The 144179-nt window shown below is 43.7% G+C and overlaps 1 protein-coding gene across 4 annotated transcripts; it reads right to left on the bottom strand.

Annotated features, from left to right (window-relative positions):
- Positions 1-47957: 47957 nt before the first annotated feature.
- LOC133628479 (mothers against decapentaplegic homolog 2-like) lies at positions 47958-114090 on the bottom strand. Of its 4 annotated transcripts, XM_062016683.1 has the most exons (12): positions 114039-114090; positions 97712-98004; positions 89298-89393; positions 66550-66639; positions 65213-65406; positions 64583-64717; positions 63309-63383; positions 61988-62041; positions 60737-60949; positions 59123-59260; positions 58815-58959; positions 47958-49863 (listed from the first exon to the last, which is right to left on the bottom strand). In XM_062016683.1, the coding sequence occupies exons 2-12, from the start codon at positions 97945-97947 to the stop codon at positions 49740-49742; spliced, it is 1500 nt and encodes a 499-aa protein (XP_061872667.1). In that variant the 5' UTR covers positions 97948-98004; positions 114039-114090; the 3' UTR covers positions 47958-49739. The 4 variants fall into 4 exon arrangements, with proteins under 4 accessions (XP_061872667.1, XP_061872668.1, XP_061872669.1 ...); XM_062016684.1 differs by lacking the exon at positions 89298-89393; XM_062016685.1 differs by lacking the exons at positions 66550-66639; positions 89298-89393.
- Between the last annotated feature and the right edge of the window lie 30089 nt (positions 114091-144179).

The following is a 144179-nucleotide window of genomic DNA, read 5'->3' as shown; positions in this document are numbered from 1 at the left end:
GAACAAGAAGGAACAGGAAGAACCCTCCTCTTCTAGCTGCTTCTTCTTAAAAAGTGATCGTGGAAGTGTCTAATTTGCTCAGCCCCAGAAGTGGGTCTGGCTCAGAGCTGGGGAGAGTTTTGAGCAACTTCTTACAGGAACCATCTTTATAATCCCTTGCAATTACCAGAAATGGCTCCATGTCAAACCATGACACAAAACCACTAACTATAGAGCAAATAAACCACCTGGGAGTGGAAAGTCCTTCCTGCTGAGGATGCTGCTATCCCATGGAATCAAGATGACTCTGGTTATTGTTATGATTTTTTTTTTCTTTCGGAGTTGGAGATCCCCCACGAAAAACCTGGAAGCAGCCTGAGTTTCCGTGAAATAAAGCAGCAGTGAAGAAAGCTCAGAGTAATTAAGTGGCTGATGCACAGAAGAAGCCGTTACAAAAATTTGACTAAATTACCTATTCATTAGTAGAGCGGCATAAAAGAATTAAAAATAGACAATAGAGCCTGCAGTAATTCAATCTAACCTTGTATTTACAGAAAACAATGAGATAATGAACAGAAAAATTAACAGGCGTATACTGATTTTTTTTTAAGGGAAGAAGCATTGGGGTGGGATCAGATTGGGATTGGAGGGATGGGGGGATGGAGGGATGGAAATGGGGGTTGCTGAGAAGTGTGACCTGGCACATGTAACACTAATGGCATCGCTCAAGTTGAGCAATCATTTCTCCAACACAATCATAGTTATCAGTCTAAGGGCCTCTGGGGAGCTGAGATGAGGCTAGATCATGAACAAAAAAATGTTATTTATAAGGCATCTGTGGACTGGAATTTATCATTGGATCCACTCATCACCAATCAATTGATATGTAGTTGATTTCAAGTAACACCCTCCAGGCACCCTTAGGGAATATTTTTTAGATTTTATACTTGGAAATATCTGTTTAACTCACCATTTACCAAAACAACGTCTGAGGACAGCACAAACAAGTCACTCTGGAAAAAAAAAATACACACGCATATACATGCATGCTCTCCTAGGTAGGACTAAACCATGAACGTTAAGACTTTGCTGGGGAGAGGGAGAAGGCAGAGATAGAGGCTGAGCTTGGGGTGTATTTTGCAGGGAAAACATGGATGAATCATCTACTCAATTTTTAAGCCTATTGTAGAGCTCCCCACTGGTCTTTTTCACATTTTTTTCCCCAGGCAATCATTGCATAGGGCCCTTCCCCTGGAGTACACATTGGGGCTGGTGGCTCTGGGAGGAGGCTGTGGGGTGAGGTGATCCTCAGTTGGGGATTCAATGTGACAGAAGATTTGCAAAGCACAGCTAAAGGTCCCTTGCCTCAATGGCCAGAATTCCCAACATCACAGTCCTGCTCATTTCTGAGGTACTCCTGGCACTAGGGAGAACCAGGGTGCATTGGTGGGAGAATGAAGAAAAAGATATAATTCCCATATTTCAGTGCATCAGAGATTCAAAACCAGTATCCTCATCGTATAAAGGATCTCAAGTGCTGCTATTGCAAGAAAATTTGTGAAATTCCCACAGATTTACTATTGTAGTGGTTTTGCCAGGGCCAGGTTTTGTAGTGGGGGAGCTACAGGGGTGGCTTCTTTAAACAAAGATCTGCCAGAAGCTTCCCCTGTAGCTGATAGGGGTAATGTCAATCAATTCTAATATGGATCCACAGCTGACCAAGGCCTGGCCAATTACAGATTGAGGTAACGCCTCTGTGAATAACGGATTTGAGAAGGGGGAAAAGTTGCTGGGCAATTGCTCAACTGCAGCAGCAACAGGGAGTGAGAATGTGAAAATATCTCTGCAGACACCAAGGTCAGTGGAGAAGGAGGACGAGGAGGTGCTTCAGCCCTGGAGGAAATATTCCCCTGTGAACTTCGGTCAAGACCATGGTGAGGCAGGCTGTTCCCCTGCAATCCATAGAGGACCATGGGGGAGCAGAGATCCACCCACAGCACATGGAGGACCCCATGCTGGAGCAGGTGGATGCTGTGAGGAGGCTGTGACTCTGTGGGAAACTCACCCTGGAGCGAGTTCCTGGCAGGACCTAGAAGCTCATAGGGAGAGAAGAGACCTCGCCAGAAAGCAGGTTTGCTTTCAGGACTTGTGATCCTGTGAGGGACCCACACTGGAGCATTCTCTTTCTGAAGGATTGTTCTCCCCATGGATGACCCACATTGGGGCAGTGTGTGAAGAGCTGTAGCCCATGGGAAGGACCCACATTGGAGAAGTTTATGAAGGACTGTCTCCTGTGGGAGGGACTCCACACTGTAGCAGTGAGAAGTGTGAGGAGGCCTTCCCCTGAGAAGAAGCAGTGGCAAAGTCCATCTGTAATGAACTGACTGAAACTCCCATCCCCCATCCCCTGCACCGCTGGGGGGGAAAGAAGGAGAGTCCTTGACGAGAGAGGGGTGGGGGGAAGTGTTTTCAGGTTTGGTTTCCCTGCTCTGATTGTTCATTAATAAATCAAAACATTTGTCCCCAAGTTGATTTTGTTTTGTCTGTGATGCTTATTGCTGAGCAATCTCCCTGTCCTTATCTTGACTCACAAACCTCTCATTATATTTTCCTCTCCCCTCTCCAGTTGAGGAGGGGGAGTGATAGAACGACTTGGTGGGCATCTGACACTCAGCCACAACTATGAACAAGAAATCTCCCCTGACCAAGCCAGTTCATAGAAGAATAAGTTCATATAAGAATTGGTTTAGTCACTGAGAGCAGCCATTGGAGCTGGTCCGCCCCTGGGCAGATCAGCAGATCGAGCACAGGAAGGTTTCCCGAAACCATGAGCCTCATGGCAAGCGAAGGGGTCCCTGGCAGCACCAGCATCTCTTGCAAGAGAGGCAGGACAGGTCTGGGCAGAGCTGCAGCCACTGCAGGCTACTTAAATATCCTAGGATCCCTATGCATCAAGCTAGATCAAACTCAGGGAGTGTAGTGAGTCCTCTGGGTGTGCTGCAGCAGTTTGGTAGGTCAGTCATGCTGGCAGGTCCAGCTGTCTCAAGATCCCTGTGCACAGAGTGAAAACAGAGAAAGGAGTCATGTCACACAAGATGTAAGTTCAGTTAGTAGTAACTCATCCCTCTTCCCTAATCATGGGCTAATTCCTTTAGTGGACATTGCTCCCTCACAGGAAGTAGCCATTGTGACCACTCGTGCAAAAGTCAATAGCAGAAAAAATATGGGAACCCAGACAGCGCTCTCATGCAAGCATGCGGCTGTGCAGGTCTCTGGTTGCAGGGAGTGCCTAAACCTGTCACTTGTACCAGAGGATGGTAGAGACAACACTTGTGTCCAATGCGAGCAGGTGAACTGCTCAGCCTGGTGGCAGAGCTTAAGGAGGAAATTGAGAGATTAAGGAGTATCAGGGAGTGGGAGATGGAGATAGATTGGTGGAGACACTCCCTGAGGCAAAAGTAGCAAGTGGAGGCTCCACAAGAAGCAGAGAATTCCCTCCCCTCTTGCCACCAGGCAGAAAAAGGGGACCAAAGAGATGGCAATGAATGGAAATAGGCCCCCGCTCTGGAAGTCACAGAAACACAAGAAGCATCTGGTAGGAAATGGTCCCCACACTCAGAAAAAGATGTTGGGATCATTAGCTCATCTGAAGTGAATCTATACCAATGCATGGAGTATAAGCAACAAACAGGGGGAGCTTGAAGCCGTGATGCAACGGGAAAACTATGACTATCACATAAATGTGGTGGAATACCTCACATGACTGGAGTGCCACAACTGATGGCTACAAGCTCTTCAGGAGGGATAGACAGGGAAGGAGAGGCAGTGGGGCGGCCCTGTATGTTAGAGACTGTTATGAATGTTCAGAACTTAAGTATAGTGATGATGGGGTTGAGAGTGTTTGGATTAGGTTAAGGGCAAGGCCAATAAAGCTGATATTGCTGTGGGAGTCTGCTATAGACCTCTCAATCAGAGTAGTGAGGTAGACAAAACATTCTATAAGCACCTGGGAGAAATCTCGCAGTCACATTCCATTGTTCTTGTTGGGGACTTCAGCTTCCCAGGTCCGTGCTGGAAATACAACAGAGCAGAGAGGGAACAAACCAGGAGGTTCCTGGACTGTGTGGAGGATAACTTCCTCACACAGCTAGTAAGTGAACTGACCAGGGAAGGCACCCTGCTGGACTTCTTGTTTGTGAACAGAGAAGGTCTTGTGGAAAATGTGGCAGTTGCAGGCCATCTGAGGAACAGCAACCGTGAAATTATTAAGTTCTGTATTCATAGAGATGTGAAGAGGTGGGGCAGCAAAACTGACACTTTGGACTTTTGAAGGGCAGACTTTGACTTGTTTAGGAGGTTACTTTATAGAGTCAGTTTTGAAGGGTATAGGAGTCCAGAAAGGCTGGACACTTTTTAAGAAGGAAATCTTAAAGGTCCAGGAACAGGCCATCCCCATGTGCCATAGGACAAGCCAGAGGCAAAGAAGATCGGCCTGGATGAATAGGGAGATTTGGATTAAAATCAGGGGGAAAAAAGCAAGTTTATGGCCTCTGGAAGAAGGGACAGACCCCTCACAATGAGTACAAGAATGTTATTAGGTTATGCAGGAAGATAATTAGAAGGTCAAAAGCCCAGCTAGAAGTCAAACTGGCTTTAGAGGTAAAGGGTAATGAGAAGTTTCTATAAATACATTAACAATAAAAGAAAGACCAGGGAGAGCCTCCATTTCCTATTAGATCCAGAAGGAAATTTGGTAATAAAAGACAAGGATAAAGCTGAAGTGCTTAATGCCTTCTTTGCCTCAGTCTAGTAATAGGAGCATTTCCACTGGGGAAAGTCAATCCCCCAAGCCAAGAGACAGGGACGAGGAGCAAAATGTCCCCCCTATAATTCAGGAGACCTGCCGACACCAGCCTCTCAGCCAGGAGTTAACTTGGCTGATTTTACCATTACAAACTCCTCTTTTATCTCCAGTGAACAGGACAGAGGAGAAAATAACCTGAGCCACTCTACCTTTTACCTGCTCCCCCAAGGATTTAAAATCCATCTGAATCCTGGAGATGTCATGTCTCATGACATCATTCATACCTACATGGAACACAAGTAGGGGATAGTAGCCTGCGTCCCTGACGAGCTGTGGCACTGTCTCGGCCACATCCCTGATCTTGGCCCCAGGCAGGCAGCACACCTCTCTTGACTCCCTACCTGCTCCACAGATGGGTCTCTCAGTGCCACTTAGCAGCGAGTCACCCACAACAAGCAGCTGTTGCCTCTTCCTGCGATGTCCATTACCTACTGCAGGTGGAGCAGCTAATGGGTTGCTTAGTGGGTTTTCCCCTTTTGGAGCTTGCTCATCGAAGTCCCTTGTTGCCAGTGCCTCATACTTATTTGTACTGGGCAGTCTGGAAGGAGGGCTTTGAAGACAAGCCTTTGCCTTTCTTTTTTTTGTAACCAGGGTCCATGACTTATTGGATTCACTGGAGGCTTGCACCTGATTGTGGAAGTCTCCATCTATCTCCACTTCTTCCCCTCTAATACTACGGAGCCTACTCACAGTTTCCTGCAGCTCTTTCACTAGGTGCTGCAGTTCTTGAACTTGAGGGCACCTGTGACACATTTTTGCCTCAGAGGCATAGGTCCCTAAAAGCAGTCTAAACACTCCCTGCATTCCACCTGGACCTAAGCTTCTCTACTAGCCAGCTCAGTCTGGGTGGATGCATTGACCTTCACCTGGGTTTTGTCCACCTGAGCCCTGGCTTTAGTCCTTAGGCAAGTGCTCACCATTTTGCTAGGTTGAAGCTGAGGCACTTCTCCGACTTCTGCTTCTCTAAAAGGGTCGCAGGGTTGTTCCCTGCCCGTCCTCCCTGCGCAAACTACCGCATCACCCCCGGGTGCCACATCACTTCCTGGTCGCTCATGCTCCCTGGGGGAGGTTTAAATCCCCTGCCGTTGCTGCGGCTCCACCTCCCGGCAACACCGTCCCCCTCACGAGAGCTGCCTGGTCCTGGTGGCTCTCCTCGCTTATCCTCCACTCCCCATGCTCCAGGAACCTCCGGATTACCTCAATCGGCCACACAGCCGCGAATAAACGAGCCTTGCCTCCGCTTTGTTTACCACCGTTTAAAATCAAAATCGCCGTTTATTTGTAAAAGTGTCTCATTTCCTGAATAGTACAGGCTAGAAATATCACAGAGCAATAATAGATCCAATCCAATAAATAGAAAATTATTTCTGACGTATCTTAGATGTATCTGGCTGGGGACTGGATACTCAGCTAGATGGATCCTTGGTCTGAGCCAGTATGGACACTCTTTAGATTATGGAAACTAGTGTAAGAGTCTTCATTTTGCAGATTGCAGCAAACTGGAAGACATTGCAAGGACCAAATGAAAAGGGCAACCAGATGCTGCCCTTGCCTAGTCTGACATTCGCTGTTGCTTTCTGTGAAGAGAAAGGTCGGCAGAAATACAAATGACCAAAGAGAAGACAAAAGGAAAGATAAATCACCAGAAGAAATATAGAAGAACAGAGACTAGACTATATCTTTGCCAACCGTTACCTGTCATCAGGTTAAAGAAAAAATATGCCATGTTTTCACAATAATATTTTAAACTATGTTGCCTATGGAAATGAGGCAGATAACTTCTGAAGCTGGCAAACAGTTTCAATCAAATATGACAAAAGGTTAACATTCACAAATGTATCACATATATCAAGTTCTTGTAAATTTTCTGTGGGAAAAAAAATAGCCCATTAAAACTAAGGATACCAAATTATAATCTTGTTTTTCTGGAAGAAAGGCCCAGGATGAGCTGAACCATATTGTTAGGCACAGAAGGGAAACATTAGGAATGCAAGTTTTGGGAAAACAGGCTTCAGAAGTCCTGCTGTTCAAGAACCAGGGTAAGTGCAATCCAAGAAATCACAAATAAAAATGGAAATTTTTCATCAAATGTTGTTTCTAGCAAGGAACCTTCACAGAAGAAGAGCTATTCACATATTATGTGAACACCAACAATATTCGATAGAAAATGAGGGCCTGTTTTTTGAAATTCACTAAATGTAGAGCGATCTCAAAAAAAATTCCACGACATTTTAAATTTTTGGATGCTACTCAGATGTCTGAAGTGACTTAAATTCAAGCAATGTGTAGCAGTGCAAGAATTGTCCTGCAAGGGTTGAGTTCCCTGAACTTACACCGTATCGCATACCTGCCCAGCATGATGTAAATTTTGGAAGTACAAAGTTGAGTGGTTCCTCAGGCATGACAAATTTTGCTCTCTTCCTGCTTACAAAGTGTTCCTAGGTTACAAGTTTCTCCAGCATATTTGTGAATCAGAATTAGCTGCCAAAGTGTTTTGCACTTTATTTATTTTTTTTTAATATCCAACTTGTCCTTATTTGTCATGCCTGGCTTCCTTAAACCACATTGGGTGCTCAAATTCTGTCTGAGATCAACAGGAGATGGATGAGATCACAGAAGGGAGGTAATTTGCACAGAACAACCATATTTAGATCAGATTCCCCCCCCCAAAAAAAAAAAAATTTGGAGGGAGCTGGGAGAGAGAGTTCAGAGGAAGCATCACATATACCAATTTAGCCTTAATATGCAGTGATATTTTAAAAACAAAAGTTGGACTCAAATCTATTGACCTATGAAATTCTAGGGGAGCACTACCCATCTGGATCTGGCAGCTTTGCCCTCCCTCCATTGGTGGACATATTTGTTTCATCCAGCTTTCTTGTGTAAAAATAAGTTTCTTCTCCCCCTCTACTCTGCCCTGGTGAGGCCTCATCTGGAGTACTGTGTCCAGTTCTGGGCTCCTCAGCTCAAGAGGGACAGAAAACTTCTGGAGAGAGTCCAGCGCAGGGCCACCGAGATGATCAGGGGACTGGAACATCTTTCTTATGAGGAAAGGCTGTGGGAACTTGGGCTGTTTAGTCTAGAAAAGAGGATACTGAGGGTGGATCTCATTAATATTTACAAATATCTAAAGGGTGGGTGTCAGTAGGTTGAGATCCCTTTTTTCTATAGTAGCTAGTAGCAGGACAAGGGGTAATGGGATGAAGCTGGAACACAAAAAGTTCCATTTAAATATGATAAAAAACTATTTTGCTGTGAGGGTGACAGAGCACTGGAAGAGCCTGTCCCAGGGAGGTTTTGGAGTCTCCTTCCTTGGAGATCTTCAAGACCCGCCTGGACATGTTCCTATGCGACCTGATCTAGGTGGACCTGCTTCTGCAGGGAGGTTGGACTAGAGGATCTCTAAAGGTCCCTTCCAACCCCTACCATTCTACGATTCTATGATTTTATATGTGCTCTTTTGTTATAGTGTCTTCCCTAGCAAAAAATAAGCATTTTTCAGATATGGAAGATTTGGTTTTATCTTAAAAGAGGTAGTAGGAAAAACAAGGCATTACAACTGCATCCCCAAAACATTTTCAATTCTCATGAGACTTTTGACATACACTAACAAGAAACCATAGCTCGGAAATACTGTAGATGCTCACTTTTCTGCTGAATAGACTCCAAACAGTCCAATTTCATAGCATAGATCCAGGCAAACACCATCTCCTCCAAGCCTGCAAGAGACTGCTCTTTTCACTCTGATATGGACTCACCTGGGGACAATAAGAGGATCTGAGGTGATGGGAGGGTCTGATGAGATGGTTCAGGTACCTGAAAATCTGGTGGCACTTCTGCCCTGATCCACAGATAGGGTCTTGTGCTGCAAGACATGGAAAATACTGCTTGCTGAACAGGGATAAATGTCTTCTCTAAGGTTAGGATGATTCTACAGAGAACTTTTCATTGTATAAACCAGAGTAATTGCCTCCCACATCTGAAAGATCAAAACAAAGCCTCTTTTACCACTGTATCCCCCATCAACACATGTCTTCCCAAAGAATAAGCCTCTCACTGGGCACTCAGGTGAAAAATCCCTCTTTTAGAGTCTTCAGTCCTTCTCTGGAAACACATAACACAGCACCAACCATCATCCCCCTTCATAGAGCCTGCTGGAGTCATGCCCTTTTTAGTCTTTCCCCATTTTCCTGCAAGTTTTGCAGTCATATGCAGGATGAGATGGTAAAAGAAAATATGGGGGGGGAAATAGGCTGGGAAAATACAGCAGTAAGAATATAGCCAAAAAGTAAAAATATTGAGAAAACTAGATATCTTGAACAGTAAGTGTTCTGCAACAATATAATCTTACTTTTAAAAAAATTAATATTTTGGACAAATTTCCAGGTCCTTTAACAGGAGAAAAGTAAGTATGCTTAGTCAGCACCTCCTAAAAAAGTATTGACACTAGTCACCCCACAGATATCCTTCTCCATGCCTATAAAGCTCTCTGAGAGCCTCCAGCCAGAAGGAAATGCAGAAACAGCCTCAATAAGAGCCCAATGCCAAGCTGTGTCCATAAGAACTTTTATCTTACTCCTGAGCCCCTTCATGGGCAATATAGCAGCTTTCTCCTAAGTAGATAATGGGAGTAATTTAGCTTGCAGTTAATCCAGTAAAAATTTCCTTAAAAACATCTGAAAAGAAAACCTCATTCATTTTAAAGTGAAATCTAAAATAACCGTTTTTTCCCGTATTTCTTAATTTCACAAAATTATGTCTTTACTATGGTTTTGCATCTACAGAGCGGCACTTTCTACAGTGTCCTCTCAAGGATTAGCAAGACAATCTTCTGTCTGTTCCTGGTGGCTTTGCATAGTTTGATTTCTCTGAGTTATCTGTAATTTCATTGTCTCTGTGAGCAAAGTCTTGAGTGCTGAGGAGAAGGTTCAAATGTCATCCAAGTAATGCTGGGCCAGAGCCCTGATGTTTGCAGGGGGAATGATTAGACCTGCAATGGGCTATACTTCTTCTAAACACAGGTCATTCCTATGAGTAGTAAATGTGATTTAGAGGGAATGTTGTGCACATCCTTATTGATTCCTTTCTCAGCACTCGCAGGTGAACGTTTCACTTACTCCATCCTATTAAGATAAAGTCCCAGAAATGTTCTGTGAAATAATACTCACATGGTAAATATTTAATAGAGGGATCATCACCGGCCTTCTCCATATATTCAAGATGACTGTGATGCTTTATTTTGGGAATGGAAAGTTTGTTGGATTGGAAAGTCCATCTCCTTTTCCCATTTCAAACTCCTGCTAAGAACTAGATTGTCCTTCTTCTGAGACCATTAATGATTTACTATCACAGACTGCTAAGTCAAAATCTGGTACATAGAGGGCTGCGGACATGAAAGCCAGTCATGCAATTTAGCTATCACCTTTTAGCTAAATGGAGCCTTGTTCTCCCAACAAACTGATTCATAAATGGAGTAGCTAATGCTGCTCCAGTACAACCCTTTCCCATCCTTTTTTGTTTTGCTGCTTTTATTTTAGAGGAGTAAGAGTAAGCCAGTGGTGCTAGATTCAAGTTTTCTTCAGACTTGATTCTGAAATACGGTTGTCACTCACAACTGACATGCAATTATTGTGGGATACAATCAGAAACTCTGAACATGAGTGAAGCACATGTGTGGACAAAGACACTAAATGGGAGATACTTTAGTAAAGCTATCCAGGAGTAGATACAGGCTGTAGGCACAGATGTAGCTTGGACCAGCCAGCTTGAATAAAGATGGTAGGGATAAGTTAATGCAGCTGGCATGCTACTTCAGAAACAGGTGCTGCAAGTTAATCCATTGGGCCCTGGGTGATCTCATGGGCAGAAGCAGCATATAAGGAGGTAGCTAGCGAAGGAAGGGTGGCTTTGAGTCAACTCTGGTGGTTGTACTCTGTTGCCCCTGTATGTCTCTGCACGTGCATTACTTAGACTCTCTACATCTTTGAGTGAATATTGCCTGCACTACTACAACAACAGGCTGAGACTAACCAGCTGGGCTGCAGTAGGTCAATGTACAAATATTAATCCCACTTTGATAAGAGGTGCAAAATAAGCAAGCAGTTCTCTGTACCTTAATGCGAAGGATGCCATAAAGCCCCTAAACTCCAGAGCTGACCTAAGGATAGCATATGGCCTCCTAACTTGTCATTATTATGCAAATGTTTATTTGTTCCAGGTTTCAGTCAATCAGTAAAAAGACATCAATGGGCCAAAGGAGTGAGTGAAACAGAAATTGGGAGGTTGTTATTTTTTTTCACTACCTATATGCTGTTTCCAAACAGTCTGAATTATGAGATAGGTCCCAAGCAAATGCTGACACCTCTTACACTGGAAAATGATCCCATTTTGCCTTGGGTCCCTGCTAAATAATTTCTCTACTTGTGGCTATGCTGCTAAGGACATAAAGTAGCAGAAAGCAAGCAGAGAGATGGATAGTTAAGAAACACTCAGGAATCAGGCTTCCCCAGTCAAACACCCACTCTGATACTTGGACTGGTACTTTAATTTGGAGAGAGCATCTGTATCACAAGCAGAGTCCCAACAGCCAGGAAGCTACACAGAATGCCTCATCCTCCATAACCATATTTTGCTCTACCAAGCATTAGCCAGATAAGGTAGGCTCTATCTACATGGCTGACTTGCTGGAGTACCCATTGTGCCTAAATTTGCCAGTATCTGGAATGTATGACTCATGGACAAGGATGAAAATGCACTGGCAGAGAGACCTGGTCCTTGAAGCAAACAGTGTGATGCTAAGCCAAGGCAGATGCTTGTCAGAGCACAGGATGCTCCAGCCATGACAGCAACAAAAAACCCCATGGTTATTGCCTAATTCCATGATTAGCACCTGGCTCCAACCAGGATTGTCCAGCCACAGACCGAGCCCTCATTTATTTCAAGTTGTTTCAGGTGGGTTGTTGTCTTGGGAAGCTTTTGATTTGATTTCTTCAGCCAGCCTGGTGCTCTTATGGGAAACAATAGGAGATCATTCCATGCATGGGAAAGTGTCTGCTCAGAGCGAAATGCTCAGGTTGTTGAACTGAGATGCATTGCCTTTGTGTCAGGATGATTTGAGGACAATGTTGAAGCTTTAACAATGCAGAAAATAAATTCATATCTCTGTGTGCGTTTTCCCATGCACACACTTGTGAAAGGGAGAACTGCTAAACTTGAAACACAGGGGAGCAGGGGAGGTTTTATACAAAACTTCTGTCTGAGTGGAGAAGCACAATTGCTCTAACCCTCAGAGATGAGGAAGAGAGAACAGGGGATCCCTGTATGAGAGGCCACCATGTACCAGTAGTTTTAACCAAGATGGAGAAAATGAAAATCACTTTGTTGACAGGAAGCAAAAATTTACAGCCCAGCTCAGCGGGAGCATGGGAGGGAGGAGTAGAGCCTTCTGCAAAAGACAAAAGGATAATGGTAGGACCAGCCCCTAGCCTTCTCCATCCACCCCATGAGCATCACCAAGTACTGTGGTCCCTTGGGCTCAGGACACTGCAAGATCTCCCAGTGACTACTTTTAGGAAATCACTGCAACTTCTTCATCCACATCCTCAACATCATCAGGAAGCCACTGAGAACCATGGTGCTGTCTATAGCCATTTTGAGGGTGACAGAAACAGAACCAAAACACTTGTTGGTGACTTATAGTGACCAAAACAGGGCCAGGAAGTATCCATGCTAATGAGACTGGCACACATGCATCAAGGGGACAAGAGACCCTTGAGGGTAAACAAAATATGCGGATGACTGGTTTATAATAAATGCAAAATGTAAAACAAAAGAAGAATCACAGTCAAGATACTCATGCATGATAAAGTCATGGTAAAAAGGAAGCAAATAAATAGAAAAGTCTTCTTAGCTGTTGTCATGGTTTGACATGACAGTCTTTTATGGTAAGGAGTAAGGGGCTGTAAAGATGGCTCCTGTAAGAAGTTGCTCAAAACTCTCTCCAGCTCTGAGCCAGACCCACTTCTGGGGCTGAGCCAATTAGATGCCTCCATGATCACTTTATAAAAAGAAGCCAGAAGAGGAGGGTTCTTCCTGTTTCTTCTTTCTTCTATCTCTCCTTCTTTTCCGGCTGGAGATGGTGCAAAAAGTAGGAAGAGAGAGAGAAGCAACCATGGAGACTCCAAGGTCAGTGAGGAAAGAGAGGAGGAGGTGTGCTGGAGCAGAGACTTGCCTGCATTCTACAGAGAGGACTAGTGAAGCCAAGATTTGTTTGCATTTTGCTAAAGACCCCACATCAAGGGCAGACTCATGCTAAAGACCTCGTGCCAGGGGCAGTGATTCTCTTCATTAAAGACCCTGTGCCAGGGTAGTGACTATGGCCAGAGGAGGCCGTGTTATGTGGGAGGGACCCCATATTCACAGAAGCTACAACTGTGGAGAAGAACCCACTCCAGATATATTCACTAAGGACTGCGCCCCGTGTGAGGGAACCTGTATCAGCAGAAGCCATAGCTGCTGGGAAGAACTCACACCAGAGAAGCTTGTTAAGGAATGTGTCCCGTGGGAGGGATGCCGCGTCTGAGCAGCGGAAGAATGCGAGGAGTTGTCCTCCTCTGAGAAGAGAGAAGAGGCAGAGACCATCTGTGAGAAACTGACCACATCCCCCATTCCCTGTCCCCCCAAGCTGTTGAGGGGTGAGGAGATAGAGATATTGAGAGCAGTGAGCTGGGCCCGGGAAGAAAAGGAAGGATGGAGGGAGATCTTAAAGTGCTGATTGTATTTTTCTCATCATCCTACTCCCTTTTTGCTTTTTGTTCCATTCTGTTCTGTTTCTTGTAGGTAGTTGTCATGGTTTGACATGACAGCCATTTCTGCTAAGGGGTAAGGGGCTGTAAAGATGGCTCCTGTAAGAAGTTGCTCACAACTCTCCCCAGCCCTGAGCCAGACCCTTCTGGGACTGAGCCAATTAGACGCCTCCACGAGCACTTTTTGAGAAGAAACCGGAAGAGGAGGTTTCTTCCTCCATCTTCCTCTATCTTCTTCCTTCTTCTCGACCCCCTTCTTTTTCTTCTGGCTGGTGGTGGTGCAAGGAGTAGGAACAGTGACAGAAACAATCATGGTGAAGAACTGGTGAAGCTGAGATTTATTTTCATTTCTTTAAAAACCTCATATCAGGAGCAGAGACTCATTTTGCTAAAGCTGGCCCCGAACCAGGGGCAGCGATTCACTTCATTAAAGGCCCCGAGCCAGAGACAGTGACTATGGTTGGGGGAGGCCGTGTCCCATGGGGAGAACTCGACCACTTCACTGCAGACCCCGAGCCATTTTCTTCTTTAAAACTATGTCCAGATGAGGCCATGTCCCAAAGGAGGGACCCTTTATCACTATGGCCAGAGCAGGCCGTGTCCCAAGGAAGGGACCCAATATCCACAGCTGTAACTGTGGGGAGGAACCCACGACAAAGCAGCTCATTAAACTTATGCCCAGAAGAGGCCTTGTCCCAAGAGATGGACCCTGTAACTGCAGAAACTGCAACCGTGGCAAAGAATCCACACCTGAGATATTTACCAAGGACTGTGTCCTGTGTGAGGGACACTGTATTGGCAGAAGCCGAAGCTGTTGGGAACAACCCACACCAGAGAAGTTCGTTAAGGACTGTGTTCCAGGGGAGGAACCCCGTGTTGGAGCAGGGGAAGGATGCCAGGAGTTGTCCTCATCTGAGAAGACAGAAGTGTCAGAGACCATCTGTGAGAGACTGACCACATCCCCCATTCCCTGCACCCCTGAGCTGTTGAGGGTGGAGGAGGTAGAGATATCAGGAGCAGTGAGCTGGGCCCGGGAAGAAAGGAGGGATGGGGGAGGGAGATTTTAAAGTGCTGATTGTAATTTTATCATCATCCTACTCCCTTTTTGCTTTTATTCCCTTCTGTTTCTTGTAGAACAAACTTTCCTACTTTCTTCTCTAAGTCGAGTACTGGAGTCTGTCTTGCCCAGAACCGTAATTGGCAGCGAGCCCTCCCTGCCCTCAATCCACAACAACCTTGGTTATCTTTTTTCCTCCCATTTTGCTGGGATCTCCACCATCCTAACGAGGGTGGGAGTGAATGGGGGGCATCGAGCAAGAGACTGTCGTGGTACTTCATTGCTAGCTGGGCCAAACCACAACACTATAACCATTCTTAATATGCAATGGACAATGGGAACAGCAGACCTTCTGAAGCCCACATCATCAAATAGCAAGTACATTTTGACAACATGAAACCATTTATGGCAGCATTTCTCAAGCTCTGTCCCACTCAATTATGGGGAAAATATTCAGGCCTCTCCCAATGTTAATTTTTTAGGAGAAGTCAGGAGGTCTCCCCAAGAAGACTGGAGAGCTCTAGCAGGATATTGCAATCGGACTGTGGAATCAAAGACTGTGGAGAGGGGTGGAGACATTTCTCTTTTTTTGGGGAGAAGTTTTATCATGAGTTCAGCAAGGCAGAGCCATAAAAAGAGCAATCACGCCACGGGGCAGAATGAAGCAAGTGAGTTTTCCCACCAAATTCAATGCAATTTGTTCACTCGATAATTTGATGACTGTAGTGGTTTGACCCTGGCTGGATACCAGGTGCTCACCAAGCCACTCTATCACCTCCTCCTCAGCAAGCCAGGGAGGGGAAAAAATAAGATGGAAGTCTCGTGGACTGAGATAAAAGTAGTTTACTAAAGAAATAGTAAAGCCATGAACATGAGAAACAAAGTAAAGCAAAGATGTTACTCCCTACTTCCCATCAGCATCAATGTCCATCCACTTCCCAAGAAGCAGGGCTTCAATACACATAACGGTTGCTTTGGAAGGCAAAAGTGAATCCCGCCTCTCACTTCCTGCTCCTCTCCCCGAGTTCATATTGCTGAGCTGATGTCATATGGTATGGAATACCTCCTTGGTCAGCCTAATGTCAAGCTATAATGTCAACAACAGCTTTAGAATTACCTGATCTAACTAAAGACTTTCAGTTATTTGTCCATGAAAGGCAACACCTTGCCCTGGGAGTCCTGACCCAGAAATGGAAAGCTGGAAGAGACCAGTGGGATATTTTTCCAAACAACTGGACTCAGTAAGCAAGGGATGGCCTTCTTGCCTACAAGCAGTAGCTGCAACTGTCACACTGATCCAAGAAGCAAGAAAGCTGACTTTGGAAAGGACTATTACAGTCTATGTCCCACATATAGTAACCACAGTACTGGAGCAAAAGGGGGGACATTGGTTATCCCCTAGTTGAATGATGAAACACCAGGTAATTCTCACTGAACAGGATGATGTGGTTTTGAAAACAACTAACCTTCTAAATCCTGACATGTTTCTGAGCACTTCACAGGAAGAACAACCACCAGAAGACGACTGTATCGTGATCATCGAACATACATATTCGAACAGCCGAGGTTGCCTCCAACCTTCACATCCCCAACCAGATTCTCCTTATTTGTCAGTACTAGGTCCAACAGCACACCCCTCCTTGTTGGTTCCTCAATCATCTGTGACAGGAAGTTGTCGTCAACAATCTGTAGGAATCTCCTGGACTGCGTGTGCTTGGCTGTGTGGCTATCCCAGCAAATATCAGGGTGGTTGAAGCCCCCCATGAGGACCAGGGATTGTGATCGTGAGGCAGCTGTTTGTAGAAGGCTTCATCCACTTCCTCCTCCTGATCAGGTGGCCTATAACAGACTCCTACAACAATACCATCTGCCTTGCCCTGCCCATTAATTTTTACCCATAAGCACTCTACCTGCTCCTCATCCCCACCCAGGCACAGTTCAGTACACATTAATTGCTCCCTCACATATTGAGCAACTCTACCTCCTCGCCTTGTTGGCCTGTCTTTCCTGAACAATACATAGCCCTCCATGGCTGTGCTCCAGTCATGGCAGCTGTCCCACCATGTCTCAGTGACCGCAATGAGGTCGTAGCCCTGCGTCTGCACCCACATCTCCAGTTCCTCCTGCTTATTTCCCAGGCTGCATACATTGGTGTAGAGGCAGCACAGGGGCTTACTGAAACACACAGGTTTCCCTGGATGGATTCAGGAGGATCCTCCCTGGTTTGGTTCTCCATCAGGGTAATTAGTCTTCTGTATCTCAACACGGTGTGTGGATGAGAGGCACTTATTATCCCATTCCCTTCCCTGCCCTGTTTCCCTGCTATACAGGATAGCTTGTTCCATGTTACTTCTCCCCCCATCCCCCAAGTCCTTCAGTTTCAAGTCCTCTTGATCAAGTTGGCTAGCCTATTCCCAAATATTCCAGTGCCCTTATGAGAGAGATTAATTCCATTCTGTCCTATCAAGTTATAGTCCCCAAAGAAAGATCCGTTGTCATAAAATCCGAAACCTTCCTGCCGGCACCAACCTCATAGCCAGGAGTTTACTTGTCCAATTTTTTCATTGGTGACTTCCCATTTTCCTCTGGTGGACAGGATGGAAGAGAAAATAACCTGTGCCCCCCTACCCTTTACTTACTCCCCCAAGGTTTTAAAATTCTTTGATATCTGCAGATATTGTGTCTCATTGCATCATTCATACCCACATGGAACAGGCGTACAGTTTTGCCCAGCTAGCAAAGAAGCACCACAACAGTCTCTCGTTTGGTGCCCCCCATTCACCCCCACCCTCGTTAGGATGCAGAGGCCCCAGCGAAATGGGAGGAAAAAAGATAACTAAGGTTGTTGTGTATTGAGAGGGGCAGGGAGGGCTCACTGCCAATTACGATTCCGGGCAAAACAGATTCCAATACTCAGAGAGGAAATTAAGGAAAATTTATTCTACTACCTACTAGAAACAGAACAGAACAAAAAGCAAAAAGAGAGTAGGATGATTGAGAAAATTATGACCAGCACTTTAAGATCTCCCTCCCCCATCCTATGAGCCAACCCCACCTTCCTCATCAAAGATACTGTGCATTCAGCCATGCACGCTGAAGCACATCCCATAATGACTGTGCATTTGGCCATCAAGGAAAGACATGGCCCTGGCCCCCATGGCAAGCAGCCTCTCCGTTGCCCTCAGCCCTGGGGTGGGAAGGAGCATACAAATGCCTTTCCAGCAAATCAGAGCAGCACCAGGACCTTGGACATGGGAAGCAATGGGTTAATCCAGAGAGTTAACCCAAAGAGTTCCTCTTTGCAGGCAAAAGGCACGGGGAAAGAAATCCCAAAATCATGGAATAGATGGGATTTGGGCCACTACCCTACAAAGGCAGATTTCAGCTGGCTCAGCAATGGGATGTAACAGACACAGTGGTGCCTTGCAGTCCCATCACTTCAGCCCGTGATTAATTTAATCGATTTTCAAAAGTTTTATAATGGTATTCAGTTGAGCAGTTGAATTTATTTTATCTTTCCCACTTGTTGAGCATATTAAGGTAAGCTCCAGCACAAAGGAGAAGGCTGAAAAGAAACCATAAGGAATAGGTGGGCAGAGAGGTGGACAAGGAGAATTTGGGGATATCAGGGTGACCATGGGGACCACCACTCACCTTGGCAGAATTTGGAGCTGTGAGACCCCACAAGTGCTGGCAGCAGCTCAGGTCTACAGGCACAGGGGGATGCTTTTGTGTTTCACCTAATTAAGGTGGCCTGAAACGCATGCTGGCTCTTTCATGTGCCCATTTGCAGCGAGTGAAGACACGGATCCCAGTTATGGTGCAAGCAGAAGCAGAATTGGAATCGTTTATTGTACAAGCATCATTCCCTTTACTTATACTCCCACTTAGTTCCTTCTAATCAGGATTGTTTTTGTTCAGTGGCCTTCAGAGCTCACCATGGTTCTCACCACGTGTCACAGGGGAGTTATTTTTCCAAGACCTAAGCACCCTCCTCCCCCTCCTTCTCCACTGACCTTGGTGTCTGCAGAGATGTTTTCACATTCTCACTCCCTATTGCTGCTGCTGCTGCCGTTTAGCAACTGCACAACAATTTCTTCCCCTTCTCAAATATGTTATTCACAGAGGTGTTACTTCCATCACTAATTGGCCAGGCCTGGGTCAGGTGCAGGATCCCTCTTGGAACTGACTGGCCTTAACACTATGAGCTACAGGGCAAGCTTCTGGCAACTCTTTGTTTAAAAAAGCCACCTCTGTCGCCCCCCCACTACCAAAAACCTGCCCCAGGCAAAACTACTACAATCATAGAAAATATCTTTTTGCCTCATGCTTTTTCAAAAACAATCACTTCATGAGTAGAGATGTATTCTATGTTGATCCAGGCCTGGAAAGAGGCTGCAGACAGCTACAGAGAGGGTTGCAAAAGCTTTTGAAATTATTAGAACTCAGGATCTAGACTGGAATGACATACAAGTAATCTTAGATACATGAATGGATGGAATTGAAAAGCAAATGGTCCTTAAGGCTGCCAAGAAGCAGGTGGAAACTGCAGATGCTGCTGGTAATTTACAAGGCACCGTAGATCAGAACCTCCCTATGACAAACCTTGCTTTGAATCCTAATTTACCATGTCCTAGAGCCCTGCTAACGGCATCTCAAAAATGGATTTTCTTACTGTCACATTAAAAGGGGATAGAGTGGTTTGGCAGAAAATAAACCGCTTTACATTCTACCTCTCCTCACTGAGGTGGGAGGTTAGGTGAAGCTAGGTTTAATTTCTGATTGATACTCAATTTGCCACAATCGGTTCAGGCATGTTCACCTCCTGTGAACTATCACGACTCTGGATTCACTGACAGTGGACTGCATCTTCAGTCCAGTCATGCTCATAAACTAGCATGGCCACACTCCAGGGTTTGGTCACGTTCAGTGAGAAACTGTGACAACCAGCTACTTAGTGCAGTTTTATTCATGCAACAGATATACAGGTTCTTAGGGACTGCCAGTGATAGTGACTGTCTGCAGAAGAAAGCATGTGCAAATATAGATATATAAGTAATACGGCGCACAAAGGTACAAAACACAGCCTGACCATAAAAAGTTAAAGAGTAATTACTCAGTTTAAGTCTCACCCAAGGTGTCCCAAGGGGGAGGAAGAGAGGCTCAGTCCATCGGCTGATCCCCTGAGTCAGAGACAGTCTGCGAGGGAGCTTCACTGACTTGTTCATGATGGTGTCTTCTCCAACACCTCGCTTTTCTTTAACCATTTTATACCTTTTTTCACCTTCAGGGTGGAGTTTGAGTGACTTTAGTCATAAATACCTTTATTACGGTTGGTGTAAAATTCTCTCGCCTCACATTTATAGGTAAAGCTCACAAAAAATTCAGGGTGCAGACTCAAGGAGGAGTGATCGCAACTTGGAGGCAGGTAGCCTTTGGGATGGAGGTGTGTTTTGGTATTAAAATTATATTATAATGAGCAAAGTTCACACAAGGGACAGCATTTTGTCAAGATTTGACAGACCATTGGCTCAGGGTACCAAAAGTGCTGCTTATCAGTTCTAGAGGACCATCTTGTTCCCGTGTGTTGTCACAGAGTCTGACCACAGAGCTTCCTCTCTGCTCCACACTCCATGGTATTTGCAAGGAATTACTGTGTTGTGGATTCCTCACATACCAGCAGCAGCTGTATACACCCTGTAAACCTTTTTTATTATATACCTCTCTTTAATTAGTGAACAATGCTGATTTTTAATATAAGTTTGAATTTCCAGGCCACTTAGGTAAATATGCCATACCTCCCTCCTCCTACTGACAACACTATTCCTGATACAGGCCAGGATGCCATTGGCCTTCTTGGCCACCTGGGCACACTGCTGGCTTATGCTCAGAGGGCTGTCAATCAACACTCCCGGGTCCCTCTTTGCCTGGCAGCTTTCCAGCCACTCCTCCCCAAGCCTGTAGCGCTGCTGGGGATTGTTGTGGCCCAAGTGCAGGACCGGACATTTGGCCTTATGGAAACTCATGGCATTGGCTCAGAAATCCAGACTATCTGGATCTTTCTGTGGAGCTTTCCTACCCTCAAGCAGTTCAACACTTCCAACCACACATCAGTCTTCTTTGTAAAATTCCCTCATTTTTGTTATAACTGTTCCTTTTCAATTTGTTTTGAAATTTGTTCTATTAAACCATTCTTATTTCAACTTACATGGGCTCTTTTCCCTTCTCTCTGATCCCCTCCCTGTTTTGCCAGGAGGGGGGAGTTGTGGGTTTGGGATTTTTTTTCCTTTTTTTCCGGCTGGGCAAAACCATGACAATAATTGGCACTCAATGTGGCGCCCGTGAAGCTGAAGTAGAGATGAGTGGGCTTAAACAAACTTTTTGTGTACATTTCTGATGCTAGTTAACTAACTGCTGGTCACAATGTTTGCTTATATGCTACACGGCCTCTTCTGGGCAGAATTTTAATAAACTTCTTTGGCGTGGGTTATTCCCCACAGTCATAGCTTCTGTGAATATTGTGCCCCTCCCACAGGACATGGCCTGCTCCAGCCGGTCAACCTTACCTCCATCCCTGGAAAGATGGTGGAACAACTCATCCTCAATGTTCTTAATAAACATAAGAAGGAAAAGATGGTTATCAGGAGAATTAACATGGATTCACCAAGGGGAAATCCTGCTTGACCAACCTGATAGCCTTCTATGAGGGCATAACTGGTTGGCTAGATGAAGGGAAAGCAGTGGATGTCATCTACCTTGAAAATGAAGAAAGAACACTTTTTGCAACTCTTGCGATTTTTGCAATTTAAAGGAGTACTTAATTAATCTTTAGGTGATTAAGCAATTTGCAAGTGCTTAGCTAGTTAATTAAATTATTAGCAAGTGTTTAACAAGTGCTTAGCTAGTTACTGCGGTGTTAGGTTATTGACTAAAAAAATCTTGTATCTGTAACAGCAGGATGAGGGGAGAGCAGTGGATGTCATCTACCTTGACTTCAGCAAGGCTTTTGACACTGCCTCCCATAACATCCTGATCAGAAAGCTCAAGCAGTGTGGGTTGGACGAGTGGACAGTGAAGTGGATCGAGAGTTGGCTGAATGACAGAGCCCAGAGGGTGGTGATCAATGGCACAGAATCGAGTTGGAGGCCTGTGGCCAGTGGAGTTCCACAGGGATCGGTTCCAGGGCCAGTCTTGTTCAACATTTTCATCAACGACCTGGATGAGGGGACAGAGTGCACCCTCAGCAAGTTCACTGATGACACCAAACTGAGAGGACTGGCTCATTCACCAGAAGGCTGTGCTGCCATTCAGCAGGATCTCGACTGGCTTGAGAGTTGGGCAGAGAGGAACCTCATGAGGTTCAATAAGGACAAGTGCAGAGTCCTGCATCTGGGAAGGAACAACCCCATGCACCAGTACAGGCTAGGGACTGACCTGCTGGAGAGCAGCTCTGCAGAGATCTGGGAGTCTTGGTTGATAATAAATTGAACATGAGCCAGGAATGTGCCCTCGTGGCCAAGAAGGCCAATGGCATCCTGGGATGCATCAAGAAGAGTGTGGTCAGCAGGTCAAGGGAGGTTCTGCTCCCCCTCTACTCTGCCCTGGTGAGGCCTCATCTGGAGTACTGTGTCCAGTTCTGGGCTCCTCGGCTCAAGAGGGACAGGGAAGTGCTGGAGAGAGTCCAGTGCAGGTCCACGAAGATGATCAGGGGACTGGAGCATCTTCCTTATGAGGAAAGGCTGTGGGAACTGGGGTTGTTTAGTCTAGAGAAGAGGAGACTGAGGGGGGATTCCATTAATGTTTATAAGTATATAAATGGTGGATGTCAAGAGGTTGGAACAATCATTTTTTCTACTGTATCTAGCAAGAGGACAAAGGGTAATGGGATGAAGCTGGAATACAAAAAGTTCCATTTAAACATAAGAAAAAAACTATTTTACTGCGAGGGTGACGGAGCAGTGGAACAGACTGCCCAGAGGGGTTGTGGAGTCTCCTTCCTTAGAGGTCTTCAAGACCCACCTGGACATGTTCCTATGCGACCTGATCTAGGCAAACCTGCTTCTGTAGAGGGGTTGGACTAGATGATCTCATTTTTTCCCCCTAAATCCTTAATCAACTTTTGGTCTCCTTTCGAATAGTTAGGAATTTGATTGACTTGGATTTTTTTCCATCTGGAATCAAAGGTTATATCTCTGCCGTACCTTTTTCAGCCACCCACTTTGCTTTCCAGTCTGCCATGGAATTTCCTATCTCTCGTGCAGTTGTTCCCTTTTGGTGAGCTTTGCAATGCATAATCACTACTTTCTCTGGTAACTGTACAGCTTCTAACAGTTTGAGAATTTCCTCTGCATGTTTTATGTGCTTCCCTTGGGTGGATAAGAGTCCTTTTTCTCTCCAGATCGCTCCATGGGTGTGAACCACTCCAAAGGCATATTTGGAATTTGTCCAAATGTTAATCTTCCTGTCTTTAGCAAGCTCTAATGCTCGAGTTAAAGCTATTATTTCAGCCTTTTGTGCAGAGGTGCTTGAGACGAGGGGCCCAGATTCTATTACCTTGTCTGTAGTGGTCACTGAGCATCCTGCTTTGCGTTGATCATTTTTTACAAAGCTGCTGCCATCTGTATACCATGTGTCCTCAGCATCTTCCAGTGGTTGTTCCTTCAGATCTGGTCAGCTGGAGTAGACTGCCTCAATGGCTTCTAGGCAGTCGTGAGTCACTGGTTCCCCTGTAACTCGATTAAGGAAAGATGCTGGGTTGACAATGTTAGTTACTCTTATCTGGACATTGTTCTGTTCTACCATAATGGCCTGATATTTGAGGAAGCTTTGTGGGGATAACCAGTGCCCCCCTTTTGTTTCCAGTACAGTGGACACTGTATGAGACACCAACACTGTGATCTGCTGACCCATCGTGTGTTTACGAGTTTCCCGGATGTTAATTACTACTGTTGCCACTACCCTCAGTCAGCTAGGCCATCCTCAGTCTGGGCCAAGCTCCTGAGTCAGTATTCCCAGTGCAATTCCTTGCTTTTCATGAGAGAATAACCAAAAGGGTTTCATAGGGTATGATAAGTCTAAGGCTGGTGCTGCATTAGCACTCGCTTTAATTTGTGAAAAGCCTGAATGGCTTCCCCAGTCCAGGCGAGATTCTTTGTGTCACTCTTTAAAAGTTCATAGAGTGGCTTCCCCAAAAGTCCATAATTATAAATCCATAACTGACACCAACCTGTCATTCCCAAGAAAGTACGGAGCTCCTTAACTGTCTGTGGTCTGTGGATGTGGCAGATGGCCTCCTTCCGTGCTGGTCCCAGGATCCATTCGCCAGCTGTGACTTCATATCATAGATATGTCACCTTTGATGGGCTATTTGTGCTTTCTGTGGAGAAATTCGATAACCACTTAGTCCAAGAAAATTCAATAAAATTACACTCCATGTTATATTTTCCTCCTGTGTTACTGTGGCTATCAGGATGTCATCCACATACTGCAACACTGTTCCAATCCCAGGTGGCCGCTCCCACTGCTCTAAGTCTTTAGCCAGCTGATTGCCAAAGAGAGTTGGGCTGTTTTTAAAGCCTTGTGGGAGCACAGTCCATGTAAGTTGTGTCCTTCTCCCTGTCTCTGGATTCTCCCACTCAAAGGCAAACAGCAGTTGACTCTCAGGGCTCAAAGGTAGGCAGAAGAAAGCATCTTTTAAATCCAATACAGTAAACCAGGTCAATTCAGGTTTCAGTTTTGTCAGCAAAGTATCTGGATTGGCCACCACAGGGTATAAATCCTCAGTTATTTTGTTTATGGCCCGAAGGTCCTGAACTACTCTGCAATTCCCACTGGCTTCTTTACTGGTAATATGGGAGTGTTGTATTCAGATTCACATTCTACTAGTAGTCCATATTCCAAAAATTGTTCCATGATCGGGCAGATCCTTTTTCTGTCCTCTAGCCTCAAATGATATTGCCTCAATCTTATTGATTTGGTTCCTGGTTTAATTTTAACTGTTATAGGTAAGACTGTTTTTTGCCTTGCTGGGTATTTCAGTGGCCTATACCCCAGGGAATAACTGGTTCGCCACTCCTTCAGCACTCTCATCATTAACTGGTTACCTCTCACTTTAAGTTCCATTCTCTCTTTTCTAAATTTTCACTTCTGCTTCCAATTTTCCTAATAAATCCCACCCCAATAGTGGCTTCAGTGAGTTTGGCATATAAAGAAACTTATGAATCCCCAATTGTTTTCCAATTCAAACTTTAAAGGTTGGAGAAAATAAACCTTTTCACCTTGGCCAGTAGCTTTCTTTACTGTTACAAAGTTATCATCTATAGGCGCCAAAGCTTGATTCAATACCGAAAACGTAGCACCAGTATCCACTAGAAATTCAACCCCTTGTTGCTGTTCCCCTCGACCCCCAGCCAATTCCTTCCAGTGTCTCAATATGCATCCTAAGGGGCTTGCTTGGGGAAATTCCTTGCTCGGTTTTGCTCCTATTATACCTCCGATTCTTCTTTTCTCTAACTTCCACAGAAACCATTTTTACCAACCTACAAATGGTTTCTCCCCAAGTCCTCAGGGACTTCCCACAAAACTAGCAACAACAACAACTCAGGGCAATAAAGTATTTTATCTTAACCGAATAACACAACAAAGCCTTATGGTAATCCAAACACGGAAACCTGATCCGTTCGCGCAATCTGCAGAATCCTGACATCCCTGTCTGTGGAGAAACAGTGCGTCCCTCCCTTTTCAGAGTGACCAGGCTATCCTGCCTAGTTCTATTCATATAGTACTTGAAACTGGTTGGTGGCATGACAGGCCCCCGCACCCAGCCAGCAATCTCAAAGTCGACAGTTTGAGTTCCTTCCATCCCTGTCTTCACTTTTCCCCGCTGGTATCTGAAGTTTTAGATTTTTACCAAACTTCAGCAGTCTGCCATACATCAAACAATTCACAAAGCACAGAACAAATTTCCAACATATAGCAATGATCTCTCGCTCCATTTGTCTCTGGCTGCTTCCCACTCAAGAGAACAGAAATCTGGATTAGAACTCATGCTGCGCATCTCACGCTACCATACACTCACACACAAGCATTCCACAACACGAGTTAAATTTAAAATGAGCTCTTAGCGATGTTAAAATATGCACGGTACCTGTAGTTTCCTGGGTCAGCCTTCCTGCCCTTTTTGAAGACTGGAGTGACATTGGTCTTTCTCCAGTCCTCGGGCAGCTCACCTGTCCTCCATGATTGTTCAAAAATGATGGAGAGAGGCTTAGCAATCACATCAGCCAGCTACCTCAGCACTCTAGGATGCATCCCATCAGGACCCATTGACTTATGAGCCTCAAGCTTGGCCAACAAGTCTTGAATCTCTTCCTCTTCCACCCAGAGCAAGTCCTCTGCTGTCCTGGCCATCACATTATCCTTGCTGGACTGGGCTTCCCAAGGGTCAGCTTTGGCCCTAAAGACTGAAGCAAAGGCGGCATTCAGTACTTCGGCCTTCTCTGCATCCTCAGACACCAGGGCACGCTCAGTGTTTAGCAGCGGGCCCACATTCCCCCTCGCCATCCTTCTGCTGCTGATGTACTTGAAAAATGCCTTATCGCTGTCCTTAACATCCCTGGCTAAGTTTAATTCTAGAAGGACTCTAGCCTTCCTAGTTGCACCTCTGCATGCCCTGGCAATGTTCCTATACTCTTCCCAAGATGTCAGTCCCTGTTTCCAGGGAGTTGTCCCAGCAGATCCTTGCTCATCCATGGAGGCCTCCTACCTCCTTTTCCTCCTTTCTTGTGCATTGGGACACACTGATCCTGGGCTTTGAGGAAGTGGTGCTTGAAGATTGACCAGCTCTCATTGGCACTTCTATCTTCTAGAATCATATCCCATGAGATCTGTCCAAGTAGATCTTTGAAGAGACCAAAATCGGCTCGCCTGAAATCCAGGGTCACGGTCCTGCTTTGTGTCCTGCCTCTTCCACACAGGATGTTGAACTCTACCATGTCGTGGCCACTGCAGCCAAGGTTGTCTCCAACCTTCATATCCCCAACCAGACCCTCCTTATTTGTCAGTACCAGGTCCAGCAACAATCTCCTCCTTGTTGGTTCCTCAATCACCTGCGACAGGAAGTTGTTTTCAACAATCTGTAGGAATCTCCTGGACTGTGTGTGCTTGGCTGTGTGGCTATCCCAGCAAATATCCCAGCAATATGGTTGAAGTCCCCCATGAGGACCAGGGACTGTGATCGTGAGGCAGCTCTCAGCTGTTTGTAGAAGGCCTCATCCACTTCCTCCTCCTGATCAGGTGGCCTATAGCAGACTCCTACAACAATATCACCTACCTTGCCCTGCCCATTAATTTTTACCCATAAGCACTCTACTTGCTCCTCATCCCCACCCAGGCACAGTTCTGTACACATCAATTGCTCCCTCACATAGAGAGCAACTCCACCTCCATGTCTCATTGGGGGCGTCGAAGCCCTATATAAGTTTCTGAGCAAACGCATTGGTGCCCGTAACTTGCACACAACCGTCAAACAAGTGACACAACAATGTGAGATTTGTTTGCAAAATAACCCACAGGTAAGACAAAAGATGGAGCTAGGGCAATGTAGTGGGTCTGGGACGGTAGTGATTTTCCACAGCAGCTCCTGCAGTGCTGTGCTTACTGTTGATATCAATATTATGACTACCGCTTGCACAACATCAGGGCTGTGGCCACGTTGGGCGCCAAAAGGGCTGTGGTAGTTTGAACCTGGCTGGATGCCAGGTGCCCACCACACCGCTTTATCCCCCACCTCCTCAGCAAGCCAGGGAAGGGGAGAAAATAAGATGGGAGTCTCGTGGGTTGAGATAAAAGCAGTTTAATAAATAAACAGCAAAGCCGCGCGCGCGGGAAGCAAAGCAGAAGCAGATAAAGCTGTTACTCTCTACTTCCCATCAGCAGCGATGTCTGGCCACCTCCCGAGAAGCAGGGCTTCAGTACGCGTAGCGGTTGCTTTGGGAAGGCCAGAAATGAATCTCGCCTCCCCTTCCTGCTCCTCTCCCCCAGTTTATATTACTGAGCTGATGTCATATGGTATGGAATATCTCCTTGGTCAGCCTGGGTCAGCTGTCCTGGCCATAGTCCCTCCCAAGATCATGCCCACTCACAGCTATTGGTGAAGGTGGGGGAAGGAATGCTGGAGGGACAGCCCTGATGTTGTGCAAGCGGTAGTCATAATATTGATATCAACAGTAAGCACAGCACTGCAGGAGCTGCTGTGGAAAATCACTACCGTCCCAGACCCACTACAGTCTCCACCCCTTATTCCATACCATTTATGTCATGCTCAGACAAACCATCTTAACAATCCATATACATTCTTATATACTCTCATTAACCAGTACCCCCACTCTTCAACAGACAAACATCATTCTTGTATTCCCTCTTGCATCTTGCATCAAACAAACAAACAACATTCTTATATCTTTCATCCTCTGTAGATGTTCACTGGAGCAGGTCATAACTTCTGTCTCATCCATCAAGATGGATATCCAGGCCAGGGGAAACAGTATGTTCAGTGTTGGGCACCAGCACCGGCTTGGTTTGTCCACTTGTCCGGTTTTTCTTGCAAAGTTCATCTACAACAGATAACTCACATAACAGGTTATTTTTCCCCCAAGGTTAAGTCTCCTTGAGGTACACATCGAGTTTCCCCATCCTTCCCCTATCACCCACAAGCCTCTGGAAAGATTGAGAGATATAATGGGTTACTAAAGACCATGTTGAGAGCACTGGGCAATGGGGCATGGAAGCAGTGGGATAAAAATTTAGCAGAAGCCACTTGGCTGGTCAATAGCAGAGGTTCAACTAACCGTCCTGGTCCTGCCCAAACAAAACCACTACATACTGTGGGAGGAGACAAGGTCCCCGTAGTGCACCCAGGGAAATGGCTGGGGAAGGCAGTATGGGTTGCACCTCCCATGGGAAAAGGCAAACCCATTCGTGGGATTGTCTTTGCTCAAGGGCCTGGGTGTACTTGGTGGGTGATGAGAAGGGTAATTTCCCTGGACAGTGGTAGCAAATTGGCTTCTCAGAACTTCTGAGTCAAGAGGGGTTTCAATACAGTAGTTGTGATTTTTAGTTTTTACTGTGTAAATCAGTTGAATTTATTCTATAACTCTTGTCAGTTCTCAGATTTTTGCTGTCCTTGGTAGCTATCAGCGTATATATTTGCTGTAAAACTTCCATACCGGTACCATGCATATTTTGACATCGTTAAGAGCTCATTTTAAGCTTAACTTGTGTTGTGGAGTGCTTGTGTGTGAGTGTGTGGTAGCGTGAGATTCGCAGCGTGACTGCGGAGCTCTGATCCGCATTTCTGTTCTCCCAAGAGGGAAGCAGCCAGAGACGAATGGAGTCAAGTGGTCATTGTTGTATGTTGGAAATTCGTTCTGTGTTTTGTGAATAGTTTGGTGTACGGCAGAGTGCTAAAGTTTGGTAGAAATTTAAAACTTTGGATTCCAGCGGGGCGAATGGGCGGGGGGGGGGACTTGAGCCATCGGGTTGCCTTCCAGTTGCTGGCTGGGTGCGTGAGCACGTCGCGTCACCGGGTACTTTCAATTGCTACACAAACAGAACTAGGCAGGATGGCCTGATCACTCTGAAAAGGGAGGAGTGCCGTGTTCCTCTGTAGACAGGGGGTTCAGGACTCTGCGGATTGCGGGAATGGACCATCATAAGGCTTGTTGTTCTATTCGTTTAAGCTAAAAACTTTATAATCCCTAGGAAAAACTGTTTACATGGATACTAGGGAAAGGTAGAATCGGAGGCAAAATGGGAGAAAAACCAAGCAAGGAATTTCCCCAAGTAAGCCCCTTAGGATGCATATTGAGACACTGGAAGGAATTGTCTGGAGGTCCAGAATGTTCAGTGAGCAAGAAGAAGTTAATAACGTTTTGCAGTCAGTGGTGGCCCTTCTACATATTAGATGATCGGGAAAAGTGGCCAGAAAATGATACCCTGAATTACAACACTCTTTTACAATTAGCACTATTTTTAAGGAGAGAGTGGAAGTGGGAAGAATACTCATATGCTGCCCTGTTCTTCACCCTTCATAACCATCCAGAGTATCAAAGGAGTTGTGGTCTTAACCCACCACAAGACCCTATGGTGTTGGCCTTAGAAAAGGAAAATCAGAAAGAAAAGGCAAATTGGAGAGGTGTTGTTCTGTATGTAGTATAGGGCAGAGGTGTATTAATCCTGAGAAGGTTCGGAAAGCACAGGACAAAGGGTTACCAGACCATGAAAGACCACCACCAGTGAGAGCACAGGAGAGTTTTGAAGAGTTGGAACCTGAAAGTACTCCAAGTGTTAGTAGTGTCCCAGGAACCCCCATAGCACATTGCACAAGGAGTCAAAAGTCCAGGTGCCTTTACGGGAGGCAGTAGGACCAGATGGAAATGCAGTGATTAGAGTACCGTTCACTTTGTTTGACTTAGAATCACGGCAAAGTAAAACAAGATGCTATAGGGCAGATCCTATAGGAGTGGCAAAACATTTCAGGTATTTAATCAGGCAGCATAACCCTGATTGGAAGGATGTACAGTTAATGCTAGAGAGTTTCACCGAAACCAAGAAGCAGCTAATATTAAGAAGGGCTAAGGAGTCAGCTGAGGACCACCTTAAAGGGACAGAGGAGGATGTGAAAGAGTATTTTCCCCTACAGGATCCCTACTGGGATCCTAATAGGTTGGCACATATGAAACTATTGGAGCAGTATCGAGATTGTGTCACGGGGAATAGAGTCATCCCTAGAGCAGTTAATTGGGTGGCATTGTATGGGCAGGGACCAAATGAATCCCTAACAGAATTTCTCAAGAAACTGAAAGATACAATGAGGCGCCAGACTCCTTTAGATCCGGAGTCAGATATTGGGACACAGCATTTAGTCTCGCTTTTCATCGGGCAGTCTGCTAATGATATACAGAAGAAGCTACAAAAGCTGGGAATACCTGAGGGGCGTAATATAGAAAAGTTGCTTGATGAAGCTTGGAAGGTATTCAATAACAGGGGTGGAAGGGAGAAGGGACCGCAAGGTGGCGGAAGAGGACCGGAGAAAGGATAGGGGAGCTCTAATAGCAGCTTTTACAGCAGGGCAGAGCCCCTGGGAACAAGGATCCCGGGAGGCCTCCTCTAGGGATTAATCAATGTGCATGTTGTAGACGTACAGGACATTGGAAGAAGGATTGCCCCCAGAAGAGACAGAGAAACAAGAAGAGTAAGAGGGTCTCTGTAGTAGAAGAACAGGAGGATTGATGGGGACCTGGGGACTCCACTCTAGCAGATCTGCTGGCTATAATGAAGCTAGGGGAACGGCAATGGGGGGTTGAATTTCGAGTTTTCAGTATTGAATCAAGCTTTAACGCTTATAGATGACGACTTTGTAACGGTAAAGGGGGCTACTGGACAAAGTGAAAAGGCATATTTTCTCCAACCCTTAAGGTTTAGATGGGGAAAACAATTGGGGATCCATAAGTTTCTTTATATGCCAACCAAGTCCAAACCACTGCTGGGGTGGGACTTCTTAGAAAAATTGGAAGCAGAAATAAAATTTGGGAAAGATGGGGTAGAAATTAAAGTGGGAGGTGACCAGTTAGTTAATTGAACTTTTAGGTTTAGCCCTAATAAGTTCCTCTGAAGAGATGAGAGTGCCAAAGAAAGTGGAGGACCAAGTATTCCCTGGGGTATGGGCCACTGAAATGCCTGGCAAAGCAAAAACAGCCTTACTCATAACAGTTAAAATTAAACCAGGAACCAAATCAATAAGATTGAGGCAATATCATTTGAGGCTAGAGGACAGAAAAAGGATCTGCCCGATCATGGAACAATTTTTGGAATATGGACTACTAGTAGAATGTGAATCTGAATACAACACTCCCATATTACCAGTAAAGAAGCCAGTGGGAATTGCAGAGTAGTTCAGGACCTTCGGGCCATAAACAAAATAACTGAGGATTTATACCCTGTGGTGGCCAATCCAGATACTTTGCTGACAAAACTGAAACCTGAATTGACCTGGTTTACTGTATTGGATTTAAAAGATGCTTTCTTCTGCCTACCTTTGAGCCCTGAGAGTCAACTGCTGTTTGCCTTTGAGTGGGAGAATCCAGAGACAGGGAGAAGGACACAACTTACATGGACTGTGCTCCCACAAGGCTTTAAAAACAGCCCAACTCTCTTTGGCAATCAGCTGGCTAAAGACTTAGAGCAGTGGGAGCGACCACCTGGGATTGGAACAGTGTTGCAGTATGTGGATGACATCCTGATAGCCACAGTAACACAGGAGGAAAATATAACATGGAGTGTAATTTTATTGAATTTTCTTGGACTAAGTGGTTATCGAGTTTCTCCAAAGAAAGCTCAAATAGCCCATCAAAGGTGACATATCTAGGATATGAAGTCACAGCTGGTGAACGGACCTTGGGAGCAGCACGGAAGGAGGCCATCTGCCACATCCACAGACCACAGACAGTTAAGGAGCTCCGTACTTTCTTGGGAATGACAGGTTGGTGTCGGTTATGGATTTATAATTACGAACTCATGGTGAAGCCACTGAACTTTTAAAGAGTGACCCAAAGAATCTCGCCTGGTATACAGAATGCAGCAGTTTCATCAAAAATGGACAGCGCAAAGCAGGGTACCCAGTGACCACTACAGACAAGGTAATAGAGTCTGGGCCCCTTGCCTCAGGCACCTCTGCACAAAAGGCTGAAATAATAGCTTTAACTCAAGCATTAGAGCTTGCTAAAGACAGGAAGATTAACATTTGGACAGATTCCAAATATGCCTTTGAAGTGGTTCACACCCATGGAGCGATCTGGAAAGAGGACTCTTATTCACCCAAGGGAAGCACATAAAACATGCAGAGGAAATTCTCAAACTGTTAGAAGCTGTACAGTTACCAGAGAAAGTAGTGATTATGCATTGCAAAGCTCACCAAAAGGGAACAACTGCACAAGAGGTCAGCAATTTCATGGCGGACTGGGAAGCAAAGAGGGCAGCTGAAAAAGGTACGGCAGATATACAATCTTTGATTCCAGACGGAAGAATCCCAATCAATCAAATTCCTAAGTATTCGAAAGAAGATCAGAAATTTATTCAGGATTTAGGGGGAAAAACAGAGGAAAATGGGTGAACTACAACACCACAAGGGAAAGTAGTGTTGCCTAGCACATTACTTTGGGCTATAATCATAGCTGAACATAGAAAGTCTCATTGGGGAGTTGAAGCCCTATATAAGTATCTGAGCAAACGCATTGTCGCCCGTAACTTGTATACAACCATCAAACAAGTAACACAACAATGTGAGATTTGTTTACAGAATATCCCACAGGTAAGCCAAAAAATGGAGCTAGGGCAGATAGGGAAGGGTAATTTTCCTGGACAGTGGTGGCAAATTGTCTTTTCAGAACTTCCAAGAAAAGGGGGGTTCCAATATCTGCTTGTACTAACTGATACATTTTCAGGATGGCCAGAAGCATTCCCTTGCCGAACAAACAAGGCTAGAGAGGTAACTAAGGCTTTACTACATGAAGTAATACCAAGATTTGGGGTCCCAGCAGTAATATCCTCAGACAGAGGCCCTCATCTTGTGGCCAAAATTACCCAACAAATTAGTCAGGTTCTGGGGATAGATTGGCAGTTGCATACTCCCTACAGACCCCAAGCAAGTGGCCAGGTGGAGACGAACCACCTTCTTAAATTACAGATTGTAAAATTGTGCCAAGAAGTTGGACTAGCCTGGCCTCAGCCATTACCTCTAGCCTTGCTGCGAATAAGAACCAAACCAAGGGCTAAGGAGGGATTAAGTCCCTTCGAAATACTGTATGGAACACCCTATTCGGTCCAAGCAGGAACCTCAACACAATTTGGTGCTGACGATGTAATAAGCTTACAAAAACAACTCAGAAAAGTAGAAAAACTGGTTTTGGGGACCCATGCTCATCGTCTGGATGGGTCAGTACATAACATAAAACCAAGTGATTATGTATATGTCAGATCTCTTTCAGACTCACCCCCGGAGCCGAAATGGGAAGGACCATTCCAGATTCTGTTGACGACACACACAGGTGTTAAGATACGGGAACAGACATCGTGGATATACCATACTAGAGTAAAGAAAGCTCATAAGCAGCGTTGGGAGGTAACAGAGACTGGACCCTTAAGACTCTGACTCTGGCAAAGGTCCTCACAATCTTAAGAGTAGACCTTTAAAATGATTAATGAAGTGTTTAAGCTGTTAATATGTTTTAGTATCTTCTCCCTCACCTGCAACCGAGAGTCTAAGGGGTCCTGACCCTCGAACAAAGTGATTAAGGACATACAGATAGCACATTAAAATATCATGTTGCCTATCAGGGAATTCTATGTCCCATACTCTCCCCCTCCCTAAGACAGTTGAGCTATACTTTAAGAGTAGCGTGATCACGTTCAATGATCGCCTGTCCCTGGCTATTGTGAGGGATACTGTGGACCAATTTAATCTGCCAGGTTTGACAGAATTCCTTTGTCACATGGGGGATGTAACAAGACCCATTGTCAGTTTTGATTTGTTCAGGACATCCTAGGATGGCTATACATTGTAGCCAGTGCCTAATCACCTGGCACACTTTGGCTCGGCGCATGGGGTTAGCTAGTATGTAGCCGCTGCAGGTGTCAATGGTGACATGGAATTGATGGTTGGGATGAAAGGGCTCATAAATTGTGACATCCGTTTGCCAGATCTGATTTGGGAGCAACCTTCGGGGATTAACTCTGGCTTCCCATGGTAGCGTCCAAGCACACTGAGGGCAAGCAGCAACTATCTGCTTTGCCACTTGGAGAGGGATCTTGGTCTGATGATGTAGAGCCTGTGCTCCACAATGCAAAAAGGTGTGTAGCTGTCTGGCTGCTGGAATGCAGATAGACCATACATGCGTCGCTGCTTCATCAGTCTTTTGGTTACCTTCGGTGAAAGACTCCGGAATATTGGTGTGACTGTTGATGTGTACAATAGAGCAGGGGGGGCAGCATGAGTTTGTAAAGCATTAAATATGAGGTGTGCTATACCAGTGGAGGCACAAATGGCTTGTGCACATTGTCGAACTAGTTCAGTGACGAATCTCGAGTGGCGTTGAATGCCATGCCTCCAGGACAAGAGCGACAGCCTTGGCCTCTAGATATTGCACCGATTTTGTGGCGTCAGTATGCAAGATTTTCTCCCATCTGTCTCCCTGTTTCCACACCACTGCCGCTGTGTTGGTCTTTGGTGAGGCATCTGTAAAGCGTGTGTCTTTACAGTCGCATGCAGCTCCTTCACAACCTTTTTTCTAGGGGAGCCCATTCATATCTGCCCCCATTGGTCACTGAATCATAGAATCATGGAATCATAGAATGTTAGAATGTTAGGAGTTGGAAGGGACCCCCAGAGATCACCCAGTCCAACCCCCCCCCCCTCCCCGCAGAAGCAGGTTCACCCAGACCAGGTCACATAGGAACATGCCTAGGCAGGTCCTGATGACCTCCAAGGAAGGAGACTCCACAACCGCCCCCCGGGCAGTCTGCTCCACTGTTCCATTACCCTCACAGTAAAAAAGTTTGGTTTGGGGTGTTTTTGTTTGGTTGGTTGGTTGGTTTTTTTTAGGTCATAAGTCCAATTTTACTAACAAGCATCAGACTTTTATAATCAGTACCAAAAGCTAGCATGTTTATACTACTTCTAATTGGTCCTTTCTCTAAAAGCCAGGTGCGCTTTCTGCGATAAGCCTTGCAGTTTCACATACTGCTTCAGCCTCCTCCTTGCTCGAGCTTGTTATCATGTAGGCATTCTTTCTTCTTCTCACAGTCGAGAGCTGCTTAAGGACAATCTGCACATTAGTTCTCAAAGCATGGGTTGTTCACTGTTACCAGGCCATGGCCTCTTTCACACAGAAATTCCTCCACAATTCCCCCCTTTTCTATTGTTTTATCAACTCATGCCTGGTAAGCTTCTTTTTATACACTGAAAAAAAAGCACAGCTGACAAACAAAATTATTACACTTGTGCTAAAAGTAAGAATCTATAGCAGCTCTATTTTGCAAGGTTGCATGTCTAATACTACTTACATCACTAATCAAGCCTTCTAATGTTATTGAGGTTCGATTACTTTGTTTGGTAAGACAGCATCCTAATTTGCATAGCTGAGTTAATAAAGCAGATACTCCTACACCTGGAGCAAAATATACTAGTTGCTATTATTGCTGAGGGAGACCAAAGGATAACATGGTCATCACATTCCCTAGTAAATACATGCACAAATTGTTTTGGATGACGATGTTTCCAAATCATTGTGTGATTAGGCATCAAGATCGTCAGTCATCCCAAACTGCATGGTCCCCCTTGTGATCTTGAGGCTATTCCAGGCCATGCCTGGTCCCCACAAATCAGAAAAATTCCCTTTGGTAACTGTATAGGCACAAGACTAGACCTGGATCTTTTTGGTGAAGTATAATTGCACCAAGATGTCATGTTCTTATACACACCCAGGATGGAATCCACATTCTGTCTAAAATATGTTTTGGTATTGCTAGTAAAATTAAACATAACACAAAAATCCATCTTTATAGATCCCAATAATTCTAACTTCTATGGCTCTGTTGTCATTGTTGGTAACCATGAAATGATCAAATCACAGTTGTCAACTTTGTCATTACGTTTACCAATGAGTCCAAAACACAAACCACTTTTTATAAACCTTCTTCACCTCCATTTTTTTTAATGTGTCACTGACTTCTTAATGCCAAAATGTTCTGTTATTCCAAGTTCCATTCCTGACACCTAAAACACCTTAGAAAGTTTCCACTGTAAGAAAACCACTATTCATCATCACATTTATAGCGAAATGCATGACATCACGGCCAACAGTTTTTACACTCGTTGAGGCAACGGATTGAGGATGGTCCGTGAGGGCTGGGGTTGGTGTTATCGGCGCGAGGGGGGGGGGGGGGGGGGGCACTCCGGAGAAACTCAACGGGCGCGGGAAGCGGCTGCGCGGCGGCGGCTGCGGATGGAAGGAGTCGCGGGGGGGGGGGTCTGGCTCACTCCGTGCCGTCCCCGGCGCCGGCGGCGCAGTCGGTATTACTCTCTCCTGCGTTTTCTTTTTCTTTGTCTCCTCTCGCGTGCCCGATGGTGCCCAGTCTAACACGGGGTCGCGCTCCCCCTCCCTCTCCCTTGATCGTCCTGCGCCGCACCCCCGCCCGACTCCACCCGCTCGGCATTCCCCGCCCGCATCCTCTGCAACTCGTCCCGGGGGTAACCCGGCGGGCTGGGCTCGAATGGGAAGCAGCTCTCCCGCGGGGGCTCTGCTCCGGGGCCGCACCCCTCACTCTCCTCGCTGTCAAGTTTATCACATTCCGCGTCCCCACACAGTGACGGACCCGTCTGCGCCGCCCGACTCTCCACTTCCACGCTCGTTTGAGCCTCCCGATTGCTACAAACTCTCCTCTGCGTTTTCTGCCCTTCTCCCCGGATATCTTCCTGCGCCTACAACCAAAACTGTTTCTCCTCTGCTGCCTTAGACAGAGTCCTCTTAATTTCCCTCCAAGCTTTAAGATACTGATCCATCCTCTTAGCCTCCGCTAAGGCAGCCTGTAACATCTCTACCGCCGTCCATATCTGGACACTTAATAACTTTGCGGGTGCCCGTACCACACCCCGCCTCCGCATCCATAGGATGCACGCGGCTGTGGGTGTGCATGAATCTGCTTGTCCACCTCCGGCGCCACCGCCTTGAGTACCTTAGTCACCTGTTCCAACTGTGCCATGGCCGTGGACGTCCTGTGTTCTGCCCATCACGTCGGGGTCACCATATGTTGGCGCTACCGGCAACATCACCAGGCTGCCCGCACGGATCACTCAGCCCACCCCCCTGCTGAGGGGACAAGATGGATGATGCTTTATTCCAACTAATTGTTTACACCATATGCTTTTATCTGCTAACACAATCACCTGCTTTCACTCCACCCCGTGCCTGCCTCTTCTGTACCCTCCATCTCTCGTGTTACAACCCGAGATCTACCGATGCCTACAACAATCCTAAATGGAGTTGATTCAGAAATATTAATGAATAGATTGGCAACTGTAAATAGTGATCTGGTAAGACTACAACAATCTTTGCAATATTCTCGATCAGTATTAGGAACTAGCAAGTGGCTTTTATCAAAAGTGTTACCAAGGTGGGAAAAGGTGGAAAAGCAATACCATGAATGGGTAGCGAATACACTTGATACGGTCCAAGACAATGTTTCTTTGGCCCTCAGTTGCATACAGGCACAATTATGGATGCAGTCGGTAGCTGCCCGAATTATACGAGAGGGTGGTGAAGGTATTTTCCCCACTGAAATTCAGAAAGTGGTTTGGAACAGTGCCACAGACTTATCACAGTGCCGTGATACATCAAATGAAAAGGAACCATCATAGACAGAAAAGAGATCTGCACAATTTTGACAAAAATTGTGACTCAGATGCACAAATTTGGTCTGTAACAGAAAGGATTGGAGGGTCACTTATCTCTAGTATTGGGACTGCTCACACTTTAGCAATGCTTAATAAATTAGGATGCTGGCTTGCAAAATTTAGCAATAGTACTTCACTAGTGTTGACGGATCCGCAATTGCGAAAAACTTATCTACACGGGAATGCACATAAGCAGGCACTTCTTTATTATGCAGCGCAGTGCCAGAGACTTAGAGAGGGAGCTTCAATTTTGGTGGACTCTGGTAAATTTTACCTATGACCCCATCACTGATACAGCCACAGCCTTTGTGTTGACTGTACATAACGCTTCAATATACATGATCCACTCCATTATTACATTAGGACTAAACCATAATAGAACTGTGCTCTATCCTTCTGAACATAGAACATGGGCACAAATGGTACACGGGAAGTGGCAAACTGTAAGTTTGGAGCCTTGCATTACTCGAGAGCAACAAGGACTCATCTGTACATTTGATGCCCAAGACATCTGCCTTGACACCGAGCAAAGCATCTGTCACTTTGAGATCCATCCGGATGCTAACCAGAAGACTGTACTTCTATATATTGGCCAAGGTTGTGTGTATTTAAGGACTGCTTGCACCTCTATAATAACAGATAAGATAATAAGGGATAATAAGAATCATTCAAATTTCTGTATTTGTAACTTTAAGATTGTTTGGTGTGACTTTTCTTATTTGGCACCAGTCGTATCTGACCAACCGATAAAATCAAATTATACAATGCTTCCCAAATTATCACCTGTTCCAGAAAAGGAGAGATGTCCATGTGCCATCTCTCATAGCCCAGACCAAATGTCCTGGGCTTGGAATCATATATCTTTGGCAGTTAACTCTCCAGAGGCTGGTCACGTTTAAGTTGTTCTTCAGTCCTCTGCATAAACAACCAATCTTCAAGGCTATTGCCAATTGAGGTACACGCTGAACTGCTTGACTCACTGTGCTGCAATTGTATATTTGTTTACACTCCCACCAAGGAACCTTTTCCTCCTTTTCTCTTGTCTAAGTACCTCTATCTAATACTAACCTGCTTACTGAAAATTCAAATCCAGCCCATTCAAAGCACCAAGATGTCTTAGCCATGTATGTAAATTGTAAGTTTACACTAACACCACAAACTGAATTCTGTTCCTCCTCCATTTTTCCTGTCTTGTTAACCTGTTCATATTCCCATTCCATAGTCATTTGAGATACATTCCTTGTTTTTGGTTCATCATATCTGCACCACCCAACATCTCCAAATCTTCCTATGGCGGTAAATTGAAAGTTTAGCGATTTATAAGTCCACTCTATAAGTCACTCACCGGGGGTTGTCTGTTACTTTCTAATGTAATCTACCCTCTCTTGTCAGCTTATCACTGGATTTTGTTTACAGTGTGCAGTCTCATTTTTCTTAACAGTACTCAAATTCATGGTTAAGATTCCCCAAGGAATGAACTCTCCCACTGCCTGTGGTATAGGTAGGCAAGCAGTAATTTGGGAAACATTTTTGCAAATGTGCAAATTCCTTAATTAAGTCTATCATCAGATTTTCCTCCTGAGTTTTTCCTGGTATTGGAATTACCTGTTCTGAGTCTATTTTTGTTTGGATTGGAGTCTGGGCCTGAACATTCAATACGAATCTATTCAACCATCCAATTTTTATGCATATTTCCACCACAGTAGACTGAAAAAACAACAAAAAGAAAAACTTAATTGTGTTTCAGAGTTAACTTCAATATGTCAGGATCTCCTACAACTCTTCCACTTCCATGGGCTTGATGGTGCTTTTTTCCCTCGAGTGTAGTGGATCCAGGCATCTGATTCGGCAATCTTGATTGCAGTGAAGGTGGTCAGCAACACCTGGTATGGTCTCTTCCACCTTCCTTGCAGAGGTTCTTCGTAGACATAATCTCCAGGCAGGATATTGTGTACTGGATTTTCCAAAGTCAGAGGTCGATTCCACAGTACTGCACTTCAGAGCCTGTTCAGAGTTTTTCCAAGAGAAAGCAAATAGTGATACACATCTTGTTTTCCCGTCACATGCATGATTGGATTTGGTTCAGGAACCTCATAGGATTTTCCATACATTATCTCATAAGGACTTGTTATAAGCGCCCAGAAGATCTCGGGTTGTAATGCAAAAGGCGGAGGGTACAGAAGAGGTGGGCACGAGATGGAGTGAAAGGAGGTGCTTGTGTTTGCAGATAAAAGCACATGGTGTAAACAATTAGTTGGAATAAAGCATCATCCATACTGTGTATGTAGTGATCTTGTCCCCTTAGCAGGGGTGGGCTGAGTGATTCGTGCGGGCGGCCTGGTGATGTTGCCGGTAGGGGCAACAAGGACTTAATGACATTCCACTTTGAGGTTTCATTCTTATTTGTAGCAATGCAAGTGGAAGTGCCTGAGGCCATTTTAATTTAGCCTCCTGACAAATTTTTCTAATTTCTCTTTTTAGGGTCTGATTCATTCTTTCCACTTTTTCACTTGATTGCTGTCTCCAAGGGGCATGTAAATCCCAGAAGATTCCTAGGACTTTGCTTACCTCTTGTACCACATTGGTCACACAATGTGATCCTCTATCTGAAGATATTCCAAATTGAACTCCAAACCTTGGAATAATTTCTTGCAGGAGTCATTTAACTGTTTCTTTGGCCTGATTGGTGCGACAGGGAAAGGCTTCTGGCCATCCTGAAAAGGTGTCAACTCCAACCAACACATATTTATATCCATTGCATTTAGGTTATTCTGTAAAATCAATTTGCCAATAATCTCCTGGTTCCACTCCAGTTTTTATTTTGCCCATCTGTACCCTTTTTGTACTATTGGATTATTCTTTAAACAAATTTCACATTTCGCCGTTACTGATTTGGCCATTTCCAACATTCGACTGATATTACACTTCTTTTCAGAAGTTGAGTCATAGCTTCTGCACCCCAGTGACATTCCCTATGCTTTGTTTGCAAAATCTCTCTCATAATTAAGGGAGGCAATACTACCTGACCTGTACTTGTCATCCACCATCTTTCTGAATTTTTCTCTGCCTTTAGTAACTTAGTCAATTTCTCATCCTCCCCTGAATATTTTGGTGGCTCCTTAGGAAGCGCTACTGTTCTGGTGGGGATGGATGATTGCCATTTGTGAGACTGTGTGTTATGCTATTTTCCTAGCAGTCTGATCTGCTAATCTGTTTCCATTAATTATCTTTGAGTTCCCTGTCTGATGTGCTTTACAGTGCATGATTGCCACTTGAACCGGTTCCTGCACTGCCGCTAGCAGTTGCAAGATTTCCTTTTGATGCATAATGTTTGTTCCCTGGGAGGACAATAGTCCTCTTTCTTTCCACAGGGCGCCATGGACATGGACTACTCCAAAAGCATATTTTGAATCAGTCCAAATATTAACTCATTTTCCTTTACTTAATTCCAAAGCACGTGTCAATGCAATCAGTTCTGCCTTCTGTGCAGAAGTTGTACTTGGCAATGCATTTGCTTCTATTACCGTATTTTCAGTTGTTACCGCATATCCTGTGTGGCAAGCTCCATTCACAACAAAGCTGTTGACATCTGTGAACAGTTCCCATTCAGGGTTTTCAAGAGGATCCTCCTTCAGGTCCTTTCTGCTGGAATATGTATGTTCAATGGTTGCAACACAGTCGTGTTCCAGTTGTTGCTTTTCCTGTGAAGTACTCAGAAACACTGCAGGAGTTAGAAGGTTAGTTGTTTTCAACACTACATCATCCTGCTCAGTGAGAATTACCTGGTATTTCATCATTCGACTCGGGGATAACCAATGTCCCCCCTTTTGCTCCAAGACTGTGGTTACCATATGTGGGACATAGACTGTAATAGTCCTTCCCAAGGTCAGCTTTCTTGCTTCTTGGATCAGTGTGACAGTTGCAGCTACTGTTCGCAGGCAAGAAGGCCATCCCCTGCTCACCAAGTCCTGTTGTTTGGAAAAATATCACACCGCTCTCTTCCAGCTTCCTAGTTTCTGTGTCAGAACTCCTAGAGCCAAATGCTGTTGTTCATGAACAAATAACTGAAAGTCTTTGGTTAAATGTGGCAAGCCTAAGGCTGGGGCTGTCATCAGAGCTATTTTAAGCTTCCGGAAAGCTTCCTGCTGTTCTTTGCCCCATGTAAAAGGGGTAGATTTTTGGGCTTCATATAATGGTTTGGCTATAAGACCATAATCCATGATCCAGAGCCTGCACCTTCCCGTCATTCCCAGAAATGCCCGCAACTCATGCACAGTGCGTGGTTCCAGAATAGCACAAATCGCTTCCCTTCGATTTGTCCCCAGTCTCCGTTCTGCTTTTGAAATTTCGAGGTCCAAATATATCACTGACGTGCCATTTGAGCTTTTTCTTTTGATACCTTGTACCCATTTAACCCCAAAAAGTTTAAAAGTTCAATGGTTACCTGTATGCAGGCTGACCTTTCTGTTGTGGCAATTAAGATGTCATCCACATATTGGAGAAGCAGATGCTCTGGTCTCGGTGTCACTGTCTTTTCATTAGTCCAAAGTTCCAGTTCTTTTGCTAGTTGTCTTCCAAAGATAGTTGGGCTGTTCTTGAATCCTTGGGGTAGCTGCGTCCATGTTAACTGTACCTTGCATCCTGTTTGGGGGCTTTCCCACTCAAAAGCAAATAGTTGACGACTTTCCTTTTCCAAAGGGATACAAAAGAAAGCATCTTTTAAATCAAGCACTGTAAACCACTGATAATTTTCTCTCAGAGCTGTAAGTAAGGTATATGGATTTGCTACAACTGGATGTATATCTTTCACAATCTGATTTATGGGTCCTAAATCCTGAACTAACCTATACTCTCCATTCGGTTTCCATACTGGTAAAATAGGTGTATTATACTCGGACTCACATTCTTCGGGAATGTGATATTTCAAAATTTGTCAATTAGTACTTTTAATCCTTGTTTTGCCTCAGGTTTTATTGGGTATTGTCTCACTGTGACCGATTTTGCTTTTTCTTTTATTTCAGTTTTTACTAGTTGTGCCAATTTTGGTTTTCCTGGAATCTCAGTTTCCCACACTATTGGGATCACTGCATTCTCCACTTCTGGAGGTAATTCTAACACCTTTGGTTTTTCTTTAATCATCAATATTTGTCCTGTCTTTGATTCAAGTATTTTTAGTAACAAGTCTTCGTTTTCAAAGACAATTTGTGCATTTAATTTAGACAACAAGTCCCTCCCCATCAGGGGTATGGGACATTCGGGAACATACAAAAATTCATAAGTTATAACTTTATTGCATTATTGTAAATTTAGGGGTTGCAAAAATGGCCAATTTTCCTCTTTCCCGGTGGCTCCCACAATATTTGCAGTTTTAGTTCCAAGTTTTCCTTTTTGGCTGCTTAATACAGAAAAGGTTGCTTTCTTCAGCCTTTCTAAGAATGCTGTTGGGGATTCTTTCTTCTACTGTCTAACATTATATAATTTAGATCAATTTATAGTTTTAGGCATGGCATTTTGGATCCCATATAAAATCCACTGTTGGTACCTTTTAGTCTCTGCATATGATCGTCCCTATTTGGATCCCATTGTGGGTCCCCTGTAGGGAAATTTTGATCTAGGGTACCACCTACTGTCTGAGTACGGATATCTTCTTCTGCCCTCATTTGAGCAGTTCTCAAAACCATCTGTTTTTCACTGGAATCCATGAGTATCTTAAATCACCTGTATATCCTCCCAATCAGGATTTTGTGTTTTCATTATCATTGCCATTATTCTCCCTACTTTACCAGGATCCTCTCTATAAGGACCAGCTGATTCTTTCCATATTATTAGATCTGAGGGAGAGAAGGGTACTTTTACATACACTGGTCCATGTTGCCCAATTCCCTGTCTCAAGGGGGCTATTAACCGTCTCCCCTCCCATGTTTTTAGAGGAGTTATCAAATGAGTTCTCCTGGATATGGGTGGAGACAAGTCCGAATCTGATCCCTCCTCCTCTCTCCATCTACTACTATTTGGGTGGGGACCTAAATCATCAGGTCCTAGTGCCGGTTGCCCAGCTGGGCTATCAGCCTCAGAATCAGATGATGACGGAAGAGGGGGATATAATGGAATAGGAGCTATGGAGGCAGATGGAGCTATGTCCAATTCCGGCTCCGTTTTATCACGCTCCTTTTCCTTTTGTTTTATAGCCAAACGTTTGTAATAAGTTTTAGTAAGGGTACAGGCAGAACAATTCTTTTTAGCCTTCATCTTTTTTATGGTTAATGGCATTTGATTACATGCCTGTTTATCTAACTCACATTTCTTTTGCCAATATGCTTTTTCTTTAAGGTAAAAGAAAAGATCTACATATGGGACCTCATCCCATTTTCTTTCCCTCTTACAGAATAACATTAATTGCAAGCTTGTATTATAATTCAAAGTCCCATTTAAGGGCCACTTTTCCTCACTATCCAAATCATATAACAACCAGGCATGATTACAGTACTCTATAAGTTGATCTTTACGAAAATCACCCTTAAATTCCTTCCAGTGTGCCAACAGACACCCAAGGGGTGAATTCTCAGGTACTTTGTTTGCCATTTCAAAATCCTTTTAGTTACAAATACTTTCTCAACAGTCATTTCGTTCTTTCGCTTTGCTTATCTCCGGCTGCACCCCTCACGGGATCACAGAACCGCAGATCAAAGTTCCGTACTTGCTTCGTGCGCAATTGCACATGTCAATCACACACAGACAGCTCACAACACAATACACAATAATATGCATATTATATACAAAGCAATATACAAACCAATGTACAAATCAATGAAAAACCAAAACCAATAGGTACCTTACCATATACTTATGTGGGCCCACTTATACCAATTACCAATACCAATACCAATGTCAGCCCTGCAATCACTTTGTCTGACTTATGGGCTTCAATACCAATGCCAACCCTGCGATCACTTTCGCGTTCACCTTACGGGCGGCACCTAGGCTCCCAATACCCGATATCGAGGATCCTCTAGCCCAACCAAGCGGAACTTTCACTCTGTCTTACTGGCAGGCTCCTTTGGGCTTTCCCTGGGCCCAACCAAGTGGGGTCTATGACACCGCGACTTACAGGCTAGGTCACCAGGTTCTGCCCCCAACCAATTAGAAGTGCCTTACCCCTCCAGGGAACGTTGCGAGGAGCTATAAGGGTCACAGGTGACGGTCTCCCACGAGAATACGAGAATCTCTTGGTGCGCGACAGAGTTCGATCAGCATCCGATCCCATCCAGTCTCACTCGCAAGGTCCCATCTGGGTCGCCAAAACTGTTGATGGATCCACAATCGCGAAAAACTTATCTACACAGGAATGCAGATAAGCCAGGCACTTCTTTATTATGCAGCGCTGGGAAAACATGGGGGATAGTTCCTCCATACATGCTTCATTGTTAGTTACCATTTTCAGGGCTCAAACAAAAGAATCACATTTGCCAACACAAGCATGCATAAAATGTCCATCTATCAATTTAGCCCTTCACCTTGATGGGTTCTCAACAAACACAAAATTTCCAAAATCACAGTGATTGGTCAAAAAAAGATATCAGTCCCTTTGTTTCAGTAACAACTAAGGTAACAGCTAAGGTAATCTAATGAATACATATACCAGGGTCTTGTGGTTAAGGTAACAGCTAAGGTAACCTAACAAATATATTTACCAGGGACTCTCCTGGCTAAGGTAACAGGTCCCTATCAGGTGTGGTATGTAACTCTTGCAGTTTGATCCTTATGTGATTCAAATGAATACTTACTTAATCAATAGGTATTTGAGTTATTTGCAAGTGCTTATCTAATTGATTCAACTATTACTAAGTGATTAACAAGTGCTTAACGAGTGCTTGACTACTTATTGTGATGATAAGTTAGCTAAAATAATTGTGTATCTGCAACAGGTGCAATACATAAGGCTTTATAACCCTTAACCGTGCGTGTTATAGAGTTTGTTCTGCACATAGTGCTATTAAAATATATTTCTTGACTCCCTTGATTTGCATTAAACATGTTGACTAATTAACAAACACTACAGTTAATTCACACACTTCATCCGTCTCCGGAGGGCCTCCTCACGGAGATATGGAACCGCGGATAAGGACTCCACACTCACTTAACAGTCAGATTGTGTCTCATTCATTCAAACACTCAATTCACACACATATCACAAATTTAACCACCATATCAACAATATCCGTTAATCTTACAAAGAAAAAAAAGCCCAGGTACTTCCAACATCACAATGCTATTATTATTATTATTATCATAGAATCATAGAATTATAGAATGGTAGGTGTTGGAAGGGACCTTTAGAGGTCATCTAGTCCAACCCCACTGCAGAAGCAGCTGCAAACTAAAACCAACATGTCATGCGAATTTGCCCTATAACCATCCGGATCTCGACTGGGGCCTCTAAGTTACGAATACCAAGTAACCTCCCCCCAATGCCAAGATTCTTCCCAACTTATACCTATACGGGGACTCTATTGTGCACCAGATGTCTCTGTGTGACTTACCAATCACTCTGACTGTGGTCTCGTTTCCCTCTTTCACATACCTTGTCCGCAGAATAGATGGTCGTTGTCTGCTCCTGCAGTGAGCGGCTGGGAGCAGAGTTCCTCCGAGAAAAAAGAGACTCGGCCACGGCTAGGACGGACATCCTTTCCCCAGTCGCTCCTGCAGCCGAGCAGAGAGTGTCCCATCTGGGGTGCCAAAATGATTTGCGGAAACAGACTCTATAACTTGAAGAGTTATAAAGAAGGCATGTTTATTCGCCACTGGGCGCACAGGGGATCGCTCCACCAAAAATGTGCGCAGTCAACTCGGCAACTTGCTTGACTTATATTTGTTACAAAGTTACAAAATTGTATGATGACATTATCCGCCTATACAAAGTCACAATCTGTCCCCACTTTTGCATGTAAATTAGGTCTTCCCTTCTTTTGCCTGATGTCTCCCGGTGACAGTCAGTGATAGTCTTTGGGGCCTTGGGGGATGAAGGCTGATAAGTCTTGAGTCTTTCTCACCCCTGATCTATGCACAACTTCAGATATCACTTGGCCCCTCACAGAACTGGTTTTACTCACTTTTCTGCCTCCAAGGAAGTTGGAGGACCCCAGAGGTATTGTATAAGCAGATAAGCATGACCTTTTTACAGCTGTGTGGGCAGATAGTTTTGTCTGTATGAGATAGAAGCTTTAACAGTTAAACTTTATACTACTACAATAAGTTAGTATAAGGTTTATTAATATATGTCAGTATAAAGCTCCACATCAGGTCCACACAGAGAAATCCAAAGTAAGGAGGAGACTACAAAATGAGGTCACTCAACAGATTCAAGTTGCAATCTGCTCATAAATGCAATGGAGTCTTTCATCCAAATAAATCCTTCTTATCCAAGTGTTTCACAGGTGAAAGTAATTATCTGAGCTAGTAGAATGTTATTGGGCTGAAGCAGAAAGAAGTAACTGTTTTAATAACCTCGATCTGGAATAGAAACCTCTATAATTAAACATTTGCAGATCCAGAACCTCCACAATAGCTGTATAAGAAGCGACTAAAATCTAAACTAAACCTTTCCAGCCACAGGGAAGTGCCTGGACACTGGCTTTCTGGGACACTTGTGCCATTTATTTGGGTGGGTTAGAATGATTGCTAACCTTCAACAGAAAATATATACACCAATTAATAAAAAAAAGAAACACAAACAAAAAAAAACCCACCTTGAGAATTAAAACTTTTATTAGTGTATTCACATATTAGGCAAATGCAACACGCATGAAGCTTATTTCTTATTTTCACAAGTTCTACCAATACATAAGTCTACTGGTAAAACTAACACAAACTGGTAACTGCTTTGCCAATTGATTTTTTTAAAGGTGTCTGGCCTACTTTTTCAAGGCTTGATTTTTGGTATTGCTTCTGTGCCCTAGTCATTATGGCATAAAAATATCCATCAATATCATCAATTCAGTCAACTGATTAAAAGCTGTAACACTGGCCATTTTTTTTTGTTCTCAAAGCTAAGTTCTCACTAGCTGTACTTACAAAGTACAGTACTAGTGTAATAAATGAAACAATGGTGAAAAAAAAAGACAATCAAAGGCAATCCTGCTACTGCTAAAATAACAAAAGAATGACAGACAGCTAGATCGCAAGACTGCTAGTAAGATGTATATTTTTCAAGTCAGAATAATCCTTCTAATAGTTTCCCAACTCAGACTTATATGTATAATATATTTCAGAATATTTTTAATATGTTGCATCTGTAGTGTCCAAGGGTTCACAATAACATGCACTGTCACAAAGAACCTAGAAGTCCTACTTTACTGGTCATACCTCAGCAATCACTATCCTAGAGGTTTTGCAGAAGCAACTACTTTTAATAATAAGGTCCATTATGACATAATGAATGTGTTATGATCTAGTATGAAAGCTATACAAAGCCACTCAGATCAGAAATTTAAATTCTGTTCCTGAAATATGTTAAGAAGCTGCATCTATTTCAAACCTATATGGAAAAGAATCTAGTTTACCCTGGGAAAAGATTTTTCAAGGTATTTGGTTCCAAAATCTAAAACTCATGACTTTTAGTGACAACTGTTTAATGAAAAAAATACAGATGTAAGGGGTAAGTCAATAACCTTGTGTATTTAATCCAGTATCCAATGATACAGTAAATTCTCATTCCACGAGAAAAAAAACCCCACATATTTCAATGACTCAAGGTTCAAAAAAGTCCCAAATTACATCAGTACCGGCAGAACTGCTGGCGACAGATGCATCAACTCATGCTGATAGAGAAGGGAAAAGTAGATTCCCAGTTTGATGGATACTCAGAATTTATATTAATTCATTTTAGGCCCCATTAAGCATATAAAGTGTCTTTGGATTTCACAGATGAATCTTAAGAAGGAGGGATTTTTTTGTTTTTCTTTAAGGTGGCAACAAAAAGTTAAGCTTTTCTACAAGGAAAGTGTGCTTTTTATGTTTGGGAGAACTCAAAAATCTGCTTATATTAAAAAATCATAAAAGAATAAAAGACGTCTTGAAATTTTATGAGAGATTTGTCCTGATAAAAAAAACTCGAACAACTATTTATGGGAACTAAAATGTAGAACAGCATAATACTGTGATATTTGAGATCATGTTATATTACCTGTACATATACTTAGCTACTCATGTTATTGATAAACCATTAGGACACTCAATTATATACCCAATAAAAATACCACTAAGAGTCTTTAGAAATGTCCCTTCTTTCTGAAGAAGGCATTTCTATACACTAAATTTTCATCTAGTATCAGAGCATAGGAAATAGAATCCACAAGGTGCTTTAATTCATGAGACCTCAAGTGCTGTTTTTCTTTTTTTTCTTTTAAAAAACTTTTTTGGACAGTAAACAGTTCATGGGGACCACACACAAATACTATGACAGACAAGTTGTTATATTAAGTCTGTTGACTGAACTCGATATTTAGCCCACTGGTAATGGAGAAGGGAGTTTTAGGACATGCTGGAGCAGCGTACTGAAGGGGAGCCCATCTGAGTCAATACTTTGTCCAACCATTGTAGAGGTCCATTCAGATGAAGTTCAATCCAGCAAGGAGTGCTTGTTACTGTTTGCCGTCTAGAAAATAAAGAATAACAGGCAGGTCAGAAAGCAGTTTGGGCTGCCAGAAAGTTCTCCATCATATGATCAGATACGTTTCCATCCAAATCTACTATTTAAAAAAAAAAAAGTAAAATCTCCAACTATCACCATAATTGTTACTAAGCTTCTTTCAGACAATATTTGAAGAAAAAAGAACACCTCCAATGTATAAGACGCATTAATAAACACATGTTTATCCCTAATATATTGAGAATAATCTGCTCTGGAGAATAAGAACTTCAGCATTTGCTCCAATTGCCACACCAAAAAACCTCCATTCTAAAAAGAAATTGAAAATTGGTCCAATCAATTCATATCAGATAGTGGCATGCAGCTGTATCAGCATTCAAAGGGTCTGCACACTGACTGCACAGTAACTGAGTTTGTAGATGTCCTGGTTTAGGCCCATTCAGGGACAAAAGACCACGATTAGACTTAAGTACCACAGACTTGAGAATTGCCAAAGGGCAGGGGAGGGCTTAATTGCTGCTTATGGTCCTGGACAAAAAAGACAAGGTTACTTGGCTTGGGGAAAAAAACAGAAAATAATTTAATCCATCAACAACTAAAGCATAACCATAAAACCCCAAAACATAACAAACATAGAACAACACAGAGTGGTACAATGATGAAGAGTACAACCAGCCCTTCAAGACTACCTTCTCCCCACTCCTCCTCTCTTCCAGGGCTCAGAGCCCTGAACGGCTCAGGGGGGCAGGGAATGGGTGTTTCAATCAGTCTATTCTCAATGGTTTCTGCTGTTTGTCTCTCCTCAGGGCAGAAGGGCTCCCCACCAGTCCTCCCTGCTCCTCCACGAGGTACCTCACACATCCAGCAGCCCTGCATGGGCCACTCCAACATGCGTTCATCCCAAAGGCTGCAGCTCCTTTCCGCCTCTCGTGTGGGTCTGCTCTGCAGCCCGCAGACACTCCAGCACGGCCTGCGCCATGGCCATCTCCTCACACAGTCTCTTGTCCGTCTGGGTACACTCACCCGGAGATGCTGGTGGCTCTCAGTCCTGCCATTGCCCTCCATGGGTTGCAGGGGTACAGTCTTGCCATGGCATTCTTGCCATGGATTGCAGAGGCAATCCAGTCCGGCGCTCCTCCTTCCTTCCATCTTCTCTGACTGTGGGGTCCACATGGTCACCTCCATCTTGTACCACTCCTACATCTCCTCCCAAGCACTTCAAATTCACATCCTTAAATAGTGATTTCAGAGCCGTCAGAATGGCCCAGGTGGGCTGGAGGTTGGTCTGAACCCAAGAGCGGAGGAAAAGTCCGAGAACTCTTTACCAGATCTGCACTGCAGTTCCATCCCCCTATTACCAAGCAAAAGTGGATCCTCGCTAAACCATGACAGTAGACAACTACTGAGAAATACGAAATAGAAACACTTGTCTCTGCTCTGCCAGTGTGGTCAAACAGCAAATTATTAAGGTTTGGCTTTTTGGAACATTTGACAGGATAAACATAAGGAAAATGCTAGATGTTGTAAGAAACACTTTGTCAAAACAGAGCATGTGGTTATACTGTACCAAATGATGTTATTTCAAAGGAATTCAAAGAATTACATTGCTGTAATTTCCTCTTATACTTACACATGTGTTTTGTACTGTAACATCCTCACACAAAGAATGTAAGTAAAATTCTACACATAGAGTCAGTGAAGATGAAGGACTGACAACCTTAAAAACGTCATTCTCTCTCCCATATATCCCTTTTTCAGAGATCTGCTGTTCAATTCTTCCTCCTCATCTCCAAAAGAAATCAGTATTGGACAGAGTCTGCTGTAGTGGTTTTGCCTGGGCCAGATTTTTTGGTAGTGGGGGGCTACAGGAGTGGCTTCTTTAAAGAAAGAATTACCAAAAGCTTCCCCTGTAGTCCATAGGGTTAGAGCCAGTATATTCTAAGCTGGACCCTGCACTTGACCCAGGCCTGGTCAATTAATGATGGAGGTAACACCTCTGTGAAGAACGTATTTGAGTAGAGGGGGAGGAGAACCTTTCTTGACCTGATAACCACAGTCCTTCTAATACACCCCAGGATGCCATTGGCCTTAGAATCATAGAATGGTAGGGGTTGGAAGGGACCTTTAGAGATCATCTAGTCCAACCCCCCAAGGGGATCTCCTTTGAGAAGGAGAAAAAGTTGTTGCACAGTTGCTAAATGGCAGCAGCAGCAACAGGGAGTGAGAATGTGAAAACATGTCCGCAGACATCAAGGTCAGTGTAGAGGGAGGGGGAGGAGGGTGCTTGGCCCTGAAAAAAAGACTCCCCTGTGACCTGTGGTGAGGACCATGGTGAGGCGGGTTGTCTCCCTGCAGTCCATGGAGGACCGCTTGGAAGCAGAGACCCGTGGAGGACCTCACACCGGAGTGAATGGATGCCTGAAGGAGTCTGTGACTCCGTGGGAAGCTCATCCTGGAGAAAGTTCCTGGCAGGACCTGGGAGCCCATGGGGAGAGAGGAGCCCACACCAAAGTAGGTCTGCTGGCAGGACTTGTGATCCTGTGAGGGACTCACACAGGAGCAGTCAGTGCTTGAAGGACTGTTCTCCCAGTGTATGACCCATGTTGGGGCAGTATGTGAGGAGCTGTCCCTCTGTGGGAGGTTCCATGCTGGAGCAGTTTGTGAGGAACTGTATCCCATGGGAAGGAACCACGCTGGAGAAGTTCATGAGGGACTCTCTCCCGTGGGAAGGGTCTCCACACTGTAGCAGTGGGAAGTGTGACGAGGCCTCCCCCTGAGAAGAAGCAGCAGCAAAGTTCATCGGTAATGAACTGACCACAACCCCCATCCCCCGTGCCGCTGGGGGGGGGGAAGGAAGGGGAGTCCCAGGAAGAGGGAGGGGTGGGGGAGGTGTTTTTAACCCTGTGACCTGTGGTGAGGACCATGATGAGGCAGGTTGTCCCCCTGTGGTTCATGGAGGACCAATGGGAAGCAGAGATCCACTTACAGCCCATGGAGGACCCCACGCCAGAGCAAGTGGATGCCTGAAGAAGGCTGTGACTCAGTGGGAAGAGGGAGGTGTGTGAAGAGGTGTTTTTAAGATCCAGTTCTATTTCTCATCTCCCTGTTCTTATTGTTCCTTTAATAAATCAAACCTTTTTTTCCCCAAGTTGAGTCTGTTTTGCCTGTGACGCTAATTGCTGAGTGATCAATTCGTCCTTAACTCACAAACCGCTCATTATATTTCGCTCTCTCCTGTCCAGTTTAGGAGGGGGAGTGATTTTATGACTTGATGGACACCTGGCTAAACCATCACATCTGTCTAAGAAATCTTGTTATTTCACTGTACCAAACATGTGAGTTTTTCCAAACTAGACTAGCAAGAGTACTGTTGCTAAGCCAGTCTTTCCTAGTAGTTCTAGCTATCCCAAAGTCAAAGCAAGGAGGCATTAAGATTCAAAGGCAGATCAGTCAGGCACAAACCCAGCCCCTTCAGTTTTACTGTCAGCACTGCAACCTTTCGCTTTAAGGAAATCTGTTTATATAAACAGAAGAACTGAAAAGGCAGGATGATTAAACCAGTGAGAAAATGGATTCCAAAAGTTTGTCTGTGGTTTCACATTTTGTAGAAAAAAGCGGATGGGGTCTGTGACCTCTCAGCCCTCTAAAAAACATTGTTATCTTAGCTCCAAATGCCTATGCCAAAACAAAAGTGATCCAACAGAAGAACAACCTAAACCACAGGAAATATAACTCCATTTAGTCTTAAATCCTCTCTTAAAAAAGGAAGTTTGTTATTCCACCTCTGTCAACTCCCTTACAATGTGTTCCATAACACACTTCCTCAAAATTTTAGAACTAGTTCTGTTCCACAACCCTGGCTTTGCACTACTACACTGGCAAAAGTTGATAAAATCGTGATGGTCACTCAGAAGCTGTCTCAAAGCTAAATTCAGCCTCTTCTATTCATGGATTTCCAGCTCACTAAGTATCTTTGCTGTAATTACCTCTATTTAACTTTCTTCAGAAGATGATCCTAGAACTGGATGGTTCCTGTGTTAACATTAACACTTGTCTGCTGATCTGAAATTCTACTGCTACCCTTACTTTGAACTAACACATAATGAGCAAAAAGCTCTAAGTTATTTTGTCAACTGAGCTTATAAAATCTACCACTTTATTGTTTATGCACACATGCCTAAAATGTAGGTAATGCTTTGGCAAAGTCAAAGTCTCTTCTATAAAAAACATTTTTGACCTAATAATGAAGTATGGAAATTCTAACAAGAGTTATGGATTTTACAGTGATTCCTGGTGTATTTTGACAATTCATTTAAATTAATGGTTGTATTTGCAGGAGCAACCTCTTCTCGCTTTTATCACAACTGCAGCACAACTTAGAAGTTCTGTGCATCAATAATTTATTAGCATCATCTTAAAGAGAGATGCCAAAGAGTTCAGCATTATGTCAGGAATTCATTTCTGTGCTGTTCTGGCAGTGTTTCCACTTTCAAAATCCCATGATCTCTGCAGGGTTTGTAGACTAATGTCAACCAAGATTCTCCCTCCTCAGAAAAATAATTTACCAAAAGCCTCCCCACTGTTTTAACCCAGCACTTACACTCATAGAATCACAGAATGGTAGGGGTTGGAAGACACCTCTATCATCTAGTCCAACCCTCTCCCCTCCCAAAGCAGCTTCACCTAGATCAGGTCACACAGGAATATGTCCAGGTGGGTATGAAAACATCCAGAGAAGGAGACTCCACAACCTCCCTGGGAAGCCTGTGCCAGTGCTCTGTCATCCTTACATTTTAGTGGAATTTTTTGTGTTTCAACTTTTGTCCATTACCCCTTGTCCTGTCACTGGATACTACAGAAAAAAAGAGACAATCCATTCTCTTGATATGCATCTTTTATATACTTCAAAGTATTAATGAGAACCCCCCTCAGTCTCCTCTTCTCCAGGCTGAACAGCCCCAGGTCCCGCAGCCTTTCCTCACAAGGAAGATGCTCCAATCCCCTGATAATTTTAGTGGCACTGCGCTGGACTCTCTCCAGCACTTCCCTGTCCCTATTGAGCTGGGGAGCCTAGAACTGGACACAGGTGTAGTGGGTCTGGGATGGTAGTGATTTTCCACAGCAGCTCTTGCAGTGCTGTGCTTACTGTTGGTATCAATATTATGACTACTGCTTTTGCACAGCATCAGGGCTGTCCCTCCAGCATTCCTTCCCCCACCTTCACCAATAGCTGTGGGTGGGAACGATCTTGGGAGGGACCATGGCCAGGACAGCTGACCCAGGCTGACCAAGGAGATATTCCATACCATATGACGTCAGCTCAGTAATATAAACTGGGGGAGAGGAGCAGGAAGGGGACAGAAAGATTCATTTCTGGCCTTCCAAAAAGCAACCGTTACGCGTACCGAAGCCCTGCTTCTTGAGAGGTGGCCGGACATTGCTGCTGATGGGAAGTAGAGAGTAACAGCTTTATTTGCTTTTGCTTCGCTTCTCGTGCACGCGGCTTTGCTGCTTCTTTATTAAACTGCTTTTATCTCAACCCATGAGACTCTTATCTTATTCTCTCCCTTTCCCTGGCTTGCTGAGGAGGTGGGTGATAGAGTGGTGTGGTGGGCACCTGGCATCCAGTCAGGGTCAAACTACCACACCAGGGCAGAGCAGAGGGGGAGCAAAACCTCCTTTGACTTGCTGGCCACACTCTTCTTGATGCATCCCAGAATACTATTGGCCTTCTTAGCCATGAGGGCACATTGCTGGCTCATGTTTACTTTATTATCAACCTAAATGGTGGAAGGCAGGAGGTTGGGACATCCCTTTTTTCTGTTGTATCTAGCAACAGGACAAAGGGTAATGGGATGAAGCTGGAATACAAAAAGTTCCATTTAAACATAAGAAAAAACTCTTTTACTGTGAGGATGATGGAGCAGTGGAACAGGCTGCCCAGGAAGGTTGTGGAGTCTCCTGCCTTGGAGGTCTTCAAGACCTGCCTGGAAACATTCCTCTGCGACCTGATCTAGGTGGACCTGCTTCTGCAGGGAGGTTGATCTAGATGATCTCTAAAGGTCCCTTCCAATCCCTAACATTCTATGATTCTATGATGTCATCAGTGAACTTTCTGAGAGTACACTGTCCCCTCATCCAGGTTGTTGATGAAGATATTCAATATGACTGGCCCCTGTAGAATCCCACTGGCCGCAGGCCTCCATTCACTTCAAGTTGTCTCCATAATTAAGCCTGACTGATTAAGCTTTTATTATATTCTGATTTGAATGTTGTATTTAATTATGTGTAAGTGTACACATACTCCTTTTGAGACAAATCCAATAGCTCATTAAACTTGAGCCAGATACTTTCTTGTGTACCTTTCACTAACAAAGAGGTACCAGTTTATTCTATTACTCAAATTTTTCATTTCATCTAATTAGGCTTTTACAAAATCAACATCGCTTAGCATAGAAGCTTATCCCATGTACTGATGCTGCTATTTACACATATATATTTCAAGAGCAGACAGAAGAGTCAAATCCCCAGTATTCACAATGGAACCTACATGTCATTAATCCACTACAGAAATTATATGGATTTTTTGAATAAAAAATAATTGCATATTTCAATAGAGTATTGATATGTCAGACTTCTTTCAGTGGACAATTTCTAGAGAGGTTTAAGGGATTTGTTTAAAACCACATCTCTAGCTCACAGAAATAATGAAATCTTTTAATATTGTTCAGTTAGAAGTAGATTCCTTTTCTTCGCAAATTCCCATATTCCATTAAGAACAGGCACTATTCTGAACTATAGTTTAGTTTGAATAAAGAATTTTTTTTCCACTCAAGAAAACTGGTTTTAGCAGTTTTACTACATAAACAGAGTCATCTTACTTCTTTTTTCCACTACAAGTTCCAAAACATTTGCCATCTCTTAAATGTGTGTTCTTTACCTGTTTTATTCTGCAAAATGCACTCTAAGTGACTCCAATTCTTTCCATCGGGTACCATCAACTACATCCCTCACTACAATCTAACAAACTCAATGTACTCATAGAATCATAGAATGGTAGGGGTTGGAAGGGACCTTTAGAGATCATCTAGTCCAATCCCCCTGCAGAAGCAGGTTCACCTAGATCAGGTCGCACAGGAACATGTCCAGGTGGGTCTTGAAGACCTCCAAGGAAGGAGACTCCACAACCCCTCTGGGCAGCCTGTTCCACTGCACCGTCACCCTCACAGTGAAATAGTTTTTTCTTATGTTTAATTGGAACTTTTTTTGTTCCAGCTTCATCCCATTACCCCTTGTACTGTCGTTTGCTACTATAGAAAAAAGGGATGTCCCAACCTCCTGACACCCACCCTTTAGATATTTAAAAATGTTAATAAGATCTCCCCTCAATCTCCTATTTTCTAGACTAAACAGCCCCAGTTCCTGCAGCCTTTCCTCATATGAAAGATGTTCCAGTCCCCTGATCATCTTGGTGGCTCTGCGCTGGACTTTCTCCAGCACTTCCCTGTCCCTCTTGAGCTGAGGAGCCCAGAACTGGACACAGGACTCCAGATGAGGCCTCACCAGGGCAGAGTAGAGAGGGAGAAGAACCTCCCTTGACCTGCTGGACACACTCTTCTTGATGCATCCCAGGATGTCATTGGCCTTCTTGGCCACAAGGGCACATTGCTGGCTCAAATTTAGCTTATTACCAATCAGAACTCCCAGGTCACCACCCTCTGGGCTCTGTCATTCAGTCAGCTCTCGATCCACCTCACTGTCCACTCATCCAAGCCACACTGCTTGAGCTTTCTGATCAGGATGTTATGGGAGACAGTGTCAAAAGCCTTGCTGAAGTCAAGCAAGATGACATCCTCTGCTCTCCCCTCATCTAGCCAGCCGCTTATGCACTCGTAGAAGGCTATCAGGATGGTCAAACAGGATTTCCCCTTGATGAAGCCATGTTATCTCCCCCTGATAACCATCTTCTCCTTCATATGTTTAGTGATAACATTCAGGATGAGTTGTTCCATCATCTTTCCAGGGATGGAGGTGAGGCTGACCAACCTGTAGTTTCCTGGGTCGTTATTCTTGCCCTTTTTGAAGACTGGAGTGACATTGGTCTTTCTCCAGTCCTCAGGCACTTCGCCTGTCCTCCATGATTGTTCAGAAATGATGGAGAGAGGCTTAGCAATCACATCAGCCACCTCCCTCAGCATTCTAGGGTGCATCCCATCAGGACCCATTGACTTATGAGCCTCAAGCTTGGCCAACCTCTTCCTCTTCCACCCAGGACAAGTCCTCTGCTGTCCTGGCCATCCTGTTATCCTTGCTGGACTGGGCTTCCTGAGAGTCAGCCTTAGCCATAAAGACTGAAGCAAAGAAGGCATTCAGTACTTCAGCCTTTTCTGCATCCTCAGACACCAGGGTATCCTCAGAGTTTAGCAGCGGGCCCACATTCCCCCTTGCCATCCTTCTGCTGCTGATGTACTTGAAAAATGCCTTATTACTGTCCTTAACATCCGTGGCTAAGTTTAATTCCAGAAGGGCTCTAGCCTTCTTAGTTGCACCCCTGCATGCCCTGGCAATGTTCCTATACTCTTCCCAAGAAGCTAGCCCCTATTTCCATCTCTCACATAGAGTAGGACAGAGATCGAAATGACTGTACATTTAACAAATAGCAAATTATGTCATAACATAAACTGCAAACTTCTAGGTGTTGTCAGGGAATTTAACAATTTAACAACGTTCCTTGTTCAATAGCTGACTTCAATGCAATAATAAATCCAGTATACTTGTCTTTATGACCATAGGTGAGAGGGAGAACAAGGAAGATAAGACTGAACTTGCAAGACAGCATATCGATGACAGCAGTAAGAACACTGCATGTATAGCTTTCAAGTCAGACAAGAATAGTGTATTAGTGAAAGAAGAAAAATCATTAACTCTGAATTTAAAAGCAAAGGGTTTTTTCTTACCTGTATTCAGCTCCCCAGCCTTTAACAAAACTCATTCTTATGGTACACATTCTAGTAAGCTGATAAACTGCTTCAAAACCCTGATTCACAGATTGAGCCAGAAGAGCAGCAAATTCTTGGTTATTAAAGATTTTTAGATTGCATCCTATAGAGAAAAAAAAAAAAGTCAAAGGATACAATCAATAAATACTTGTGTTTGCTACACAGAAGCCTAAAACTATGAAGATGGTATCAAAAGGACAGCAAATGCCAATCAGTGAATACATTCACTGGATATTTTCATGCAAGACCTTTGGTAGGCTACTAACCTGGAGGAATTTTGCACACAGTTGCAGGATGCCAGCCATATCTTTGATTACAGTTGGGGCTCTGAACAAAAATCGCACTATCACTTAGGCACTCAGCAAAAACTTCTCCACCAATGTAATAGAGACGTACTCCCCTTCCTGTAGCAAAATTCAAAGGAATTCTGGTTACGATATGACCCAAGCAGATTAACAAACAAGAGTACTTTGTTTCAGCGAAGGTCAAGGTTTTTCCTTTACAACAGAAACAGAAATCAATTATCTACAGGACTACACTACTGTGTTGAAAACTGTAGCAGGAGCAGAACACAATTAACTTGTATTTCTCCCACAAACACACAGTATTTGAATGAGAAGCAGAATAATTTTCAGTCAAGAGTGAGAGAGAATTTTCTAGTCATGTAGTGGCTTGTAACCAAACCAGAGTTAGAAATTTGTACTCATTACCAAATAAGTTTTTCACTTAAAGAAAATTGAAATTAAAAGATTCACACAATCATTACAGTTGGAAAAGATCTCTAAGACCATCAAGTCCAACTACTAACCTCACACTGCCAAGCTCATCACTAAACTAAACCATGTCCCTCAGCACCTCATCTATGAATCTTTTGAATATCTCTAGGGATGGTGACTCCACTACCTCCCTGGGCAGTCTGTTCCAATGCTTAATAACCCTCTCGGTAAAATGTTCTTCTTAATGTCCAATCTAAATCTCCCCTGGTACAACTTGAGCCCATTTCCTCTTGTCCTATCATTCATTACTGGAGATAAGAGATCAACCTCCACCTCCCTACAACTCCCCTTCAGGTAGTTGTAGAGTGATCATGTCTCCTCTCAGCCTCCTTTTCTCCAGGCTAAACATCCCCAGCTCCCTCAGCTGCTCCTCATTTGACTTGTTCTTCAGACCCTTCACCAGCTCTGTTGTCTGTCTCTGGACACGCTCCAGCACCTCAATGTCCGTCTTGTAGTGAGGGGCCCGGAACAGTATTTGAAGTGCAGCCTCACCAGTGTCAAGTACATAGGGACAATCACTTCCTTGGTCCTGCTGGTCACACTATTTCTGATCCAAGCCAGGATGCCATTGGTCTTCTTGGCTGCCTGGGCACACTGCTGGCTCACATTCAGCCAGCTGTTGATTAACACCCCCAGATCCTTTTTTGCAGGACAGCTTTCCAGCCACTCTGCCCCAAGTCTGTAGCACTGCATGGGGTTGTTGTAGTCCAAGTGCGGCACCCGGCACTTGGCCTTGTTGAAACTCCTGTGAACCTTGTTGTTAGTTCCTGTGACTGTTGCTGTCACTGACTTAGTGACTACTGATTGAGGTAAGGCAGCTCCTTTCTGCTCCAGTCAGTACTATATTTCTTCCCAATTGAAACCAGCTACGGTAGCAGAAGTTGCTACATTTCTCCTTCAGAAGCAGTGACCTCTGTGTCTTTACACTTCTGTCAGCAAGAGAGACCAAGCTCTCCTTAGCAAGCCTTGAGAGAGAAGTTCAATAGCTGGCTGCACAAGGGTGAAAGGATCCCAATACACAGATCTGCCCATCCTACCTGGATCATTCCAGATAATTTAATGGCTGAAATGAAATTAAATAGTTAAAAGATCAGAGATTTTTACCGATGTGTCGTCTTGTCATTTCCACTGTAGCATTTCTGTTTACATTGGAAAGCAGACCTAGGCAAAATCGTTCTGAATTTGATGGATCTGTAAAGCCATCTACAGTCAGGGAAGGCTGTGATGCATGGAAGGTTTCTCCCACTCTTTGATTCAGTTCATAATATGCTATTGAACACCAAAATGCAGGCTCCGAGTAAGTAACTGGTTGTAAATCTAAAAAAAAAAGTTAAAAAAAAGCTTAACACAGAATTTGAGGTTGAAAAGAAATCTATCTGTCCTGCTATTTGTCTCTTCCAGAAATAACAGCAGTAGTCTCCTCAAACTACTCAAATTATATTTTTCTTACTGTCATTTTTACGTACCCTGGTAAATCAAATGGAATTCAGTATTCCACACAAGGGAAGGAAGAGGGGAAGAAGAGGTGAGGAAATCTGACCACAGCTCATGTCATTCAGCACTTATATTTTCCTCGGCACAATGACAAAGCTAATATTACTGTCCATGCCAGACATTGAGACATTTCTGTTGCCTTTCTATAACTTGCAACATTAAAGATAAGGCTAGCAAACACTAAATCACACAAAGGAAAAAAGTATTTATATGAAAATGATGTTACCTTATATTATACTAGATCTTATACTGTCTCTTTATCTAAAAGCAGTTCTAAGCTCCTTTTGCTCTCCCTTACTTGAGTTCTGTATCTTCCCTGTACATCTTCAGTTTTTTCTGTGCAGCTTCACCTTTTTTACCTATCTTAATTACTTACTCAGCATTCTGAATAGCATTTTCCTGTCACATCCTGTCACCATTCTTTTAACAAATCCAAGGGAATCTGATCTTCCTGAGGCATTTATATAGACACACAGAAGTGGTACCTGATCAAACCAGGTGGACAACTGATGGAGGAGCTGAGTGGTCACAAATGAAACAGGACACAAGAGGAGCAGCAGAACATGCATACAAGGGAGATAGTAAGTCTGGGCAGCACTATAGATAGGCTAATGTCCATTAAATTATTTATTTTATAAATGCTATTCCTGCACACACAACCGTATTATTATTTCTATTTGCTAGAAGCTCAGTTACAGGAATAGAGTAGTTATTAACAAGTTATTAACCCAGTCCTATTGCGTCTATCATCAGGAAACCAGCCCAGTCTCCTCCTAATACAGCTCTTACTTTCATAAAGTATATTTATATAAAGAAGAGTCATCACACACATAGAAACAATTAAAAGTATTTCCAACTTACCCAAGCTATGATTTACTGGGGAGAGAGTACTAGGAGACAACTCTGCTGGAGATCCTGTTGAAGCAATACAGATTGTTTCAGAGCAAATGATTGTTATTTCAGATGGGTAGGTACAACCACTAGAGATTCCTATATGAAAATTATTTGGAATAAGGAACCTCAGAAATCCTACAGTCAGTTTTCCAGCATGTCACATGCTTATTCTGAATTACATTTAATTTTCCAGACTCCTGGGAATCTGTCCCTTCTCGTAAAGGTTCAATTAACAATTAACATTTTAGGCTGTATCTGGCAGAGCTCTTGCTTCATGCACACTCTGTGAATGTATCTATTTATGTACTTCTCCAGTAAGAAGGTAGTGACTTCTTTGCAAAGTCAGTGAAAAAAAGCTAAGAAATAATGAAGATATTACCTCTCTGTTCTCAAAGGAGAGGGTTTATCTCTAGAAAAGAACAAGTTGGATTTCCTCATTTGAGGAAATTATTCTTTCCTGAAAGGAGGAAGGAGAAAACTCAGAAAAACATGAACTCTCCAACCCAATTTGTGCATTAGGAAGCAAAATGCAGAGAGGCTTTGCAAAGAAACATTCCTAACAAGGATTGATGATGTCAGGCTTTTTTAATTAAAATACCCATTTTCTCATAGTGGGGAAAATATTGCAGTTCTTAAAGAAACCAGTGCAGTTGATTCCGATTAACTGGAAAAGGTTGCTAACATTAGCTAACCAAACACACTCAAATTTGCCAGCACATAGCAGGAGATTACAGCATATTAACTGCGCTTTGTCCAAGTCTAAGGCCAACCAGATTATCTAGAAAGCATTTTACACAAAGGCCCAAAAGCTTAATGTTTTTACTTCTCTTTGAATAGAGCCTTCCAAACAAGAATTCATTTGAAACATGGCAGAAGTGATAAGGTGGAGTTCAGAGACAGTTTCTCAAAACGCAGCATTTCTTGAACTTCTTTAGGTCAACAGATATTTTGCTTCAATGAACTTTGTTTCCAGAAGGTAAATTTAAAGGTAGGTTGAAACTAGTCAGCTATTAAAATATATTTTAAAGCTTTTTGATGAAGATTTAGACCTGCAACGCTTTTGGTACAAAGCAAATGAAATGTACTTAATACAGCACAGAATGCTTTAAGTTTTTCCCTAGGGGAATGTTTTTATTTCATTCACAAAAGACAAAGTGATATTTTTAAGCAGAAAACACTGGTTTATACACAGGGCTATCGCTATCATCGTTCAGGCTGAACTCATGCCACTATGCCAAAGGATCACAACTAGTAATCCCAAGTCTTCAAAGCAGTGAAAAAAAGTTACCTGTATCCATGCTTTGGCTCAACTGCTGGTCGCTCGTTTCTCCATCTTCACTGATATATCCCGGAGGTGGTGTTTCTGTAAAAAAAAAAAAGTCCACTTATTGGTTCAATGACTGGAAAAGTGTGTTTAACATTTGGGGGTTTTGTCCTCAAGTCTTCACGAGCTCCATATACCTGAATACTGAATTAGAAATTGATTTTGCTCTCTCTTTTTCCTTCCAGCAGGACTTCAAACCCATCATCTGCCTTCTTGTCCATGTAAAATGTATCATCTCTAATATGTGATATAATTAACAAATAATCCTTGTTTGTTCCAGTTAAGACAAGGTACTTTCACTACAATGAGTAACGATTTTGCAATTGTGATCACCAGTTTTCACATTTAGTAGAATTACAAATGAAAAAAACCCACATCTTGTGACTTCTACAAAAGTGAGCTATCTTTCTGTAGTATATCCATCAGATCAGATACCCTGCCATGCCTTATAGAAGTTTCTAGATTTAAAGGTTCTTTTTCATTTCAGTCCCCAAATACATTTTTCTTCAATACTCAACAGTTGATTTCACTTATTAATAATAACAACTATATTATTTGGTTATACTGCACAGGTTCTATTAGCATTAGATCTTGAACCCATCTCATGGTCATTGCAGCCAAGGTTGCTTCAGACCTTCACATCCCCAACCAGACCCTCTTTGTCAGCACAAGGTCCAGCAGCACACCCCTCCTCATTTGTTCCTTAGTCACCTGTGACAGGAAGTTGTCCAGTGCAGGGCCACCAAGATGATTAGGGGACTAGAGCCTCTTTATTACAAGGAAAGGCTGCGGGACCTGGGGCTGTTTAATCTGAAGACTGAGGGGGTAAGTCATTAATACTTATACGTATTTAAAGACTGGTTGTCAGGAGGTTGGGACAACAGTTTACTACTCAATCTCTGATCCACAGCATTTGGAAAGTCCTCTATGTTTGTAAAACAGGATTAAAGCATAAGGTGAAAGTTTACTTTGTACTCATTAGCATTCTGAATATGAAATAAGCTACTAAAACCAAGTAAGCTATTACAAAACCACAGTAATGTGGTTGCACACAGGACTGTGTTTTGCAAACAACAGCTTTCACATCTTTTCCTTGGAATTAATAGACAAAATAAATTAAATTTAATTTATTGGTGCATCTTTCATTTATTTTGATCACTTAGGAGAATGAAATTATCACCTCTGTTCCATTGGCACAATGTTAAGTTTACTGTTTGCAGTGGGATTTAAGAAAATACCTGGTATATAATTGCTCTGTGGTTCAATTCCAGCTGGAAAGTTAGTGTTTTCAGGAATGGAATGGGTATAGTCATCGAGAGGTGGAAGCTCTGTTAGAATCTCAGTGTGCCGTGGCACTAGTACAGGAGGCAAAACTGGAAAAGTGAAATTCAAAGCATTAATAAGACCTCCAAAATACTTCTGTGAGGTAAAAAAAAAAACAAACTAAAAGTATCTAAAAATTTCTTCAAGTGTTTTCAAGTTTTCTGACTCTCAATACTGCTAATACTACAATCGTACTAGTTAGTCTAAGAAACAGGTTCCTGAGGTGCCTCTTAAGACTATTCCACATTAGCAAAGGTAAGTCATCTCTGTTCTCCTCTTCAGTATGGATCGCACTTAGCCAGCTGGAAACTGCTAGCTGCACTGAAAGTGTTTTATCGGGTATTCAACACATTCGTAAATACTTTTCAGTAACTTTACTATTAAAAAATTTCAGGGGATGGTATTCTCAAAAGCTGCACCCCTAAGAATCTTGTACTTTTGGCAAGAGAAAGCTTCTCTATTCCTTCTCTATTTTTCACTTAAAACATTATGCTGAACAAGTTTATACAGATGCTGCTATATAAAGTCAGAAGTCGTCTTCCTACCTGGTGTCTCCACTCTCTGGTAGTGGTAAGGGTTTACACATACTTCATCCTTTTTAAGATTAAAAGCATATTCACAGTTTTCAATGGCTTTAAGTTCATGGTGACTGTGAAGATCTGGCCAGCGCCACAAACGACAGTAAATAACATGTGGTAATCCTTTACGATGAGATACCTGTAGACGGCCATCAAGGGATCTATAGGGGGAAGATGGTGAGAAGTATTTACAGACTGCATGCTGTCTCTTAATCCCTCAAGCAACAGTGTACACACATGGTATCGGTAGCTCCTGTATTCTCAGAATTCAGTGGACTGATACTGCTATTGACATTTATACTCTGGTTGAAAGTCTTCAAATGTGATCAAAATTCAAGTATCAAGTAGCGGCTTAACTTATTTTGGAGCTGTTGAAATTACTGCCAGTGAATTTAGAGTTAATTAGAAGCCACTTTACCGACAACCAAGTATTTAGGATGATTACTTCATGTACTTTTAAATGCAGAAGACAATTGTTAAAAAATACATAATAAAAATCACACACTTAATAGTCCCTTCCACTGCTAAACCTCAAGGTTTGACTATGGCATGGATGCTTTATGGCTTTAAGCCTGAGAATTCCCACAGGACTGCAAATAAGTCTATAAGCAGTCAGCTACCCAAGTGATACACACGGCAGTGTAACTGTAATGCAAAAAAAGCATAAATGCACATCTTGTACAGGCTGTACAGTTTATCTTGACTTCATTTACCTTGCTACCAGCTGAAAATGTTTTGCTAGTTTTAAGACTGCATATGCTTACACAGATGCAGATGTTTATGATTGTTATGGGATGGGAGACAAACCTCAATACACAAATCAAGTAATGTGACATGAAGAAATACAGACCCTGTTTAGAATTTGCCCACCATTAAATATTGAAGAATTTACAAACAGTTCTTTAATAGCTCATATCTGAGCCAATTAGCAAGATTTAATGAAAAGCTTGTGGCATACAAAACAGTTTAAACACTTTGTAAGACTAGGTCTAAATAATTAAGTTTCCCAACTTGGTTGATAAAATATCAAATCACATTAGAGCTTGCATTTAACAAGCCTTCCCATTCTTCCAATAGCACTGGCATGAAAAAGGAATATTCCAGAAGTAGATTCATTTGTCAAAACATCAGCTGAGAACACTTGGATTTCTACAGTGGCAAGCAAATATTTTAAAATGCCTTAGTGTGAGAGGCCTTGGAAGCATTTTAGTCTATTTTTACAGCTAAAGCATCCCATTACAGACCCTCCAAAGCCAATCCCTCCCACAAAATTTCTATTATGCGAGAGAGGGCAGAATATTCACCTGGTTTGTTCAGAGAAGCTGTAAAGGCCTGTTGTATCCCACTGATCTATCGTGTTTGGTGTACTCAGTCCCCAAATTTCAGAGCAAGTGCTGCGCATAAATTGAAAACAAAACCAAAAAAAATCGATATGAATATGGAACATGGTTATTTAAAACACCATGATGTCAAACATAGAAAAAAATGTACAGAATACTTCCTTTCAAATAGAAGATAGAGCATTGTTAAACTTGCATTTAAATTGACATCTCATGCTATATTTTCTATATGAAGGAGGCTATCAAAATGGAACACGTAAGTCAAGGTAAATGATAATGTATTTAAAAGGTAAACAAGTTCTCTGGTTTTAAGTAGTCAATACAGTTGTAATGTTTCTTAAAACAGGCAAAACTTCCTCAGCTTAGCTCTTAAAATTTTAAAGAATTTTGTTTTTAAACAGAAGCTTCCCTAAGACTTCAAACAAAGGCCATGTGTATCTGAAATCAATAACTGCTCAGGTATCGCCACTTAAACATTAAGCTTGTTCTGCATGCATGTACTAATTTGCTGCTTTTCCCAAAACAGTCAAATTCGGGCTCTGAAGAAAAGCACATTGTAACTTCTCACTGTTTTCTATATTCTCCTTGATCAAAGAACCAAATCTTCTTTTCCACTGAATACAAAATACAGAATGTTTAACATAGTTCTTATGTATTTAATTAAGATTTAACTATAGAATAACAAACCTTAATTAAGCAGGAGGAAAGAAAAGACGACTAATTATTTACCAAATTGGTTCAATGACAAGATCACAACAGCAAAGAAAAAGGAGCCTTTTAGTTTGAGTCAAAGGCACAAACTAAAAGCAGCAGCAGATTGAAGGCGAGAAATCAACATGGGCTTGTAAATAGGCAGCAGACTTTCAGAAGCATAAATCAAGTTCAGGCAAGATTGACTTGCTCTGCGACAAGTGAAAAATGACAGTTTATTTATTTTATACAAGTCACAGAAAACTAGATTTTGCACCACAGAAACAAAGAGAACTTGGTTCACAATTAACTTACATCTCTACTTCCCAAGTACAAAGCTTGAAGTTTATCTGGCTGGTAAATTACCTTTAAAATTAATAGCCTCTGTAAAAAGTTGCAACAGAAAGAAAAGAATCAAAGTTCACAAAAATTCTGGTTTGAAATAGAGGTTTTGTAATTTAAATTTAAACAACTAAGTTTAGCTGATAAACTCACAAGTTTGATTGAGTGTTTACAGGAAGAGAAGTGAGGTAGGTATCTTTTTCTCCTCTCTACACAGGAAAAATTAATTAGTGTTGCAAAACAAAACAGCAGACAGCAAAGCACTGTACTTCAAACCACTTTCAGGGCAGAAAACCACCTCAATTCCATGGTGTCAAGGTTTTGCCCAGCCAGCAACGAAGCACCAGTGCCCCCCATCCACCCCCACCCTTGTTAAGATTGCGGAGGCCCCAGCAAAACGGACAGGAAAAAAAACCAAACCAAGGTTGTTGTGGATTGAGACAAGGGCAGGGAGGACTAGCTGCCAATTAGGGTTCCGAGCAAAAAAGACTCCACAACTCAACTTAGAGTGGAAAATTTATTCTACTATCTACAAGAAACAGAACAAAAAGCAAAAAAGAGAGCAGGATGACTGAGAAAATTACAACCAGCACTTTAAGATCTCCTTCCCACATCCCTCCTTTCTTACCGGGCTCAGCTCACTGCTCCCAATATCCCTACCTCCTCCCCCCTCAAGGGCTATGGGGGAATTATGGAATGGGGGATGTGGTCAGTCTCTCACAGATGGGCTCTGCCACTTCTCTCTTCTCAGAGAAACATTCCTTGCATTCTTCCCCTGCTCCAATACAGGGTCCCTTCCACGGGATACTGTTATCATCATCATAGGATCATCATAAAATGGTAGGTTTGGAAGGGACCTTTAGAGATCATCTAGTCCAATCCCCCTGCAGAAGCAGGTCAACTTAGATCAGGTCACACAGGAACATGTCCAGGCAAGTCTTGAAGACCTCCAAGGAAGGAGACTCCACAATCCCTCAGGGCAGCCTGTTCCACTGCTCCGTCACCCTCACAGTAAAATAGTTTTTTCTTATATTTAAACGGAACATTTTGTGTTCCAGCTTCATCCCATTACCCCTTGTCCTGTTGACAATAGAAAAAAAGGGATGCCCCAACCTCTTGACACCCACCATTTAGATATTTGTAAATATTAATAAGTTCACCCCTCAGTCTTCTCTCTTCTAGACTAAACAGCCCCAATTCCCATAGTCTTTCCTCTTATAAAATATGTTCCAGTCCCCTCATCATCTTTGTGGCCCTGTGCTCTCTGTCCCTCTTGAGCTGAGGAGCCCCAAACTGGACACAGGACTCCAGATGAGGCCTCACCAGGGCAGAGTAGAGGGGGAGAAGAACCTCCCTTGACCTGCTGACCACACTCTTCTTGATGCATCCCAGGATGCCATTGGCCTTCTTGGCCACGAGGGTACATTGCTGGCTCATGTTTAGTTTATTATGAACCAGGACTCCCAGGTCTCTCTCTGCAGAGCTGCACTCCAGCAGGTTGACCCCCAGCCTGTACTGGTGCATGGGGTTGTTCCTTCCCAGATGCAGGACTCTGCACTTGTCCTTGTTGAACCTCATGAGGTTCCTCTCTGCCCAACTCTCAAGCCGGTCGAGATCCCGCTGAATGGCAGCACAGTCTTCTGGGGAATCAGTCAGTCCTCCCAGTTTGGTGTCATCAGCAAACTTGCTGAGGGTACACTCTGTCCCTTCATCCAGGTCGTTGATGAAAATGCTGAACAAGACTGGCCCCAGAACCGATTCCTTAATGAACTTCTCTGTCAGGGGTTCTCCCCAGAAGCTACCGCATCTGCTAATACAAGGTCCCTTCATGTGGGATACGGCCTCCTCTGGGCATAGTCACTGCCCCTGGCACGAGGTCTTTAAGGAACTGCAAACAAATCTCTGCTTCTGCACTCCACTTCACAGGATGCAGGGGGGTCTCTATTCCAGCACACCTCCTCCTCTCTTCCCTCACTGACCTTGGGGTCCACATGGTCACTTTTCTCTCTCTTCCAACTCCTTGCACCAGCACCAGCCGGAAAAAGAAGGAAGGACAGAAAAAGAAGAAATAGGAAGAATCTTCCTTTTTTGGCTTTTTAAAAACTGATTGTGGAAGCGTCTAATTGGCTAAGCCCCAGAAGTGGGTCTGGCTCAGAGCTGGGGAGAGTTTCGAGCAACTTCTTACAGGAGCTATCTTTACAGCCCCTTCCCCGACAGCAGAAACGGCTCCATGTCAAACCATGACACATGGTGACTTTAATAAAACATAAAACTGATGAAGGGAACAAAAAGTTTTTATCTTCTTCTTGCCTGTCCCACATGCCTCATTTGTAATGTCATCCCAGGGAGGTCAAAATGCTCATGTCCAAATCAATAAACTAGTTGACCACAGAATATATGTGACTTAAAATTTTTGAGAGATACTTTTCAGCCAGATCAGTAGTTCTACTCACTGTGGACCTACACAAGCAATACAAAAAGGAGGAACAAGAATGTAATTTTGGGCAGCATCCTGCATTTATAACAAATAAAAATGTTAAATAAAATATTGTCTTTGATCTATCTGTTTGTCTTGGTTTAGGCCCATCAAGGGACAAAAGACCACAATTAGACTCAAGTACCCAGACTTGAGTCTTGTCAAAGGGCAGGGAGGGCTTAATTGCTGTTTATGGTCCTGGACAAAAAAGACAAGGCTACTTGGCTTGGGGAAAAAAACAGAAAATAATTTAATCCACCATCAACTAAAGCATAACCATAAAACCCCAAAACATAACAAACACAGAACACCACAGAGTGGTACAGTGGTGAAGAGTACAACTAGCCCTTCAAGACCACCTTCTCCCCACCCCTCCCCTCTTTCCAGGCTCAGAGTACTGATCCCTGTGTCTTTTTCTCCTCCCCCGCTGAATGGCTCAGGGGGGCAGGGAATGAGGGTTTCAATCAGTCTATTCTCAATGGTTTCTGCTGTTTGTCTCTCCTCAGGGCAGAAGGGCTCCCCACCAGTCCTCCCTGCTCCTCCGCGGGGTACCTCATGCATCCAGAAGCCCTGCACGGGCCACTCCCAACATCCCAAAGGCTGCAGCTCCTTTCCGCCTCTTGTATGGGTCTGCTCTGCAGCTCACAGACTCTCCAGCATGGCCACCTCTTCATACAGTCTCTTGCCTGTCTGGGTGCACTCACCCGGAGCTGTTGGTGGCTCTCAGTCCTGCCATTGCCCTCCATGGGTTGCAGGGGTACAGTCTGCGTTCTTGCCACAGCTTGCAGAGGGGTCTCCGGTTTGGCGCTCCTCCTTCCTTCTGTCTTTGATTGTGGGGTCTGCGTGGTTGCCTCCATCTTGTACCACTCTTACACCTCCTACCAAGCACTTCAAATTCACGTCCTTAGTGATCGCAGAGGTGCCAGATTGGCCCAGGTGGGCTGGAGGTTGGTCTGAATCCAAGAGCGGAGGGAAAGTCCGAGAACTCTTTACCAGATCTGCACTGCAGTTCCATCCCCCTATTAACAAGCAAAAGTGGCTCCTCGCTAAACCATGACACTTGCTGGAGGGTAGGAAGGCCCTAAGGAGGAATCTGGCCAGGCTGGAGCAATGGGCCGAGGCCAGTGGGATGAGGTTCAACCATGGCTCAGTGCTGGGTCCTGCCCTTGGGCCACAAGAACCCTATGACACACTACAGGCTGGGGCAGAGGGGCTGGAAAGCTGCCTGAAGGGAAAGAACCTGGAGGTGTTGGGTCAACAGCAGCTGAACCTGAGTCAGTATGCCCAGGTGGCCAAGAAGGCCAATGGCATCCTGACTTGGATCAGAAATAGTGTGGCCAGGAGGATCAAGGAAGTGATTATGCCCCTCTACTGGGCATTGGTGAGGCCGCACACTGAGTGCTGTGTTCAGTGTTGGGCCTCTCCCTACAAGAGGGACACTGAGGGGCTGGAGCATGTCCAGAGATGGGCAACAGAGGTGGGGAGTGGCTGAGGGCACTGGGGGTATTCAGCCTGGAGAAAAGGAGGCAGAGGGGAGACCTTCTCGCTCCCTGCAACTCCCTGACAGGAGGTTGTGGTGGTGGGGGAGGGGAAGGAGACTCTGCAAGTGACAGGACAAGAGGAAACAGTCTCAAGTTGTGCCAGGGGATGTTTAGATTCCCTAAAGGGTTGTCAAGTCCTGGCACAGGCTTCCCAGGGTAGTGGTGGAGTCTCCATCCCTGGAGAGATTTCAAAGCCATGTAGCTGTGAGGCTGAGGAACATGGTTTAGTGGTGGTCATGATAGTTGTTGGGGGAATGGTTGGACTCAAGGAGCTTAAAGGTCTTTGACAATCTCAACAATTCTATGATTCTACTGATTATGGACACAAGTAAAAGTCTTGTACTACATGACTTTTTGTCTAGAAGAGAGTCACACATAAAGGCCTATTCTCTGACATACATCCAGCTCTTTAAAAGAGACAACTGTCCTGAACAAGTTAGATCCATCTTGGTCACAGGCAGCATCACAGCTCTGCAGAAGGAGCAAGACAAAGAGGAATGCTGACCATCACTGCATCAGTAGGGTCTGCAACCTCTCTTTTTTTCCTATTCCTAGGATAACTCTAGGACAGTGGGCTGCCAGAAGCTGCATAAGGATTGAAATAGTTGCCCTAAAGACACATGGGTGTGTGGGATACCAGGGAGCATCCTTTCACTGTACTGTGCCCTTAAATCTGCACCACTACTGCTGATAAGACAGATGACTAGATGATCTCTAAAGGTCCCTTCCAATCCCTACCATTCTGTGATTCTGTGATCATCACGCACATCAAATTAGAAGAACAATCGTCAGACACAAAGTCTGCTGCATATTAATTGACACAGCTCTGACAGCTTACTACCTTTGAGCAATGGATCCTTAATACAAAGCAGTGCTCCAAAGCTGATGCTGTCACATAGATTAACACGTTCCAAAAACTGTGGGGTGCATCATTGGTGTAAGTGGGATACGCCATGCATTTGCTTCACAAGACAGCACATGCAAAAAAGTAAAATTTTGGAGCCCTTGACAAAGCACGATGAACAGGAATGGCATTTTATATTGCTAATCTCTTCTCTCTAAATATTCAACTATCAAAGCTGACAGCATATTCCATAACCTACAGAAAGAGCAGCAGTATCCTGAAGTGACTATGTGACAGAGCCATAGCTTGCAATGAAAGTCAGGAAACATGAAGAGAGAGAGAGGAAGGCAGGCCAGGAGGTACACAAAAAGTGATCCATTCAAATAAAAGTACTCTAATATTCAGCAACTCGTATGATATGCTGTCTTCAGAATGTATTTCTGCTTAGAGCTGGGATCAATCTCAATGTTTTACTGGCTCATCTACACTAGGACTATGCTCCAACTGCAGTAATCTACAATCATCTTTTATGATCAATAAGGTCAGCTCAACACAGTTTTTACTGTTCACTGGAAGAAATACCTGTGGAAATAAAGCAGTCTTCCCACTCTTCTGCTCACATAAAAGATCCACTACCTAGAAGATGCAAGACCGTCTGCCCACCACATCACTCAGACAGTAAATTGGGGGTCTTAATATTCACACACATGCACATCAAATCAGACTGAAATTCCTTATAATCACAAAAAAAAGCACACTTTATACACAGCACTTACCCAAAAGGCCAGTGTGCTAATTCATATGCAAGCAATAGCCTGATGGAGAACATACACACCCCTACGCATCCCAGAAAGGCTGTAGCTGGGAAAAAGGTGACTGCATTATGAAAGATGTTTAAACAACCATTAAAACTATCTAAAAGGGAGATAGGTTGTACAGATTTTGTAGTAATACATAATTACTACCCCAAAATAAATAGGAGGCATTCTCTGCTAAACCTACCTTTCCAACATGTCTTAAATCCTTTGTCATGTGAAGAGTCCTTCTGTGCATTAGTCCATAAAGAGTTTAGAAGAAGCAAGGACTAGTATCTGTACACATAAGTTAATACTTATATGGAAACCTTCCAAGGCCCTGGAACATGATGATGTATGCTAGAAAGCAGCTAGGACATTCCCCACCACTGAGCTGTGTCAATTAGTGTTCTCTCACACAATTCCTAGGTTTGAGTCATACGCCATCGGGACCACTCATGCCGCGCAGTTCAGACAAAGTCACCCTACTCTGGTAGCCAATAACTTAAAAGAGTACAGATGAGGCAGTCCTGAGTCAGTTGGCCACTGTGCCTGGGAACATTCCTAGGCAGGTTTAATTTATTAGGAGGGAGGCAGTCAAGACATATCACCATTTTACCTTTAGCAAGCAGACTGCCCTCAAGTCTAGAAGCACACTTCAGGCTTTGTTTTTTATCAAATGGCATTCCGATTTTCAACTCAGTATATACTGCAGTGCTGGTAAGCCATCATTGTCTCCAAAATGTAATTTGGCCTGTGCATCCAAGAAGTACTTAAATCACAAAATAATAGAATAGTAGGGGTTGAAAGGGAACTTTTGAGATCTAGTCTAATCCCCCTGCTAAAGTAGGTCCACCTAGATCAGGTCGCATAGGAACGTGACCAGGCGGGTTCTGAAGACCTCCAGAGGAGACTCCACAAACCCCCTAGGCAGCCTGTTCCAGTGCTCCCTCACTCTCACAGTAAAAGAGGTTTTTCTTATGTTTAAATGGAACTTTTTGTGTTCCAGCTTCATCCCATTACCCCTTGTCCTGTCACCAGATACAATAGAAAAAAGGGAAGCCTCAACCTCCTGACATCCACCATTTATATACTTGTAAATATTAATGAGATTCCCCCCTCAGTCTCCTCCAGACATCAAACAACCCCAGTTCCCACAGCTTTTCCTCATAAGGAAGATGCTCCAGTCCCCTAATCATCTTGGTGGCCCTGTGCTGGACTCTGTCCCTCTTGAGCTGGGGAGTCCCGAACTGGACACAGTACTCCAGATGAGGCCTCACCAGGGCAGAGCAAAGGGGGAGAAGAACCTCCCTCGATCTGCTGGCCACACTCTTCTTGATGCATCCCAGGATGTCATTGGCCTTCTTGGCCATGAGAACACCTTGCTGGCTCATGTTTAGTTTATTATCAATCAGGACTCCCAGGTCTCTCTCTGCAGAGCTGCTCTCCAGCAGGTCAATCCCCAGCCTGTACTGGTGCATGGGGTTGTTCCTTCCCTGATGCAGGACTCTGCACTTGTCCTTGTTGAACCTCATGAGGTTCCTCTCTGCCCAACTCTCAAGTCGGTTGAGAAGGCAGCACAGTCTTCTGGGGAATCAGCCAGTCCTCCCACTTTGGTGTCATCAGCAAACTTGCTGAGGGTACACTCTGTCCTCTTATCCAGGTTGCTGATGAAGACTGGCCCCAGAACTCCACTGGTCACAGGCCTCCAAATCAATTCTGTGCCACTGATCACTACCCTCTGGGCTCTGTCATTCAGCCAGCTCTCGATCTACCTCACCGTGCACTCATCTAAGTCACACTGCCTGAGCTTTCTGATGAGGATGTTATGGGAGACAGTGTCAAAAGCCTTGCTGAAGTCAAGGTAGGTGACATCCACTGCTCTCCCCTCAGCCAGTTATACCCTTGTAGAAGGCTATCAGTTTGATCAAACAGGATTTGCCCTTCATGAATCCACGTTGACTCCTCCTGATAACCATCTTTTCCTTAATAGGTTTATTAACAACATTGTGGATGAGTTGTTCCATCACCTGTAGCTTCCCTGGTCATCCTTCTTGCTCTTTTTGAAGACTGTAAGGACATTGGCCTTTCTCCAGTCCTCAGGCACCTCGCCTGTCCTAAATGAATGGTCAAAAATGATGGGGAGCTGCTTAGCAATCACATCAGCCAGCTCCCTCACCACTCTTGGATGAATCCCATTAGGTCCCATTGATTTATGAGCGTTAAGCTTGCCCAACTAGTCTTTAACCTCTTCCACCAAGGACAAGTCCTCTGTTGTCCAGACCATCCTACTATCCTTGATGAGATGGGCTGCCCGAGGGCCAGCCTTGGCCATAAAGACTGAAGCAAAGAAAGCATTCATTAGTTCGGTCTTCTCTGTATCCTCTGTCAACAAGGCACCCTCTGTGTTTAGCAGCGGGCCCACATTCTCCCCAGTCTTCCTTTTGATGCTGATGTACCTGAAAAACTACTTTTTGTTTTCCTTTAGTTTCCTGGCTAGGTTTAATTCTAAAAGGGCTTTAGTCTTCTTGGTTGCACCCCTGCATGCTCTGGCAATGTTTCTGTACTCTTTCCAAGTAACCAGGCCTTGTTTCCACCTCTCATAGATTTTTGCTTTCTCCCTGAGTTGTCCCAGCAGATCTTTGCTCATCCATGGAAGCCTCCCACCTCCTTTTCCTGCTTTTCTACTTGTGGGGACACATTGATCCTGGGCTTGGAGGAAGTGGTGCTTGAAGATCAAGCAGTTCTCTTGGGCCCTTTTACCATCTAGGATCCTATCCCATGAGATCCCTCCAAGTAGGTGTTTGAAAAGGCCAAACTCAGCTCACCTGAAATCCAGGGTCACAATCTTGCTTGGTGTCCTACCTCTTCCACACAGAATCTTGAACCCATCTCATGGTCATTGCAGCCAAGGTTGCCTCAGACCTTCACAATCCCCAACCAGACTCTCCTTATTTGTTTGCACAAGGTCCAGCAGCACACCTCTCTTCATTGTTTCCTCAATCACCTGTGACAGCAAGTTGTGACTTCTAGTGACTTCTTTTCCTCTGGTGGACAGGATGGAAGAGAAAATAACTTGTGCTCCCCTAGCCTTCACTTGTTCCTCCAGAGTTTTAAAATCCTTCTTGATTCTGGAAATATCATGCCTCACTACATCATTCACCCCCACATGGAAGCGAAGTAGAGGATCGTAGTCAACATCCCTGACAAGATGTGGCACTCTCTCAGACACATCATGGATCTTGGCTCCCAGCAGGCAGCACATCTCACGACTCCTTATCCGATTGACAGATGGGTCTCTCGGTGCTTCTGAACAATGAGTTACCCATGACACCTTTTGCTTCTTTTTATGGTGCCCATTACCTGTTGCTGGTGGAACAGCTGATGGTGAATTGTTTGCTGGGATTTCCCCTTCTGGACCTTGCTCATCTATGTCCCCCATCATCTATGCCTCATACTTATTTGTAATTGGCACTCTGGAAGGAAGGTTATGAGGGGGAGTCCTGCTTTTTTTTTTTTTTGTTACCATGGTCCAAGGCATTTCAGTTTCACTAGAGGCTTGTACCTGATTATGGAACCATCTGTCAATCTCCACTTCTGCTCCTCTAATACTACACAGTCTACTAATGGTTTCCTGCAGCTATTGAACTTGAGGGCACCTATGACACATACTTACCTCAGCAGCAGAAGTGCCTAAACATCCTAAACACTCCCTGAACTCCACCTGGACTGAAGCATCCTTGCTGACTAGCTCTGTCTGGGTGCATGCATCAATCTTCACCAGGGTATTCTCCAACTGAGCCTTGGCTTTAGCTCTCAGGCGAATGCTCACCATCTTGTTAGCTTGAGGCAGGAGCACTTCTCCGACTTTTGGCTCTCTCTGTGTGCTGTGGGATTGTTCCCTGCCCGTCCTCCCTGCACAAACTGATGCACCAAGTGACACACCAAGCCCTGTTTTCCCATCCTGGTCACCGTGCTCCTGGTTGCTTGAGCTCCCTCAGGAACGTTTAAATCCCCCACGGCTGCTTTGGCTCCGCCTCCTGGCAGGCCCATCCCCTCGCAAGAGCTGCTGGCTCCTGGTGGGTCTCCTTGCTTCTCCTCTGCTCCCCATGCTCCAGGAACCCCTGGATTACCTCAGTTGGCCACTCAGTGGCAAAAATCAGCCTTGCCACCGCCATGTGTCCTGTCAATTGATTGTCTTTACCGTGTAGACAGAACTTAAATATACTCCAAAATACAAGCTTAAAACTAATATATATCCTCCCACCAGAGCAGACACCTTTATTCCAAGGTGCATTTTCACTGCTGTTCTACAAACAATGTGTCTGTTGACAGAAACGAGGTCAACTATACAAAAGCTAATATTTTTATCTTTTCAACACTAGCTTAGACTAGGGACTTCAGGGATATAAAGCATCAGATTGACTCAGTTTCCCAGGTGTTTTGAAGTTCCAACAAAAGAAAACTATTTCCTAGAGAAAGGAGTAATGCTCAAAGGATACTCACAAGGGATAACAACTACTTTTTGAGACTCAAGGGAAAAGTCAGTCTAGCAGCCATTTGGTTAAGCTGCTACATGGCAAACCTGGGACAACTCACAATTCCTATCTCAGGACTGACCAGAGGGCTGATATAGTAAAGAAAGGGTCAGATACATTATTACTGAGGAGAATCAAAGTTACTTCTGTCAGAGCCTTTCCCTAAGTGGAAAAGGTTGCAGAGTTGGCATTTCAACCTGACATTTCATCTCCTTATAAGGAGCATCATCTCAGATGATATTGTACAATTCTGTCAAGAAGACTCTTTAATGTGGCTATCAGCATGCAACAGCATACAGTATGCCTTCACTTCTTCTATTTCATCATTTCCATCAATGGGAAAATTTGAGTTCCAAAAAACCGTACTCTGGACAAGAAATTACCTAAACAGTAAAGGTGTAGCAATGTTTCACACTAGAGAGAGATGAGAATGAAAGTTAGTTTTCAAATTCTAGAATTCTCATGCAAAGTCTTTCTTACAGATGCAAGTCTGATATTTTTCACTCACATTTTTACTTAAAGAAAAATGCAACAGGAAATATGATCAGGTTTTGAACTAGAAAAGTTACTTAGCACAGGTACACAAACATCATTATACCAGTCTAACATTTAGAGAACTCACTACCTCAACCGATATTTTGTCAGGAGGCAAAAAGAGGTGCAGAATTTGCTTCAAGAGGTGCACCAAGTTATCTAAACCAGAGTTGGAGCAGTAAGAAATGGCCACTAGATTTATGGAATCCCATTTTATCATAAAAAATGGACAGATGCCATTGCTTTAACATTGCTCACAGCTGCTTCTGTACAATTTGCCTGAGGAAACAGGTTAAAGTCCACAGACTGAAAATCTGTACATTGCATACTAACCTTTGTCTTTTTTTAAAAATCTTGCTATGTAAGATCTTAGATCCAAGACTTCACACAGCAACATACCGAGCAGGAAACCAAGATAGGAACACTGACTTAGGCTCTGATTCATCACTTGAGTAGCTAGATTGAAGTTGCACTCTTGTGAAGACACTGTCCATTACACTCTACTGATACTAACTTTGAGAAAAGGGTCAACTGATGGATGAAAAAACAGAATCCTTCCTCTCATACCAGTTATCTTCTTCCTGATGCAACTGGGTTTCAAGAACAAGTGGGAGGGAGATATACCAAACCTTTGGAACTAGCTCAGATAGGGTCTCAAAGACAGCAGTAATAGGAAAGACTGATTTGAAGGGCTTTGATGTAATATAGATGAAACAAAGACAGCAATTAAAAAAGTTCACTGCCTTAAATACAGTATCATATTCAGCACAGGTGATAGTTCCTACCAAATCTACCTGATCATGGTTTCCTTAATTCTGAGTTTATAATGAAAATACGTGTAGCTGCTTTTATGGTCTGACTTGACAGTCTTTTCTATATATTGGCAAATGGCATTTATTCCTATTATAGCCTAAAATGTCTACATATCAGCCAGTAGTAATGCTAATTATATTACCAGTATTTGCAAAGAGCACCTCAGCTAGCTGTATAGACAGTTGTCTGAACAAAAGCTTCCTGTTAAATGCAGCTTGGCTGGTCTGAGTATCTCAAATAGCGACACATATTTTGCTCATGATTTCTTTTCCCAGTGCTGGGGGATGGTAAGGAAAAGGTTATTTACACTATGCTCCCTTAGAAAACATTAGAGATCTGCAATAGCAATGCAAATGTTGCTATCATGAGATATCTACTGTACTCCTCTTTGAATCTTACATCATTTTGCAACCCTGCAGAACTGACCAATCTTCTACTTACATCTCCATCACTCCATATTACAATAACAAAATGTCATCTACTCACTTAAACGTACATCACCAGGCATACATATTAATCAAATGCCAGAATTCGAAGATACAGCAGTTCATTCCTGCTTGTGAATGATATGAAGTAACAGAAGTCCTGATCTCATTTTTTTTTGCAATAGAAAATGTAAAGATTCAGTAATCCAGCAGGAAATAATTTATTTTCCAAGAACCTGCTACAGAGAAAAGCTAATATCTTGCCCATCTCTGGACACGCTCCAGTACCTCAATGTCTTTCTTTTAGTGAGAAGCCTAGAACTGAACACAGTATTTAAGGGGTGGTCTCACCAGCACCAATCACTGTCCTGATGCTGCAGGTCACGCTATTTCTGATCCAAGCCAGGATGCCACTGGCCACCTTGGCCACACTGTTGGCTTCTATTAACACCCTCAGGTACTTTTCTGCAGGACAGCTTTCCAGTCACTCTGCCCCAAGCCTGCATTGGGTTGTTGTGGCCCAAGTGCAGGGCCTTGTTGAACCCCATGCAATTTGCCTTGATCCATCTATCTTGCCTGTCCAGGTCCCTCTGAAGAGCCTTCCTGTCCTCAGGCAGAGTCTACGCACCTGCCCTGCTTGGTGTCATCAGCAAACTTACTGAGGGTGCACTCAATCCCCTTATCCAAATCATTGATAAAGATGTTAAACAAAACAGGCCCCAGCATGGAGTCCTGGGGAACACCAGTGGTGACTGGCCCCAACTAGATTTAACTCCATTTGCTATAACTCTCTGGCCCCAGTTATCCAGCAGGTTTTCCTGGGGAGAAACCATGGGGAGACATTTTCTCCAGGAGGATGCTGTGAGAGACTGTGTCAAAGGCTTTACTAAAGTCCAGGTAGACCCCTTCCACAGCCTTTCCCTCATCCACCAAGTAGATCCTCTTGTCATAGGAGATCAGATTGGTCAAACAGGACCTGCCCTTCATAAAGCCATGTTGACTGGGCCTGAACCCTTGGTTATCTTGTATGTGCCTCAGGATGGCACTCAGGATGATCTGCTCCATAACCTTCCCCTGCACTGAGGTCAGGCTGACAGGCCTGTAGTTCCCAGGATCCTCCTTCTGACCCTTCTTGTAGATAAGTGTGTTACATTTGTCATCCTCCAGTCCCCTGGGACCTCCCTGGTGAGCCAGGACTGCTGATAGATGATGGAGAGTGGCTTGGCGAGCAGTTCTGCCATCTCCCTCAGGTGGATCCCATCTGGCCCTGTGGACTTGTGTGAGTCAAGATGGAGCAGCGGGTCACACACCATTTCCCGTTGGACTAAGGGGACTTCATTCTGTCTTCCGGCTCAGGAGGACAGGCCCAGAGAAGAGCTGGTTTTACTATCGAAGGCTGAGGCAAAGAAAGCATTAAGTACCTCAGCCTTTTCCTCATGCTTGTTCACAAAGTTTTCCCCTTCATTCAATAAAGAGTGAAGATTCCCTTTAGTCCTCCTTTTGTTGCCAATATATTTATAGATTTTTTTCTTATTCTCTTTTACAGTAGTGTCCAGCTTAAGTTCAAGTTGAACCTTGGTCCTTCTCATTTTCTCCCTACATGACCTCACAAGATCCTTGTAGTCCTCTTGGGCTGCCTGACCTTTCTTCCAAAGATCATAAATTCTCTTTTTCCTCGTGAGCTCCAGCAGAAGTTCTCTGTTCAGCCAGGACAGTCTTCTGCCCTGCCAGCTCATCTTCTTGCACATGGGGACAGCTTGATCCTGCATCTTTAAGATTTCCTTCTTGAAGAATGTCCAGTCTTCCTAGACTCCCTTGTCCTTCAGGAATCTGAAGCCCCTTCCTCAAGAGTCTCCAGCCCCTTAGATTTACTTTTATATAAGCAATTGGCCTTATACGCATTTAAAAAACTGTACCTTCTCTCCCTGCCTCTCTCCACCCCAGATACACTTTCAGAATATACTACATTCAAGAAAAAAAAATGTTTGCGGATGTGCATATTTAGTGGAATATAAACCAGGAACCATTCCACAACTCATAATCAGAACCCTTTTACAAATCAAATTTATATAGAATTTTATATGGCACATTCAAACTCATTACATCAAATACTAAGGAAAATGACTTAAGTAATCTTCCTTATAAATGGATGCATGCTAGGAAATTAACACATCACTAGCCAGAAAAGCAGGAGGCACAGGATATAATTAATCTCTCTAACAGTGTGGGCAAAGAGAAGTCATTGAAGAACCCCCCTTTACTTCAGCTTCAACTTTAAGGTGGTCCACAGGGGACACAAAAGTGGAGTGTAAGGTACAAAAGATACTCTGTTGTAGGCTAACATCTGTGTTGCCCATTGCCCACTTCAGGGGCAGTAGCTAGTTTCTTATACTTTTGCAGAGTGCCAGGTCAACAAGTCATCTTGAAGAACACTATGTACTTCTATTGCCTTTTCTAAAGGCACGTTTCTCCCTGGTCAACAAACTGCCTAAGAAGGCAAAAATACAGATATAAGGCAGACCTCTTCAAAGCACTTTATCCTCCTCCCAAATCCTGACATGCTAAGCCATGTGCTGTCAGACAAAATAAAGCAGCCAACAACAATCAGTGTCACCTTTATTTTTCTCTTGATGCTAGGAGATGCTGGAAAGGATAGCCATGGAAATCAATCAAAAGTAAAATATTTCTTTTCTTGTTGTCTGTATGGTCTGTTCGGATACAGATCCTATAATAATCTTTACTCTCTTCTTCAGTCAGAGTGGGAGCAGCCTGCAAAGTTGTAAGCTTCTAAATGGCAAGGTCAAGCAGCCCAGAGATGATGTTCAGGATATAAAAGGCCTCTGCCACTTCTCTCTGCTCAGATGAGGACAATTCCTGGCATTCTTCCCCTGCTCCAACACGGGGTCCCTCCCCTGGGACACAGTTCTTAAAAAACTCCTCTGGTGTGGGTTGTTCCCAGCAGCTGCAGATTCTGCCAATACAGGGTCCCTCACACGGGGGACAGTCCTTAGTGAATATCTCTGGCGTGGGTTCTTTGCCATGGTTGCAGTTTCTGCAAATATAGGGTCCCTCCCTCGGGACATGGCCTCTTCTGGGCATAAGTTTAATGAGCTGCTTTGCCGTGGGTTCCTTCCCAGAGTTACAGCTTCTGTGAATATTAGGTCCCTTCCATGGGAAACGGCCTCCTCCAAGTCATAGTTTTAAAGAAAATCACTGCCCCTGACTCGGGGCCTTTAATGAAGTGAATCGCTGCCTCTTGTCCGTGGTCAGCTTTAGCAACATGAGTCTCTGCCCCTGATACGGGGTCATTAGCAAAATGAATCTCTACCGCTGATGTGGGGTCTTTAAAGAAATGAAAATAAAACTCAGCTTCACCAGTCCTCTCTGTAGAACGCAGGGGAGTCTGTTCCAGAACACCTCCTCCTCTCTTTCCTCACTTACCTTGAAGTCTGCATGGTTGTTTCTCTCACTGTTCCTACTCCTTGCACCACCACCAGTCAGAAGAAAAAGAAGGGGGAGAAAAAGGAAGAAACAGGAAGGAAGAAGGAGGAAGAACCCTCCTCCTCCGGCTTCTTCTTAAAAAGTGATCGTGGAGGTGTCTAATTAGCACAGTCCCAGAAGTGGGTCTGGCTCAGAGCTGGGGAAATGGTCTCCTCTGGACATAGACACTGCCACTGGCACAGGGTCTTCAATGAAGTGAATCACTGCCCCTGATGTGGGGCCTTTAACAAAATGCAAACAAAGCACTGCTTCACCAGTCCTCTCCACAAGATGCAGGGGAATCTCTGCTCCAGCACACCTCCTCCTCTCTTCCCTCACTGACCTTGGAGTCCATATGGTTTCTTTTCTCTCTCTTCCAACTCCTTGCACCACCAATAGCCGGAAAAAAAAGGAGGGGCAGAAGAATGAAGGAATAGGAAGAACCCTCCTCTTCTGGCTTCTTAAAAAGTCATTGTGGAGTCTTCTAATTGGCTCAGCCCAAGAAGTGGGTCTGGCTCAGACCTGGGGAGATTTTCGAGTAACTACTTACAGGAGCCATATTTACAGTCCCTTCTCCCTTACCAGAAAAGGCTGTCATGTCAAACCATGACATCCCCAGAGACTAATAGGGGATGGGAGGGAAGGGGGGTATGAATCAACTACCATCAGGAAAAAAAAAAAATACAACCAAAAACATCAAGGAAAAAAGATCGTCACGTGGACTCACAAGCTCGAAGGACATTTGTACTTTAAGATGGCATTCTTGAAATAACTTGGAATTCCTACACTGCTTTCATTTGTTAAACTATTATATCCAATAAGATTTTTATTGTATTTTATGCTGTATTTGCAGTTTCTCACAGTATCTTTAAGAATGTAAATACAGTCTCTCAACTGGGATAGAAATCTGCAAGTTTGAAACTCCCATAGATGAAGTGTTCACTACGTGTCAGAGTGAATTATTAAGTTAACTGTATTTGATTTGAAAACTGGAAAATGTTTTGGACTTTGACAATAGCTTTCCAGACAACACAAGACCACCACCTCCTGAAAGGATAAAGGATCAAAGCTTTATTATCAGAATAAAGGAAGAATAACCAGGAACACACACTCCAAAAACATCCATTTAGGAAAAGAATTCAAGCTCTGTGTAACTAGTGAGATGTTGCACCACATCATGTTGCAGGCAGCTATGAAGTACGTTCATTCAGCAACTTTGTCTAGCTGAGAAATCACTATCTATCCTCCACTCTCATCATACCATGTCTATGAAAACATTTGATCAAGAAAATACTTTCTAATAGTTAAATTACCACCAAAATGCTCTAAAAAGATGACTAGCACAATCTTCCAAACCAGGAGCAATGTCAAGCTGTTGAATATTTCTTTTCCTTATAAATTAGACAAGGATTCATCTGAATTCATCTGACAGATTCATCTCAATTTCATTTCACATCACATGTGGTTAACTTTTTTTTTATTCTGCTTCTATTAGTAAGCAATATCATACAGTGGGTTAAGATGATACCCAGTGCAGTTTCACAGATAAATGCTTTGTATCCTCCTTAATGGATCTAATCAGAAGTATCAAAGAACAAAGTATCTTTACAAGAAGACATATCCATCACAGTGTTGGTTAATCACAAGAAATTGGTTTAACAGCAGAGAGCAATCTCAGAGAAGATCATACTTTCAAAAGACATAATCAGAGCTCAACATACACATTTCAGGAAAATCACCAGACATATTAAAAAAGAACCTTTATTTCAAGTTCTCTAGCCACTATTAGTCATAGCTCATGAGAAAAGCTTTTACTGCACCTACTAACAGGTACAGCTACCAAGGGCTAAGTCAAATCATTTTTCTCAAGTAGTCCATCATCCTCTAAGTGGGTGAGCGGCTGATGCTACCACGAGGGTAGTGTTTTGCAACTGATGGACAGCTGAAAAAACATGCAACATTTTTATTAACCTTTTCAAAGGTATTTGGGGGAGTGAGGGGGAGGGATTAGCTCTGCAAGACATTTATTTTGTCCACGTTCCTTTAAAAATAGGCTAACTTGTCAAAAAGATTAATCTTAGAACAGTTACAGGATTTTTTTAATACCTTATTTCAAACCAAAGCTGCCTCTGGACAGCTTCCCCTATGAATTACACATCCATCTTGAGAAATCCAGGAAGACAAATGAACATAGGATATATAATCACAGAATTGTTGAGGTTGGAAAAGCCCTTTAAGCTCAGAGTCCAACTGTTCTCCCAGCACTGCCATGGCCACCACTAAACCATGTCCCTCAGCCCCACAGCTATACAGCTTTGGAATCCCTCCAGAGATGGGGACTCCACCACTGCCCTGGGCAGCCTGTGCCAGGGCTTAACAACCCTTTTGGGGTAGAAATTGTTCCCAAACTACAATCTAAACCTCCCTCGGCACAACGTGAGGCCCTTTCTTCTTGTCCTTTTACTCATAGCTTGGGAGCAGAGACTGACACCTCACCCCCAGCCACAATCTCCTGTCAGAGAGGTGCAGAAAGTGAGGTAGTCTCCCCTCAGTCTCCTTTTCTCCAGGCTGAACACCCCCAGTTCCCTCAGCTGCTTCTCATCAGACATGTTCTCTAGAACCTTTCCCAGCTTCATTGTCCATCTCTGGACATGCTCCAACTTCATGCTAACTTCACTAGTTAGAAACACTAGTTAGTAAATTCCACAAATCCACTACATTCTCAAAAAAACTATCTCACTATCACTCTCACCTAACTAGAAGGCTGCAGAAAAGAGCAAAAATCAGCTTCTGAAAACCAGGAAACATAGCACAGGGATGACATCTCTCATGGACAGAGAGCACTTTTAAGTTTTCATTTCCTATACACATATAAAATTGTTCATAAAGAAAAATCATTTTGCAAATAATACCTTATAAAACTCTAAAGGCACAGCAGGCAGGAAAGGAAGGGTTTGACAAGTCTATTATTCTTATCTCTGCACTGGAAGCAACTGCTGCATTTCACCTAAGACTCTAAAGCACGTCTATAGTACTAGCAATCCAGCTAAGAATCTCTGAATTAGGATTTAAGGAAGTTGGTCTTAAAAATCTTACTTCAACCACTAATCTGCCAGATCACTTTTCATTCAACGTGGCTTTACTTCTGCACTGTAATATAAAGCAGTGGTAAAATTCACCTCCTCTGCAGAAACTCAGGAGCTCCCATTAAAGCTTAGATTCAAATGTTAAGTACTGTTCCACACAGTATCAAAAGAAAGTACTAACTGATAAATAACCACTACTATTAACATCAACAAAAAACTTCTATTCAAGAAGAAAGTTTAAGCAATAAGCATTCTTCCAGCAGAAGGATGACGAGGGGGAATGGGGGCCTGCTGCTAAACACAAGGGGTGCCATGATGACCAAGGATGCAGAGAAGGACGAAGTACTGAATGCCGCCTTTGCTTCAGTCTTTACGGTCAAGGCTGGCCCTCGGGAAGCCCAGTCCAGCAAGGATAACAGGATGGCCAGGACAGCAGAGGACTTGTCCTGGGTGGAAGAGGAAGAGGTTCAAGACTTGTTGGCCAAGCTTGAGGCTCATAAGTCAATGGGTCCTGATGGGATGCATCCTAGAGTGCTGAGGGAGCTGGCTGATGTGATTGATAAGCCTCTTTCCACCATTTTTGAACAATCATGGAGGACAGGCGAGTTGCCTGAGGACTGGAGAAAGGCCAATGTCTCGCCAGTCTTTAAAAAGGGCAGGAAGGATGACGCAGGAAACTACAGGTTGGTCAGCCTCACCTCCATCCCTGGAAAGATGATGGAATAACTCATCCTGAATGTTATCACTTAACATATGAAGGTTCTGCTCCCCCTCTGCTCTGCCCTGGTGAGGCCTCATCTGGAGTACTGTGTCCAGGTCTGGGTTCCCCAGCTTAAGAGGGACAGAGAACTTCTAGAGAGAGTCCAGCACAGAGCCACCAAGATGATCAGGGGACTGGAGCATCTTTCATACGAGGAAAGGCTGCAGGAACTGGGGCTGTTTAGTCTAGAAAAGAGAAGACTGAGGGGAGATCTTATTAACATTTACAAATATCTAAAGGGTGGGTGTCACGAGGTTGGGACATCCCTTTTTCTACTGTAGTTAGCAACAGGTCAAGGGATAATGGGATGAAGCTGGAACATAAAAAGTTCCACTTATATTTAAGAAAAAAACTATTTCACTGTCAGGGTGACGGAGCAGTGGAACAGGCTGCCCAGAGGAGTTGTGGAGTCTCCTTCCTTGGAGGTCTTCAAGATCCACCTGGACATGTTCCTATGCGACCTGATCTAGGTGAACCTGCTTCTGCAGGGGGGTTGGACTAGATGATCTCTAAAGGTCCCTTCCAATCCCTACCATTCTATGATTCTATGAAATCAGGAAATTGCCTGATGCTGTACAAAACCCTTATACAGTGCTAAAATGAGTACAGAAATATCTGGAAAGAGAAAACAGAAGTATCTTGTTATATATGCATCTTGTAGTTGCCTTCTTTCCTCCCAACTACAAATAGCTCTTTTCAGGGTACGCATGAAAGTTACATTCACTATGCAAAGCTAAAATGAATAAAAGCTGGAGATGCTGAGACTGATGAGAATCCCCTATCTCTTCTTTATCTTCATATATATACTGGAAAGAAATGAAAAAGGTGCACCTATACATTATGCAATCCACATGCTTTAATTCAACCCTGAGTCGTACAGACCAGGTCAGGAGTAGAATACGGAAATTGTCAGCAAGGAGATGAGACAGAGTAGTCCTCTGAAGGTTCAAGTGAAAGAATAGCACAACATGAAATCTTCTGGGAATGAGTGAATGGGTTACAACATGCAAAAAAAGACTACACCTGTACCTGAGGAGTACTCCAGATAGGTAGGTCATCTCCAATACTACACATCCATATAAAATAAGGGCCTAAACACAGTTGTCACATTACCCAAATGTTAGCAGAGAAGCTGAATTCAACATGCAATACAATTGTACCCACTTCAGCAGACAGTCATTTTCAGATATATACGCTCTAGAGGAACACAAAGTGGTTTTGCCTGGGCCAGGTTTTTTTGGTAGTGGGGGGAGCTACATGGGTGGCTTCTTTAAATAAAGATCTGCCAGAAGCTTCCCCTGTAGCTGATAGGACTAATACCAGTCTATTCAAAGATGGACCTGCAGCTGACCAAGGCCTGGCCAATTAGTGATGGAGGTAATGCCTCTGTGAATAACATATTTGAGAAGAAGTTGCTGCGCAGTTGCTAAACTGCAGCAGCAACAGGGAATGAGAATGTGAAAACATCTCCACAGACACCAAGGTCAATGGAGAAGGAGGGGGAGGAGGGTGCTTAGGCCCTGAAACAAAGACTCCCCTGTGACCTGTGGTGAGGACCATGATGAGGCAGGTTGTCCCCCTGTGGTCCATGGAGGACCAATGGGAAGCAGAGATCCACTTACAGCCCATGGAGAACCCCACACCAGAGCAAGTGGATGCCTGAAGGAGGCTGTGACTCAGTGGGAAGAGGGAGAGGTGTGAAGAGGTGTTTTTAAGATTCAGTTCTATTTCTCATCTCCCTGCTCTTATTGTTCCTTTAATAAATCAAACCTTTTTCTCCCCAAGTTGAGTCTGTTTTGCCTGTGACACTAATTGCTGAGTGATCTCTCTGTCCTTATCTCGACTCACAAACCGCTTGTTATATTTCTCTACTGTCTAGTTTAGGAGAGGGAGTGATATGACGACTTGGTGGACACCTGGCTAAACCACCAGAGTCTAGACTCAATCCTTCCATTCCCCCAGCTTTTTTAATTTTTAAAAATATAGGAGCTCCAACAGTCCATGTCAGTATTATTCCCAAGGCTACTCCAACTAAATTGTTATTAGTTGTGCATTACCATGCATTTTTTAAAAATAATTGCATTTGATTAAGTTATTTCAAAGGAGCAAGAAGAAAGCACAAAGCATATCTATACTCATATCTATACTCTCTAAGACAGAAAAACCTCACACAGCTGATCACATCAAAATACTGGAACACGAAAACTAGTAATTTGTGTTTCCCTACTTAATATTCCAATACTTTGTATTGTCACCACTGAAATGACTTTTAATAATGAAGGCAGACTAAGAATGTGCCAGTTGACTATTTAATACATGGCATGGTTTTGTTTGTTAAAGACTTGGATTTTAGCTATCACTGCTTATAAGATGATTAGTTACAAGGTACCTGAGGACCGGAGAAAGGCCAGGGTCACTCCAGTCTTCAAAAAGGACAAGAAGGACGACTCGGGAAAGTACAGGCCAGTCAGCCTCATCTCCATCCCTGGAAAAGTGATGGGATAACGCATCCTGAATGTTGTTAATAAATATATGAAGGAAAAGATGGTTATCAGGGGGAGTCAACATGGATTCACCAAGGGGAAATCCTGTTTGACCAACCTGATAGCCTTCTATGAGGGCATAACTGGCTGACTAGATAGAAGAGGGAAGAGCAGCGGATGTCATCTACCCTGACTTCAGCAAGACTTTTAACACTGTCTCCCATAACATCCTCATCAGAAAGCTCAGGCAGTGTAGCTTGGATTGAGTAGACAGTGAGGTGGATTGAGAGTTGGCTGAATGACAGAGCGCAGAGGGTGGTGATCAATGGCACAGAATCAAGTCAGAGGCCTGTGGCCAGTAGAGTTCCATGGGGATCGATTCTGGGGTCAGTCTTGTTCAACATCTTCATTGTAGAGAAGTTTCTTGCTGATACAGGACATGGAGCTTTGTTAGAAGCATGTTTGCACAATCCAAGCTTTCGCACAGATAGCAAGGTCAGCTTGACCTTGGGCACATGCCAGGAGGAGGCTGCCTGAAAATAGTGAGCAGCTGGGAAGAAGTAAAAGCAGGATATTTTTAACCACAGCTGTGCTGAGATTTTGATTTAGCAATTAACCAATTAGCTTGTGCCGAGTAGCATATTGCTTTGTAACCAATTAATGTATTGTTACTATCACCTGAATTCTGTACTATTGTATAAATATCAGTGTGTATTACTAATAAATGAGCATTGACTCTACCTCCATGAGGATATGTCTCTGGCTCCAGAAGCTCCCGTGCTTTTCAATTGCATCAATTGGCATCCAAACACGGACATGGATTGCCTGAACGCAGATCGCCTAAACACAGATGGATGCTAACAGCCTGTTGATTCTGCGGCTGCACCACGGAGGAAGGCTGAAGGGGAGCCAGACAGAGGAGCTCGGCACCAGGGACGTCTGACGGAGGTAGGAAGGGTCACTACCTTCCCCGTCTGTGTCGCGGAAAAATGGAAGATGAGTATTTAGCGGCACAAAAGTTGTTGGCTAGCATACTCTCTAAGAGAGTTCTGGCAGCCAGCATAAAGAAACTCCATGAGTTGATTAAATGGGCAAGAGAGGGAAATCATATGCAAGATATACCCTTGATCTTTAGCCCAGAAGAATGGAGAGAGGTGGGAAACCTTCTCTGGGAAGCCGCTATTAGTGGACAATAGTAAGGACAATATTAAGATCAGTAAAGATCTAGATCTCATTTGGAGAGACGTGATAAATATTTTAAAAGAAATGCAAGCAGAACAGCGTGTGGCCATGGCTGCAGCCCAGGCGTTAGCCGCTACACCGAAGCCGAAAGAGACAGACAGGAGGACGGACAAGCTCCTGCAGGAAGTATTAAAGAAATTGGAGCGACTAGAGACCATCGAGACACAGCCCGTCACCGCTGAAAGCCAGCCCGGTGCGCAGCCCGTCACTGAGTGGAGCATGCTACGAGGGGAAAAAAAAAAAAAAGTTCTCCTCTATACAAGATTTTTTAGAAAGTCCAGGAGGTGAAAAGGCCCCGGAGCAGAGCCCTCGCGGGAGAGCTGCTTCCCAGTCGAGCCCAGCCCGCCGGGTTACCCCTGGGACGAGTTGCAGAGGATGCAGGAGGGGAATGCCGAGCGGGTGGAGTCGGGCAGGGGTACGGCACAGGACGACCAAGGGAGAGTGGGGGGGGGGGGGGGGGGGGGGGGGGGGGGCGCTACCCCATGTTAGACTGGGCACCATCGGGCATGCGAAGGGAGACAAAGAAAAAGAAAACGCAGGAAAGAGTAATACCGACGCCGCCACCTTCGCCAGGCCCAGTATGGAGTGAGCCAGACCTCCCCCCCCCCCTTCCATCTGCAGTGGCCGCCGCGCAGCCGCTTCCCGCGCCCGTTAAGTTTCTCCGGAGTGCCCCCCCCCCCCCACCCCGCGCGCCGACACCACCGGCCCCAGCCCTCACGGACCGCTGGGCTCATCCTTTTCATTCTCAATCCATTGCCTCAACGAGTGTAAAAACTGTTGGCCGTGATGCCATGCATTTTGCTAGAGATGTGATGATGAATAGTGGTTTTCTTACAGTGGAAACTTTCTAAGGTGTTTTAGCTGTCAGGAATGGAACTTGGAAGAACAGAATATCTTGGCATTGAGAAATCAGTGACATTAAAAAAAAAAAAAAGGAGTGAAGAAGGTTTTATAAAAAGTGGTTTGTGTTTTAGACTCATTGGTAAAGGATTTTTTTAAATTAATTTTGCAAATAACCAATGAAGAATGGATTGTGCAAAAAGAAAAAGGGAGAATTGTCCTGTATCAGCAAGAAACTTCTCTACATGGAGTTTTGTTAGAAGCATGTTTGCACAATCAAGTTTTCACACAGATAGCAAGGTTAGCTTGACCTTGGGTGCATGCCAGGAGGAGGCTGCCTGAAAACAGTGAGCAGCCGAGAAGAAGTAAAAGCAGGAGATTTTTAACCACAGCTGTGCTGAGATTTTGCTTAAACTAAGAGTGTGAGCTTTAGCAATTAACCAATTAGCTTGTGCCGAGTAGCATATTGCTTTGTAGATGTAAACAATTAATGTATTGTTACTATCACCTGAATTCTGTACTATTGTATAACTATCAGTGTGTATTACTAGTAAATGAGCATTGACTCTACCTATATGAGGATACATGTTTGACTCCGTGCATCACTTCATCAACGATGTGGATGAGGGGACAGAGTGTACCCTCAGCAAGTTCGCTGATGACACCAAACTGGGAGGACTGGATGATTCACCAGAAGGCTGTGCTGCCATTCAGCAGGACCTCGACCAGCTTGAGAGTTGGGCAGAGAGGAACCTCATGAGGTTCAACAAGGACAAGTGCAGAGTCCTGCATCTGGGAAGGAACAACCCCATGCACCAGTACAGGCTGGGGGTTGACCTGCTGGAGAGCAGCTCTGCAGAGAGAGATCTGGAAGTCCTCATTTATAATAAACTAAATATGAGCCAGCAGTGTGCCCTCATGGCCAAGAAGGCCAATGGCATCCTGGGATGCACCAGGAAGAGTGTGGCCAACAGGTTGAGGGAGGTTCTGCTCCCCCTTTGCTCTGCCCTGGTGAGGCCTCATCTGGAGTACTGTGTCCAGTTTTGGGTTCCCCAGCTTAAGAGGGACAGGGAATTTCTGGAGAGAGTCCAGTGCAGGGCCACCAAGATGATCAGGGGACTGGAGCATCTTAATATAATATAAATAAATTAATATTTACAAATATGTAAATTGTGGTTGGCAGGAAGTTGAGGCTTCCCTTTTTTCTATTGTATCTAGTGACAGGACAAGAGGTAATAGGAAGAAACTGGAACACAGGAAGTTCCATTTAAACATAAGAAAAAACACTGTTTTACTGTGAGAGTGATGGAGCACTGGAATAGGCTGCCCAGGGAGGTTGTAGAGTCTCCTTCCTTGGAGGTCTTCAAAACCAGTCTGGATGCGTTCCTGTGTGACCTGATCTAGGTGGACCTGTTTTGGCTCAGAGGTTGGACTAGATTATCTCTAAAGGTACCTTCTAATCCCTACCATTCTATGATTTCAATAAAATCCATGCTAATAAGGAAGAAATCACTCCATTAGAAGAAAAATACTTATGTAAATGGATGCTCATAGAATCACAGAATGTTTCTACAGTGACTGATTCTTGTGCTTCTTTTGTGTCAAAATTCCAAAGGAGAGCATAAATATGGGAACTTAAGACTACCAAATTCATTACATATTACAGGAAAGTGAACTCGCATGTCAACATTTAATTTTAGGATATGCAGAGATTATGTGATTAGAATCCCACTGGCTCAACAAGGAATCAACAAATTACTTAGAGGGCTTGCATCAAAAGGACCTCTGTACTTATTTAGCCTCTGCTCTAGATTACTTACCCACTTATGAAGAGCTAAGCACCCCTGCTGTGCCATGCCAACACCCACTCCATCTGTTTGCTTCTGCTTTCTCAGAACCTTTATTAGTATGCATTAAGAAGTTGTGTTAATTACCACATGAGCAGCTTTTGCGTCATTACACACAGCATCAGCCCTGTTCAGTACAGTCACCTTGAGAAACAGTGCAGAAACAGAGCAATCCTAATCGCAGAAGGATTATCAATGACATATGCAGATCTCCAAAGAGGCAATTTAGTTCAATTTTTGTCCAAGCTGCTCACAGTTTTGAGAAAAGTTTGTAGGTGTTTAACTGCTCTAGGAACGAGGAAAAAGTAGCCTAGAATTAAGTACTTCATCAAACTCTCAAACTTCATCAAAATCTCCAAGAGGACCAGAAACTTGTGTTTGCTATTTACATACCTGAAGCTTCCCTCACTCCAAGAGACACACTGAGGTCCTAGAACGTGTCCCAAGACAGGCAACAGAGCTGGGGAAGGGTCTGCAAGGCAAGTCTGATAAGGAACGGCTGAGGGAAGGAACTGGGGGTATTCAGCCTGAAGAATTAGGAGACTGAGAAGTTGTGGCTAGGTGCGGGTTGGTCTCTGCTTCCAAGCTACATGTGACAAGAGAAAAGGGCCTCACGTTGCACCGCGGGAGGTTTAGATTGGAGATGGGGAACAATTTCTTCCCTGAAATGGTTGTCAAGCCCTGGCACAGGCTGCCCAGGGCAGCGGAGTCCCCATCCCTGGAAAGATTCTCAAGCCATGTAGCTGTGGGGCTGAAGGACGTGGTTTAACAGTGACTGTGACAGTGCTGGGGGGAACGGTTGGACTTGATGACCTTAAAAGGCTTTACCAACCTCAACGATTCTGTGATTCTGTAAAACTTCTGCTGAGGAAATAATGCAAGTGACAAATAGAAGCATCCCACAACACTTGTCAATATCGATACTGAGTTATACAGTCTTAAGTAAATCTAAAGCCAGTTAAAAAAAACCCCCACACAAATCCAAACACAAAACCCCTTCCTAAGCAGAATAACTTTTAGCAAGTTAGCCCAGCTGTCACATCAGAACTGCATCTCAGCAGCTTAGCACCTCAAACTTCCTCCTGACTAGGGTGAAAAAAGTTTCCAATTCAGCATTTTGTTATTTACCCCTGCTGATCTGCAGATCTTTCAGACATTCATTAAAGTGGGTCTCCAACAGCAGTTTCATTAACATACTAAATCCAAGAACAATAATCACCAGGAGTCATTACAGTACTGAGTTGACACTTGTTCTTTCTTGGGAATCTAGACTACTGCTGTCCAAGTGAAATAACATCAACAGTCCAAAATCCAACTATCAAACTCAGGAATTCTATATAGCACTGCTGGCAAGCCTGATATCATCTTGCCCCTTAATACCAAAGTCCTTTCTTAGTTTAAAATTAAACCTTGTATAATAGTCAACATCACTTGAAGAACTCTCTATCTACCAGCTTGCTCCTAGCTAGTCAAGAAAAGTAAAACCAGTCCAGTCCTTTTTCTAGCTGACTGAAGGATAGATGGGAAAGTACATCAAAACCCAGTAAGAACAGCTGCTCTCAACACGGAGGCTGTATAGAATATAACAGATTTGTATTCTGTTTTAAAGAATTATTTACTGTGTCTAACACAAAAGATCATGCAAGCAGGAGGATATATGCCAAGTAGACTAGGAAAACAATGTATTGGCATACTGTTTGTATCTTTTAACATCATCTTCAAAATGAAATTTAGACAGCTCTCAGTATTTACTGCCCCAGTAATCCTGCGGGGGAGTTCTGGGAAGTCTCTCAGCTCCAAAAGTTAGATACACATCAAGTGACTCTCTGTATGGCATATTCAGTTTTTATCATATGAAACATCTTCCAATTAAGCATTTCATCTTTGTAGTGGTAAAGACTTGCTAAATACATAGAGTCATCTCATGTCAAGAAACATATCCCCACAGGTTCCAATCTTAGTCTATGGATATATACTAAGACAAGAAAGCTCTAATATTTTATTTGAGATTGTTTTCCAGATAGCAAAAGGAAGAAAGCAGAAGGGAAACCTCAAGAAGCTGAGGACTGCTATAGCAAAGAAAATACAAGCTGAGAACATTAGAACCAAAAGGTGAATAGAAAAGGCAACAGAATTAAAGCAATCGTTCATTCAGAGCATACTCATGATTTTCCCAGAAAGCTGTGTCAAATCTAAAAGAGAATGCTAAAACCATTAACAGAGAACAGCAATAACACATTTGATATATGGAAATCATTACTGACACCAGTCAAATCAAGTCTGCGTTATGATTAATACAAAGTTTAAAAGTTGAATGTGCTAATACAGAAATTAGGGTCATAAACCAGGTGCAGTTTTTCCTCCCCTAGGAATTATTCAAAGTTCCCAGAATATTCCTGTGCCACAAGATCCTCAAACGTTTTCTTTAAAAAACCCACATCTGAGAAGTAATATGATACTTAAGGTTGCACATAATGAGCTTACAGTCACCTTAGTGGTATTTCTGTACAACATGGATCAAGAGCAGATTGCATTATACTTACAAACATAACCCTTGCGTCTTGCACAGCAGTTGCTATGAATTAAGTTGAGAAAGTCAAAGGGGTAAAATGCAAGTCATTCACCTAAATGTACATTCATATCAGGAGCAGAACTGTTCTAAAGATACAACAAATTATTAAGTAAAAAGCACTTTTGTTAAGCAGTAACAAATAATAATTACAGTAAATAAACTGGTTTCAGACAATCTGCCTCCAAAGATAAACTTTCCCTTCAAAAGGAAGAACAGATACAGCTTGCACAATTTAAATGAAACTACCAGATACAACTGAAAATAATTATATGACTGATATGTTGAACAAGGAAAAACTAGACTTTTTAAGTGGAAGTATAGGTTCAAGTATGATCCTCCAATAATAAGACTGAGTTATTAAACAAAAGCATAAGGCAGTGCTACAAACCAAGAGCTATGCTAGGCACCGTCCAAATACATACCAATTGGAATCTACCTCATAATGAAAAGTAAAATGTAAAGATATTATTAAAAATTCTGATTTTACAAAGCATGTGTGGTATTTTAGCCCAGGTGTCCACCAAGTCATAAAATCACTCCCCCTTCTAAACTGGACAGAAGAGACAGAAAAATATAACAAATGGCTTCTGAGTTGAGATAAGGACGGAGAGATTGCTCAGCAATTGGCATCACAGGCAAAACAGACTCAACTTGGGGAGAAAAAGGTTTGATTTATTAAAGGAGCAATAAGAGCAGGGAGATGAGAAATAAAACTGAATCTTAAAAACACCTCCCCCCACCCATCCCTCTTCCCAGGACTCTCTTTCCTTCTCCCCCAGCGGCGCAGGGGATGGGGGTTGCGGTCAGTTCATTACAGATGGACTTTGCCCCTACTTCTTCTTAGGGGGAGGCCTCATCATACTTCCCACTGCTACACTGTGGGGTCTCTACCCACAGGAGATAGTCCCTCACGAACTTCTCCAGCGTGGGTCCCTCCCATGGGCTGCAGTTCCTCACGAACTGCTCCAGCATGGGGCCTCCCACGGGGGCAACTTCACACACTGCCCCAAACATGGGTCATCCATCAGGAGAACAGTCCTTCAGGTACAGACTGCTCCTGCATGAGTCCCTCACAGGATCACAAGTCCTGACAGCAAACGTGCTCTGGCGTGGGATCCTCTCTCCCCATAGACTCCCAGGTCCTGCCAGGAACTTGCTCCAGAGTGGACTTTCCACAGAGTCACAGCCTCCTTCAGGCATCCACTCGCTCCGGCATAGGGTCACTCCACAGGCTGTGAGTGGGTCTCTGCTTCCCGGTGGTCCTCCATGGACTGCAGGGGACAATCCACTTCACCATGGTCCTCACCACATATCACAGAGGAGTCTTTTTTTCCAGGGCCTAAGCTCCCTGCTCCCTTCTCCCTCTCCTTCTCCACTGACCTTGGTGTCTGTAGAGATGTTTTCACATTCTCACTCCCCGTTGCTGCTGCAGTTTAGCAACTGCGCAACTTCTTCTCCTTCTCAAATATGTTATTCGTAGAAGCATCACTAATTGGCCAGGCCTGGGTCAGGTGCAGGGTCCAGCTTAGAATTGACTGGCCCTAACCCTATGAGCTACAGGGGAAGCTTCTAGCAATTCTTTGTTTAAAGAAGCCACCCCTGTAGCCCCCTCGCTACCAAAAAACCTGGCCCAGGCAAAACCACTACAGCATGCAATTCAGTTATAAGCAAGCACCATATAAAATCAAAATACATTTTAAAGATTTTTTTAAAAGACTCAAAAGCATGCAGCTGGGTTTCTTTTAGTCATTTGCTCACAACATAGTCTAAATATCCATTTTTAAGTGGATGTAACAATTTGAAGCACAACAGCACTTACCTTGGTATCGTCACACATTTTGTATTGCAATTCTGAGTGGTAATTGCCTTCTCAAGCTCATCCAGTTGTCCTGTTTTCTTCAGCTTCTTGACCAAGCTTTTCACTGCTTTTTCACACCACTTTTCCTCCTGACCATTCTGCTCACCACCAGCAGCCCCTCCAGAGCCACTAGCCAATTTTTTCCACCCCAGAAGTCTCTTCACAACTGGTGGAGTGAATGGCAATATGGATGACATGACTTTCACCAGACAGAACACTCCGCAAGCAATAAATTGGAGATTCCCGTCTGATCCCTAAAAACACAATCCAAAAAAGACACATTATCACTGAGGTTTCATGTGAAATAAATATCTTGCTTAGGACCGTTCATTACCAAATGCATCCCAAAACAAGTCTGGCAATAGGTTCAGAATGAGTCTGCATCATGGTTAAGTACTTCATCAATGAAGTTCAAATGCAAGTTTGCTGCACTCTTCAACAGTTAGCACTGACTAAGGTCACTGTGGGATTAGACGTATTTCCTCAAGTCTTTCCTGGCTGAAGTCAACTCCAGGAAATACAGAAGTTAACAGTGAGTCTAGCTTCACACTTACGCTGGCTGGTTTTACTAATCTGTTAAAATTTTCCATAAGTAATTAACAAATTGCATACACATCTATGTACATTCTCTCTAGCTCCAAATTAATTTGGCAAGCAAGATTGTGTTTGTCATTTAGTCATTACAATTTGACAGAAGTCTTCTAACAGTAAGCAATTTAACAAGTCTTTTCTCATTTTTGTTTTTCATATTTTAAATAACTACCAATTTTTGTTCCACTAGGGACACCAATTTGAAATTTGCTCACAAATTTGGTAATAAGCTTATTTCTATCTTTAGAGTTCAGTGGCCTACAGATAATGAGTCTTCTCAACCAGCAGTACTCCAAAATCATCAAGTCCTTCCAGATTCATTAAAGAATATGTAAAATCTTCGCTTGCAAGCACCCTAGTAGTAGAACTGTCTGTTTTCAATTTTGATAGACTTTCATTTGGTATCAACTAACTGATGAAGATGTTTATAGAAAATGAAAGATTAGAAGGGATGCTGAAACCTGAGCTATGTTCAGCATTCACTGCAATTTGCACTTCAAAACATTTAAAAGATAAATGACAGTGATTTAGAAAAGAAAATATCTTGGTTTTGCAGCTTCTATTAGACTAGTTTTAGGTATTAAAACATAAGGTCCAAATCAAGTGTATTATTTCAGGCAGACAGTTGGTAACAATTGCTTGAGGACATATCAGTCCTATGGACAGAAGTATGGCAATAAACTTAAAGCCAACCTTATTTCCAGGCAGTAAATGGCCATTTGAACTCCAAAAAGTTCCCTTATTTCCAAGCTGTGTAAGTTACTTCAGTCATACCTTGGTTTAGCTAAGAATAAACACTACCTTCAAGCTACTCAATTTGAGCTTTCAAGGCAGGTTACATGCCTCTGCAGTCTGTATAAGCACATGCCTTGCTTCTATCCAAAATATACCAACTTCATTTCATTGAAATTTCTCCATCTGCAAAAGAGCATGGTGATTTGAGATTCTTCAGGCTACCCTATTAATATCTAATTTATGTCTTGTTATGTCTTTGCAGTTTCAGTGAGGACTAACACAACAACAAACACTAAATTATGTTTTAAAATTACCTGTAGAATATAACTTTTCAACTTCCACAAAACAGAACAGTCAACAGAAATGACATTTCAGTTCCCAATAAATTATACCTTCACAAACCAGCTTCTGAGAGCACCTAAAAAAATATTACTGAAGTGAGAATTTTAGTTTTCTGGGGTCAAGGAGACAGAGGTTCCAATTAATAGGGACTCAGGATTAACACCGGTAACTTTAGGCAATTGATTCAAATTAATCTATCCTGAATCAGATAATCACAGAATGGTCTGGGTTGGAAGGGACCTTTAAAAATCACCTAGTCCAACCTCCCAGCCATGGACAGGGACATCTTCAACTAGCCCAGGTTGCTCCAAGCCCCATCCAACCTGGCCTTGAACACTTCCAGGGATGGGGCAGCCACATTGTCTCTGAGCAACCTGTGCCAGTGTCTCACCATCCTCATCACAAAAAAAATGTCTTCCTTATATCCAATATAAACTACACTCTTTCAGTTTAAGACCATTGTTCCTTGTCCTGTCAATAGAGGCCCGGGTAAAAAAATCAAAGCATTCATTTTCACCCAAATCTATAACACAAAAATAGCTTTTACTCTTTCAACAATGTTAAATTATGACATAATTGTCCCCGATATTTCAGACTGCAGGTTTCGCAAACTGCAAAACCATTGCACTGGAGCCCTGACTACAGCAAACATGAGAAAAATAAAGTCAACATCCAACATTTTTAAAATGAAACACTGACTAGGACACTCCGGGTACAGTTTCATAGAGAGTCAAGACAATGCAACGGCTTCCTGCCATAGGAAGCCCAGGTCTCATTCCCTGCTTTCTTGTGACACCACCACTAACACCTCTACACAAAGACCCAGCTAGATAATCAAGTAAAAACCAATCAAGGTGTTGTTGGTTTGTTTTCCAAGTTAGTTTTCTTTCAAGTTAACAAGTTGCACCAATACGTACTGTAAGTACTCACCTTGATGTCAGGTGAGGAAATGACTCAGGACAAGAGGAAACAGCCTCAAGTTGTGCTGGGGAAGGGAGGTGGTGGCAGGAAAATTTATTCCCCAAAAGGGTTGTCAAGCTGTCCAGGGCAGTGGTGGAGTCCCGATCCCTGAAGGGATTCCAAAGCTGTGAAGATGTGGGGCTGAGGGACATAGTTTAGTGGTGGCCGTGGCATTCCCAGGTTAAGGGTTGGACTTTATCTTAAAGGTCTTTTTCCAACTTAAACGATTCTATGAGTTACAGAAGCATGTGTGGAGACTCCAGCTCCAGCCTTCCAACAGCAGTACTACCATCGACTGCATTGCTGGAAATGCAATTTGAGCATGTGCTTTAATTTAGATAACTTATTTTGGTGACAAAACAAATTAAGAAGTCCTCTTCCACATGTTCTGAACTGTTCACAGGCCTGGGAATGAAACACGAGACCCCTAATGCAGGTCACTGAGTAGCTCCAGAGTTGGAAAGGGAGGCTTGTTGGGCCTCTGCTTTTTTTTGAGACACACTAGTTTTCTGAAACAGGGATCAGTCACTCTCAGCTTTATAAAAAGCCTTCAACATTTGAGCAAGGCCAACATTAGGTGCTTCAGAGGCATAAGCAAGAAATTCCAAATGACCAAAGAGGAGAGTCTCTTGCTTCCAAGATCACGTTTTAAAACACTAGCAATTGATGGTGTGATATCTGAATATTAAACTCGGTGCTGACAGATGTAGGCAATCAAGTACCACTATCATTGCTTATCCTCACACCAATTCTCCCATTTATGGAGCATACTGGCACAAAATCCATATTTCAAATTCCATAGATTTAAATTTGACACCTTTCAATATCTCAGAATACTGCTTTGTCAGTCTTATAAAACATACACTTCAGCACAGCCTCATTTATCAAGGTACATAACCTATTCTTTCAGGCCCTCTAAACATTCTCAATGCTTTGATCTATTTTTTTTCAGCTTCACAATACCCCTTGTAACAAGATGTCCAATTTTGCAGTATTCTCTCCCTTAAGACATAACACTGATCTAAATATGTTCCATATTCTCGGGTGCTTTTGTTTTAAACTAAGATATGTCTTTCCGCTTCAAATGTACATTGAGTGATTTAAGTCTTGCAGTAGGAAAGAATTCAGAAACACTGTACATTTCAAATTGAGGGAGTTTATCGGGGGTTTTTGTTGTTTTCATGGGGTTTAGATTTGTTTCTGCTTGTTTTACACAAAGGCAAAAGTAAATTTTTCTTTTTCCATTTCCAAAAGACTGTAAGGTCACTAATCTAATCAGAAATTTCCAGATATTTAATTTAACCAGTTCCCTTACAGATGTACGCTCCTTTAGTTTCTGTAGCTTTCAGAAAGCAAAGGTTGACCTGCTACACCTGTGAAAATTAGCTTTTTAAACAAACAAACAAAAAATCCAAAGAGAAACAAACAAAAAAACCCATGAAGGAACACACTTAAAGAGTGTTTTATTACAATTATTGCAAGTAAACAGCTATTTAAGGGAAAAACAACCCCACAAAATACATTACAGCTGCGGCCTAATAGTCTGGAAGGCTTAAACTAGTTTCTTCTTTCTAGCTGTTATTTTGTCATCTCAGGATTTCCAAGGAAAGTCACAAAATTTCAAAAAATTATTCCATGAGTGGCCCTGTATCCTTCAAAGGCTAAGCAGAGAGAATGTGACACAAGTAGGACAGGAGTTCATTCATAGAATGGTAGGGTTGGAAGGGACCTTTAGAGATCATCCAGTCCAAACCCCCGGCAGAAGCAAGTCAACCTAGATCAGGTCGCGTAGGAACATGTCCAGGCAAGTCTTGAAGATCTCCAAGGAAGGAGACTCCACAACCCCTCTGGGCAGCCTGTTCGAGTTCCAGTGCTCCATCACCCTCACAGTAAAATAGTTTTTTCTTATATTTAAATGGAACATTTTGTGCTCCAGCTTCATCCCATTATCCCTTGCCCTGTTCCTAGATACAGTAGAAAAAAAGGGACATCCCAAACTCCTGACACCCACCATTTATTTATAAATATTAATGAGATTCCCCCTCAGTCTCCTCTTTTCTAGACTAAACAGTTCCAGTTACCGTAGTCTTTCCTCATAAGGAAGATGCTACAGTCCCCTGATCATCTTTGCGGACCTGTGCTGGACTCTCTCCAGAAGTTCTCTGTCCCTCTTGAGCTGAGGAGCCCCAAACTGGACGAAGTACCTCTTTAGCTGAGGAGCCCCAAACTGGACACAGTACTCCAGATGAGGCCTCACCAGGGCAGAGCAAAGGGGGAGCAGAACCTCCCTCGACCTGTTGGCCACACTCTTCTTGATGCATCCCAGGATGCCATTGGCCTTCTTGGCCACCGAGGGCACATTGCTGGCTATTGTTCAGTTCATCATCAATCAGGATTCCCAGGTCTCTCTCTGCAGAGCTGCTCTCCAGCAGGTCAATCCCCAGCCTGTACTGGTGCATGGGGTTGTTCCTTCCCAGATGCAGGACTCTGCACTTGTCCTTGTTGAACCTCATGAGGTTCCTCTCTGCACAACTCTCAAGCTGGTCGAGGTCCCACAGCCTTCTGGCAAATCAGCCAGTCCTCCCAGTTTGGTGTCATCAGCGAACTTGCTGAGGGTACAATCTGTCCCCTCATCCAGGTCGTTGATGAAGATGTTGAACAAGACTGGCCACAGAACCCTGTGGAACTCCAATGGCCACAGGCCTCTAACTCAATTCTGTGCCATTGATCACCACCCTCTGGGCTCTGTCATTCAGCCAGCTCTCGATCCACCTCACTGTCCACTCATCCAAGCCACACTTGCCTGAGCTTTCTGATCAGGATGTTATGGGAGACAGTGTCAAAAGCCTTGCTGAAGTCAAGGTAGATGACAGCCTCTGCTCTCCCCTCATCTAGCCAGCCACTTATGCACTCATAGAAGACTATCAGGTTGGTCAAACAGGATTTCCCCTTGGTGAAGCCATGTTATCTCCCCCTGATAACCATCTTCTCCTTCATATGTTTAGTGATAACATTCAGGATGAGTTGTTCCATTGCCTTTCCAGGGATGGAGGTGAGGCTGAGAGGCCTGTAGTTTCCTGGGTCATCCTTCCTGACCTTTTTGAAGACTGGAGTAACATTGGCCTTTCACCAGTCCTCAGGCACCTCACCTGTCCTCCATGATTGTTCAAAAATGGAGAGGCTTAGCAATCACATCAGCCAGCTCCCTCAGCACTCTAGGGTGCATCCCATCAGGACCCATTGACTTATGGGTCATTGACTTAAGCTTGCCCAACAAGTCTTGAACCTCTTCCACCCAGGGCAAGTCCCCTGCTGTCCAGGCCATCCTACTATCCTTGCTTCCCGAGAGCCGGCCTTGGCCATAAAGACTGAAGCAAAGAAGGCATTCAGTAATTCAACCTTCTCTGCATCCTCGGTCCCCAGGGCACTCTCTGTGTTTAGCAGCAGGCCCACATTCCCCCTCGTCTTCCTTCTGCTGCTGATGTACTTGAAAAATGCCTTATTACTCTTCTTAACTTCCCTGGCTAAATTTAATTCTAGAAGGGCTCTAGCCTTCCTAGTTGCACCCCTGCATGCCCTGGGAATGTTCCTATACTCTTCCAAAGAAGTCAGTCCCTGTTTCTACTTCTCATAGATGGCTGCTTTCTGCCTGAGTTGTCCCAGCAGATCCTTGCTCATCCATGAAGGCCTTTTCATCCTTTCTTGCGCGTTGGAACACACTGATCCCGGGCTTCTAGAAAGTGATGCTTGAAGACTGACCAGTTCTCATGGGCACTTCTATGTTCTAGAATTTTATCCCATGAGATTCGTCCAAGCAGGTCTTTGAAGAGGCCAAAGTCGGCTCATCTGAAATCCAGGGCCACGGTCCTGCTTTTTGTCCTGCCTCTTCCACACAGGATGTTGAACTCTACCATCTCGTGGTTGCTGCAGCTGAGGTTGCCTCCAACCTTCACATCCCCAACCAGATCTTCCTTATTTGTCAGTATCAGGTCCAGCAGCACAGCCCTCCTCGTTGGTTCCTCAATCATTTGTGACAGGAAGTTATCAACAGTCTGTAGGAATCTCCTGGACTGTGTGTGCTTGGCTGTGTGGCTTTGCCATCAAATATCAGGGAGGTTGAAGTCCCCCAGGGATTGTAACTGTGAGGCAGTTCCCAGTTGTTCGTAAAAGGCCTCAGCCACTTCCTCCTCTTGATCAGGTGTTCTGTAGCGAACTCGTACAACAATATCACCTGCCTTGCCCTGCCCATTAATTTTTGCCCATAAGCACTCAACCTGCCCCTCATCCCCACCCATCCAGAGTGCAATGCACATTAATTGCTCCCTCACATAGAGAACAACTCTACCTCCTCGTCTTGTCAGCCTGTCCTTCCTAAATAATACATAGCCCTACATGGCTGTGCTCCAGTCATGGGAGCTGTCCCACCATGTCTCTGTGACCACAATGAGTTTGTAGCCCTGCATCTACATCCACCTCTCCAGTTCCTCCTGCTTATTCCCCAGGCTGTGTGCATTGGTGTAGAGGCAGGCAGTGCAGGGGCTTACCCAAACACACAGGTTTCCCTGGACAGATGCAGGAGGATCCTCCCCGGTTTTGCTCTCCCTCAGGGTGGTCAGCCTTCTGCATCTCAGCACAGTGTGCAGATAAAGGGTACTTATCATAAAGGGTACTGCCTTGTTTCCCTGCTAGAGAGGACAGCTTGTTCTATTTTGCTTCCCCTCCTATCCCCCAAGTCCCTTAGTTTAAAGATCTCTTGATCAACTTTTCTAGCCTATTCCCAAATATTGCAGTGCCCTTATGGGAGAGACAAATCCCATCCTGTCCTATCAAGCTATAGTCCCCAAGGAAGGATCCGTTGTCGTAGAATCCAAAGCCTTCCCGCTGGCACCAGTCTCTCAGTCAGGAGTTCACTTGGCTGATTTTTTCATTGCAGACTCCTCCTTTATCTCTAGTGAACAGGATGGAGGTGAAAATAACCTGAGCTCTCCTATTTTTTACTTGCTCCCCTAAGGTATAAAATTCTTTTTGATCCTGGAGATACCATTTTTCAGTACATCATTCATCCCCACATGGAACAGGAGTAGTGGATAGTAGCCCGCATACCTGACAAGCCGTGGCGCACTCTCAGCCACATCGCTGACCTTGGCTCCTGGCAGGCAGCACACCTCTCATGACTCCTTATCCACTCCACAGATGGGTCTCTCTGTGCCTCTTAGCAATGAGTCACCCACAACAAACACTTTCCTTCTATGGTGCCCATTACCTGTTGCAGGTGGAGTAGCTGATGGTGAGTTGTTTGATGGGTTTTCCCCTTCTGGAGCTTGCTTGTTCAAGTCCCTTGTTGCCAGTGCCTCATACTTATTTGTAGTGGGCACTCTAGAAGGAGGGTTTTGAAGAAAAGCCCTTGCCCTTCTTTTTTTTTTGTTACCATGGTCCAAGGCACGTCAGATTCACTGGAGGCTTGTACCTGACTGTGGAAGCCTCTGTATCTCCACCTCTGCCCCTCTAATACTACAGTCTACTCACATTTTCCTGCAGCTCTTTCACCAGGCGCTGCGGTTCTTCAACTTGAGGGCACCTAATGGCTACCTCAGAAGCATAGGTCCCTAAGTGTCCTAGACACTTCCCACACTCCACCTGGACTGAAGCATCTGTACTAACCAGATCTGTCTGGGTAGATGCCTTCACCAGGGTGTTGTCCACCTGAGCCTTAGCTTTAGCCCTCAGGCAAGTGACCACCATCTTGCTAGATTGAAGCAGGAGCACTTCTCTGGCTTCCGTCTCTCTCTGCGGGTTGTGGGGTCATTCCCTGCCCATCCTCCCTGCTCGCCCTGTCTGCATGAACTGCCATGCCACACCCTGCTTGCCACGCTCCTGGTCACTAGCGCTCCCTGAGGGATGTTTAAATCCCCTGCGCTTGTTGCATCTCTGCCTCCCGGCAAGATCATCCCACTCGCGAGAGCTGCCTGCTCCTGGGGGCTCTCCTCACTTGTCCTCCACTCCCCGTGCTCCAGGAAGCCCTGGATTACCTCAATTGGCCACACAGCCACGAATAAACAAGCCTTGCCTCTGCTGTGTGTCCCACCGATAAAAATGATAAAAATTCAGCTTAATCCTTCAGACAATTTTAACAAGTATTCACAGAAGAGTATTTCAAGCAGTTTAAATTTACCACTCCAAGTCTAGAGGAAGCACTAGAAGACACAGTTAAGTTGAACTAGGAGCAATTTGAATAAATGTAAATTCTGCAAGGAAAAGGCAGGAAAAAACCTGGGTCAGAGGAGCAGTGCTTCTAGCCTGATGCTCCATCTCCAAAGGTGGCAAAAGGACAGACTACTCAAGGAAAGCACATGAGTCTGGCTGGTTTATGTAGCCCCTTCTCCCCACAATTCTCCAGTATCTTAAACTGTTATAGCAGGAAATTAAGTGCTACATTCCTACCAGTTCCTTTAGCAGTCATTTATGGACCTGTTGTCCACAAATTCACCTTACCACTTCTTAAACTTGCCTCCACAACCTCTTGTGGCAGACAGCACCAGAATTTAACTGCCCTCTGTTTAAAAAAGTACTTTACCTATTTTCATTTATTCTCTTCCTCATTTCAGAAAGTTCCTCTTGTTCTACTACTGCAAGCTTTGCTCAAGAATCATTTGTATTCATCTCATCTGCAAGTTTCATGATTCTGTACATTTGAATCACATCCCTCCCTCAAATTGAGGGTTATCATTCTTTTGTCACAAAGAAAGTCTCTGAACACAGCTCATACAGTTTGGGAAGCTCCACTGTCTAGATACCAAGCCTGAAAGCTTTACTCATTTAATTAAATTATATGTACTTGAAGACATTGCATAAGGACTGATCTAAAGACCATAGAAAAAAATGTATCAGTCTATAGTTATCTTTTTGGTCATATTATCCTAAAGCTTTCAACATTATAATGAAAATTTAAAGTAAAAAGACAGAAACCTATACCTCATGAGGAATTTGGAGACAGAAGGCAGGCAGCATGTGTTTGCTGCTGAACATCTGACAGGATGAGGAATCCTACATTCACATTCTAATTGTATCCACGCAGACACCACATTAATACTCAAGAGTTCAGGAGTCACTGTTGCATCTCACTTTTGACCAGTAAACCCGAATTCAATTTATCACTTGTAACTTTTGTAAGTTTTTGCAAGGAGTTTTGATCTTTGCTCCTAAAGAATCATCCTCTCATACAATGTCACTGTTGACACTAGCCTCTCACATAAAAACATTGTTCTGGTCTCTTTCCTTGTATACTTCATCCATAAAAAAATAGAACATGCTTTTTCCCCAAACGCACACAATATCTGCCAACACTGCAAGAAACATTTCCACATCACACCACAGATTCAATGCATGCTAAATATGTAATATACCTTCACCATTGCAATATAGTTTTTGTGATTTCTCCCCAAAAATGGTCTTTGCTTTTAAGAACCTTAAATGTGCTTTGCTATCACTTATTCTTCACACTGTCTCTCCTTTGCTTGTTCTTTTCTACTGAGGCCCAAATCTGATCTTTTTTCTGTACCATTTCCCATTTCTACTACAACACACCAACATCTTGGGACTCTGAATAATTGCAGGGACATTTTCAAGACCCTGAGCTCAACTATAGTTGAACTATAAGAATCAAGACAGCAGTGCAATGCACAGCAGAAAAATTCCACTGTTTTACCCATTTCCACATCCTCTGGATTGTGCCTTAAAAACTGCAGCTTTGAATACTCAAGGAGTACTGTTACCCAGAGAGGTAGAAGCATTTCTGGAAAACAGGGAGCACGTGTTGTTATTCCCAACAGATTCATACCGGAAATTTTCACTTTGGTGGTATTTTGTTTCATCTTTGCCCCTGTAGTGTATCTCTGCTTCCTGATGAACACATGTTTCTATAGTTGGTCATAGAGTGTCAGATTTGGCAACTTTTAAAGTCACAGTTTGAGTCATCTCTGCTATTGTTCCATTCTACTGTGGTTCTCTGGAACAAGTATTAAATATTAAGCTCATGATCCCAGCAATAACTAAGCATAAAAGCTGAAGAAAACCTTAAGGGCACCATGCTAATAGACTAAAATCTTCAAAGGAAATTTTTGAGTGTCTGGAACGTACTATAAACACACTGCTGCTACCAAAAATATCAAGTGGTTTCTGGCTAATTTATTCTAAAGTCTCATGCAATATATTTCATATCAGTCTGCTTATTCATCTTAAACTTGAAATAAAGAAATCTGATCTTTCCTGCATTTTACTAGAAGTATTCTGACTTAGAGGCATTTCACTTGTGAGAGCTCTTCTGGAATAAAGAAGCCAGAAGTTAAGTTCCTGAGGAAAGAAGATCAAGGACAACATTTTGTGGTATTTGGGAGAGTCTACCAGTTCATTTCCTCCCTATTTTAGTCCCATTTTTGTGATTTTTTTTTAAGACAATGGTTTTTTTCATTAATCCTGTAATTTCGACAAGATTCTTTATCAATTTCACCAAGTGCATAATATTTCAGATCTTTTGGAAGACAAAGGAATATCTGAGTCCCTGTGATATTACTGGCTTCACAATAAGGCTTCATGAATTGAGGCACTGTCTATTTAAGGTAACATCAAGACCTTATGTTAGACTAAGCAATACTGATGTTATAGATGGTATAAAAATTCAAGTGATTTTATTGAATAGTTATTTTTAAGTAAAATTCATAATTAAGTTAGCATAACTAAGCAAAACTAGGCCTCCTTGGTGAAGCTGCTCCCAAAGAGAAAAACATGCATGAGAAATCAGGCACCATGAAAATAAGAGTGATAATGAAGGGGATTGTTTATATCCATGCACCTGCAAGCCATAAAACATCCAAGAACAATGTTGGGAGTGATTGCTTCAGAGGAATAAAGGAGTTTGTTATATTAACCATCAGGCTGTTCACTGTCCTGAACCCCCATAACTTTCTGGTCCTGAGCACCAAATAATCAATAGATTAAATCAGCTAGTTGGCCAAGTGATTTTTGAAATATATATTAATATGTATAACTTGTGTAATAAGGGACCAATCAATTAAAGTAATGTGTAAAAGTAACAAATAACCAATCAAGGTAAAGGGTAAATGTAATGAACAATTATAAGCAGGCTTTTATGCATAGTAAAAAGAACAAAAGAATGTTGAGTATAAATATCTGTTAATTTTAATGCTTCGTTGGACACTCTTTGGGAATGATCCTGTGTCCCTGGTGCATCGTCCAATCAAGAACATCTCTGCTTATCTAACTTTTGTGTAGATAAGTTTTTTCTTCCCCAGCAGATTTGCAACACTGAGATATGAAGTTTTAAAGGGCACAGTTTATGGAGTCCTGCACGTCTCCTATATTAATGCAAAGTCATTAAGACTTAAGAGGAAACAATAAAACAAGCATTTCATCTCACATTGAACAGAAGGAGATCAAAACCAATGTATGATCTGCTTCTGGGATCCTTTAGGCTATGTTATTCCAAATGAAAAGGAGACAGTTGATTCTCAGCAGAATCTGAGAAAGTTCTCCCCAACGTTAATAATATCTGCTCACAGGAAACCCTGAATGCTGTATGAAGTTCAAATTAACATCAAAAGCAGTCATTTCCTTTCCAGATAGTATACAGTCCAGTTAAAGCACTCAGTGGAGCAGACAAAAGAGGATATTTTTCTGCTTCTATTGCACCCACAACCCCTCCAAAAATTGCCTTTTGAGATTCCAGAAGGGCTAATTCTTTCTTTCCTTACAAGTGTGTATTAGAAATACTCAAGTTTTGTCACACTAGAGAAGCTCAAACCTACTGCCATATACATACTTTGCTGAAGAACAATCACACATGCCCATCCCTCTCTCCTCAGATTCAAGTGAAGTATTCCCTTAGTGGTTTAGGATTGTTTTGTTGGTTTGTTTGGTTGGGTTTTTTTGCTTCTGGGAAGGTGGGGATGAGAACTGGGGGAAAAGGAATCCAGCCCTACTGAGCAATGCCCTCAAGACAAACTGTGGGGTGGATCTATCAGCCCATTAGGCCAGCAGGGAGGAGCGGCTCTGAAGAGCTCCCTCCCAAGGGGCTCCAGCTGGCCACCTCACAGGCCAAGCTTTGAAAAGTAAAGCCAAGGCCCTGGGTTCAGCTTTGACACAAGCCAATCAAGTTAAAGGCAGGCTGTTTGTCATCTGAGGGGACAGGAGCAAAGAAACTTCTTCCTCTGGTCAGCTTTATAATGAGAATTTTGTAACATGTCTATATACAGAATAAATTTTCACATTATTTTATTGGTTTGTTTTGCTCTAGTGTTGCAACGCATCTTGAAACTCTGTGTAACTCTATTCTCATTATACAGCTCATTGAAAACAGAATTACTCACCTTCTTTGAAAGTAGATTTTGACTCCCCCCTTACTCATTTTGCCAAGTTTGATTATTAATCAAATCAGAAAACTTATGTTTTGCATACAAAGCACTAAAATGAGCATGATCATGATATTTGAAAGCTTCAGAAGCTGGATTTTTCTCCAACTACTGCAAATTACAGACAAATATAACAATGAAAAGATATATCGCTATTAGAAAATTAGCCCACTGTATGTAATACATGTATTCACGGAATACTGAAATTGCATGCAACTGGAAACGTGAAAAAGAAGAGATGTTAGTTTTACTGAACCTTTGATTAAGCTAATAGGACACATGTATTTTAGCATCTCTCCTAGAATTACAAAAGAGGAAAATTATCACAACTGCAGTCGGCCAGTCCACCTGTCTCAGCAAAGCTAAAAACTTCTTTCACCCTACTTAGTATTATGAATGACTTCACAGTATCACTCTTTAAAACTAAAAAGCTTTAATAGCCCCACAAAAAGAGCACTCCAAACCATGTCAGTTTCAGTTCTTCTCACTTAATTTGTTTTGACTAAAGTTTTCCCTGTGTAACAGTTTCATTATTTTTAGAAAATAAATACTGAATTTGACCAGAAATATTGACAGAACTGATTATCAGGTACCCTGGTTTTAGTTTTTATCTATATAGCTTAGCAACTTCTCCACTTTGTTTAACCCCAAGCAACTGCATTTAACAATTGGTTCATTTTCAATACAGGCCTAATATAAACGTTCTTTAAACAGGCCAGCCCTGCAACTCCTCAACAAGCAGAGCACACTCTATACCGAGGAGTGTCTTACACTGGAGCAATATGAGCTTAATGTAATTGCATCTAGCTTGAGTTCCCAAATAAACTGATAGGAGTCTCAGGAACTTCTCTCTCACCATCTCTTCTTGGTCTTACTCCACACTACAGCTGTCAAAGACACATTGTCATAATAAAACATCAGCTGGAACAAAGCCTTACTGTTTGTATGTAACCCAGTTTATCGACTGGAAGCAGAGAGCAATGTTTAGGAAGGTTTTCTGCAGTAGCCAATTTCTTCTAGCCCAGAGAGTACTGAACACAGGGCTGCCTGTACTCTCCATTCTGTTACATCCCATTGCATGACCTGCAGCACTTCAGTTTAACAAATCAATAATTACAAATATTTTGGCAAAGTAAGCTTAGGTATTGTTTGCCTCTCAGCACACTTCACAACCAGTTTCCGGCTTTATGATAAAAATCATTAAATCCAATCTGAAAAGCAGACTTTACAGCTCACTTAGCAAATCAGGCCTATAAATGGATGCTTTCAATTACAGGGTATTTACATGCACAGTCATTAAGACAGCATTGAATACATTTGAAAACTCTAGAATATTTTTTTATAATAATTAAAACTTTGTGTACTGTTCTTTAAGTACTCATCTTTGTGTACTCATCTTTAAGTTTAAACCACCTTAAATGAGATTCTCCCTTTCGTCTTTTAAAGGCATTTGTAGTTAATGATCTCTGAGGTCCCTTCCAACCCTACCATTCTATGATTCATCACAATAGGGCTAGAGCAAATGGTGGGAAGGGACTTCAAAAACCTTCCCTTTATTTATATTTGCATCCTCTTCTAATTCACTAGAATCTGTAAACATTAAAGTTTTAAAGCTATGCCTCAGAACAAACACACACAAATAATCTACTCACACACCACTCCAGCTCCAACACTATGATAAAACACAGGAAAGTCTAAACAGCAACCTTGGTCTGCTAAGAGAAACCTTTTGCCTTCAAAACACAAGGGTTTGGGTTTTTTTTTTTTTTCATTTTGGAGAACAAAGCAAAGACTAATCAGCCTCTCACTACAGTGTCCAGCCCCCACAGAAATGTCATGAATCAGGCTAAAAGTTACAGCTCTCCAGGCTGAGACATGCTTCAGAACAGACAAACCTGCTGTTATGTGTGGTCTCCTAATAAGCTATCATTATACACTTATTGCTACAGATGGAATCTGATTCATAACCATGAGCTGTGATAACATGAGCTCCACACACAAAATAGCTAGGCTGCAGCACCCACTAGTAGCATTTTACACTTATTTAGTAAATCCAGTAAGCAAAACTTTCTTCATCTTTTCCACTTGTTTATAAAGTATTTGAAAAAGAGCACAGTACACACAGGTTTAGGGGATTTTTTAAGCAAAAACTGACAACCAAAAACACATGAGACTAGGCTGCAGTCTGAATTCCAGGTGTTCAATTCAACAGCTCTCCAATACTATCACAAGGGCTCTTCATTGACTCTTTTTTTCCCCCTTATTTTATTTTCCCCATATGCAGACTAAAAGACTGTACTGTGTCACACTTTTCCTCTTCATCCTTCACTCCCCACAAAAAAGTGCCACTAGGAACTCTACAATACTGCAGTAACACCAGCTACTTGTACTTATCACAACCCAACTTCTCCCATGTGCTTATCTAGGCAGATGAAACACTTAAAAGGTTATGTTTGTTCACATCTTACAAAGCATAGACAGCTACAGCATTAAAACCACTGCCATAAAGAAAATCACTGATCTGAATTCGCATGTATATGTCTCATGTTAGCAGCGTGTCTCTCACATCCATGACTCTGGACTAGGGAGAGGAACAGACCAAAGAGCACCGCCTGAAGTGAAGCCTTGCAATCCTTCTTTGCAACTTGCTCCTAACTTTCTCCACCATCCCGAGACCAAGTTTTGCACACCTGATCTCTGCAGGAAATAGAGACCAGGTAGAGAGCAAGAATAAGGAGGAGCAGAACTTTGGGGGTTTTCCTCTCACCTCATCCCCCCATACACACACAGGGAGACGCAAACCGGCCCTTCCCACCCATCACCGCTCCACCTCATGGACTATTAGGATGCGCGGGCGGCGGGGGGATTACAGCGATCTCTTTCTCCTCTCCCCATACCCCGCCTCACAGACCCAGCAAGCAGCCCGCAGAAGCCGCCTGCCCACCCCACGAGGCCGTTTCCCTGCCAATGGAAGAAGCAGCTCACTCAAGCCCCAAACCGCCCTCAGCCCCGGCCGCGTCCCACAACAAAGGGGGAGGAGAGCGTGGGAGGACACTCCCATCCCCCCGCCGGGGCCAGGCTAGTCTAGGCCGGGCCGGGCCGGGCCAGGCCCGGCCCGCCCCGCCTCAGCTCATACATGGACAGAGGAGCAGTCTTTCTCTAGGAGCAGATAGTCGCCCGATGTCTCTCTCCCGCGACACAGCCGCACCACCCGCCAAAACCACCCCAAAACCAACCTCTTCCTCGACAACCAGCACAACCGCCCTCCTCCCTCAGCGCTGCTTTCCCCGTGTGCCCGCCTTCCCCGCGCCCATTGGCTCTCGCTGTGTCCCGCCTCCGACGGTGGGTGGGGAGGCGGCCCATTGGCTCTGCTGCCCATCACTTGAGAAACAACAGGCGAGGATTGGGCAACGAGCGCCGAGGCCCGGCTCGAGCCGCCGATTGGCGAATTTAGCCGCCAATCGACTGCTCGCGGCGGAAAAAAAAAAAAGTTGATCATAGAGAAGGGTAAAAAAAGAGGCGAGTCAGAGGGACTTGGGTGTCCACACGCGGAGGGAGTGGGGTTCCGTCGCTCATTGGCCACAGCGAATGTCACTCCTGTCCACACGCCCGCCAGGGGTGGTTGATTGGGAAAGGAGAGGAGAAACGGAGGTTTGAGTGACCCGCAGGCGTGCAGCCGCATTTGCGGCATGAACGGGTGCTCGCGCACTGCTTCCGATTTCTGTAACCTTCCGCTCCGAGCGTGGGTGGGATCTGAGAAAAAGTAGTGCGCTCCTTCAAGCCAGAAATTACTTCAGGGACTGTGGCGGGCCCAACACGGGGCCACCTGCCCTTAGGCGGCCGCTATAAGCTGTAACTAAATAGAATGTTACAAACCCCTTGGACAAGGGAGGGTAAAACCTGTACCTTCAGAGGGCAAGTGCTGGGCAAGAGCCATGGTGGCCCTTCAGGGAGCGTGATACTGCTCCATCCCCACTGCCGTGATGAGGGCAGCATGGCCCTGCTCCCCAGCCCCTCATCAGGCCCTGTCTTTCTGATCTCATCCCATATCAGATTTAAACAGCCCAAGGCTTCATCTCCTGCCAATCCAGGTTATAATGGACTCTGCAGAGCTGCTATCTTGACAGTCCCCAAAGTGTGACGCTGTGGTAAGGCTGCCCAGAAGCCAGCTTGGCCTCCCTCAGCCTACTGCTGCCTGCACCAGCATTGGGCTACCCCCCTCTCACAGTCAATGACTCTTTAGAGTCATTTTCCCCTCATATTGTTGGGCTTTTTCTTTTAGCGACTGCCTTCAGTAGGCTCTTCACAGCTTTAACCACCTGTGGTGTAGTAATGATGTAACAGAACCAAATTCCTGCACCCAAATAAATGTCCAGGCTCACCACAAGTAAATTAGAGCCTGTTGCCTGCAACTGTGTGGCTGGGGAGCTGTCAGGATGTGAAACCCACAGCTGTTTTTTTCTGTGGAGCAGATTCCCCAAAGCATGAGTGGGAAGCCACAAGACAGGAGTTTAATGGGGTTTATTTGGTTGAAAAGGTCTGTTCCTGCTTTGCTGTAAGTCTGTTGGAGATGCTCTGTTTTTTCACTCCCATTTTTTGATACTTTTCCTTATTCTCCCCTCCATAGATCTCAGCAGCAGGCTACTTATACCTGAGGTCACATTTCACCAACATAACAGCTTGCTTTCCGGAGATGCTCTTCTTCCAGACTGAAACAGTTTCTGCACTCAGTAACATAGGTGTTGTGATTCAGCATCTTGGGCACATATCCCATCTCAACAGGCTTGGTAGTCTCAGGAGCCAGATGAGGCATCTCTCACGTCATTTAGCTCTTCTGACAGAATGATAGATGTAGACTTTCAGAAATCTCCTTCTTGCCTCGTCTGTGCTTGGATTTTCCCTGCTTGAAGCAGATATGTAGCTTTTTTGGTTTTGCTTCCCCCCCCCGTTCCATCACTTTGAGATTCCTGCCAGTCACAAAATAAACACAGACGTCAAATGGAGAAGATAACGCAGAGATGCTAACAGATTACTATCACGTTTTTGAAAGATAAGGAGGTGTTCCAGACATGTTTTACCTGGAAACAGATATAGGCTACTCAGCCAGCATAGCACTTGGTTTGTGGAGGTTTCACTGTATTCAGAGAGAATTTTCTTTCTATGAATGGCAAGTTAATTAAGCTCAGGTTTTATATAGATTTATGTCAAGCATTCTCTTCACCTCTCCACTGCAATAAATCCACAACCCTCTCTCCTCTTAGATTCCCAAGGCTGACTTTCCATATATCCAAAGCTCTCTTCTATGTCCTATTTTTATTGGCTTTCTGACTGGACACAGAGCAACACATGCTATGGGTGGCTCAGGGCTATATGTGAGCTGGCTGGCCAGCTCCCCAGAATTTCTCTACTGCAGAGGAAACCAAACAGTGCTGATAAAGGCTGAGTTTTTTCTGCCTTTCTCCTGGATGGAGCACTAACAAGATTTTTTCTTTTCTAATTTACCATGAAACTTGACAGACCTTGTAATTCTGAAAGCTCTGCATCTCTGTTAGGTTTGGTTGAAGTAGGTCAGAGAGGGAAAAAGCTTAAATTGGGGGACTGACAAAAAAAAACAAAACACCCCATCATCTGCATAAACCTCCTTTCTTTAAGAAAGCAAATTGCAAGGAGCGGGAGAAATTGAGAAAACAGAAGGCGGCAGCTTTAGGGTTGCAAATCACAGAGTCCAGAACTTACCTGAGAAACATGGTTGCCACAGAGAAGCCAGGCAAGATTGTTGGCAGTTTATAGAGGACCTCATGCCAGGGGTGGTGACTATGCCTAGAGGAGGCTGTGAATTTGTGGGAGGGTGGTGTTGTGGCAGTAGGAACCCAGAATGCTCCTGGCTGCACAGGAGTCCTACGCCAAAGTTTGTGAGCAGAAGCTGTAGCTGTTGGGAAGAACTCATGCCAGAGAAGTCTGTTAAGGACTGTATCCCCATGTTGGAGCAGGGGAAGAATGTGAGGACTTCTCCTTTGAGAAGAGAGAAGCAGCAGAGACCATCTGTGAGGGACTGACCACATCCCCCATTCCCTATCCCCCCTGTGCCACTGAGGGAGGAGGAGGTAGGGATATCAGGAGCAGTGAGCTGAGCCCAGGAAGATGGGAGGAGTGGGGAAAGGAGATCTTAAAGTACTGGTTGTATTTTTCTCATCATCCTGCTCTGTTTTTGCTTTCTGTCTGTTCTGTTTCTTGTAGGTATTAGAATAAACTGTTATTACTTTCCTCTTTAAGTCAAAGAGTAGAGTCTGTTTTGCCCGGAACCGTAATTGGCAGTGAGCCCTCCCTGCCCTTGTCTCAGTCCACAAGGTCCTTGGTTATCTTTTTTCCTCCCATCTTGTTGGGGTCTCTGTCATTCTAAGGAGGGTGGATGGGGGGCAATGAGCAAGAGACTGACGTGGTGCTTCATTGCTGGCTGGGCCAAAACCATGACAATGAGGCATAAAAATATCAAAAAATTAATAGAAACTTCTTAGTCATATCCGCATAGAGTTTAAATATGTCCAAAGGGCCAAGTACACCCCAAACTTTAAAATAAGCTATGACTTAAGGCTAGGAGTACCATGAAAATACAGAAAAAGGCATGTCATATTTCTGCTCTTCTATTTATCTTTTGAGTAATGAAATTTCTCTGAAATGTTGAAACTCAAATCTGTTCACCACCTTTTCTGAAATGCAGAAGTATATTTCTAATATTACATAAATCCCAGTTGTTTCAGACCAGGCTGTTAGGAGATTCCAAAGCAAATAAAAAAATAAAACATTAATCAGTCCCACAGTACCAAGAAATTATTTACGCCCTTGATGTAAGCCTGCTGCGTCTGTCTTATATCCTTGTCAAAGTGGATTTGAGAAATCACTAGTGTTAAAAATAATATGCTAAAAGTACAGATGTGCCTTCCTGACCCATCTTAATACAGACTGGTTGGGGTTTGTGTTATAAAGCACATTATATTTATCAGATGGTGTGAAGACAGTAATCCTTAGAAGTGACATCTGCAAGAAATTCATAGCATGATGAGAAGATTGAGATACCTGCTTGCAGTCCTCATTTACACTGTATAATTCTGATGAGTAAATGCTTTAACTACCCAGACTTATCTCAATTCTTCGTGCACATAAATCCAATTGCCCTGAGTAACCAAAAAGCAGAGTGAGTTGAGAGAGATGACTTTGGCATACTCAAATACATTGAAATGGATGGGGGGCTTTCATGCCAGTGGGCAGTAAGATCTTGCTACAGGAAAATCCCAAAGGTCCAGATCCATCTATGGAGCTCAGTAGCTCAGAAGCAATCACAACATCAATAATTCAATTTCATACTACTCTTCTGACTTCAAAGCCTGGGTTTTATGACAAATGGTAGGTGTGCTGAGGAACAGTAGTCTTACACTGCTTCAGCTCAAAACGCTTCTTTGTTTTGCTTGGCTGGCAGCGGAGCCTCCGAGATAGTTTAGCAGAACCTCTTATGGGTCTAGCAGTGCTTCACAGCTCCCTCCTGAGCTACAGAGGGGCAAGGGCTCCCCTCCTTTCACTGCTAGTTAGTCATCAATAGTCGTTTTTCCCTCTGTTTAGAAAAATTTTGTGTTGCCAGCATTTCTGTTTTTTCTTGGGTTATATCTCTATCCTCTCTTATTCCAAATATCATAGAATCACAGATTCATAGAATGGTAGGGGTTGGAAGGGACCTTTAGAGATCATCTAGTCCAACCCTTCTGCAGAAGCAGGTCCACCTAGATCAGGTGGCACAGGAACGCATCCAGGCAGGTTTTGAAAACCTCCAGAGGAGACTCCACAACATCCCTGGGTAGCCTCTGCCAGTGCTCCATCACCCTCACAGTAAAATAGTTTTTCCTTATATTTAAATGGAACTTTTTGTGTTGCAGCTTCATCCCATTACCCCTTGTCCTGTTGCATCATTCATCCACATCATAGAATGGCAGGGGTTGGAAGGAACCATCCATCCTTTATCGGAAGGATGGAAGGGCCTCCATCCTTTATTGTGGATTAATTGAAATTGATTAGAAATACATTTATGCTAACCCCAAATAAGCCATCATTAAAGCCATGTTTATGAGGAGATTTACTCAAGTTTCTCTTTATTGACTTAAATAAATAAGTGTAATTTGTGAGCAGGCCTGGAGGACATGGTCCAGCAATGATTTGTGTAAACATTAAGTCTATGTGGTGAATAAGCCAGACGAAGGCAGCGGGATCAGTCTTAGGAACACAATTCAGCATAAATGCAAACCTTGGTACCATTAATTTCTCTATCATCCTTCTTTCCTTTTTCTGTTTGCTTTTTCCAGCAAGCTGAAATTAATTCATTACAGTAAAACCTGCAAAATAAAAAATAAAATAGCTTGTGCCTCCCTAGAGAGGATCAAAATAAAACAATTTATGCTGTGATCAGTTATTGCAACACAGTCTGTTTCTGTTTTACATCATGTAAAATGCACTATGTTAATTAAGCATATGTTTGTATAGATTAGTCTCAATGAGATTTACCCTAGTTTTCAACACTGTCTGGGAAAGATTGGTAGATGAGTTGGAAGTGATCTCTATTTTGTCTATATTGAAGAAATTTTTGGAATCCTTTTAGGTTAAAGTTTTGTTTGTGTTATTATTGTTGTTGCAAAGCTTTAGTTACAGAGTTTGAAAATCCTCATGATTTCAAAAACTAGTGATTTATTACAATATAATTTTAAAAATATTATTATTATGACAGACAGAATAGATCAAGCAAGAATTCAAAGAACCTGAAAAATCCTTTCATGATTACTATTACTTAGAGATATAAAACAGATATTATTGGCATGCAGGTGAAGCTACCACCAAATAAAAATGTTGTTGTAATAAAAAAATAGACCTTAAAAATATACTGTGATTTTATCATTACAAAACTGTCATGTTTTTTATTTCAGCTCTTGGCATTTATCATGATGAATAAACAATGAAAAAAGAAAAAAAAACCCCAAAAATGTCATTCTAAGAATTAGTTAGCTTGAAGCTAACTAATATCTTTTTTTTTTTTTTTTTTGTACAATCCAGAGCAAAGTCTGTATTAGAGCATCTGTTACTCTGGGAGCAGTCTCATTTCTTCAACTAGGGTGACAGAAGGAGCTCTTTGCTCTGGACAGCCCTGGTGTGAAACTGTGATGGCCATTGTATTTACAGAGGATGGAGAACTCCACAAGTTATCCTTGCCTCTGCTGTTTGAAGTGAGAGTGAACTGGTTTTGTCCTCCCTCAGTTTAGTATCAAACTGGAGCAAGAAACCAATGCAATAAGCTGCTGCTGGGCATGTCTTCCCTCACCCCAGCAAAGTCTACTCTGCAAAAGGAAGTTTTTCCAACTTGTACTTAGGAAGTGCCTTTCTGGTTATACAGACCTTCTTCTCACCAAAATGTTGGAGGATATTGTAGACACAAATGTGACTTGGACCAGCCAGCTTGAATAAAGATGGCAGGGACAAGTTAATGCAGCTGGCAAGCTACTTCCAATTATCAGAAACAGGTGCTGCAAGTTAATCAATTGGGCCCTAGGTGATCACATGGGCGGAAGCAGCATATAAGGAAGTAGCTAGCAAAAAAGGGTGGCTTTGAGTCTACTGTGTTGCTTGTGTATGTCTCTGTACATGTGTTACTTAGATTCTCTACATCTTTGAATGAATATAGCTTGCACTGCTACAACATTTGGTGACCCCGATGTGATCAGCCGAATTTGTTGGATTAAGAACCCTTGGCAGAAAATTGCCTGGATTCCTGTCAGAAAAGGCAAGTGACCTGATTAAACTGGTATAATGGCAAAGATGAAAATCCTATTGACACTCTCCAGCATATCCTTGCTGAGAAAGGATTCAACTATGAAAGAGAGAATTTGTTAGGACTTGTAAGATGGGGACAGGAAGTAGGTTTCTTTGTCTCCCCACAGAAAGTATATGAAATGGGAGACATGTTGAATAATGCTGTTGGCCTCTGTAAACTAGTATCATACATTCTACAACAACTAGAAGCTGAGCATGCTATAGCTCCTGCCGTGAATGCAAAAAATGCTATATCATCTATGTTCCCAGTATATGCTAAAGGGTTGTTTGGAGATTGTGACTTTATAGTGCCACTGACTCCACCTCTAGAAGAAAATACTAAGAGATTCTTTGGAGTTGATAATGTCATAATACCCTTGACTCCACCTCTAGAACACTGTTCCAGGAGCCAAATGCATGCATTGTTTCTCCTCCCCTTCCACCCACCCTTCACCATCCTGCCCCATCGCAGCTCAATCGGATCATCGGGGTCCAATGACAGGTTTAATGGCAACTGTTACAAATGTGGCAAGTTTGGACATAGAGCCACTGAGTGCTGCTCTCGAGTGGCCAGACATGTAACACCTAAGGGAAATGGGTTGACAAGCGTAAAAAGGGCAAGCGCAATGACAAACACCCTTCCACACCAGTAGCTGCCTGGATGGCCTCAGATCAGCCACTACACGAAGCGCAGGAGTGGATGTGGCAAGAGCAGTAGATGTAACCATCCACAATATGGTTATAATGGTTATCTCATGAAATGCTATTGGACCTCTTGGCTATGGTTTAAGTGCTCTGCTTTTAGGATGGTCATCGGCCTCTTGTCAGGGTATTTTTGTGCTCCCCAGTATTATTGATGCTGATTATCAAGGAAACATTGGAATAATGGTTAAAGTTTGGCAGCCACCAGTTTATATACCTAAAGGAACTAAAATAGCTCAATTAGTTCCTTTCAGAGCTAAAGTTCCATTTGCAGGAAGTTGTAAGTGTCGAGATGGTGGTTTTGGATCCACTGACGTACCTGAGGTAAGACTTGCAATGCCACTTTTGCAGGGAAAGCCCACTCAGACAGTTGTATTCCAACATCCAAATGGTGAACACATGGTTGGGTACAACATGTTACTGGATACGGGAGCAGATGTTACTATTGTTCTGTTATCCTATTGGCCAAAAAGCTGGCCTTTAGAGAATTTAGAGACCCCCCGTTGGGGGAGTAGGAGGAACACAGATGACAAAAATTAGCAGAGACCTGATCTTGGTATAGATACAGGATGAAGAGAATAGATGTGTACAAATTAAACCCTATGTAATGAACACTTCAGTTTGGCTTTTAGGTAGAGATGCCTCAAGCCAAATGGGCTTTTATTTGTCAAATGAAAATTTTTAATGTTGGCCATTGATGGGTGACCAATCCTGAAGTTAACTTGGCTCACAGATAACCCAGTTTGGATTGATCAATGGCCACTAAGCAAAGAAAAGCTCGCCCAGATTCATGAATTAGTAAATAAACAATTAGGAAAAGGACATATTAAGCCATCCACTTAATACATCCATGGAATACACCAATTTTTACTATCCCTAAAAAATAAGGGAAATGGAGGCTGTTACACAATCTAAGAGCTGTTAATGCAGTGATGCAGGATATGGGTGCTTTACAGCCAGGATTACCCTCTCCTGCAATGCTTAGGTGATTGATCTAAAGGACTGGTTTTTTGCAATTCCCCTACATGAGGACGACAGTGAGACGTTTGCTTTTACAGTACCATCTATTAAGAAACAAGAGCCAGCAAAACAATATCAATGGACTGTTTTACCTCAGGGAATGAAGAACTTGCCAATTATTTGTCAAACTTATGTTGCCTGGGCGCTAGCACTTCTGCGCAAAAAATACCCTCGTGTTTTGTTTTACCATTATATGGATGATATCCTGATTGCAGGAAAAGACCTGGACCAGCATGAGATTCTAGAAGTGGTGAAGTGACAGTTGAGCATCTCTGGGTTAGTGAGACGCCTCTTGGAAATATTTAGGTAATATTATCACTGGTGTACGAACTTATCCTCAGAAGGTGGCAATTAAATTACTAATTTAACAGATGTTAAAATGATAATAGATGATATCAAACGGGTACGAACCATATGTGGTATCACGAATGAGGATCTTGTGCAACTGATGCCTTTGTTAAAAGGCTCAGTAGAGGCTGACAGTGCGTGAAAACTGTCCTTGCAGCAAATACAAGCAATAGAAAAGATAGGAAACAACATAGTCAATAACTACAGTCATCAATACGATCCTGACTTGTCAATTAACATTGCTGTGATAAGTCAAAAGCAGCATGTAATGGCAGTCTTGATGCAATGGGATTCGGTAGTGAAAGACCCATTGAGGATCTTGGAGTGAATATTTTTGCCATATAATGTGCAAAAAACAATTACCACGAGACTAGAAGCAATTGTGAAAATAATAGTTAAGGCCAGGAAATGTCTGCTGCAAATAGCAGGGATTGAGGCAGACGTCAGTTTTGTTCCTCTCACAGATGAATTCTTGAACTGAACACTGCAACAATCTGATGAATTACTGTGGGCCTTATTGTCGTATTCAGGGACTATAAATAATCATTATCCAGCCCATAAATTGTTTTCTGTTAAATTTCAAATGGAAGACCGGCCGTTGAGATCAGCAATACCCGTTAAAGGCCTAACTGTTTTTACTGAGGCAAGTAAGATCCAAGCCAAAGCAGGAGTGGTTTGGTGGGAGAATGGAAAATGGCAAAACCTAACTGTTCACTCCCCAGGCAGTTCAGTTCAACTGCTGGAGCTGATGGCTGTTTTTACAACTTTTGAGAAATGGCCAGACATCCCATTAAACATCATCTCTGATTCCCTCTATGTGGTCGATGCCGTCACTCGATTAGCGAGAGTGTTGTTGAAAGAAATCTCTAATCAGAATCTGTATAACTTCTTTGTACAGATCTGGCATCACATAAATGAATGTGAAACCGCCTATTATATTGGACATATTTGAAGCCATTCAGGCTTAAAAGATGGCTTATCAGTTGGCAATGAAATTTTTGACAAGATAGTAGCAGCTCCTGTATTGATACCTATAGGGCAAATAATTGACAAATTTTCTCAAGCCCGAAGATCGCACAACTTTTTCACCAAGGTGTGAAAATGCTGGCCAAGCGGTTTGACCTGACCATATCAGATGCTCAGGGTATTGTTTCCACATGCCCTGCATGCCAGAATCAAATCGGCCTAGGAGTAGGAGTCAATCCCAGGGGTCTGGCACCATTAGGAATATGGCAATCGGATATCACAGTCTATGCTCCCTTTGGGCGATTTAAAAAAATACATGTCACTATTGATACCTATTTGGCCATGGTTTGGGCCACAGCCTTAACGAGTGACACTGCTCGAGATGTCATAAGACATTGGAGGAGTTGTTTTGCAGTCCTTAGTGTTCCATGAGAGATAAAAACTGATAATGACTCAGGATATATATCCAGTAGAACATGTAAGTTTCTGAACTTATGGGGTGTTAAACATACTACTGGAATCCCAGGAAATTCTCCTGGTCAAGCCGTTATCGAATGGACTCATCAAACCTTAAAAGGACTGCTAGAAAAACAAAAAATGGGGAAAGAGGGGGGTGAGCCCTCAAGATAGACTAATGAAAGCCCTTTATACAATGAATCATCTCAGAATTGTGGCAAACCAGAATGAACCACCGGCATTAACACACTTTGCCCAAATTTTACTGATAAACCTAAAGTTTGGTATAAGAATCCCGTTACTGGAGATTGGCAAGGACATGCAGATCTGTTAACATGGGGAAGAGGCTATGCTGGTGTCATTACAGATCAAGGTCCCTGGTGGATTCTGACAAAATGGATCAAGCCACATCAACCGAAAGGATTTAATGGCTGTAAGACCAATGGGAAAAACAATCTTGAGGAAAGAACCAATTGATCCACCCTCAATCCATCACCCTATTAAAATGTAAACCCTCTAAACTCTGGCACCACATATGCTGCTGTAAATTCCTCTAGCAATCTGTATCGCATTAAAAGAATTGAAGAACTTAACAAGATGGCCACTAGAAATTTGAATGCAAAAATGATGTGTTTTCTACAGATGAAGAGATACTTCCATCTTACAGATAATGCTCACAGATAAACATGCTAAAGAAGTTGAAGAAAATTCTGAAACTACATTGAGGAAACAGAAATATCAGTGGGAGTATAGAGAACTCATCCCTTCTTGCGAGTATGCATCCCTCCTAGCAACATATATCAGATTATGTTTATTTTGAGTTTATGGGTTTTTGTATTATATTGTTCAGTGATGTAGCTGTTATTGACCTTTTGTTGTAAACTCATGGCCATGGGTAAAAATATTTGTTTTCTTCATGTACCTTTAATTTTGAAATGTGTTGCTAAAGGCTGGCTGGTCCAAAAAGAAAAAGGGGGGAATTGTAGGCACAAATGTGGCTTGGACCAGCCAGCTTGAATAAAGATGGTAGGGATAAGTTAATGCAGCTGGCAAGCTACTTCCAATTATCAGAAACAGGTGCTGCAAGGTAATCAATTGGGCCCTGGGTGATCTCATGGGCAGAAGCAGCATATAAGGAGGTAGCTAGCAAAGGAAGGGTGGCTTTGAGTCAACTCTGTTGATTGTACTATGTTACCTGTGTATGTCTCTGTACATGCGTTACCTAGATTCTCTACATCTTTGAATGAATATAGCTTGTGCTGCTACAACATGCTGGAATATACAACCTCCATCGTGTCTAGGCAGTCATGGGTCATTGGCTTGGTATTTGTTTCACTAAGAAAATAAGCTGGGTTCATAATGTTAGTGACTTCTATTGCAACATCATCAGATTCCCCCAGGGTAGCTTGATATTTCAAAAATCTGAATGGGGAAAGCCATTGATTTTTTGGGTTTTTTTTTTTTTTTCCTCTCCAGAATGGCCGATATAGTGTAAGAGATCATCACTGTCATCTTTTGGCCTAGAGTACATTTTTGAGCGTCCTCAATATTAGGTATTACAGCAGCCACAGCTCGTAAATATCCTGGCCAGCTTTTGCTTACTACATCTACTTATTTGGAGAAGTGGGCCACAACTCTTTTATGAGGCCCTAAAAGTTGGGCTAAAACTCCCAAGGCAATGCCCTGTTTTTCATGAGAAAAGAGCCAGAAGGGTCTTGTAATATCTGGCAATGCCAAGGTTGGGGCTCTCATGAGTTCCTTTTTCAGAATATCAAAAGGATTTTGAGCTTCTTTTGTCCATACCGATTTGGCAGGGCTATTTTTCAAAAGTTCAGAGAGGCTTTATTATTATCCCATAGTTATAGTTCTACAGTCGGCACCAACCTGTCATTCCCAGGAAGGTTCTGAGTTCCTTCACCGTTCCAGGTAATAGAGTCTTACAAACAGCCTCCTTTCACTCAGGTCTGAATTCTTGTCCTCCAAAAACTTCATATCCCAGGCAGATCGCTCACTGCTGAGCCATCTGGGTCTTCTGTTGACAAACTCGGTATCCATTTAGTCCAGGAAAATTTAATAGGCTTACAGTCTACTGAATACAGTCTGATTCTGTTTCAGTTGCTATCAGCAAGTCATCTACATATTGCAGTAGAGTTCCTTCCTTTGAGGGAGCTTCCCAACTTTCTAATTCTCATGTCACTTGATTTCTGTTTTTAAATCCTTGAGGTAACACTGTCCAGGTAACCTGAGTAGGACTTTCCCACTTAAATGCAAACAACTTTTGACTTTCTATGGCTAAAGACAGGCAGAAGAAAGCATCTTTTAAGTCTAACACTGTAAACCAGATCTGATTCTTCCTAAGTTTTTTAAGCAGGGTGTAAGGGTTAGGTACTACCAGATATATGTCCTCAGCAATATTGTTTATTTCTCTGAGATCTTGCACAACTCGATTAAATTCTGATTGGCATTCTATCAAGAGTCCATGTTTTATAAAATAATTAATTGAATTTTCTATTCCTTTTTGATTTTTCAATCTCAATGGATACTGTTTCTTTTGAACAGGGGTGGCACCTTTCTTAAGTTCAATCATTATCAGGGTAGCATTTTTACTTCTCCCCAGAATTCCTGAGGCCCATACTCCTGGATATACCTGATTAACAATCTTTGAAGACTGTTGTTACTCCAGTAGTTTTAGCAGGAGTTATTTTATTTAGGCTCAGGATATCAATTAGTTGGGTTTTTTTCTACTTTAAATAATATCTCTCCTTGTTTAAATTCTATTTTGGTTTCCAATTGTTCTAATAAATCTCATCTCAGCAGGGATTTAGGAGCTTCTGCAACATATAAAAATTTGTGTATTCCAATTTGTTTCCCCAATTTGTATTTGAGAGGTTCACAAAAGAATGTCCTTTTCTGTTGGCCAGTCACTCCCACTATATTTACAAAGTCTTTGCTTATGGGCAATAATTCAAAACAGAAAAGAGCACCAGTATCAGTTAAAATCTAACAACTTTTTCCTCCAGTGGATCCACCAGGGTAGATTCCCAGGTCCCTGCCAATTAACTTCGGTAGAGGCTATCCTTCTAGGGTCCTGTAAAAGCTTTGGACATTCCCTCTTCCAATGCCTCTCCCGTTTACAGCACAAACACTGATTTGGTCCTATCCTGCCACAAAACTCTCTTTTATCATTTTTATGAAACTCCTTCCATTATTTCCACTATAGCTTCTCATACTATTTTCACCAAATCATCCTTCTTCTCTGGTTCCTTTCCAATCCAATGCAGCCACTACTGCTCCTGTCACCTTCCTTGTTTCCTCTTCTCCTTTGTTATTCCATCCTAAGCTGTCACAAAACTCTTCTTTATCACTTCCACAAAACCCTCCTATATCACTTTCAACTCTCTTTTTTCTTTTTCCCTGCCTTTTTCCGAACCAGTACAGCCGTTATCACTCTCATGTTTTCTCCATACAATGCTCCTCTGTGTTACAAGCAGTAATTCACAATTAATTCAGTTCCTTTCTACCCTTTACAGTCCTTGCACTTAATTTCCACAAACAACTAACTTTCGCCTCGTTCAGGCCTCCCTAAAACTCTAAACTCCTTAAAAATCACCTTTAACTCTGGGTTTCCACACAAAGCTATCTAGTTTAAACAACACGGGACAGCATCAGGCAGCTCACCAGACAGCATTTGTAAATATAACAACAGATAATGATAAAAACTACAGAAACCGCTATTCTGATTAATATTCTAGTCAAATTTAAGGTCCACATCAATTTAATGTCACAGTCTTCAGTTAGATTGTAATTATTTTGGCAGCAGTTAATCCCCCTTGCTTTCCAACCAACCTCAGACAATTCTGGGTGATTGGGGGCAGCTGGGCTTAATTCCTGAATGAATGTCCGATTAAACAAATTATCATATTTAGGAGTAGAATTTAGACTCAAATGCTATTTAGCTTAAAAGTGTTTGGGACAAACAGTACAGGGTATTTTCCAACCACAGTATTTCAGACTCAACGTTGCACATATCACAAGAATTATTATCAATATTTATAGTAAAACCAAGTGAATTGTTATCATCTCACAGACAATCCAACAAACAGTTTATAGTATTATCATTCGCTTTGTCCTTCTCTGGCAGTATCCCTCACGGAATATTGGAACCGCAGATCAGGACTCTGCACTCGCTTCGTGCTTAGTTGCGTAACTCAGTCACACACACACAGACACCATCAACTAAACTTGTTAACATACTTCACAAAGGTATTGGCAACCAAAAATAAGTAAAGGGATAGGCAAAACTCAGAAATCCTTCTTACAAGTTCTGGGTCTATATTAGCCAGACCTAAATGAGTTAAGTATACGGACCAGTTACTGTGTAGCACTAACTAGACTGCACAATCAGCCCAAACATGACCAGTTCATTTTGTTAACTCCCAGTTAAAGGTTTTTACATGTGGACGTCTCCCACGACTTACACATCCCACATGGGATGTCTCCCGACGAATTACACACCCCCAATGCAGATGACCGGTCCCAGTCCCAAGTGGGACTAACCCACACAAAATAACAAAATAAAGAATACCTTTATTTCTATGATGGTTCTTGTCTGCTCCCGCAGTGATTTGGAAGGGCAAGGAGGCTTTCCAGGAAATTCTGGGGTGCACCTAAGGGAGTCCTGTTCCTTACTGGGTCCTGCAGCTGAGCAGAGAGGGTCCCATCTGAGTTGCCAAATGATGCTGTGAAGAAGCCAGTCAGGACTCAATAGCCAATGTGACTATTAAGCAGGTATTCTTCATTGCAGTGCTGGGGAACATGGGGGATTTCTCCACAAAACGTGCCCCCCTCAGCCTTTGGATTCTCAACTTATATTTACAACAAACATGAATATTCATCATATTTCCAGGAAAGGGCCCACCCATAGTCCTGTCTTGGTCCACCCAAGTTACGCCTCTGTCTTGTTTCTTTCGGTGTCCTCTTGCTTCCTTGAGTGGTCATTAGGGATCGCTGTTGGATTAAGATCCAAACTTTCCTTGTGATGTATCTTTATTCCTGGGTCCTTGGACAGGATGAAAACTGACCTAAAACCTCTTCCATCCCAGATAACAGTTTTGTTTAGGGCTAGGCAGGCCTTGTAATTATCAATGGTGTACAATGTCCAGATGTTCAAGTGTAGAACTAACGTAATAGCTTCACCATAATAATTTTGTTTAGGTACATACCAGTTTTGAAAATATCAGTGCTGAGCAATAGTTATGTTACAAGAAACAACTGTATCTTTCTAATAGCTGTTTGAGGGCTTACAAGACTAGGAGTTTCATAAAACTATATGTGCGATTTTCTAACTAATATTGTAAGTTTTAATAAGCAAGCTTCCATAACGTAAACTTACCCATCTACCTATGACTCAAACGTCCTTCAGAAAATACATCTTGCTCCCCTCCACTGACTTGAAGATTAAAGCTAAAAAACATAAATAGATAGCAGTTTGCACCTCAAGCACTTGCAAGACATGATATTAGAGATGTTCCAAAGACATTGTGTCTTCTCTCGCAGAATGAATGCAAGTTTCTTCCACAAACTTAAAAGCTAAACTGATGGTAAGGATTTAAGGCAAGTTTTCACAGTTATTTTTTTATCCCAGATCCTAGCTGCTCTCTGTCAGTAGTTTTGACCTTAACTATGTTGAGTGTAACCACAGACTTCTCCTTAGCTAACAGAGGTGATAGATACTTGTGCTTTTGCAGGGCAGAGATTGACAATTTTGGCCTAGTGAGGCCCTAAGTGGTCCTGATGGGTGACTTTATCACAATGCAAAGTCTTGAGGGACCTTGAGTTAGGTGCAAATATTGCTGTTAAATTTTGTATGTGAAGCTTAGCATGCCTCTGGCCCATCAGCATACAAAAAGCCCTGTCCTAGTTAAAGCACATAGAATCCTCTGGAAAAGCCCTTTCTAGGATGTGTCTACAACTTAATCAGAGTTGAAAATTTCTCGATTCAACTCAAAAACTGTCCTGGTTTGAGCTAGGATAGGCTTAATTCCTGTGAGGAACCAGGAAGTGGTACAGCCTGGGAAGCTGACCCAGGCTGACCAGCAGGTATTCGATACCATCCTGACGTCATGTCCAGTATATAGGCTTGTGTCATGGTTTGACATGATAGCCTTTTCTGGTAAGGGGGAAGGGGCTGTAAAGATGGCTCCTGTAAGAAGTTGCTCACAACTCTCCCCAGCTCTGAGCCAGACCCACTTCTGGGGCTGAGCCAATTAGACGCCTCCACGATCACTTTTTTAAGAAGAAGCCGGAAGGGGAGGTTTCTTCCTCCATCTTCTTTCCTTCTTCTGCCCCTTCTTCTTTCTTCTGGCTGGTGGTGGTGCACAGAGTAGGAACGGTGAGAGAAACAACCATGCGGACTCCAGGGTCAGTGATGAAATAGAGGAGGAGGTGTGCTGGAGCAGAGACTCCCCTGCATTTTATGGAGAGAGCTGGTGAAGCTGAGATTTATTTTCATTTCTTTAAAGACCCCACATCAGCGGTAGAGACTCATTTTGATAATGAGCCCGTATCAGGGGCAGAGACTCATTTTGATAAAGCTGATCCCGGACCAGGGGCAGCGATTCACTTCATTAAAGGCCCCAAGCCAGGGACAGTGATTTTGGCTGGAGGAGGCCTTGTCCGGAAGGAGGGGTCCTTTATCACTGTGGCCGGAGCAGGCCGTGTCCTGAGGAAGGGACCCAATATCCACAGCTGTAACTGTGGGGAGGAACCCACGACAAAGCAGCTCATTAAACTTATGTCCAGAAGAGGCCTTGTCCCGAGAGAGGGACCCTGCAACTGCAGAAACTGCAAGGGTGGTGAAGAATCCATGCCAGAGATATTCACCAAGGACTGTGTCCTGTGTGAAGGAACCTGTATCGGCAGAAGCCGCAGCTGTTGGGAACAACCCACACCAGAGAAGTTTGTTAAGGACTGTGTTACGGGGGAGGAACCCTGTGTTGGAGCAGGGGAAGAATGCCAGGAGTTGTCCTCATCTGAGAAGACAGAAGTGTCAGAGCCCATCTGTGAGAGACTGACCACATTCCCCAATCCCTGCCCCCCTGAGCTGTTGAGGGGGAAGGAGGTAGAGATATCGGGAGCAGTGAGCTGGGCCCAGGAAGAAAGGAGGGATGGGGGAGGGAGATCTTAAAGTGTTGGTTGTAATTTTCTCATCATCCTACTCCCTTTTTTCTGCTTTTATTCAGTTCTGTTTCTTGTAGAATAAACTTTCCTACTTTCCTCTCTAAGTCGAGTACTAGAGTCTGTTTTGCCCAGAACCGTAATTGGCAGTGAGCCCTCCCTGCCCTTGTCTCAATCCACAACAATCTTGCTTATCTTTTTACTCCCATTTCGCTGGGGCCTCCGCCATCCTAACGAGGGTGGGAGTGAATGGGGGCATCGAGCGAGAGACTGTCGTGGTGCTGCTGTGCTAGCTGGGCCAAACCACGACAGCTTGGGGAAGAAAATAGAAAATAATGCAATACCAACTGAAACATAACCATAAAACCCCAAAACATAACAAACACAACACAGAGTGGTACAATGAGAGTACGACCAGCCCTTTAAGACCATCTTCTCCCCATCCCCCCCCTCTTCCCGGGCACAGAGCTCTGATCCCAGTGTCTTTACCTCCTCCCCCTTGAACGACTCAGGGGGGCTGGGAATGGGGATTTCAGTCAGTCTATTCCTGATAGCTTCTGCCGTATGTCTCTCCTCAGGGCAGGTGGGTTCTGCAACAGTCTTCCCTGCACGTCCGTGGGGTACCTCACACACATGGGCAGCCCTGCACAGGCTGCTCCGACATGCATTTATCCCAAAAGATGCAATTCCCCTGTGCCTCTCATGTGGGTCTGCTCTGCGGCCCGCAGGCTCTCCAGCATGGCCTGTGCCATGGCCGCCTCCTCACACAGTCCCTCGCCCGTCCGGGTGCACTCACATGGAGCTACTGGTGGCTCTCAGTCCTGCCATTGCCCTCCATGGGTTACAGGGGTACAGCCTGCGTTCTCACCACGGCTTGCAGAGGGATCTCTGGTCTGGTGCTCCTCCTTCCTTCCTCCTTCTCTGACTGTGGGGTCCGCGTGGTCGCCTCCATCTTGTACCACTCTTACACCTCCTGCCAGCACTTCAAATTCCCATCCCTTGTCATGGTTTGACATGATAGCCTTTTCTGGTAAGGGGGAAGGGGCTGTAAAGATAGCTCCTGTAAGAAGTTGCTCGCAACTCTCCCCAGCTCTGAGCCAGACCCACTTCTGGGGCTGAGCCAATTAGATGCCTCCATGATCACTTTTTAAGAAGCCGGAAGAGGAGATTTCTTCCTCCATCTTCTTTCCTTCTTCTGCCCCTTCTTTTTCTTCTGGCCGGTGGTGGTGCAAGGAGTAGGAACAGTGAGAGAAACAACCATGCAGACTCCAAGGTCAGTGATGAAAGAGAGGAGGAGGCGTGCTGGAGCAGAGACTCCCCTGCATTTTATGGAGAGGACTGGTGAAGCTGAGATTTATTTTCATTTCTTTAAAGACACCACATCAACGGTAGAGACTCATTTTGCTAATGACCCCATATCAGGGGCAGAGACTCATTTTGCTAAAGCTAGCCCCAGACCAGGGGCAGCGGTTCACTTCATTAAAGGCCCCGAACCAGGGACAGTGAATATGGCCTGAAGAGGCCGTGTCCTAGGGGGAGGGACCCAACCACTTCACTGCAGACCCCGAGACAGGGGCAGTGATTTTCTTCTTTAAAACTATGACTGGAAGAGGCTGTGTCTCAAAGGAGGGACTCTTTATCACTATGGCTGGAGCAGGCCATTTCCCAAGGAAAAGACCCAATATCCACAGCTGTAACTGTGGGGAGGAACCCACGACAAAGCAGCTCATTAAACTTATGCCCAGAAGAGGCCTTGTCCCGAGAGAGGGACCCTGCAACTGCAGAAACTGCAAGGGTGGTGAAGAATCCATGCCAGAGATATTCACCAAGGACTGCGTCCTGTGTGAAGGAACCTGTATCGGCAGAAGCCGCAGCTGTTGGGAACAACCCACACCAGAGAAGTTTGTTAAGGACTATGTTACGGGGGAGGAACCCTGTGTTGGAGCAGGGGAAGAATGCCAGGAGTTGTCCTCATCTGAGAAGACAGAAGTGTCAGAGCCCATCTGTGAGAGACTGACCACATTCCCCAATCCCTGCCCCCCTGAGCTGTTGAGGGGGGAGGAGGTAGAGATATCGGGAGCAGTGAGCTGGGCCCAGGAAGAAAGAAGGGATGGGGGAGGGAGATCTTAAAGTGCTGATTGTAATTTTATCTTCATCTTACTCCCTTTTTGCTTTTATTCTGTTCTGTTTCTTGTGGAATATACTTTCCTACTTTCCTCTCTAAGTCAAGTACTCGAGTCTGTTTTGCCCAGAAACGTAATTGGCAGTGAGCCCTCCCTGCCCTTGCTCAATCCACAACAATCTTGCTTATCTTTTTACTCCCATTTCGCTGGGGCCTCCGCCATCCTAACGAGGGTGGGGGTGAATGGGGACACTGAGCGAGAGACTGTCATGGTGCTGCTGTGCTAGTGATCGCAGAGGCGCCGGATTGACCCAGCCGGGCCGGAGATGGGTCTGAATCCAGGAGTCAGGGGAGAGTCCAAAAACTTTACGGGGTCTTCACTGCAACGCGCTCCCCCTGTTACCAAGCAAAAACAGCTCCTTTCCTAACCATGACAGTGAGGACTGCAACCAGAGCAACATGGAGTTCAGACCTAGCTGCTTACCCAGATCCTGGTTGGATTTTGCAACATGCCAAACTCTCCATTACAGGTGACTACACTGTCTGGGGAGGAAGAGACTTGGGGAATATCAGTCTGAACCCTGTCAACTCTTAAGAAACACAGGGAAGGTATGTCTTGAGTGAGCTTTGAGTCCAGGAATCTTTCTGCCCAAGAAAAGTGCCCCGCACAAGCTCTAATGACTTTTCTGATGGACACTGGCAGCTATTATGCTCCATGTATGAATTGCCCTCTCCTGGTAATGTTGCAGATACACAATTATTTTAGTTAACATCTTATCATCACAATGAGTAATCAAACACTTGCTAAGCACTTGTTACTCACTTCGTAATGGCCCAATCAATTAGCTAAGCACTTGCAAATGATTCAAACACCTATTGATTAAGTAAGTATTCATTTGAATCACATAAGGATCAAACTGCAAGAGTGACATACCACACCTGATAGGGACCTGTTACCTTAGCTACCAGACCCTGGTGAATGTATTTGTTAGGTTACCTTAGCTGTTACCTTAGCCACGAGACCCTGGTAAATGTATTTGTTAGGTTACCTTAGTTGTTACCTTAACCACAAGACCCTGATATATGTATTCATTAGGTTACCTTGGCTGTTACCTTAGTTGTTACTGAAACAAAGGGACAGATATCTTTTTCTGACCTATCACTGTGATTTTAGAAATTTTGTGCTTGTTGGGAACCAATCAAGGTGAAGGGCTAAATTGATAGATGGACATTTTATGCATGCTTGTGTTGGCAAATGTGATTCTTTTGTTTGAGCTGTATAAAAACCCTGAAAATGGTAACTAACAATGAAGCACATATGGAGGAGCTATCTCCCCTGCTTTCCCAGCGCTGCATAATAAAGAAGTGCCTGGCTTATCTGCATTCCTGTGTAGATAAGTTTTTTGTGATTGCGTCAACAGTAATGACAGAAATGTCAGAGGCAGGTACAAAAGTTTCAGATGAAGACATGATTTGATTAATCAACTCTTCCTCTTTAGGACATTCTAAATTTGGTGGTTAAAAATCTATCCCTAAAATCTATCCCGAATTAGCTGCTGTTGTGATTTTGCCCAGCCAGCAATGAAGCACCATGTCAGTCTCTTGCCCACTGCCCCCCATCCACCCCATCCTCCTTAGGATGTTGGAAGACCCAGCGAGATGGGAGGAGAATAAAGATAACCAAGGTTACTGTGGATTGAGAGAACGGCAGGGAGGGCTCACTGCCAATTACGGTTCCAGGCAAAACAGACTCCACTACTCAGAGAGGAAAGTAAGAACAGTTTATTCTACTACTTACAAGAAACAGAACAGAACAAAAAGCAAGAACAGAACAGGATGACAAGAAAAATACAACCATCACTTTAATATCTCCCCACCTCTCCTTTCTTCCCAGGCTCAGCTCACTGCTCCCGATATCTCTACCTCCTCCCCACTCAACGGTATGGGGGAGCAGGGAATGGGGGATGTGGTCAGTCTCTCACAGATGGTCTCTGCCACCTCTTTCTTCTCAGAGGAGGAGGACTCCTTGTATTCTTCCCCTGCTCCAATACGGGGTCCCTCCCACGGGACACAGTCCTTAATGAACTTCTTTGGCGTGGGTTCTTCTCAACAGTTGTGGCTTTTGCCAATACGGAGTCCCTCCCATGGGATACAGCCTCCTCTAGGCACAGTCACTGCCCCTGGTGCAGGGTCTTTTTTGGAAACAAATCTCTGCTTCACCAGTCCTCTCCACAAGAACAAGAAGAACCTCCCTCTTCTGGCTTCTTCTTCTTAAAAAGTGATTGTGGAGGTGCCTAATTGGCTCAGCCCCAGAAGTGGGTCTGGCTCAGAGCTGGGGAGAGTTTTGAACAACTTCTTTCAGGAGCCATCTTTACAGTCCCTTCCCTATTACCAGGAACGGCTCCACATAAAACCATGACAGCTGCTCACTCTTCCAAAACCCTGTACCCTTCTGGTTCAGAACACCAGATAATCAATAACTTAGATCAGTTAGCCAAGTGATTTTGAAATGTATATGAATATGTATAACTTGTGTAATAAGGGACCAATCAATAAGAGTGATGTAATGTATAAAATTAACAAATAACCAATCAAGGTAAAGGGCAAATTCACTGAACAATTATAAGTGGGCTTTATATGTATTGTAGAGAACAACAAAAGAATATTTGGTCTAAATATCTGTTAATTTTGATGTTTTGTTGGACATTCTTTGGGAATGATCCCGTGTCCCTGGTGCGCATTGTCAAATAAAGGACATCTCTGGTTATCTAACTCTGTGTAGATAAGTTTTCTTTCCAGCAAATTTGCAACAGGTGAGAAGGGGTCTGAGTCCCATTTTGTGGCTTAGAGTCCCACTGAAAGAACTCTGAAGGCTTAAGGGATTCAAGTCCCCAACATCTCATTTGCATTTTTTTATTTTATAATGGGTAATAGATACTCAGTGGAGGGGGAGTGTGTGAAGGAATCTCACTTGGGATGCATATCAAGGCATTGGAAAGATCTCATAAGTAATTATTTGACTAAGAAACAATTAGTGGTTTATTGTAATAATTGGTAGCCACTTTATACTCTGGATGATAAAGAAAAATGGCCAAAGAATGGAACTTTAAAATATAATATGATTCTTCAGTTAATACTTGTCCTGGTTTAGGTCCATCAGGGAACAAAAGACCACGATTAGCCTCAAGTACTGAAGAGGCTGAGAATTCCCAAAGGGCAGGGAGAGCTTAATTGCCACTTAAGGTTCAGGACAAAAAAGACTAGGCTACTCGGCTTGGGGAAGAAAACAGAAAATAATGTAATGCAACATCAACTAAAACATAACCTTAAAACCCCAAAACATAACCAAAGTAAAACAAACCAGAGTAGCACAACAATGAAGAGTCCGACCAGCCCTTTAAGAACACCTTCTTACCACACCTCCCCTCTTCCCCGGCTCGGAGCCCTGATCCCAGTGTTTTTACCTCCTCCCCCCTGAACAGCCCAGGGGCGCAGGGAATGGGGGTTTCAGTCAGTCTATTCCCAATAGCTTCTGCCATTTGTTCCTCCTCAGGACAGGTGGGCTCCGCACCTGTCCTCCCTGCAAGTCCGTGGGGTACCTCACACACATGGCAGCCCTGCATGGGCTGCTCTGACGTGCATTTATCCCAAAGGCTGCAGCTCCTCTCTGCCTCTCGTGTGGGGCGGCTTTGTGGCACGCAGACTATCCAGCACGGCCTGTGCCATAGCCGTCTCCCCACACAGTCTCTCGCCCGTCCGGACTCACTCGTATGGAGCTGCCATGGCCCTCCATGGGTTGCAGGGATATAGCCTGTATTCTCGCCATGGCTTGCAGAGGGGTTTCTGGTCTAGTGCTTCTCCTTCCTTCCTCCTTCTCTGGCTGTAGGGTCTGTGTGGTCGCCTCCATCTTGTATCACTCTTACACCTCCTGCCAGCACTTCAAATTCCCATCCCCTAAATAGTGATCGCAGAGGTGCCAGATTGGCCGAGCCGGGCTGGAGGTGGGTATGAACCCAGGATCCGGGGGAGTGTCCAAAAATTCTTTACCAGGTCTCCACTGCAACCCACTCCCCCTGTTACCAAGCAAAAGCTGCTCCTTGCTAAACCATGACAATACTCTTTTGCAGACAAGGGGAAAAATGGGATGAAGTTCCATATGGGGATTTTTTTTTTTTTTGCTTTGAGATAACATCCAGAATGGAAAAAATATTGTGGATATACACCAAGAGACCCCATGGTTTTAGCTCTAGAAACAGAAAAGAGTAAGAAAGGATTAAAGAGATGTTGTTTAGCTTGTAGTATTGGGAAATGGTATTTGAAGTGTGCTAATGAAGAGGGTAATTTGGAATTAACGGTAGCCCCTAGGTGGAGGATGGGCGGGGGGCTGTGATGAGAGGATGAGGTGAGCAGCTCAGATGGAACAAGAGGGGGTCAGGAGGAAGGGAGAGATGAGGAAGGAGAATCAGAAGAAGCGGCAGCATGGGGATATTGGGAAGCTGAAGCACTTAGTCCAATAGCAAGATGAACAAGGGGACAACAGGAAAGGGAGAGAGAAATGCTTCAAGCTCCACTCAGGAAGTGGGAAATGAGGGACCACTTGCAGTTCAAGTACCTTTTCTATAATGGATTTACAGGCCTGGAAGGAGGCTGCAGACAGCTATAGAGAGGGTTGCAAAAGAGTTTGAAACTATTAGAACTCAGGATCTAGACCGGAATGACATATAAGTAATCCTAGATACATGAATGGATGGAATTGAAAAGCAAATGGTCCTTAAGGCTGTCAAGAAGCAGGTGGAAACCGTGGATGCTGCTGGTAATTTACGAGGCATCATAGATCAGAATCTCCTTATGACAGACCTTGCTTGGAATCCTAATTTACAGTGTCCTAGAGCCCTGCTAACAACATCCCAAAAACGAATTTTCTTACTGTCACATTAAAAGGGTGGTTTGGCAGAAAATAAACCCCTTTGCATTCTACCTCTCACTGAGGTGGGAGGTTAGGTGAAGCTAGGTTTAAATTCTGAGTGATGCCCAATTTGCCACAATCGGTCCAGGCACGTTCACCTCCTGTGAACTATCACAATTCTGGATACACTGATAGTGGACTGCACATTCAGCCTAGTTGTGCTCATGAACTAGCATAGCCTGTATCTCTTGTGCAGGTCCCTTTACTTTGTTTCTTTTTATAGCAAAACCAGCTTTTAGGAGAATCTGTATTATTCTTTTCCCTTTCTCAAACACTTCTTCTGCCTTGTTGCCCCATACAATTATGTCATCAATGTACTGTAAATGTTCAGGGGCATCACCCATTTCCAGTACAGTTTGGATTAGACCACGACAAATAGTAGGACTATGTTTCCACCCCTGGGGCAATCGATTCCAGGTATATTGGACACCTCTCCATGTGAAGGCAAATTATGGCCTGCACTCTGCTGCCAATGGAATTGAGAAAAATGCATTAGCGATATCAATCGTAGCATACCACTTGGCTGCTTTTGACTCCAGTTCATACTGGAGCTCTAACATGTCTGGTACAGCAGCACTCAGTGGTGGTGTCACTTCATTCAGGCCACGATAGTCTACTGTTAACCTCCACCCTCCATCAGATTTTTTCACAGGCCATATGGGACTATTAAATGGGGAATGAGTTTTGCTAATTACTCCTTGAGCCTCCAGTTGATGAATCAACTCACGGATGGGAGTCAGGGAATCTCGGTTCGTGCGATATTGCCTCTGGTGCACTGTCCTGGTAGCAATTGGTACCTGTTGCTCTTGAACTTTCAGCAATCCCACAACAAAAGGGTCTTCTGAGAGGCCAGGTAAATTAGAGAGTTGTTTGATTTTCTCTGTATCTACAGTGGCTATACCAAAAGCCCATCGATACCCCTTGGGGTCTTTGAAGTACCCTCTCCTGAGGTAATCTATGCCAAGAATACAAGGGGCCTCTGGACCAGTCACAATGGGGTGTTTTTCCCATTTGTCCCCTGTTAAGCTCACTTCAGCCTCTAATACAGATAATTCTTCACATCCCCCTGTCACTCCAGAGATCCAGACAGAATCTGTGCCTCTATACCTTGATGGCATCAATGTACACTGTGCCCCTGTGTCTACTAAAGCTTTATACCTTTGTGGGTTTGATGTGCCAGGCCATCGAACCCACACAGTCCAGTAGATTCGGTCATCCCTTTCCTCCTCCTGGCTGGAGGCAGGGACCCTCTATTTCTGTTCTTCATCAGAGTATTCGCTATCTGATCCTTGCAATTTTAGACCTGAAGTCTCCTCATTGGCATCGAAGGAAGTAGTTGCAGTTCTTCTATGTCTTGGAGATTGTTGATTGTCCTCTTTTGTTTTGGCAGCAACTATGCTGACAGCCCTCTTGGGTGGTCCTTTTCTAACAGCTGTCTTCCCCCTTAGTTCACGTACACGTGCTTCCAGCTTAAAAGTGGGTTCACCATCCCACTTCCTCATATCCACTCCTTGGCCACGCAAAAAGAGACAGAGTTCATTTCGCAGTGTACTCTTGCGTCTGGGACTTCCTTTTCCCCTGGTCGGGACAGTGGATGACCGAATTCTTGAGGCAGTTCTGACAGTCAGACCATCATCCCACACTGATGAGGAGGTGCAGAGGCTCTCTTCATAGTTCTGTAACCAAGAAGATACCCTCTCCACTGTTGGTATATCCATGTCTGGATGATACACCATTGCCAAGATATTAGAATATGTAGCTGGGGCACTCTGAATCACTTTTCTCAACATGGCCCGTGTACACTGGACATCGTCTGGATCTGTGGAGGCCTCGACATTATCCAGATCACCATAGATGACTTCCAACACAGCTAATTCCCTGAGATATTGGATCCCTTCATCAGCTCTAGTCCACTTTCCTCGGCCATTTACAAGGTCTTCCTTGAATGGGTATCTTGCCCTTACACTTGAGAGGAGCCGTTTCCAGAGACTACAAATTGAGGTCTTCTTTCCAATGCCTCTATCAATTCCCCGGTCCCCAGCAAGAGATCCTAGCTGTTGGGCTTCTCTACCTTCCAATTGCTGACTGTCAGCCCCGACATCGGAGCAGCCAGGCACCAATCCGGTCACCTGGCTGGCGACTGTAATCTTTTCGCATATCTCTAAGTTCTGTTGAGGTGAGGGACCGAGTAGTTTCCATTTCCTTTTCGATTTCTTTCACTTCTTCTCCTGATCTCCTTACCGAAGGACCAGTTTCTTCTTCTAGCCTTTCCTCTTCCTCCTCTTCTGCCCTTACTAATCGATGATATGGACTTGACCTCCTTATCCACTGCTTCTTTTTCACTACTGGGGCAACCACTGTGGTGGTTGTTTGGTTCCCTGACTCAACCATGGTAGTCTCAGGTATAGTTTGAATTTCCACCTCGGCCATAGTTCTCTGAGAGGACTGGACTGCGACTGACTCAACCATGTTGGTCTCAGGTACCGTTTGAGTTTCCACTTCAATCATAGTTCTCTGAGAGGACTGGAATGCAGCTCGGTAGGCAGAGGCTAGGCCCCAGTATAGTGCCTGAACCTGATGGGCCTCATTAGGGTAGGTAAGACACCCTTCTATCAGGTAGCGTGTCAGTAAAGCAGGGTTTTTTATCTGTTCAGGTGTAAAATCCCAGGTTACAGGAGGTGATAACCGTCCTAGGAATTTGCCTAAATTCATCCACACACCTTGCCACCCAGGGACTGGCCGCTTCAGGGGGCATTTTAACATGTTTCCTTCCCAAATTTGTCCTCTCTGATACCCAGATGAGTCCAGATTCCACAAAATATGTAATATACCAGCCATATTAATTAGTACAATTAAAACTCTCATATAAGGATGACTAAGGACCTGGGAAGTCTGTATAACAAAATTGTCTACATCAGTCCGAGCTGAGGGGAAAGAGGTGTGTTGCCCCATTACCTCCACAAGATAGCTCCCACAGCACAGTAAATCCATCAGTAACAGAATGAGACTCACAATTATTATTTGGGCCATCATGTTCCCAGGCCCTTTCATCCTTTTCACAAAGTCATATAGCCAACTTAGCAAAGCTATCAAGGTTAGAGCGCAGCACAGAGTCAGTGTTAGTAGCATCATGTTCCCAAACATTACAAAGTGTAAGATAAGCTGCATTACAGCAAGGCTCCGTGACCAGCACAGGAACTTTGCACTCATTGGCTTACTATAATTACAATGCAGTTAATGTAAAACTGCTATTATCTCGCCCCACGTTGGGTGCCAAAAAGGCTGTGGTAGTTTGACCCTGGCTGGATGCCAGGTGCCCACCACACCACTCTATCCCCCACTTCCTCAGCAAGCCAGGGAAGGGGAGAAAATAAGATGGGAGTCTCGTGGGTTGAGATAAAAGCAGTTTAATAAAGAAGCAGCAAAGCTGTTACTCTCTACTTCCCATCAGCAGTGATGTCCGGCCACCTCCCGAGAAGCAGGGCTTCGGTACGTGTAGCAGTTGCTTTTGGAAGGCCAGAAATGAATCTCGCCTCCCCTTCCTGCTTCTCTCCCCCAGTTTATATTACTGAGCTGACATCATATGGTATGGAATATCTCCTTGGTCAGCCTGGGTCAGCTGTCCTGGCCGTGGTCCCTCCCAAGGTTGTGCTCACCCACAGCTATTGGTGAAGGTGGGGGAAGGAATGCTGGAGGGACAGCCCTGATGCTGTGTGAGCAGTAGTCATAATATTGATATCAACAGTAAGCATAGCACTGCAAGAGCTGCTGTGGAAAATCACTAACATCCCAGATGCACTACAATCAAGAAGAGTGTAGCCAGCAGGTCAAGGGAGGTTCTTCTCCCTCTGTACTCTGATCAATCTTCAAGCACCACTTCCTCCAAGCCTAAGATTGGTGTGTCCCCACAAGTAGAAAATCAGGAAAAGGAGGATAGAGGCCTACGTGGTTGAAGAAAGAACTACTGGATCTATTCAAGGAGAAGGAAGAAATCTACGTAAGTTGGAAAAAGTATGGGAACATGGCCAGAGTATGCAAGGACAAAAACAGAAAGAACAAAGCCCTTTTGGTATTAAAACTGGCAAGGGAAGTAAAGGAAAACAAGAAGGACTTTTTCAAATACATCAGCAGCAAAAGGAAGTTTAGAGAGAATGTGAATCTGCTGATGTCACCAGGAGGGTGTCCTGGTGACAGAGGATGCAGAGAAAGAAAAACTACTGCATGCCTTCTTTGTCTCAGTCTTCACTGTCAATGTCGGCCCTCGAGAAGCCCAGTCCCTGGAGGATAGTAGAATAGTGTGGAGAATGGAAGACCTTCCCTTGGTGGACGAGGATGAGGTTAGAGACCTATTGGGCAAGCTTAACACCCATAAATCTATTGGACCTGATGGGATGCACCCACAAGTGCTGAGGGAGCTGGCTGATGTTATTGCTAAGCCTCTGTCCATAATTTTTGAACAATCATGGAGGATAGGCGAGGTGCCTGAGGACCGGAGAAAGGCCAATGTCACTGCAGTCTTCAAAAAGGGCAGGAAGGACGATCCAGGAAACTATAGGCCAGTCAGCCTCACCTCCATCCCTGAAAGGGTGATGGAACAAATCATCCTGGATACCATCTCAAAGCACATGAAGGAATAGATAGTTATCAAGGGAGTTAACATGGATTCACTAAGGGGAAATCCTGCTTGACCAACCTGATAGCCTTCTGAGTGCATAACTGGCTGGCTAGATGAGGGGAGAGATGTGGATATCATCTACCTTGACTTCAGCAAGGTTTTTGACACTGTCTCCCATTACATCCTCATCAAAAAGCTCAGGCAGTGTGGGTTGGATGAGTGGACAGTGAGGTGGATCGAGAACTGGCTGAATGACAGAGCCCAGAGGGTGGTGATCAACAGAGCTGAGTCAAGTTAGAGGCCTGTGGCCAGTGGGGTTCCACAGGGATTGGTTCTGGGGCCAGTCTTGTTCAACATCTTCATCAATGACCTGGATGAGGGGACAGAGTGTACCCTCAGCAAGTTCACTGATGACACCAAACTGGGAGGACTGGCTGATTCCCCAGAAGGCTGTGCTGCCATTCAGCGGGATCTCGACCAGCTTGAGAGTTGGGCAAAGAAGAACCTCATGAGGTTCAACAAGTGCAGAGTCCTATACCTTGGGAAGAACTACCTCATGCACTAGTACAGGTTGGGGATTGACCTGCTGGAGAGTAGCTCTTCGGAGAGAGACCTGGTAGTCCTGGTTGATAATAAACTAATCATGAGCCAGCAATGTGCCCTTGTGGCCAAGAAGGCCAATGTCATCCTGGGATGCATTTAGAAGAGTGTGTCCAGCAGGTCAAGGGAGATTCTTCTCCCTCTCTACTCTGCCCTGGTGAGGTCTCATCTGGAGTACTGTGTCCAGTTCTGGGCTCCCCAGCTCAAGAGGGACAGGGAACTTCTGGAGAGAGTCCAGCACAGGGCCACCAGGATGATCTGGGGACTGGAGCATCTTATGAGGAAAGGCTGTGGGATCTGGAACTGTTCAGCCTAGACAAGACTGAGGGAGGATCTTATTAATACTTACAAGTATTTAAAAGGTATCTTTCAGGAGGACACGACAGCACTTTTTTCTGTTGTATCTAGTGATAGGACTAGGGGTAATGGACAAAAGTTGGAAAGCAAAAAGCTTCACTTTAACTTAAGGAAAAACCTCTTTACTGTAAAGGTGACAGAGCACTGGAACAGGCCTCCCAGGAAGGATGTGGAGTCTCATCTGGACTTTTTCAAAACTCACATGG

Source organism: Colius striatus, chromosome W (assembly GCF_028858725.1).
Source record: "Colius striatus isolate bColStr4 chromosome W, bColStr4.1.hap1, whole genome shotgun sequence".
NCBI lineage: Eukaryota > Metazoa > Chordata > Aves > Coliiformes > Coliidae > Colius > Colius striatus.
Note: the sequence above shows the minus strand (reverse complement) of the source record. Positions and strands in the feature narration are given on the sequence as shown.

Excerpts from the sequence above, each read along its gene's own strand:
- LOC133628479 (XM_062016683.1), bottom strand. The coding sequence starts at position 97,947 with ATGTCATCCATATTGCCATTCACTCCACCAGTTGTGAAGAGACTTCTG. Across the intron at positions 65,407-66,549 it reads AGCTTCTCTGAACAAACCAG|ATCCCTTGATGGCCGTCTAC; the intron begins GTGAATATTCTG and ends TTCCCCCTATAG. Across the intron at positions 49,864-58,814 it reads GGCTGGGGAGCTGAATACAG|ACGGCAAACAGTAACAAGCA; the intron begins GTAAGAAAAAAC and ends TTTATTTTCTAG.